Source organism: Molothrus ater, chromosome 1 (assembly GCF_012460135.2).
Source record: "Molothrus ater isolate BHLD 08-10-18 breed brown headed cowbird chromosome 1, BPBGC_Mater_1.1, whole genome shotgun sequence".
NCBI lineage: Eukaryota > Metazoa > Chordata > Aves > Passeriformes > Icteridae > Molothrus > Molothrus ater.
The window spans coordinates 151,720,155-151,858,737 of NC_050478.2; the positions used below are offsets into that span (position 1 = coordinate 151,720,155).

Consider the following 138,583-nt stretch of genomic DNA (forward strand, 5'->3'; position numbering starts at 1 on the left):
GTGTTTATGTTGTGCTTAGGAAGGATTGATCATATATTTATAACTAGTGGGAATTTTAATTCCTTCCCCCTCAATTCTTTTCTCACTCCCTTTTGTTCCTTTTTGCTTCAAAGCTGAAAAATTCTCCCTTCCCATCAACTCTGACTGAGGCAGCAATCACTTATTTGGAGATGATTTGCCCCATCCAGCTTTTCCAAGGCATTGTTAATGATGCAGGAATGTAAATCGCTCGTTCAGTGTAGCTGTTACCTGCCTTAATTATCCCTTGCCTTTGTCCCAGGCTTAATCCAAGGAACAGGAGATACTTTCCTACCTGAGTCACTTCTCGCTGACCCAGAAGGGAAGAACAAGGACAACACGTGTAAAACACTAAATAACCTGACTGAAAAGTACCAGCTTTGCCTCCAGGCCCTTTTCATCTCCATCTAATCCTGCAAAGCTTGGCACTGGAGATGGAAATATCCACGTTTTTGGCTGCTGGGAGCTGCCCAAACCAGTAGAAAACTTAAATGAAGATTCCACTGCCCAGGTGAGAGGCTCAGTGTGTTCTGCACCAGAAAACAGCTCAGGTACAGCCTCCAGGTGCTTGAAGATTTCAGGAAGATGGTTCTGATCCCAAAACTTGTGTGGCTCCCAGAGCATTTCTCCCTGGGAAAGGTGAGGAAACCAACACCTCTCCTGTGAGGAAAGGCTGAATTGGGATTTTTCTGCCTGGAGAAGAGAAGGCTCTGAGGAGACCTCAGAGCCCCTTCCAGTGCCTAAAGGGACTCCAGGAGAGCTGGAAAGGGACTTGGGACAAGGATGTGGAGTGGCAGGACAAGAGGGAATGGTTTCACAATACAAGAAGGCGGTTGGGAATGTGAGGCTTGTTCCAGATGTCTGGAAAAGGCCTTATCTCCTCCCAGCTGATCAGGCTGTTATCAGACACCCACAACATCACCACCGCCTGTCCTGATCTACCCCCTCTCCCTGCCCAACCAGAGCCCAGCCACGGCAGAACTCAATTCTTTGAGCTATCCCACCCTGTCCCTGTGATCCCAACATTTCATGTGGCTTGGAACACGGATTTAACCCCGGGCAACATGAGGAGTTATGAGACAGATGGATTTTTTTCAGCCTGGAAAACAGGCTGGGAAGGGAGGGCTCAGGGGGCTCCATAGCATCTGGCATGGAAAAGGGTCAAAGAGAGGTCTGGGATGGATTTATTCCTTGTCCACAGGTTCCAAATGAAGTCCTTTCTCCATCACTCCCCTTGGGAGAAGGTCCTGGAATGGCAGCACTCCCATCCCAGTCCATCCCAAGGGGAAGGCACTGGCAGAACTGGGACCTGCTACTGCCACCTCCTGACAAGAGAAGAAAATGCAAATCCCTCCTCCCAGCCCATTTCCCAAGGAAGGAAGGACTTTCCAGGATAATTTCGGTATTTTTAAAGTTTCCCTGTTCCCAAAATTGGTGATTTTTAGACACTTGGTTCCAACCAGCTCGAGGACAAGAAAACCTCCTGGTGAAAATAAAATAAGGAGAAAAATTCACTTTATCCAAATTGCCTTGAACAACCCAGGAGCTGAATTCCAGCAGGAGTAGCTTCACCTTGTCCTTATAAAGAGCCTGAGTGGTCACATACAAGGTGCCACCATCCTTTATCTATGGAGTGAATTGAACTTGAATTATTTTTTTTTTTTTTTTTTTTCATCTTTCATAGTTTGATACTAAATGGGTGCTGCTGCTCCTGGAACTCAGCAGGTTTTGCTGGTCTGAGCTCAGGTGCAAATCTCAGCCTCTGGAGCAGCAATGGGTGAGTGAATCGCCACATCTGAACAATGAGAGATGGAATCCGAGCCAGGAGCGCTTTGGGCACCTGTGGAAAGCACCTGGTTTAGCTCTGGGTGACAAAGTGTGAGAAGAATCCATGTGAAATTCAATCCACCCAGTTGATGGTGTTAATTGGAGCGGAGCAGAGAGCAGGGAGGTGCTCACACCTCTGTCCCCATGAGTTTGGTGCTCTTTGTGTCACATTTCTGTGCAGCTTTATTAACAAGTTATTAATGTCAGCCCTGGTGCCTGATTGCTCCCTGTATCCCAGGAAAGTCACATCACGGAGACCCGGACACGTTGTGCAACTCCTGAAATCTCTTTTTCTTGGGAGAGGATAAGCAGGAAGGTTGGGACGTGCTCCCACAGCCACATAAAGCACATCCCACCTTTCCATCTCCTCCTTGGGGTGCCATTCCCCCCTTGCCCCCACAATCTTTCAACGCCCATGGAATGGGGAGAAAAGGAGGTGCAGAGGGTCACCACTGGCAGGAAGCTGGAACTCTTGATTCAATTTCTTTTTTTTTTTTGTCTTCCTTTAGCACCACTCCAATTTTAAATTCCAAACTCGCTTCCTACAAGCCTTTCTTGATTCCTCCAAAACGTCAAAACTCCCAAATGAATCAGCTTTTTAGAGACTCCTCTTCAGTTCCAGAGCTTTTTCCTCTTCCAAACCAGTATTTGCCACGGATAGAGAGGAGCCCTGTCCAGAGAGACAGCAAAGGGTGGGATATAACCCCTCTGCTCCGCCCTCATGAGATCTCATCAGGAATACTGTATCCAGATCTGGAGTCATGAGCACATGGATGGCAGGAATCTGCTGGAGCAGGTCCAGAGGAGGCCACGGAGATGCTCCAAGGGCTGGAGCCCCTCTGCTCTGGAGCCAGGCTGGGAGAGCTGGGAATGTCCAGCCTGGAGAAGGGAAGGATCCAGGGAGACCTCAGAGCCCCTTCCAGGGCCTGAAGGGGCTCCAGGAGAGCTGGAGAGGGACTTGGGAAAAGACAGGACACAGGGAATGGCTTCCCACTGCCTGAGGGCAGGGCTGGATGGGATATTGGGAAGAAATTCTTGGCTGTGAGGGTTGGGAAGCCCTGGAATGGAATTCCCAGAGAAGCTGTGGCTGCCCCTGGATCCCTGGCAGTGTCCAAGGCCAGGTGGGCTGGGGCCTGGATCAGCCTAGGAGAGCAGGAGGGCCCACAGCAGGAGGTTGGAATGAGATGATCTTGAAGGTCCCTTCCAACAAAAACCATTCCAGGCTCCTGTGATGGGAAGGCCGGAATTCTCCCACCTCAGCCCCATTGGAGTCTCCCATCCTGGGATGATCAGGACAACCTTGGGATGCCATTGAGGAACATCTGAAGAGCAAACAGGAGATGTAGCACCATTTTCCTCGACTTTCCAAACAGCTGAAATATGGAAAAGCCCATCCTGGGCCTGTGCAGAGAAAGGCAGATCCCTAGGGAACAGCAGGAGCTGGGACATGGTGACAATGTGAGGAAAAATGGGAATGCCAGGCAGGAGGGACATGCAGGTTTCTTCTGTGCAATGTCCCCCCAGTCCCCAAAATATTCCCTGTCACCACTGGAGCCCCTCCCATCCCAAAAACCACTTGCAAGTCAGGCTGCAAAATACGGATTGAGGTGGAAATGGAAGCCCAGATTGGAATTATCCTGAGGAAAGGAATGAAACTCCCGAGCCCATCGCTGTTATTCTTCATTTTTCTTATATTCCCCAGGGATTATAATCCCCTTCTCCCATGGGATCCCATAAAATCCTTAAACAAAAATTAGAGTGATGTAACTTTGCAGAGCTGGATGCTGGGGAGAGCAGGGGGGAAATCCCCAGAGCGCCCAGCCCTGTGTCCGTCTGTCCGTGCGTCCGTCCATGTGTCCGGAGGCAGGAGCAGGGCTGGATCCCTGGGAGGGCAGGAAGAGGAGCAGCTGCCCACGGACACCCACACAGGGCCCTTTTTGTGCCCAAAATAGCAGCCCTCTCCCACAAGGAAGAGCACAGGCTCCAAGGCCAAATCCCATCTCCATTCCCAGCGGGGTCACGGGCAAGTCAAGGATATTTATGAGCTATTGAAGGCAAAGACAATCCCTGTTCTTTATCCATCCCCAGGAAGAGATTCCAATGGCCCTGAGATGAAATGAAGGAATTTAACCCTCCTTTAGTCCCTCAGTTTGGTCTGCCCTTTTTATTTTCCAGCCCACAGCCCACAGCCCTGAGCTTGGAATACAATCCAGGCATTTTCCTTCCACACAAAACAAGAGTTAATATCTGGAATATCTGCAGAACCACCCAAAAATCTCCTTCCAAGTGTATATATATTTTTTTTATTAATTCCATATATTTTTATTAGAGTATAAGAAACAAGATGGAACATACACTTCACTTATACTTAGGTTAATATATTTAAAGGGATGGATGCTTCTTTATCCCATTTATCCTGTTACAATAAAGATAATACACAGTTACAAATCTCACAGATAGGAATTAGTAAAATCAGCATTTCAGGGAAACCACCTCGGATCATCCAACAAAGCTGAAATAAAACGTGCCAACATTTTTTTTTTTTTTTCCTGCAACATTTTATTGGCTTCACGTATTTTCATTTGATGGAACTGGAGGATTAGGGCTGGGAAAAAGTGCTCCCATGGAAAACGTTGGACTTGGGAAGCCTCACAAGCCTTTTACTTCTCAATTTCCACGATCAGAGCAAAGCTGGACAAATTAAAACCTTCAATCTGTCTCTGCTGATGATGACTCTCTGCTTTGGGTGCAATTATTTGGTTTAAGGCAGCTCATCTGCCTTGATTTCAGAGATTTAGACTTCAAAGTTCCTCCACCGCGTCTGGCAAAAGCCAGTAGGTGGCAGGACCAACCCAGGGCTTTGCTTCCCTGGGCACCATGGGCATTCCCAAAATGCAAAACTGAGCATTTCTGTTTCCATTCCTGCTCAACAGCCTCAGAGAGGGGTGAAACAACTCCTTCAGGATCAAGGATCCAGAGCCACCTTCCTCCCAAACAGCTGAGACCAACCAGAGCAAGGGAAAGAGCCCTAAACCTCCAGCCATCCAGATGTGCACCACATCTGCTTTTTCCAGAGGGCGCAGATCCTGTAACTCATCCATGGACACACAGACACCCCGACCAGAGCTTCCCACAGGGGTGGCGGGACCACAGCCTCCTTTTTCACAGCAAGTAAAGTCCCTGGGAGACAAATCCCTCCAAAAAAAAAAACCCCAACTTGAGCAAACCAACACCAATCCACGACATCCTTGGAGCAGCAAAGCGGATCCTTGGAGCAATAATCAAGCAACTGACCATTCGTTCTCTTGCAGCAAGGAAGTCAGGTCGAGTTTGTGGTTTCCAAAAGAAATTTTGCCCATTAAAAAAACAAAACAAACAAAAAAAAAAAAAAACCAATTCTCAAAACCAGCTGGAAGAACTGCGCTCGTTTTGAAGTCCTTTTCTTGGGCAAACAGCAAACCCCCGGATCCTGCGTGGGAAGCGCTGATGCCACAATGGATTTTGAGCATTTTTAGACAATCCACAAAAATTCGAGCCCTTGGTGTGGTGGTGGGAGATGGCAGCAGCTGCTGGTGAATTACAGCCATTTCCAGAATGGAAGCACTGAAAGCATTTTCTCAGGAACACGCTCCAAAAGTGGGCAGGTATTTCACTTTAGTTCTTAAATTTCAGTAAAAACTCTTCTTGGATATTTTTTGCTTCTAGGGAGCCAAACCTCCTCCCTTCATAACCTCTTGTCTTGTCAGAACAGGTGAATATCTGAGTTTTCTGCTCAAATTTTGATCTCTTCATTTCCACAGTCCACAGAAACACATCCAAAGCACGTCAGGGCTGTCCCAGCACGGCCCTCAAATTCCAAATCCAGCATTTGGATCAACAACCCAGCCACCAGTCTGAACACTTCGTAAATCCCATTGTTTTTCCTACTTATTGCCTTATTATTAATTATTTTAATTAACTTTCACCTGCCCATTTTCAGGCCCGGGTTTTACAAAAGATGAGGTTCTCACCAGGTTTGTCATTCTGGGGATTTGGAGGCAAAAAATAAACCTAGAGTAGGACCAGGAATAGTGAGAGTTGGCATGACTGATGAGAAAGTTCTTGGGATTCAACTGTGACAAGCTGTCAACCCCCTCCCTCTCTCAAACACACATGGATCTATCCAAATGTCTTTTTTGCCAGGAAAAAAAGGAAAGGAAATACTGAAAATATCCCTTTTTTCCATATTCTCGCGTAGAGTACATGGGAAGGAAGAGACAAAAAGAGAGCGAGGAAGAAAAACGAATCTCCTTGTGAAATTTATCCAACCAACCCTCAGCTCACTCCCCTGGCAATTCCATAAATGTTAATTTGCTATTTATTGGGATAAGCAGCCACTGGATGCTCCTCCCACCAGCCTTTGCTCCCTGGCACAACCAAATCCTTGGCAGTGGCCAAGGAACCCCAAGAAAGGAAGGGGATGGCCCTTGGAGGAGACAACCAGGCCTTCAGCCCATGGGGTCGTCCAGTGTGACATTGTCAGGATCCTCATAAAAGCATGGATGGACATCAGGACACAGCTGATGGCTTTGAACTTCAGCTCTTTGCTAAAGGTAATCGAGTCCCAAACCAACCCCAAAACCTTTTTCCAGATGGCCAGAAAAGGCAGAGCCTCCCTAAATTCAATGTAGAGTGCTCTGGGTGCCACCTCGTTGTCACAGCGAGTGCTGAGGGACAAACAAACCCAAAAAGTGAGGTTTTGAACCCTTTTGGGAGGAAGGCTGAGGCACAGGGAAGCTGGGGAATATTCATCTCAGTTTAGGAAGTTTTTCCCCAATTTTCCCTGTTCCCCACGTGCATAGCAGAGGTTTGTGGGGCACCTCAGGCCCCAAGGTCCCAGGAGGATGCTTTGTCCAAAGGAAGGCACATCCAAGGACCAGCACAAGTGATGCATTCTTCCCAAATTAACCCCTAAATTGCAGATCGCATCCCAATGACCCATCCCTCCTGTTGGAAAAGCTGTCATTAACATCTCTGTCCCTTTAATTAAAAGAGGGGGAGAAGGGAGGGGGGGGGAGAAAAAACATAAAACCACTTTTGTTACCAACATTTCTGTACAACTGCAAACACCTTTCATTTATCACTACCTGAAGAGGGGGCAGAGGTGGAACTGAAAGTTTGTGGAGCTTTTGTTTGGGTTTTGACAGAGGAGAAGCAGGTACAAAGCATGGCTAAAATGTGCCAACACCCGCGTTCTGCTGCTAGAAATAGAAGGAAAAAAAAAGCCCAGTGCACCTCTGATCAATCAGTGGAAGTGACAAAGAGCTTGAACCTGACAGTTTAAGGCTGAATTCTGGCTTGGTTTGTGGCGAGCAGGTCCACAGGCAAGCAGAGTAGGCAGGACAGAAGACACAGAGAGGGGCAGGAGGACACATCTCCCATGGGACAGCTGAGGACTTCTAGGAAAAACCTTGGCAAAACAGCTGGGAAGATCCTGGGAGCAGAGAGACAGCAGATGTGGAAGGTTGGGTGGTGAAGTCACCTCCGGCAGTCCATGGGCACCATCAGGCATTGAAGGTTGGACCTTAAGATCTGGGTATTGACATCTTCTCCTCTGACTCCACCACATTTTTCAGACCTGTTGCCCATTCAGGTATCGTCATTGTGGTGGTCACCATGACAAGTCCAAAGTGGGGAAACTGAGGCACCAAGTCTTTGTAAAATGCAGATTCACTGCAGAGTCCTCCTGCCAGGGTAATTGCTCCGTTAGAGTTGACTCAGACCCCAGACAAACCCGGCATTTATCAGTAAAATGCACCTGGAAAAAGTCATTCCCAAGGGAGGTGGAACAAGCTGGCCCAGAGGTTTTTATCAGACAGCAACAGAGAGGAGATGGATTTGCCGCTCACCGCTGGAAAGGAAGTGGAGATGAAGCACCCAAAAGCTGCTTGAGAAGGTGAGGGACCCTCGTGATGGCACCAACATTGGGATTTTCCATGAAAGAGTTCCTAATCCCTGGAGCAAGGAAACACACACACGTCCCACCTCAGGTAACAACAGGAGCAAGTTTATTCAGGTCTGGCACTTACAGAACTTGGAAGGACAAGGTACACGGCATTGGTTTTCCAGAAAAGTCAGCCCAGGATCAGAAGAAACGAGACAATTTTATAAAAAGAGACTGCAGCTGCGAGGGGCCAGGAATGTGTCTCCCTTTGGATCGTGCATTCCCTCTGCCTGTGCCACCCATGTGCTGGAGCAGACCTGGTGGTGCTTGGGGTGAATCTGTTCTCAGCGAGTCCCAGCCTGGCTTAACCAACTTTAGAAATTAGGGGGGGGGGTGGGAGGGGGATTATTAATAGGTAGAAAAAGCAGAAACCCTTCCAAAATCATCCACCTTGGCGAAGGAGGAGCGAGAGTGCAGCGGGAGACGTCCACAGGAGGAGGAGAACAGCTCAGCCAAACCACCCAGGTCCTCCAACTCACTTGGAAGAGGCAAAAAAAGTCTGGGAAACAATCACCTTGGAAGCCTGCTGAGAAGTAAGAGGATCTCCTTGCAGACAGCAACAGAGAAGATATTGGCTAACGAGACCCGTGGGAGGGCGGCCCTTCCTCAGGCAGCCCCATCACTGGCGAGCCTGGAGGACGTAGATGAAGCTGAAGAGAATTCCCAAGGCCAGGATGGTGTAGCTGGCTCGGACGCTGCTGGAACCGCTGATGTTGCAGAGGAAGGAGTCGCAGCAGTAAACGGAGGCGGCCGCTATTCCCAGGTTGATCCCGGCGCTGGGGCAGATGGGAGAGCATCCCTTGGAGATGGACTGGCCGGATTTGCCGCCTGGATTTGGGGTGGGGTGGAGAGGAAGGGAAAAAAAGGCAGGTTTAGAATGTGTTTTTTTTTCTGATCGCCTGCTCTGCAAAGGAATTTCAGCGCTGGAAGAGCCGGGGTGGTGCAGCAGGTGGCACAGAGTGGATGAAGTGCTCCGGAGAGGATGAAGTGGTTCTCGGAGACAGGAGTCCCAGCCAGCCCATCTTATCAAGGATCACTCGTGATAAGCTCACACAAACACCCCAGAGACCACACAGCACCCCAGGGACACCCCTTTGGATTGGTCAATGCTCAGCCACAACAGCTCCCGTGAGGAATCCCAAAAATTCCCCTTGAGCTTCACTCTGGGGCTCCTCAAGGGAGACAGGGAGCACTGGGGAGACACTTGGGTGCCAAGTCTGCATTTTACAGAGGGGCACAGCCCATGTTAAGAGGAAAGAGGAAACCATTAGCAGTGGGCTACAAAAGGAAGTTTATAAAAGCTCCCAGTCTCTGTTTGCGCACATCTGACCCACCCACGCTGCAGACTTGGGCACGAAATTCCCCCTCTCCTGCCAGGGAGAGCCAGGATGTGCTCTGATTCCTGCAAAGGTTCCAGGAGATCTGCCAGAGCATCGTGCCTCCCTCCCAGCACAGCAGCTGGGAAGAACAGAACCCCCCCCAAATCTCTCCAGGCACTCAGGAAGGAAACCCACAACCCTCCCTTCCCACCTCGTCCACAGAAAGCGAAGCAAAGGTGGGACTGGGGGACAAGAAACCCAAACAGGAGGCAAAAAATCAGCAGGAATAGCAACCCTGGAGCTTCCCACACAGGGAGCCTGCAGCATCCTCCACGCTTTCACTTATTCATCAGCAAACTCCCCGCCCCCAGCCTGAAATTCCCCCCGGACTGGCGGGCATCGGTGCAGGCACGTGGGCTTTAACGTGACTCCTCCTGGCAGCGCGTCCCTCCTCACAATCCCCGTGGGATGGTCCGACACTCAGTTGCTAAGCAGAACTTTCCCTTTTTTTTTTTTCTTTTTTTTTTTTTCCCCAACCCAGCCAGAAGAAGGCAAAGCCTCGCTGCAGCCCAGCAGGTGACCCAGGAGAGAAGCCAGGAGGGGCAGGAGGAGCTGCTGTCGCCACTCACCGAGTCCCACGCCGACGTACGTCGTCACGCAGTGGTTTTCATTCTCCCCACACTGGACAGGCGTCAGGCAGGCCCAGTTGGAGGAGGCATCCGAGCAGGAAAAGCAGACGAGCGTGTGGGCTGCAAGAGAAAGGCAAACCTCATTTAGGAGCTGGTGGGAAGATGTCCTCACTTGGAGGTCCCCACCTCTGTCCCACGGGATGTCTCGCATCTGCCCACAGCCACATTTTTTGTTTCACTTTTATCAACCTGCAACAGGGGATGTTTTTTCCCAAAAAAAATTGGCCAAGCAAAGGGTTCAAGCCTCGGGGAGGCATTTCAAGCTCTTATCAGCTAAAGCTGATACAACCACAGCCTGGTACTTTCTGTCACCACCCTGTTTGCACCAAGAATGTGCCCGAGCTACAGCTGCCAACTTTACACCAAACTCCAGAGGAGAAATTTTTGAGGTTTGGGCTCGTTCAGCTCAGCCACCATGGATATGGGTGCAAGGGGAGTGGAACTGAATGATCTGAAGTCCCTTCCAAGCAAAACCATTCTGATTTTAAGATTCTGTGACACTGATGAGAAATGCTCCAGGTGTGACCATAGGTTCAAACTTTCCATGACCTGGCTTTGGGCACCAAGATCAGGCCATGCTTGAGCTGCAGCATGAGGTAGAAATGATTTTTCAGCTGCAGAAAGCTCAAGACCTGCAAGACCAGCAGGTGCCCTAAAACTACAGAATCGTAGAATCATTTCAGGAAAAGACCTCTAAGATCTTTGAATCCAGCCATTAACCCAGCACTGCCAAATTCCAGCACTAAACCAAGTCTTTGGGCAACACAGCTGCACAATTTTTTCAATGCTTCCAGAGATGGTGATTCAACCACTGTTCCAAAATTTGACCAGTGAAGAAATTTTTTTCCTCATTTCCAAACTAAACCTCCCCTGGAGCAACTTGAGGCCATTTAAGGCTTATCCTACAGCAGCAGGATGGATTTGCTGGCTCCCATCCCTCATCCTTCACAAAGAGGAATGATTGGAAAACAGCATTTGGGGTGGGAAATGGTTGTGGAGACAGCCTGGACTAGAGACTCAGCAAGGCCACGGGCACTTTGATCTCTGTATTTTACACACAAGAGCATCACATCCACGCTGCAATTGTTGACCTACATATGCAGACAGATCAGGTCTGTTCCCAATCTTCCATGGGCTCGGGATTTTGGAGCTCCCAGGCAGCCCTTCCACGAGGCACTGCCTTTCCCTTTCCATATTTATGGGATGCAAAACAGAGTGGGGGCAGATTGAGGGTGGGAAGTGTGAGCCAGCCCCATGGATTATCAAAAATCACAGAATGGTTTGGGTGGGGAAGGCAGCTTCAGGATCATTCAGTTCCAACCCTCTGCCATGGGCAGGGACACCTTCCACTATCCCAGGTTGCTCCAAGCCCCATCCAGCCTGGCCTTGGGCACTCCCAGGGATGGGGCAGCCACAGCTTCTCTGGGAAACCTGTGCCAGGGCCTCACCACCCTCACAGGGAAAAATTTCTTCCCAATACCCAACCTAAACCTACTCTCTCTTTCAGTTTGGACCCATTCCTGCTTGTCCTATCCCTCTCCAGCTTTCTTATAGACCCCCTTGGAATATTTTCCTAAGGAATTGAAGCAGGGGAAGCCCTGGGAGAGCTCTCTGAGGCACAGCAGTTACTGACATGGATATTTTGAAGAATTATTATTTTGACAAATATTGCTCAGCATCTGTCCCACTCTGCCACAGGACTGTTCTTCTCATTCCTGTTTCTCTCAGGAAAATAAAAGGCTTCTACAAGAAAAATGAGAAAAAAAAATAACAATTGCTCTCGGAGGAATGACTTTTGAGCAGCCACAGCCAAGGAGGAGAAAGAAAACAAAATATAATCTCAAAGAAACAGATTAAAGTGGGTTAGTGGGAGATCCTGAATGTCACAGCAGAGCAGCCAAGTCTCTGCTTTGGAATGAAAGCCAAGACCACAAACCCCCCAAGCAGGAATTTCCTGGACTGGCTCACGCACCCTCCGAGGATCCTCACTCTGGAAACAACCCCCATAACAAACCCGGGTTACCTGAGCACACCAAGGCAGCCACCACAACCCACAGCACCGGGATTACAGGGCCACCAGCTGAGTCAAAACCTCCAGGAGAGATTCCTTCGTTTAGGAAACGGGGAGGAGGAGGATGGGACCAGCCACTGAGTCACTGCCCCTCGCTGGGCTCAGTGGCCACAACTCCAAGTGGGACCTCGGAGTGAAGCCCAGCTCTGCTGCCAAGTCTCAGGTGACCTGTCCCAAACTCTTTACCTCACAACCACCCCGAGGAGGTGAATTGACTCATCCCAGGAATCTTCAGCAATCAGGAATGAAGTGGATTACAGGCTTCCTGCAGGTATTCTGGCAGGACAGATGTCCCCATGTGTGTTTGGTCACTGCACTGAAGGCGCTGAGTGGTGCAATGCCCTTCGTTTAAGGTTCCAGAAGCAAACACACCAGAAATCTTTGGACATGACATAAAAGTGCTGTTGGGCATGAAATTCTCTGCCACGTGACTTAATCTCCGCTCCTGCCACTGCCTGTCCTACCTGTCCCCGTGTTTTTCATTGTCACACCTACCCATTACCCCTTGTCTGAACAGAAGAAAAAAAAAATCCTTCTAGGAGAGGCAGAGTTTAAGAAAGGAAATATTCAGGCACTTTCTGCCCCAAGAAAACACCCACTGCAGAGTTATGAGAGCACAAGTAGGCTGAGTGGTTTAGACAAAAGGCACAAGAGGGGTGGCAGAAATAATTTCATGCAGCTGTAGACGGAGCAAAGAGTTGGAGCTCAAGGTTACAAGAAAAGAAATAAAAGGGGGGAAAAAAATCACAACACAGAACAATGCAAAAGCGAAGCCTTGTTTTCATCAGTGGAAGAATTCATGTGTTTATTTGATCGCTGCTTAGCTTCTGGGAGGAACAAAGAGCTACCAAAACAGAGCAGGGCATTTGGGGGAATTCCTAGAGATAAGGGGTTGAATCATTCTTGCAAAGACACGGGGGAAAAAAGGCCTTTAAAAGCCCACTTTGGAGCTCACTAGCACCCGGAAAATGCTGTTGCATCGGCAGTTTTCCCATTCAGCCCCGATGTCGCTTTTCCATTCTCTTAGGCAAAATCCTTATCAAGATCCACAGGCAAGATCTTTGAGCAGGAGGTAAAGCTTTTCTGTGAAATCCCCCCAGGACACGCTGGAAGTGTTTGGGGATAAAACCACCTGCAGCAAACCCTTTTGCCTGGATAAAAACTTAACTTTTAAAGCTGAAGGGGTTGTGCTTTTTTTTTTTTTTGGGGGGGGGGATGAAACCCTTTACTGCCTTGGCCTTGACCGCTGGAACTGAGCCCAAGCCAGCTGGGCTCTGTCGGAGACCCAATGCTTTAATCTCCAGTTGCTTCCCGGATCCCACCGGGAGGGAGGAATTGGAAAGGGACGCAAACAGCCGATTTCATCTCAGCGGTGCCCTCAAAAAAAAAAACAAGAACGGACCCTGTTTGCTGAGCAGGGGCTGGGAGAGCTCAGAACTCTCCCGTTTGGCTCTTTGTTAGGTTTCTCTCGTATGGGAGCGATACGTGGTTTCGCACGGCCCCAAGGAGTTTGGAATAGTAAGGAATGGAGTCCGTGGGAAGGAGGGGATGGCAGGCCCTGCGACTTGGGCAACTTGGCAGCTAAACACACAGCAACAGGAACCGCGTTCTCCCCAGGCTCGGCAACAGCCCCTCACAGGGCATTGTCCCCTTAGGGGTCATTGCTCCCCGAAGGATGCTCAGAGGGGGCAGCAGGAGCCAGAATCACGAGTGGCTCTGCCCTGACTTCGCTCCATCAGCCATTGCCGGGGCTGGGCTGCCTCTCCCCTCCACCCCCCTTCCCCCTCGGCTGCATCTCAGCCCATCCCAGCGCCGTTATCCCGGCCGGCTGCGCCGAAAAGGGGGAGCGGAGCCGGCCCTGCTCTTTGTTCGAGCTGCAACTGGGAAAAGCTCCAGCACATCCACCCGCACAGCCGGAGATGGTCACCTATTCATACAGGCGGGGCAGACCTGAAGTTCCTGCTTCAGGAGGAACATTGCTGCGAGGCACGTCTTGGGAAGACACCCCCGCATCCCGCTCCGAACCATAACGCGGCTCAGCGCTGTGCCCCCGACCCCTTTTCAACCCTTATATCCCCCAAAAACCTCCAACTTCCACAGCCTACCCTGCCACAAGCATCGCTCCCCCAACCCCCAATTTGCTCTCTAACGCAGGGCTGGCGAGGGACCGGGGGACCTGCGGGGCAGGCGATGGTGGTGGGGACATCTCCTTTCCTTACCTCTCTCCACGCACAGCACCGCGGCCAGCACAGCGAGCAGGAGCGCCTTCATGGTGCGGACGATGTGGCCGCGGAGATGCGCAGGGCGGCTGGAGGAGCGCAGGGCTGGCGGCAGGGCCGGGCGCCGGGGGTGGGGAAAGGGCGGCGGCTCCGCCCCGCGGGCCGGGCCCGGCCCCCGCGCCGCCTCCCCCCTCCGCCTCCCCGGCCACGCCTTGTTTCGTTTCCCCGCTAGGGAGAACCGGGGCCGGGAAAGGGGCGCTGGGAAGTGCGTGTCGGCGTGGTAGCGGCTGGCCGAGGGGGAACAGAGCCAGCTTTCCCCTAGCCGTGCCCCAAGAGGCTTTTTCCAGCGCTCTTTCGGGTCCCCTCTGTTTCCCTGAAGGAGGAGACGGGAGTAGGGGGCTGCCTCTGTGCTGAACCCCACTCATCCAAGTCAAATCCTTCCAAGTCAGCTTATTCTGGGATTCCGTGATTCTCTTGACTCCCTCTACCCACAGGACCTGCTGATTTCCTGCCTCACTTCCCTCCTCCGTGCATCTCCTCTCACAGATCCCCTGAGCAGCATACACACACATCGTCCTCCACACATTCCAAACCACCCTGTACTCACACATTCCCTGTATCCAGGGCTCCCTGCATGGATCTCCTGCAGGCAAGACTCCCCCAGATACAGAACCTGTCCCTGCATTCAACACCCCCTCTGCAGGTCTGACCCCTCTGCACGCTCAGCCCCCGCTCACGATCCAAGCACATAAAGAACCAACTCCCCCATCTGTTGACCAGAGCCTAAATTGGATTAGACATACAGGATTGGGAAGCTTGAAGAGCCCAGCAGCTGGGGTGGTATGGGACAGCCTGGGCTGCTTGGCAGGATGAGTCTTCAGACTGTAAATAAGTCCCCTGATGTTGGAGTGTCCCAAATTCAGTAGGTCCCATGGAAATAACTAAATCCTCTAGGAAATGAGCTGCAGGAGGGGCAGCGGGGGAGGGCCCCTGTGAAACTGGCTGTCAGGAAAGCTTGGCAATGGAGGATAAGGCTGGTGAGCCAGCAGGAAACAAGCAGGCTTGACAAACTCTGTGCCACAGATGGGTTTAATTCTGCAGAGTCAGCATTTCTTGGCGAATGCATCTGTCAGGAGAAATTCCGGCTCCTGTCTTGTCGGAGGCATTCAGAGCACTCTGCTTGGGAAGCAAACCCATGCCTGCAAACCCCTGCTTCCCTTTTCTTTCCCATGGCTCAGTTTTATTTGTCACTGCCAGGTATTCTAGCAGGAACTGACTTCCGAGCAGTTTCTGTGGTCTCATGTCTTCCTCTGGAACAGGCTGCTGGGACAAACCAAATACTAAAACAACTGGGAAGTTTCAGCTTTGTGGTAACTTGAGAAAACATAATTCAGACACATTTACAAAACCCCTGTTTTATACAGGCTGAGGAAGTAGATTTTGGTCGGATATTGGGAAGGAATTCTTCCCTGTGAGGGTGGTGAGGCTGTGGCACAGGTTTCCCAGAGAAGCTGTGGCTGTCCTAAACCTGGAAGTGTCCAAGGCCAGGTTGGATGGGGCTTGGAGCAACCTGGGATGGTGGGAGGTGTCCCTGTCCATGGCAGGAGGCTGGAACTGAGTGATCTTTAAGTTCTTTTCCAACCCAGATTAAGGATTTTTATGTTACACTCTCCTCATCCCCAGGATCTACAGCTTCCAGGATTTCTCCAACACTTCAATTTAACATTATCAGCCCCATTTTTTTTTTCCCCGAAGAGGGTCTGTCTGCTGATAAGAAGGAACAGGGAGGACCTAAGAGTCACAGAGGTCACAACCCAGCACGGGATCTGGAGTCATCCCGATACTGCTGGAATGGCTGGGCGGGGACAGCACTAATGACAGGATGCTGCAAAAGGAAGAGGTGACCAGAGCCACCAAGGACCAGTTTTCTGTGGTGGGAATTACACCAGGTGAGGAAGGAAGCCCTCCTGAGAACCTGGTGATCCTTTTGGGTCCCTTCCAACTGAGGGTATTTTATATTCTGTGGCCTAAGATCATCTCCCAGCTGCTCCCCAAGGTTGTTGTATGGGACAGACTCAACACAGCAACTCTGCCGGCAAAGATTTCTGTTCTAGTCCAGCCCACAAAACACTGCCCTGAGTGCTCCAGCCTCTTCTTGCAAGTTTGGAGGTCACTGGAGGACTTTATTGAACCATTGGCTTAATATTGTGAGAGCAAAGCCAAAAAGTATTTCTTCACAAAAAGAAGGGTGAAGCAAGAGAGGCAGCAGGGGTAGAGTCCAGCACCAGGAATGTGACACATGCTGGGAAAAGGTGGAGACAGCTATAAAAACACACTTGAGGGAGAAGGAGTTAAAGAGGTGGCTGGATCAGAGGGCAAACTGGTGCTGGGGTAAATACTTCATGGTTGTGGCATGCTGGGGAGGAATGGGTACAGTTAAAATCAGGAAATTATGAGTGTGACAGGACCTTGATGGGTGGGGGCAGCAGAGATGGTGCAGAAATTAAACCTAGACTAACTAGGCCTGCAAGGGTTTGATGTTGAACAGGCACTAGATGAGTTAAAGCTTGTAACTGAGGGTCAGTAAAAGCTTGCTCAGCTTCAGGTGGGACACAGAGAGGTTCTTTCCCCACCCACGCTTCTGTTTCAGGGTTTGTGTGAGACTTCCTGGGCCTGGCTGTGCATGTGAGGCACCAAAACCCCAGAGGAATTTGCAAATGAGACGTTTCCCCGTCAGTGGAGCAGAACTGCTCAAACAGCTTTCCTCCAATGACACAGGAAGGGGACAGAGACCTTTTTTTTTTTTTTTTTTTCCAGTAATTGCATCATGCTCTGGAGTTGGGAATTGTTCAATTGTTCAGATTTCTTCCAGAGTTGGAACTGCTCTGTGACAGAGTCCTGCCTCACCTGCCAAAATGTGGAGAGGAGTGGGAGGACATGAGAGAGCAGGAACCCAGCACCTCCATCCTTGCTGCTTCCTCTCATCCCCAAAATTCTCTTTTTCCAGAGCACTTTGCTGCCACAAAGTGCTTTTCCAGGTGCTGGCACGGCCCCCCAGACCCTATGGAATGCTGGAGCTGGAATTCCATCCCTGGAATCCCCGGAATTCCTGCTCCCACCATCCTGCTGGATGAGAGGCCCGACTCCATATCCCAGCCCTTCCTCCTCATCCCACCCTGGATGTTTCCCCTCCTGAAATCCCTCCTGATCTCTCTGGGTCAGAGTTGTCCAGGAGACCCTCAGGATCACATTTGGAGCACCCAAGGATGCTCCAGACATAGATTTTTCCGTGGGCAAACCAAGCTGCAGGTTATTCTTTGCTGCCTGTGGTGCCAAACAGGTCACTGTCCTCTACCCACCTCTACTGCATCCTGTGGAGAAAAATTGAGATTTCTCTCAGGTAGCCTCTGAGATTCCTGAAAATTCCTGAAATAAAGGTGCCCAAAGAGATCTTTGGGCCGCACCATTTATTATATTTTTTTACAGATAAAGGAATTAAACCTTTATCTGCCCCCCCCCCCAACCACAACCTGCAGTCAGAATCTGGCTGTCAGGTGGATGAAGTTTCACTTCTGGCTGACGTCCACATTTCCTTTTCCCTTCTCTCCCCGAGCCTAAGGTGAAAGTGGATTGCTGTCTGGTGAGGCTCAGCTGGTGTTGGAATTCTCACACTTCCTCCTTCCAAAGTCTGTGTGAGTCACCCTCAGCCGTGCTTGTTTTAGGCTTTTGACAGGAAAACAACTGTGACTCTTTAAGATCTTGTTTCTCAGGCAAAAAACTTTTTAATTTCCCTGAGCAGTCTCAGTAGGGCCCTCCTCAGACTGTGCCCATGGCTCCAGGAGCCCCCTTTAAGCTCAAGCTTAACCCTTTAGGCCCTGTGAGTGTCCCCATCTCCAGCCACGTCCTGGATGACCTTGACCATGTGCTGGGGTTTGTCTCCATCTGTTTCTGGCCCCAGGTTGTGACTTTTAGGGTTGGAATTGCTGATCCTTTTGTTCTTCCAACCCAGGGTATTTCATGATTCTCTTCTCCAACACTAATCCTTAATTATATCATGTCTATCCCTGTCCCCAGGCCTAATTCTGTCTCCTGGGTGAACTCTGGACTCATTTTACAGCTTTTTTTTTCCCCAATCCTGGCCTTTTTTTTGTGCCATCAAAGGTTCTGGGCCATCCACAAAATTGTCTGGGCACCTCCTCTCCCACAACAGGGGCCTCATCTCCAGGTTTTTTGGGATATGAAGAGGCTTTTCAGTCCTTTCCCTTACTCCTTCCACCAAAAAAAAAGCACTTTTCTGTGGGCAAGGAATTCACCAGGCTCCAAGGAGGCAATACAAAAATATGCTGAAGCTGTAGGCAAGGTGATAGACTTATGGAGGTTTGTAGTGGAAATGTTAAACTTGGTGTAAAAAAATAGGAATGGGAATGTGTGGAATATCCAGAAGAAGCAGCAGAGCAAAAGGTAAAAGGAAAAGCATTTGCTGAGTGCCTGTGTTCATTCAGAAGTAGAGAAAGAACAAGCTGACCTTGGATAGGAAACTCCAGAGGACTAAGAGCAGGGTGGGAGCCATAAAATGCCCAGATAAAGTAAACAACAGGGCTGGAATATTCAGGAATCTCATGTCAAACGGGGAAAACGAAACAGAAAGTGAGCAAAGACAGCATTGTCTCACCAAAAGCTGTAAAAAACAAGTCCAAATTTGGGGTTTTTTTTTGCTCTGCCTTTCACCTTTTACTTTCCCCTTGTGCTCAGCCTTAAAGGCACAAGGAGAGTTGCAGGGCTTTCATCTTTTTTGGCTGCTGGTGGCACAGAAGTGACACGGGACAGATGATCTGGGCACACCCACACTGGTGCTTGTGACCCAATGAAATCCACGAGGAAGAGTGTGAAAGGCAAAATCCACCTTCTCCAAGATTTTTTGTATTATCAAATATAAAATCTCTTCTCTCCTCTCCCGAAAGATCTCATGGGGAGTTTTATTCCTCCGGTTTCCTGTGACTGCAGAAGGGAGTTTCTCATTCCCAGGAGCAGCGTCTGCTCGTTATCTAATTGCTGATTAACATCAAATTCTGCATCTGGAGCTGCAGGCAGGTCCCAGGTGAGCTGTTGTGAGCACTGGGCACAGAGCCAGGGCTTGTTCCTGCCTCTCCTGGACCAAGGAAAATTGTACCCCTGGCACCCCCAGTTCTTTGTGCGGAATTTAAGGACTTGCCTGAGGAAGGATTCAGCTGGAAAATGGGGAAACCGTGATTCCTATGCAGAGCTCTCTCCGCCTTCTGCCTCAGCACTGCTTTAATGTTGACTGAAATCCTGGGATCCCTGGAGCTGGGCATCCTTTGGAGTGAAAATTCCTGCATGGAAGTTCTTTCCACATCACTGGAAGAGCTTTGGGTCACTTTTGCTGTTCAGCCTTTGTCTTGGAGCAACCCGATCTCGTGGAAGGTGTCCCTGCTCATGGCCAGAGTGGTTGGAACAAGATCTTTTGCTCCCTTCCCACCTAAACGAGATCTTTTGGTCCCTTCCCACCCAAAACATTCCATGGTTCCGTGATGAAGCAAAACCCAGCCCTGAACACCCCAATTCTGCTCTGGTGGAGGGAACCAGCTCCACATGGGAATGACAGAAAGGTGACAGAGAGAGGCAGGAATGGGAATGACCAGGAATGAGTTCATTCTCCAGCCCCAGTGGAGACACGGAGGAGACGCTGAGAGCAGAGTTTTTCCATGCTTTGATGAATCCTAATTATGGTACTAAAGCTGCTGCTTCTGGAGGCAGTTTTCCAGCGCTTCACCCTACTTTGGATGCCAGGAATTCCTTCTGATCCTATCAAAAATCCTCTTTGCTGCTGTGTCAACCCCAGCACAAAAAGTGGGAAGAACAAAGCAGCCCGAGCCTTCCATTTGGAGGATCTGGAAGGTTCTCATCCCATCACACTCCACTTCACACTTCCCAGTGCAATCTGTAAGATTTTTCCATGGAGTGCAGAATTCCAGCAGGGCTTTGTTTCACAGTTTTTCCCAAAGTTTGACACGTGTTAAACTTGTGATCCAGCACATCTTCTTTTCCTGCCAGATTGCTGCGAGGGAGATTCCCTCATCCCATATTTGTGCCACATTAACTGGAGAGCTTTTTGTGCTTGTCCTTCCTAAATTACACCCTCTTTTCTCAACCTACCACTTACATTTACTGGAATCACCCAGAATTCTCCTGTTTGCAGATTCTCTCAGGTCGTCAGCCGTGAGCTCAGTGAATTTATTGTCTAATACATCATCCAAACCAGCAATTAAAACTTTGCATCATCCCAGAGCCAAGAGGAGCCTTTTAATGGATCGTTCCAGCCTGACAGCAAATTTGTTGGCTGTGGTTTGCTCGTGATTTCAGCCTGACTGGGTTTCCTTGGTTTTGCTTCTGAGCCCATCACGTCACACTGTGCCAAAAGCTTTATTAAGGCTGAGCTGTGTGACAGGTACCACTTTTGCCCTCACAGATTTTGTTATCTTCTCACAGGGAAGGATATCACCCACCTGTCACAAAATCCTCGCTGATCATCCCTGCCTCCTTGATAACCCCTACACTGTTGATTGATGATTTATTTCAGAGCTTTTTTCCCCCCACTCTTGGTTTGGTTGCTCTGTGTGTCCCTATGCCCTTTATAATAATGGGTTATTTCCACATTTCTTCATGGAAAGGCTTTGGAGGTGGCACTCAGTGCTCTGGTCTGGTTGACAAGGTGAGGATTGGTCACAGGTTGGACTCAATGATCTTGGAGGTCTTTTCCAACCTAAATGAGTCTGTGATTTGTTGTTACCCAGTCTCCCCAAACACCCAAATCTCCCTGTTGCAAAGAAACGGGAGCAGGAGAAACAGGCTGGGTTTGGTAGCTGTGATGCATTTCTTTTCCCAGTTTTCCTGGACACCACTTTGGCTGACAACCCCCCACTGATTTGCATATTTACATAGAAAACACTAATTTTATTCACTTTTGATGTGTTAATTAGTTCATCTCATTAATATCTGTGGCAGCAAAGTGGCTCTTGCTGTTGTGTTTGATGTGGTTGTGTCTCCACACCTGTTTTCCCTCTTACTCCACACGTGGAAGCACAAACACAACTCCTGACTCTGCAAGTGCAGCTCAGAGTTGTGGCATTGGAAAAACAAATCCTACACTGAGGCTCCAAGAATCACCTGGAATTCTTCTCCCAGACAGCTCAGCCTGGAGAGCAGCAGCCTCCAAACCTCACACTGGAAAAGGGAAATGGGACTGATTCAATCCATGGGGAAAAAAAGGAGATTTAGGCTTTGCCTAAAGCTGAGCCACAGAAGCCTTGATCTACCTGCACCTTCCTCCAGCCCAGGGAAGGGAGGAACCAGTTTAGAAAAGGAGCTGTGACTTCATAATCAGCCCATTCCTCACCTCCAATCAAGAAGGAGAGTTTTAAATTGTCCCTCTTCCTTCTTTATTTGAAAGAGTTACAGCAATCTTCCACTCAAAGGATCAGTGGCGACAAAGTCCATCCAGAATTCCCTCCTCCAGATTTACTTTTCCGTGACCTTCAGCTCCCACAACTGGGAGCTTTCAGTCCAGGAGCTAGGTGGGTGGACAAGACAAGGAGTAAATCCTGTTAATCACAATCCCTTCGCCTCCAGAGAATCAGTCGGGATAATCCCAGCTACTTCAGCTGCTTTGGCATCCAGAAATTCCAGGAAGAGAAAGAGTTCCTCTAAATTTGTAGACAATTGTAGGAAACCACTCTCACTTGACCTTCTGGCAGCACACTTGGACTGCCGTGGTGAAAACTGGGGGAAAAGCTGGGAGTAAGGGTCTGCAAAAGACCAGGATAAAGTTCGTTCTCCCTCCTGAATGTGTCCATCCTCGTTCCCCACACCCTCACTGGACTTATCTCAACCCTCCACTTGTTCCTTCCCCTCCAGATGGTCTCTCCGCCAAGATTTTGCTTTCTCGTGTCCAGTAAAACTGAGATACAAATTGCTCCTTCTACTTCCTCGTTCTCCTGCCAATATGACAGGTGGTAAAACAATAACAGCTTTGGCCTGGATCTCAACTTTCTTGGAGTTTTTTTAAAAGCACCTGAGGCCCAGCAGGGAAAAACTGTGCAGGGTAGGGAGGACTTGCTCCTGGAGGAATTGCTCCTGGGACTGGGATGCAGCACAGCCACCACAGCCCTACCAGTGCCTGCCCTGAGCAGCTGGACATCTCTTCCTTCTTTTTGGTTTAAAAACTTGTTCTTCCCCTTCTCCATCCTAACTTTCCTTCCCTTTTGAGGTTGTGTTTGGTGAGAGAAAATTAACGGCAGGTTCTGCTGTTGATTTGGTCTTTTGACATCTGTCATCTCCAGGCACAGCTCAGTGGGGTGTCAGTGTCCTCTTGTCCCTGCCCACCACTGTGGTGTCACCTCCTTAATTTCCTTCGTTTCCCCTCCATCCCTTAAACAAAATATTTAAAACCAGTCACCAGATCCAGAGCTCACAGCACAAAGCTTGATGCGGAATCTTTTGTCCTCCTGGAAAACTGAAATCCAGGCGCTCTGAAATGCCTCAAAAATCCACATGTGCAACCAAAACAACCCAGCAGAGTTCCAGGGCAATGCTTCAGAGAAAGCAAAGATCTCATTTAACCATCAAACACAACAAAAAAAAAAAACAACCCGACACCCTTCAATTGTTTGGACCAGCTCTGGTTTCTCCCAGGACACAGCTGAGCTAGGGATGCCGCCAGCTTTTCCTTTTCTCTTTTTTTTTTTTTTTAATTTTTTTTTCTGTGTGTTTTCCAGGAATGGGAGCTTGCAGCTGGGGCTGTGACCCAAGAAGCTCTATGCTGTTTGTGTGAGTCCCTGGCTGGCTGCCCTCCTTCTTCTCTGTGACACCCTCAGGCCTCCTACAGAGCTTTTCTGTGTCCCCTCAGCTGCAGCTCCTGCGGGGAGAGGAGGGAGCGGAGAGCATGGAGGGCAGAACCAAACAAAGCTCAACACAATCGATGGTTTCTCTGCCAGGAACGTGGCTCTGTAGAAAGGCCTCTCACAGCCTCTGAATGACAGGGATTGGTGACAGCTGTGTGAGGTTGTTTTGGCCCTGGGGAGAAAAGAGGGGAATAGATACGGGGATGTCTTTTCCAGCTGAATGAGGTCCATGAGGAGGCAGTGTGAGAGCAGCTCCCAGCTCAGCGGGCTCTCCCCATTCCTTCCCTTCTCCCTCCCACCTTCCCACTGCCTTTCCTCTCTCAGCCACATGTTTCCCCTCTCTGCCTTTCCCCCTTTTCTCTGATGAGAGAAGCTCGTTCCAAAATGGGAATGGGAGGAAAGGCCCTGAGGAGCCAGAAATTTCTCCCCACTGAGGCTGGAGAAAAGCCCACAACACTGCCACAAATCAGCTTTACTTACACCTGCTTGTTTATAAACAGATGTTTGATAACTCAAACTCACTGTGAACAAATTCACTGATCATCCCCTGTGCTGACACGACTGTGGAGCCATTGCCTGTGTTTCAGGCAGGGTGGGATGTTGTTCCTCACAGAGCTTTGAAAGTGAGAGACAAAACTATGCCTTCAAGGATCTCCTCGGAGCAATAATGATTTGAAGCTTGAACATGTCAAAAAGGCCATTTTCTATATGTTTTCTTAGGTGAGTTGGATGTCTGGGGACACTTCGGATTCAGGCAGGCTCAGGAAATCAATTGGAGTTCAGCACCTGACTTATCCTAGCTCTCTCAAGAATCCCAGGGGAGAGCTCAACCACAAAACAAGAATCTCTGAGAGTGGAAAATTATTCTAGAGCAACAATTTTATTTCAGCCATCACGGGGAGCTCTTCCAAACCCATCACAATCCGTATGTAAAGATGTAAGTGGCACTGGCCAGGACACCCAGGGACATCACTCCGTGGCTGCTTTGCCTGCTGCTGACTCCATTCACGTTGCACAGGGGTTTCTCACAGCAGGAAACATTCTGGGAGCTTTGGATTTGTTGCTGACCTGTTTCTGGACATGTTGGAGAACACATCTTGGAGATGACGTATTTAGGCTTGTTGGGCTCTAGCGCAGGAAATAAAAGTGAGGGAGAAAGGAGGAAAGGGAGGATGAAAAATAATTGTTTAAATATTTTTGTGGCTACATCTGTGTTGGTGAGTAAAGGAAGGCCAGGCACTAATCCTCAAGGCAAATTTCAGGGAATTAATCATAGAATCATGGAATGGCTTGGGAAGGCAACTTAAAAATCATCCATGGGCAGACATGAGAAGTGGATTTGTACTGAATTGTATGCTTGTATACTTCACTATGTACAACAAATTATAAATAAGACCATCAAAAAAGTTTTTACTATCAAAAAAAAAAGAGGGGGAGATGTGAGAAATGGATTTCTAATGAATTCTCAAAACCTGACTGAAAGCTCACACAGTCTTGTGCATCTGTATGCAAACACTGAGATAAAGTGTGCTGACTTAGGAAGGCCATGGAACAGAGATGACATTGTTGAGAGAGAAACTGAACTAGAAACAAGTTTCAACAAGTTTCAAACTATGGCCTTGCAAAAACCCCACATGTTTTAGAGAATTATAACTGTGAAAGATGCATTGTAGCAGACCATGTGGGATAAAAATATAGGTGATTGGTGTTAGAAGTATTAGCAGCACTGTGTGGCAAAAGCCAATAGGCTGAAAACATTTATAAAGTATTGTAACCAGGAAATAGTTTGACTTCTGATAGGATGATGCTGACTTTTATATCTTTTATGTCTCACCCTTCATCAAGACTGATAATGGAATAAAATCTTTTAAAATGCCTCTCAGTTGCCCTGTTTCTATAAAAGCCAGGAGTAATCCAACAGGCAGGGAAACCTCCCAACAGACCAGGTAGCTCAGAGGCCAATCCAGCCTGGCCTTGGACACTTCCAGGGATGGGGCAGCCTCAGTGCCATAGGATCCCGGAACTGTTAAGGTTGGAAAAGGCCTTTAAGTTCATCAAGTCCAACCAGGACTTCTCTGGGCTCCATGTTTTTAGGTTTTGTCAGTCCTAACGTGGAATTAACACCTGTGGCTCTCAGCTCCAGCTGCCTGAAGTGATGCTCAGGCTGGGTCGTTCCCACCAGGGTGGTTTTTCCTACAGCATAAACACAGGGGGAATGTTCTGCACGATCTGAGATTTGGGATAAGAGCACGTGGAGGTCTTTGAGGGCACGGAGCCCCCAGGACAGACCTGAAGTATTGTGCTTGGCACAGGGAGTCAGCCACAGTGAGTGTTTGGCCAAAACACTTCTCAGAACAGTTCTGGGAGTGAAACACACACAGCTCCAGGTGTGAATCCACTCCCTGGCGCTGCTTCCTGTGTCCTCATCATTTCCCCAGTTTCCAGCGGGAATATCAAGGGTATCTGGACACTGCAGCAGCCACAAGGTCAGTGTTTCCTAAAAGTTGGTCATCAAGGCCTGTTGTTCCCATACTGGGATGAAATCCCATTCCTGGGACTGCTCTCCTACGAAACAAACAAGGTGTTGTTCCCAAACCTACTTGTCCCGACGTCCTTCCGGATGGTCACGCAGTGTTTGTCCTCCTTGGCACACATGGAAATGGTCAAACAGTCCTTGTTGGACTCCTGTTCTTGGCAGGTGTAGCACATGAATGGATAAACTGGGGTGAAAAAAAAAAAAAAAAAAAACCAGGAAAAAAGCACATTACAAGGTTTAAAGGCTACAAAAACCCCACTGCAGAAATCTCCATTTCCCTCCTTACAGCCTGAGGAATGTTTCTGTGGGAATGACCAGTGACTTTCTTTATCTCCTGACCCGTGGCAGCAGCGCTAAATCCCTCTCTGTCTCCTCTGGCTCAGGCTGAGAAGTGTTATCGATCTGTTTGCAATCCCTGGGAGTAGGAGATGTGAGCAGAATTCAAGGATTCGGGGGCTTTTATGAAGGAGATTATTGCTGAGCCGTAGCAGCTCGGTCCTGAGGGCTCAGCCACGGGAATTGCCAATTACTGCTCAGGGTTTCTCCTGGGCAGGGCTTGGCAGGGAGAATTTAAAGATGCCCGTAGCGTTTTGAGGAGGTGGACAATGCCCAGTGTCCTACTTCTCTTTCATCTGGCTCAGAGACTGCTGTCACATCTCTTTTTTTTTGTGCCTGAACGTCACCGAACTGGCCTAACCTCAGTTCTAGGAGGTCTGGTGAGAGTCCCTCAGATGCTCTGTCAACTCTGTTTCTAGCATAAAATCGGGAATGAATGGAAAATCTTAACCAAAAGCTGGGTTTAAGTGCTAAAGGCAGATTTGGTGAGATAATTCCTGCATCTGCAGCAGTGGCAGATGATTGGCAGGAAGGTCACATGGCATTTTCTGCCGAGAATGTCTGTGTCTGCCCTCAAAACCAGAATGTGGTAGGCCAGACTTCTGGAAAGTAGTAAAAAAAAAGGAAGTGATGCCATGTGAAGGCTGACCTAGAACAGAGACTGGACAGAGCTAAAGAATAAAGTAGGGATTTATTAGAAAGCCTCAATGGATCCACCTTGGGCAGCACAAGAGCCCAGCCTGGGCTACACCCAAGATGAACCCAAAATGGTCACAAAATGCATAACCAGTCACAGGGTTTCTCACTTTTATAAGTTCTGGTCCATTTGCATATTGGAGTTAATTGTCCAATTACAGCTTTAGCTTATGAAGTCCCATCCATCTTGTTTTTCTCTCTTCATTCTGCTGTTGTTTGTGCTCTTGGGCCTGACATTTGGATTGGTTGTCCTGGGTCCCCAGCTAGAGAAGGAATTGTTTTGTCTCCCTACTCTGTGAAGAGAGCCGGCTACCCTACCCCTAATATGAAGCTCAGAACTACACACTAAAGCAGCACAGAACCTGAAAAGTATAAAAGCTAAAACCCAAGGCATCATAAGAAGAACAAAACCACCCCAAAACATGTGCAGAGCACTCCCCAGCCGGGCAGATGGAAAGGTTTAATAGTGGTGGTTGAGTTCAGAGCTTGTGAATCACCCAGAGTGAAGTGTGGGGTTTTGTGACTGAGTTCCTTTAAAAACAAAGCTAATTTTTGGAGGGAAACAAAGCCAGGTGCTGGCTGAGTTCCTGCTGAGTCTGGGGCCAGTCTGTCACTTTGGAAAGGGCAAAAGCAACTAAAGGACACGTCCCTGTGAGCACGCTTTTGCCCGATAAGAAGTTGGCAGTGAGAAAGTGGAAGGACAGCAGAGGTCACACCATGAAACAAGAAGTTTCTGACAGGAAGGAAGGAAAAAGTCTCCAACTGTTGATCCTGTGCAGCTTTTTTTGTTGTCACTCTCCTCTACAGGAAAGTTGAATTTTCATGTGCAGAGTAGAGGAGATTCAAGGAGGTTCTATGGAGTTATTGGCACAACTTTGAATGATGTTGTTCTCGAGCAAGCCCAGGAAACACAAGCTGCTGAAAATTCCAGGGAATGGGTGCAAAGCCAGGCATGAAAACACCCTCAGAGGGTAATTCCCAAGGATTATTGGTCAAACCAACTGGAGCAATGGAAGAATTCTTCCCTATGAGAGCGGTGAGGCCCTGACAAAGGTTTCCCAGAAAAGCTGTGGCTGCCCCCATCCCTGGAAATATCCAAGGCCAGGTTGGACAGGGCTTGGAGCAACCTGGGATAGTGGAAGGTGTCCCTGCCCGTGGCAGGTGTTGGGATGAGGTGATCTTAAAGCTCCCTTTCAACCCAAACCGTCCCGTGATTTTAAGTGATTTTGACAGATGGATGCAATAAAAGAGTGAAAAAGAAGATTGGATGCAATTAAATCAAGATAAATTGTCGCAGACATCTTTTATGAAAAATCTTTTCCTTAGGATTTTTTCCTCCTGAGAAGCTGAGAGGCCTCAGGACAAAATGTAAACATTGATTATCTGCTGCTGTGAAATGCAACAGGTGGATCTGTGATTGGCCCATCTTGGATGTTTGTAATTAATGGCCAATCACAGCCCAGCTGGCCCAGACAGAGAGCCGAGCCACAAACCTTTGTTATCATTCTTTCCGATTCTATTCTTAGCCAGCCTTCTGATGAAACCTTTTCTTCTATTCTTTTAGTATAGTTTTAACGTAATATACATCATAAAATAATAAATCAAGCCTCCTGAAACATGGAGTCAGATCCTCGTCTCTTCCCCAGTCCAAGAACCCCTGTGAACACCGTCACAATAAACAAATTACAATAGATAAAACTTAGACACTTAAACGCAGGGTGACATATAACTGGTCCAGTCACAATTCAGAACCACAGTGGCAACAGCAGGAGTCTACAGTGTCACATTCCAGCCAGGGAAACAGGCGTCACCCGAGGGGACATGGGCAGAAATGTCACGTGCAGGATACACAAAGTGGCCTTTCCACCCTGGCAAAGCCTCATCTGGAGCCCCAGTGCCCAAATCTCTCTGCAGCGCTTCCAAAAATGCAGAGCGTTTGGAGAGGGACCAGAGGAGAGGGAGGAGAGAAGGTCAGAGATCTTGGAAATATGATCTCGTCAAAAAGGTTGGAAGGGTTTAGTTTGTTTGTTGAAAAGGAGAATATGCTGGAATCTTCTTCATGATGCAAGAAAAAGGACGCAGCAAAGAAGAAAGTAATAAAATATTTTATGTGTCCTGTGGTGGAAATATGGGCGAACAGAACAAAAACAGACGCTAAGAGATATTAAAATTAAATTCCTAAAGGGATCACAGTCTCTGAGCAATTCCAGGCTGTGGAATCTTCCTTGTTGGAAACTCTCAAGTACACCTTAAGCAAATATCTGTCTGATCTTGTCCAGCAGTGCAGCAAGGACTTCACAATCTTAGAGGTCTTTTCCACCCTTAGTGTGATTCTGTGAACAGGATCAAGACCTTTTATGATTTTTACTGGACACAAAACTCACAGAACAGTGAGTTTTTGGATTGAAAAGGCAAAAAAAACCTCTTTGATCAGCTAAGATCAAGAGTTTTGACCAAAATTTGGTCATTAGGGTCTTGGATGAGACCCAAGGTACCTGAGGAGGACAAAATGCCAGTTTCCACATTTTCCTTTGTCCCTGTTTTAGGCCAGAAAGCTGAAATCTCTCATTCTGGATCTAGGCTGGGCCACAGAAAGGTGCTGTGCAAAAGCCTGTCCTTAAATCCATTGGGAATCCGCTGCCAATATCAAACGTCACTGGCGAGGAATCCCACCATGAACCTGTGCTCCTGGATCTCTGTGAGCTTTCCAATTCATCCTGGGTCGCACTGAGAACGATGCCTTTGAAAATTCTCCTCTTCTATCCATGTTACTTTGCTTCAATCAGGAATTGTGGGCACTAAATCAATTTTTTTTATTTTTAATAATAATGAATAGTTATTTTCCCACACCCAAAACTGGCCGAAGGTCCTGCTCTTCCAGGCACGCTGGAGAACCATTCCAAAGGATGTAGGAGTAGGGGGTTGATACATCAGTGATAATTTATTAATTAGATGCCTCTTTCTCAACCAGATTCGTATCGTGGTTTCTGGGAAACCATCATGTGTGGGGGAAATTTTGGCACTCTGGTCATCATTCCCGCGTGCCAGGAGCGATGGAGCAACGCATGTGTCTCACTCCCAGAAGGAGGACAACACTTGGGAGCAGGATGCCTTTAACATTAAAAGTTCTTTCACCTCTGCCGCTGATTTAATCTACAAAAAATTCCCAGCGTTGCATTTTCTAGGAAGACACGTGGCAAACCACTAGAAGGGAGGGAGCAGCAGGACAGAAAAGTCTCTAAAATACTCAAAACCTGAAATTATTAAGGGGAAAAAACCCATTTTGTTATGCTTTCTATCACTTCCAGCTTGCCTCCTTTTGGAAGATCCCAAGGACCACAGTGTGGGTTTAATGGTTGGAGCACCACCAGAGCTCCAGCACTGCAAAAAAGAATCAATTAATCAGATTCTTATTTAGGCATCAAATCACTGACTGAGGTGCAAAAGGACATTGGTGACACCATCACAACACTGCAAAGATGGTGACAGCCCTCTAGAGTTTTGCCATGTGGAAAACTGTCACCACCTTCCCTCTAATCCTCGTCTCAAGCAGGAGCAGCACGAGAGGCTCACCTTGTTCCACACAGAGCACAGCAGCCAGCAAGGTGACAAGAGGAGTCCTCATCTCCAGCAGATCCTCCCAGCAGCACTGGGAAGCTCTTTGGAGGGCAGGTTTTATACCCCAGCCCAACAGCAGCAGCAGTTTTACAGGTTCCAGGTGGACATGAAATCAACCCAAGGGTGTGGAATGCTCATGTGTGGGAGTTTTCCACACCAGGGCCCTTGGAAAGGGCTGGCACCTTGGGGAAAAGCCCTCTCAGCCACACATTTCTTGCTCTTCCGGTCGTGTAAGTGATGGGAAGTCGGGATCTGCTCTCTCCTCCTCTGAATTTTTTCCTTTCCTCCATTCCAGAGCTGCTGCTCTGATGAAAGCAGAGCCTGGAGGCACGGGGAGATTGTCCTAGGAATGAATTTTCCTGGTCCCTTTGCATAGACAGCACGTGATGTTCCAGGGTTTGCACCATTCATTGGCTTTAATTATTCAACAGCACCAGACTCGGTCTCTGAGCTGGCCTAAGCTGGTTTACCTCAAAATCAGTGTGCTTTACACTAAATTAAATTAGCTAATGGTTGGTTAAACAGAAGATTTTCCTCAAATTTTCATGTCAGTCTTCATTTCTTTATCAATTTTCCTCTGGTTAATCCCTCTGCTCAGTCTTTTTCCTGCTTGTAATCCTCCAATACCTTGTACAATTTTGATTTAATGAAGTTTTGCTGCTATCCAGGGATTCTTTAGAGGAGCTGCTTTTCTCCACGCCCAACAGTTTCATGAAATCAGGCTTCCATTTCCAGGCCCACAAATTGGCACCCTGGAATTGCAGCTCTGCTCTGGAAAGAGCCATCCCTCAAAGTGTCATTTTTTCAATCTCTCCTCTTAAATCAACCCTTTTGCTTTTATTCCTCTGTGTTATTCCTCTCCTCTGAATTCCTTAAAATCTGTTCACAACAGTCTGGGATAGAGACCCTCATTCAAGAGGCATCTTGTAAGAGCTTGAGCTGCCAAGTCCACAGAGCTTCTTCTAAAACAAGATTAGTCCTGGACAGAAGAAAGAAAATACTGTCAAACCCCGCTTTTTCTGGCAATTATGGAATAACTTAACTGGCAATTCCCTGCACGAAGCCATCAGCAGGGCATTTTTGTTTCTAACATGAATCATTCCAACCCTAGATGATTTACAGATCCATGTGATTTTCTGATACTTTTTTTCAAGCCCTCCTGATCCTGGAATGACGTCATCAGGTGGTGAATTCCAGAGTTGTTCAAGCCCTGTGTCCAAACAGACATTCCCTGGGTTTTGGAGGTTGGTGAGGTCAGTGGTGATGATCAAATTGAGCCTTGTGCTTCACCCAGGACAACTTGGTCCTTTGCCCCAGTGTTTTGTAAACAGGTTTTTCTCCCTCATTAGTGGGTGTGGCTCCTTGCTGGCATTTTGCAGTGAGGCTGAAAGAACCTTTTTTCCCCCTTATTTTTGGTCTTATTTATCCCATAAACTTGTGTTTATTCCTTCCCCCTTCCGTATCCCTGCTTCTGTTGACTTCCATAGAATCATAGACTAGGTTGGTAGGAAGGGGAAAAAAAAAACATCTTGGACCTTAAAAATCACAGGGACGCCTCCCACTATCCCAGGCTGCTCCAAGCCCCATCCAGCCTGGCTTTGTTGACTTTTCCAACATCCACTTTATTCCCACATGAATCTTCTGGGAATAGGATCAGCACAAGTCAGCTTTGACTTTGACTTTGACTTGGACTTGGACTTGGACTTGGACTTGGACTTTGAAGGAGCAGTGAGGCTGAAAAATTCCCAGCACATCCAAAAATTATGTACTAAGTAGAGAAATTTGGGTGGGAAATGGGAAATTTTCTGAGTTTTCTGGGAGCTGTCTCCAGGACATGAATGTCTTCCTTAGTACTGTGGTTCTGAGGTACCTTGGAATGCTGGAGCATTGCCTCTTCCCGGTGCATGGAGAGTATGGAAAAGAGATTTATTTCCCAACAGGGAAGATTACAAAACTCAAAAGCACTCAGAGGCATCACTCAGGGATCCAGCATGGAGAGGGTGTCTCCTGCAGCCTGGGATCACAGCCTGGAGAAGGGCCTGGAGCAGGGACACCAAGTGAGGACTAAATTGAGGAAGACTGGGGGAAAAAAAATCCCCAAGGAAGCTGAGTCACTTCTCTGCAGTAATCTTATTATCCACACAGGAAAATTAAAGTGGATCAAATTGGAGCCATGAGTTGGCAGTGGACTCAAATTGGAGCCATGGGTTGGATCCGTGACAAGAAAGCAGCAGTCAGCTTTGGGAAAAGGGTTGCTTTTGTCCCTTTCCATGGCTTCCACAAGATTTTTAGACCCACCGAGGGTGCTTTGACCTCTTGCATCCATCCTGTCTCTTGCTTTGGCACTGAGGCACTGTGTTGGATCCAGGCAAATAAATAGGGAAAAGGGGGAGAAATTTCATGTTGTGGGGGAAAAGGCTAGGGATTTATTCGAGGAGAGCAGCAGGCAGCACATATCCTTCAAAACCAATGGTGGGAAAGACCCTAGAGAGGAAAAAGAAGGGCCAAAGTTAAAGCACCTTCTGCAGATGCCTCATTCAGGCAGGGAAAGGCCTCCTTGGCTGATCCAGGTCCTGGTGCAGTGACTCAGAGCCCTGAAAAATGACTTTTACATAATCCACGAGGAGAGAGAGGCAGGATCCATCCCAGCTACTGGATCCATCCCAGCTACTGGAATGAGGCTCCCATCTCCTTCCCAAAAGCCCTCCAGGCATCACAGATGTCTCTGCTCGTGGGGCAGCTCAACGCTGCCATGTGAGGAGTGTGCCGCCATGGGAGGCACCAGAAACCCGGGATGATGGAAAGATTTGGAATTAGGGAGCAGCACCCGCGTGGGAGGTGCCAATCAGGATTTCTCGGGAAGGCTGGCAGAGTCTCCTCTTACACAACAATCCAGGGGGAGGGTTCACCACAGGAGCTCTCGTGTTTTTAGGACCGCCTGTGCCTCAGGGAAGTTGCTGCTCCCACCTCCAGATAAGGGCTTTGCGACATGGGTCAGCTTTGGAGCACATGGACGCGTTTTAGTTGGGCGCTAGGGAAGAACCTGTGGGGTCAGGGGGAAATTAGGCAAGAAGGAGGCAGCCAGGATGGAGCTGCTCCCTTAGGGATGGCACTTCTGGATTCCCAGAGCTGTTTATAACTTCTCCATGCAACAGCTCCAGGGGGTGTCGCACGTGCTTCCGTCCCCTCTGCCATGCCAGGATCCTTCCCATCCCAAAACAGAGGCACCTGCCAAGCTCAGGCAGCTCAAGACATGACCTTAATTTTAAACCTGGCTGCCAAGGGCAGGTCTGGACTCCCAAGCTTAGCAGAACAAGACCTGAGGCCGTGCCAGCCCCATCTTGGCCTTTCCCTGTGCCAGCCATTGTTCCTAAGGAATCCTGAACTTGTGGAGATGGCACGGGATGAAGATTATTCCAAATAGTTCAGTTGTCACCATGTTAGGAGCGGGATGTGGGGCAGAATATGGCCAGCCAAGGTCACAGAATTGGCTTGTTTGGGGTTTTTGGATCTGTGTCACTTGACTATCCCTAAATTTGGCAGGAAGGGATGCAGAGTGAGGAGAATAAATCGAGCAGATGGATGGAGCCAGCTCAGCTGGGAGCTGGATAGGTAATAAAATCTGTGGGGAGAATGGGGAGACTTGTGGCCAAAATCAAAGTATCCTTGGCCAATCTTGCATTTACACCAAGGAAGAAACAATGAGTTGAAGCAAGGAAATAGAGGTTGGTTGGAAAAACCCAGAGTAAGACTGGAGGAAGAAGCCAACGAGGAAATCTGGGAGAGAAAATCACCAGGGAATGCAGAGCTGGGGTTGGACATGGATGGGAGGAAGGTGAACAGGAAGGGGTAGGAGCAGATGGGGATGAGCTGGAGCCACGAGCCCAGGTTTCCTCTGCACAGCTGCTGTAAAGAACAAAGGTGTGGCTGTTCTTGAGCGTTGTTGTTCCTCTAATCCCAGAAAATGCCCGTCAGAATGAGCAGTACATGGAGCTGTGCAAGGAGCCTACGGAGAGAAAACCAGCTGGGTGAGCTGCACCCAGCTGGTTTCCCTGGGAGATCTCCCTCGGGATGATCCCTGTGGAGAGCTCCTTCCTCCCAGGAGAAAGCAGTTCAGCCTCCCTGGAAGGCTCAGAGAGAGCAAACCTCTCATTCTTAAGATTATCCACAAGGAAGGTCAGAGCAGGGTAATGAATCCCTTCAATTTTAACTTGATGAGCAAAGATAAAAGGTTTATTTGCAGTGTGAATATTTTTTCACGGATGAGTCTGAAAAATTCCAGGTTTCTTTCCAGAAACCATCTGTCTTTTCCTACAATTTTCCTTTAAGCATGGTGCAAGATGCTTTTTTCCCTTTTCTAAATAATCCTAACACTTCTAAAGGAACTTCCACTGGGAGATCTTAAACCAGTTTAATGAAAATGCTCCAGATCCCTTCCCTGCCTTGTCCCCTCTGTTTCCAGGAGAGCTCAAGAGCCATTTCCTTCCAAGCAGCTGACCCAGGAGAGGAATTGAAAGGAAGTTAAATAGAATTCAGTTTATTCAAAATGGAGTCACAAAAATGCCATTTCTGCCAGTGCAGAAAAAATAAAATCTGGGGAGAGGCTTCCTGAAGTGAATGCAGAGTAATTTTAATATATTTCAGCATTATTCCCATTTAACTTGCAGGCGAAAACGCCTCTGCTTTTATCCCAAAACATGGATACATCCAGCAGCTACACCCAGTGTGCCACACCACGCAGCCACACAATAGAATAAAATAACACTTTATTGTGCCCAGTTTCTGTTTAACAACTGGAATATTAAAGGCTTTCTCAGAGCAAAATGATACAGGGGGAGCGGGGAAAAATTGGCACAAGAGACTGGCGGGGATTAAATGAAAGGCAAAAATTGCATGGAGTTATAAATGCCAGGAGTAGGAGAGATAGTGGCCACATGGGGCATTCTGCACCTGCAGGGCTCCATTTTACCCCTTTTTCTTCTAAACATCATTTTGTGTTGTCATCAGAGCGTGGAAAGAGAAAAAAAAAAAAAAAACCTCCTGATGGGAGGTGACCTTCCAGGTAGGAGGCACAGGGCAGCATTCCCACCTGATGGACCGCAGCTTGAACCATGCCATGCAAAGCCAAGCAGCTCATTTTCCCCCCCCCCAAAAAAAAACCCTCAAAAACCCATCCTGAGGATGCAGGCGAGACTGGCCAGGACCCCCAGGGTGAGGAGGGTGGAACTGGTTTTCACGCTGCTGGCCCCACTCATGTTGCACAAGGAGCTCTCGCAGCAGCTGGTGGCGACTCCAGCTATGCCGATGTTCAGGTCAATTGTTGGGCAAAATGCAGAACATTTCTTGGTGATTCGCTGGCTCCGGTCACTGCCTGGAGTGAGAGGGAGAGAAAACAGCAGGAAAAGTTCAGTTTTTCATCTCAATTTTTTTAATTTTTTTTGGTTTTTTTTTTTGGCAGGTTTCAGTCATAGCCTGGCCGTGCAATCCCATGGGGAATTTGTTATTCTGCCCTCGATGCCGTTGGGTTTTCCCTTGGGTTTCGTCACATTCCATCATTATTTGTGTATGTGTGACCTATGGACACCCTCTCCAGGCCTTACAAATCCCTTGCTGGTTTCGGGGCCAGCTGAGGGCAAGAATTTGGGACTTATTTGTACAATGTGAGATTGCAAGACTTTGGCACCGTGCCTTGGGATTGCTCCTTCCACAGCACCTGGCACTTTCCATTTCCACCACCTCATGGGCATAAACTTGAGCTTGGAGTTGAGACAAGGAGTTTGTGCAGAGATAATAAAAATAATTATTTTTATTCCAGCATCTCCCTGTCCTGAGAGTGTTTAATCAGTAGTATTTTAATTTTGAGTTTAATCAGAAGTATTTTTACGATACGTTGCACCAGACCCAGGCCAACTTCCCACCTTCCCAAGATTTGTTCTCTGCATGCTAAAATCCTCAATAATTCCTCCATTGCACTGCCTGGTGGGAGGAGGATGAGCTGTCAGCCCCATCTGAGCCCCACCTTGTCCTCAGGGCCTTGGGAAAGCTCCACACTCACCAGTTCCTGAGGTGGAATAGGTTGTCAGACAATACTTCTCGTGCTCCGAGCATGTGGTGGTGCTGAGACAATGGAGGTTGGAGGTTGCATCCTTGCACGTGAAGCAGGTCAGGGAGAAAGCTGCAAAAGAAGCACAAAAGCATCCATCAGGCACCTCTGGGAATATCCTCAGGAGCACAAAACTGAGGGTGGATGGATGGAGAATCTATCAAGCCCCATGGCAACAGGCAAAAAATTCCTGCATAGGTTAAACTTGACCTCAAGGACTCTCCAGGAGCCAGATTAAGCTCAAATTGCTGCCACAGCTGTGGTTTGTTCATTTAGGGACCTTCAGGGATCTTCCCTCTGGATGTTTGGCTGACTCTTCCTTGAATCCATTAAAACATCTGTCATCTCCACTGTGTTTTTGAGAAGAGCAGCCCAATCTCCCACCACTTGTAGTGTGAAGCTCTTGGGTTTTCTTTCCAACCTGGCCACTCCAAGCCTCAGTTTCTGGCCACTGGTTCTTGTATGGAGACACTGGACCAGGGAATCTGTGGCTGGCCCATCCCTGGAAGTGTCCAAGGTCAGGCTGGATGAGGCTTGGAGCAACCTGGGATAGTGGAAGGCGTCCCTGCCCATGGCAGGGGGGTGGAACTGGATGATCTTTGAGGTCCCTTCCAACCCAAACCATTCCAGGATTTATTCCATGTGGACATCAGAACGGTTCTTTCACTCAGGTCATCCAGCAAAACCCCGGAAAAATTTGAGTTAGGATTACTGTCACTGTCTAAACTGTGTCTTAAACAGGGTGTGGACATGTGCTGTGCAAACAAACAAAAAAAAAAAAAAAACAAAAAAAACAAACAAAAAAAAAAAGAATTAAAAATAAAAAGACAAAAAAGACAAACATTCAAAGGCAGCAACTGTCCAGGACTTGCTCTGAATATCAAACACTAAAATGAGATGGTTTTTAAGGTCCCTTCCAACCCAAACCTTTCTATGATTTGGGTTGATTTTCAGAGCTCTCCTGTGCCAGGAGGAAAATCTTGGATCTGCAGAAGTCCGGGCTCAGCAAATCCCTGCCTTGGCTGCAGCAGATTCCTTTTCCCAGCCATCCATGGGGAATAACTTCCTTGCTCCCCAAAACGTGCACATCTGGAACACTCAGCATCTGCAAAGTGCTTTGCTGAAATCAGTGAATGAGAACAGCTGGCACTCCACGAGGCTGAAGCATCATTGAGAGCAAAGAGGTCCTTGGGGAAGGATTCTTTGCATGATAAGGGGAATTTCCTCCTCATCTGTTTATCTGGCTGCAATGTCACCCTCCAGGGATTAGACTCATCCTCATTTCAAGAATATCCCTGGCTACTGGAAGTTAATGCCGCGCTAATTCTTGCAGCAGCTTTGTCCTTTAGCTTTGCCTTCCTTGCTCTTCATCTTCCTCGCTCCTCACCCAGGTTTCTTTGTGCCTTTGTCAGTGATGTCCCAACCTCACCACTGCCCTCATTTGACCTTGGACAAGTCCTCCTGGCCCAAACAGGCTCCTTGAGTGTCCTGCTGGCCCAGATTTGGCTCCAGCTCAGCCCATGACCGAAGGATCACTGTTTTGCTTTTAGCTCCCTGTTCTTCCTCCGCCTGTGTGGAAACTCTGCCTTCTTCTCCCACTCCAGCCAGCATCCCCTTCTTTCCCATGGCCTTTCCTCTTGTGGCACACAGCCCTCACGTTCCCTACTCTTCCTCTGTTGTCCCTCACTGACTGGCACTGAGCAGAGGCCACCAGACAACTCAGATCCCACCTCCCACCATTCCCATGGTCATTCCAAAAGCCTCAGACTTGGCACCCAACTCTCTTTGACTTCATATCCAGACTTTTTCCATTTGCTTCCTATCATGGTCGTTCCCATCTCCCATCCCCAGCTCCATTTGTCCTACCTGGCTCTTGCCTTGTCCTGACCTTTCAGGCACAAATTTATTTTTTTCAAGTCTGGGACCTTCCTTTAAATTGTCCCTGTCCAAAGTGTTTGGTTTCGTTCTCTTTTCTCATGCAAAATTCTATTGTATGGAATATAATATGGGATATTTCACCTCCACCCCGCTGGGAACCACCCTTTCCTCACAGAAACACTCAGTTCCCAAACTGGATTTTCCAGACACGGAGCTCACTTTAATCCTTAATAAACGCAGCATCTTTAATCCAAGCCCATTCCCAGGAAAACTTCCTGAATCAGTGCAGGAAACAGTGGAGCTGGTTACACACCCAAATCCTGTTTCATCCCAACCTCCCAAAGCTCCTAATTTCAGATTCCAGTTGCCCTGGGAGCCTCCTTGGCAGGAGAAGGGGGAAGCACCATTCAAGGATGAATTTTTCCACCTCTCTCTGTGCTCCAGAGATTTCTGACTCACCAATTAATCCAGAACTCTGGGATTGGCTCCTAAACTGGCACACCCTGAAGTCAGGGAGGACAATTTTGGTCAAGCTACAGAAAAACACTCTAATTTTATTTCTTGAGGTATCTGTTGCAACAAGGGCTGAGAGGGGAAGGAAATTTTATTTCTTCCAGATGCAAACCTTGAGTTAATCCAGGCTGCCTTGGGATGTCTCCACACTCACTAAGACCTCTGCTCTAACTGAAGAGAAAACATTCCTCAAGGAATTTGCTGTCTCATTCCTTGGTCTTTAAAAAAAAACAATGGGAGTAAAGCTGCAGGAAAAGATCCTTTTATTTGCCTTAACATCCTGAGCTTGAGCACAATTCCAAGTTTCAAGCCTGTGAAATCAATCAATAGGAGCATTTCCCTCCTCAAATTATGTGGGAGCCAAAAAGATCTGTTAGTCCAGGACCAGAGCGGCCGGGAATTTGCAGGTTAAATCCTACAAGGAAAAATTCAGTTTACAAAGAGGCAAAAGCCCCCCTAGCTGAGGAAATCAACCATTCCTCTAAAACAGAGGGATATTCCAGGCTGCACCTTCTGTTCCCTGCCTGACACAGAGCACAAGGTGTGGTCCTCGGCAGAGTCCAGCCAGGAAAATTGAGGTGCAGCTTCCCAGTGCTCTCCCAAAATATCCCCCAGACAATTATCAGAACAAGAATGGGACTCTGCATCTCCATCCCAAACCTGGGATCAGCTGGGAATCATGGAATCATTAAGGCTGGGAAAGACCTCCAATCCAGGTTCAGCACTAAACCCTGGCCCTGAGCACCACATCCACGGATTTTCTGAACACTTCCATGGATGCAATCCCAACACTTCCCTGGGCAGCCTGGATGCTCAACCACCCTTTCCATGATGGAATTTTTTCCTAATAGATCAGACTCCGCGATCTTAGAGGTCTTTTCCAACCTTAGGGATTCTGTGATCAGCAAAGTTGCAACTGGAAGCAACAAGGAAGGGCTGGGAGCCAGAACTGCACCTTCTTGTGGCTCAACCATCTCATCAATTTAGGAAATGATGGTTTGAGGTGCAACCAATTAAAAAAAAAAAAATTAAAAAATCAGGCTTTAGTGCCAAATCCAGAGATTTACTGCACATACTGCCCTGGATATCCCTCATGGATATCCCTATTCCCATGGAGCTCTCAGCTGCCCCTGAGCCATCCCAGGGGCTGGGCTGGGTCTGCAGGAATCATCTGAGGTGGGAATCTCACCCCCACTCCTCATCACCCCTCCAGTTTCAGGTGGGGTTAAACCCCCTGTCCCCTTTCTCCTGGAATAACTCTTCCTGACCCCTCAGCTTCACCATCCACACTGCAAAATCTTGGAATACCAAAGCCATGCCCCAGCTTTGGGATGGTTCCCCAATCCTTTCGGGACTCACCACTTTCCATGCACAGGGCGATGCCGAGCACGACCAGGAGGAAAAGCTTCATCCTTTAGAGGTCTGGGAGCCTCCAAAATAAGCAGGGCTCGGGCAGGGCAGGTTTTATACCTCTGCAGTGCCTGCTTTGATCCAGAGATAATAACCAGAGGCTGCTGTGTCAGATGATGGATAATAGGGAGCAGCGTGTCCGGGCTTGTATGGAGAAGGGTGGTTTTTTTTTTTTTTGGAAATCAGGAGGGGGGTGTGTTTTTCTCCACAACTTCTCCTTTTCCTGGTTGTTTCACAACGCAGCTGCTCCAGCTGACGTGAACTCTGCAACGGTTTCTAATTCTGGAGAAGTGGGGGAAAAGCAAAACATGAAAACAAAGCAATTTTCCCTGCAAAAGAATAAGGTTTTCTTTTTCCAGGTCTCGGTGCAGGCTGCGTCCTCCAAGATCGTGTCCTTGCACATATGGAAATGGAGGGAATTTAAATTTAAAATTGAATTTGGGATGGAAACTTCTCCCAAATGTCTCACAGGATTGTCAAGACAGTGAGATCAGAAGAGCAGAATCCTTCCACTGCTTTTCATAGGGGGCCAGGCATCATTTTCTGTCTCCTTTTTAAGTTCAAAATCAGAAATATTTCTGACATATTTTTTATGAGGAGAAAATGTTATCTTATTAAAAAATAAATTCCACAGATCAAAGGAAAATGTCCATGTAAGTTAAAAAATAGAAGTAACACCCACTCCCATGGCATAGAACAAGCTGGGAATTTTTTCACAAATTCATTTAAAAAAAAGTCAGGGAGAAAAACACAAACTAATTAAAGCATGGAGAAGGAGGGGCTGGCTGATCAATGATCACAACTCATTAAGACTTCAGAAAAAGAAAATTTGTGAAATGCCAAACAGGATTATTCCATTGGATTCCCAGATTGTGCTCTTTATTCCTCCTTTTTTTTTTTTTTAATCGTTTAAGTCACGTTTCATCCAATATCCATGAATAAAATCAGAACCTTTCCCACCTTCTCGGGGATTGCTGTTGCTTTTCCCCTCCCACTGTTGCCTTTCTGCCATCGAGTCACAGAAACAGAGGCACAATCCCGGGAAAAGTCGAGCTGGATCCTCTCCCGTGACCCTCGGAGCTGCAGGAGCTGCCCCAAATCCTCTGCCAGCACCCTTGCTGCTCCCCATCTGCTTTATCCCCTTTCTCCTTCTCTCCAACTCACCCAGATTCCCATCTCCCATGCAATATTTTGGGCTTCTGACATGCCCAACCTCCAGCCCTCCTCTCACCGGGAAAACGCGCCAGGTTCCTGAAGTGATGTCAGTTTTTCCAACACCTCCAAGCTGGACTTACAAACATTGTCCCTCTGCGGCCCTGCATGAGTAAGGGAATTTTGTCTTTCCCAATAGGCAGAGCACGAAACTAATTTGGAGCAGAGGTGGCAATCAGCCAGAAAATCTCCAAGGAAGGGCGAGGTTTGGCTCCGTCAGCTTCCTTGTGGCACCCAGCAGGACGAAAACAAAGCTCCCTCCACGCCAGTGCAAAATATTGCAAAATATTTTATTTTCCCCAAGCCAGGATAGATTTAATGAGTTTTTTGTGGTAAATCCATGTTTATTGGGGCCCATCTGGAGGGCTCCAATCCTGAGGAGATGCTGTTCCATTCCAGAGCCAGCCCACGTTGGGATTTATCTCCAGCAGCATCCCCTGACAGGTTCAGAAATAGCAGCTCAGGCACTGCTTTTTTTTTTTTTTTTTCCCTTCTCTCAAAATCTCATCCATGCCAAACCCTAAAATATCTCCTGTCTCCTGCAAGCTGCTGAGATTTGGAGAGGGACAGAGTGGATTTCTTCAAGGCTTTATTGCAGGATTCCTGACAGATTTTCCACGAGAAGCTCCTGAAATCTTCCAGCTGGTCCATATGGCCCTCTGATATTTTGTCCCTACCAGGGCCAGGTGACAGAATGAAAGGAGCCCATGAGGACAGGAAGGACACAGACAACACGAGAAGAACTGAGAAAAAGGAGAAGTTAAAATCCCAGTTTACAAGAATTTGGAATTCATGAAATTCAGGACGATTTTGTAAAGAGCAACAGGGGATTTAACTGGAGGTGAAAGTGGAAGGTGAGGTGGAAAGATTTATTTCCCTTGACACAGTGGAGTGGAGAAGGAAAGGAGGAGAATGTTTTGCTTATATTGTTCTAAACCTGGTTGAAATCGTCACATGAGAAGGTCAAACAATTGTTTATTCTGGGGGGAAAATGCAATTTTCATCAAACAAGTGCTTTTCATCAAACAAGTGCTGAAATGCAAAAGTAGCTGTGAAATTCAGATGTTGTTACTAAATGTGGAACTTCAAGTTGGCCGAAAGCTTTGAGAAGCATCTCAGAAACTATTGTGATTAACATAAAGCAATGGGAAAAGTGATTTTAAAAAGTGCAAAGCCCCAAGTTTCTGGGGAAATGGTCCCCTCAGAAATTCTGCAGCAATTCCACTTCAGTTATCCCATTGAAATAAATTCCAGAACATCCTTCCTGACCAGAAATTAAATCTTTATAGGATGACTAAACCTAATCTCATTTTTACAACCTTCACCCAGCACTGCCGTTTCTCCCCGTTGCACGGAAACACATGGAATTTGCAGTGCTGCTGGAGGAGGATTCCCCTCAAATCCAGCACAGGATTCCTGTCAAATCCAGCACAAGATTCCCCTCAAATTCAGCACAGGATTACCCTCAAATCCAGCACAGGATTGCTCTGAAGTCTGGACCAAGATTCTCCTCAAATCCAGCACAAGATTCCCCTTAAATACAGTGCAGGATTCCTCTCAAATCAAGTGCAGGATTCCTCTCAAATCTGGAGCAAGATTCTCCTCAAATCCAGCACCAGAATTCCCCTAAATTAGACAGGGCTGGAGGCCTTTTTTCCAGGTGCTGCTGTAAAGACCTTCCCAAAATTCAGTGCTGCACTTTTCCACTCTCTCCAGCTCCAAGATTGTTTTATTTGCCTATTTTAGCTGTAGTTCTGCTCCTCCAAGAGCTGAAGGGGATCTCCATCTCATTCCCACCATCCCCAAGCCTGGGAATGCACCAGAAACCCTGGAAAGGGACAGAGCAGAGACCTCCCCAGTCAACTCAGACACCGTCACCTCTTCCAGGCTCTTCCTGCCCATTTCCCACAGGAAAATCAGGAGCAATCGCTCAGCAGCTTCTCCAAGCTGGCACAGGGGTCTCCTTTCCATAGGGACAGATTCCAGCAGCCTTTTCCTTACCTTGAGCATCTCCAGCATCTTGGCATGGGGCCTTTACCTGTTTTTAAAAGCTGGAGCAACTCACCTTGCAGAGATCCCAGGAGAACTTCCCAGTGCAAATTCCTGCAGGACCAAATTCCTGGTCCTGTCTCAGCATCTAGAAGACAATTCCCGCTGTTGTTTGCAATGGGAACAACACAAACATCTCTGACCTTTCCTTATCTCGGAGGGATCTGGGAGACCATCTGGCTCTGTGGAGTGTCTGGAGCTGCTGGATGGAAGAAAGTTAGGAAAGGCAGCCTGGAGAAGGCTCCCAAGTGCTAAAAAGAGGAATTCAATGTGAAGCAGAGCTGATTTCTCAGGCTGGTCCTGGTGCGGATACAACAAACACACTTCTAGAATAACACAAATCTTTATTTTGTCTGACAGTTATCACACACGTGCTATCAAAAGAGCTTTTCCAGGGGAAAAATTAGTATAAAACAACAGGGGGGGGGAAAATAGGTGTCGTGTTGGGATCTGAAGCGACGTCTTGGAATACAACAGGGTCGCTGCTGGAAACCATCGGCTGAGGTTTCTCACTTGGGGAATTCCTTGTGGATCCTTGGGTGGTCTCAATCTCCTGCCAGGCCTGATCACAACCCCACCCTGAGCACACAGATCAAACTCCCCATGATTCCCAGCAGGACCACGGCGTAGTTGATCCGGATGCTGTTGGCGCCGCTGAAGTTGCACAGGGAGGTGCTGCAGCACTTGGTGGAGTACGCGGCCATCCCGAAATTCACGTTGGTCTCGGGACAGTCCACAGAGCATTTCTTGGTGATGCGGTGCCCCACGTCCTTGCCTGGGTGGAGAAGGGGTGAGAAAGGGGAGCTGGGATTTAGGATTCTGTTGGAAGAGCTGGCCAGATGAGAGGGATTTGCAGTTTCCTTAATTTTCCACACAGCAATAAAGGTCTCAGGGGGGTTTGACAGGGCTGGGTGTGAATCCACAAGTCCTGGATCGAGTGTGGGACACTGGGAAGTCCTTGATTGAAACCCAGACTGGCCTAAGTCTCTGATCTGTTTGCCCAGGTGGTGGCCAGTCAAAGTTTGGCCTCAAGACCTTGGAGGTCTTTCCCAACCTAAATGATTCTGTAGTTCCTGTAGGACAGCAATTCCAATGCATTCCCACAGCATTTTTTCAGTGCATTCCGATTCCAATGCATTTTTTAAAACCATGTTATTAGCACCCAACCCTTTTCTATTCTCCATCCCAAAACACCTCAGATCAAACAACAGAGGCTGCTCCTGAAATTTGGGGGTTCCAGCCAGCCCTTCCACAAGGTAGTGAGGCCCTGGCACAGGTTTTCCAGAGAAACTGTGGCTGCTCCATCCTTGGAAGCAGCCTGGTCTAGTGGAGGTGTCCCTGGAACAAAATGACCCTGAAGGTCCCTTCTACCTCAAAGGATTCACACTCTTCACATTGAGACACTTCAACCTCAAAATCATCACTTCTTTCCAACAAAACCATTGATTTCCATCAATTCCCTTTTAAAAAGTTGCCCACCAACTTCTAGAAGAAAAAAAAAAATCCAATTTTCTGGGACTCACCAAGTCCAACAGTGCTGTACGTGGTTGTGCAGTATTTCTCATGGTCCTCACACCTGTAGGTTTTCATGCAGTTCCAGTTGGAATGTTCATTGTCACAGATGTAGCAAAACAGGGAGGAAGCTGGAAAAAACACCCACAAAAGAGATTAGTGATTCCCAGCAATTCCCTCCTGGGGAAAAAAAAAGTGTCAAAAGCCTTGGAAAGTACAAGAGGGAAAGTCTGGTGTGAACAACTTTTCCCAGCAAGTGCAATAAGTTTAGGTTTGATTAATAGAGCTGAGAAAACAAATGTAGAGAGCAAACCAAGTTTTCTTTCTGGACTGAAGGTTTTAAGGGGTTAAATTTATATTTTTCAGCCTGAGCAGCATTTTCAGGTGATTTTTTTTCTTCTCCCCAGGATCCACGTTGGCCTTGTTGAAAACCAACCTCTAAAAGCAAACTCCTGGCGAGGAGAGGAGGAACTGGCCCAATTCTAGAGGTCAATTTTAAATATTTTCACCCTACATCTGCAGAACCCTGCCCAGACATGAATTAATTAATGCCTGGTGACACCCCTGGGAACCAAATTGAGGCGCCACAGTAAAGGGAGTTCCCTGGAAGAGGCTGCCCTGGACGATGGATGGATTACTCCTATCAGCACCTGGAACAGGGTGTTCTCCATGATAATTTTTCCTCAGTGACAAGCCAGGTCTATCCCAGAGCCAGAAAAAAAGTGGGATATTATTGGGCACAGCTGAAGTAAATTGAGTAAAACTTCCAGGCTGGCCACTGGAACACAGATGTGCCTTCTCGTTCCCCAGAGGTGGATTCACGGTTGGTGGAAATTGTTTCCCTCCTGCCCAAATTTCCAAGAAATGCTCCTCATTTGGGGGCTGCTGGGCTGCTCCCAGGAAATCCTGCTCCATTGTCACCAGCGATGAAGAGCTCTTGGTTGAAGGTGAACAAAAATTACAAACCAGCGAGGGGTCTCCATGAGGCTGAGATTTCCCTGGTTCTGTTTTTCCTGATTTTCTCAGCCCAGGAAAGCTTTTTTTTTTTTTTTTCCACACAACACCCCTTCCAATCAAACTTTATCTTGTTTTTAGCAAGAAAACCCCTCCCAGTGGCCCTTCAATGTTCGTTCTCGATTCGAGCTGTCATCTGAGGTTCATTCTGCCCACGACACTTGGCTAAACAGTTCCAGAAGCAGTTTTAAAAGATAACTGACAGCCCTTTTTGTCTCTAACTATCCCAAGGAGGAGGGGAAAAAAGGCCTCCCCTCTGTGATCTGGGGAGCTCTGGGTGTCTCAGCACAGGACTGGCTTGCTCTGAAACCTTCCCAGATGCTTCAAGAAAGTTGGACAGGGCTTGGAACAATCTGGGACAGTGGAAGGTGTCCCTGCCCATGGCAGGCGGGTAGAACAGGGTGATCTTTAAGCTCCTTTCCAAACCAAACCATTTTATAATTTTCTGATTCTCTGCTCTTTTCCAGTGCCAGGTGTTGCAAGCTCAGGGGTTCTCTGTAGCAGGAGGTAAAATCAGCCTTGTTGCAAACTGGATTTAAGTTCTCCCTTCCATCTCTCACTATTTCTCCATCACTTGGGAATTTTCAGCCTCCCGCCTCTCCTCTGGAGGCTCCCCAGCTCGATCTGGGGGCTCCTGCCCCTCTGCATGCAAAGCAAAACCCAGACCTGGCGAGGATTATTGCAATTTACAGACCCAGGAGCCCTCTCTGATCTGCTTTTCTGCCAAATTTCCCCAAACCACTTCCTGCTGCGGATGGACCCGGGCCCTCAGCACGTGCCTGAGAGCAACTGAAAGTGCTGATGCTCCCTAAGTGATCCAAGGAAAATCCCTTCCAGCCAGGAAACAATAACAGCTCGAACCATTAGAGCTGCTCTAAAGCCTTTCCTGCGTCTGCCCTCCACCCTCCATTAGCCAGAGTTTTGCAAATGCAGCCAGAAACAACCTTAACGGTGCAAATTGTGCTCCTCAGGCTGGCAAATCCGTGCCCACAGCCAAGATTTCCCAACTGGATATTCCCCCACAATTATCCAGGTACGGCTGGGCCTCCTTTTAAAGAGGACAAGAGCAGAGCGTTGTGCATCCCATTCCAAACACGCTCCCAGGCACTTAACAGCTCTTCCAATTTAGGAGCAAAGAGCTCTGAGGCTTTCAAATACCTGCCAGCAGCCTCATTACCTAATTGGAGTTGTGGGGAATAAAGTGAAATGCTGGCAGGAGATGTGGAGCCAAGACCAGCAGAGCTTTCGTCCACAACAGCTCCTCGAGTTTCATTCAGGAACAAAAATCAAAGCAAAGGCAAAAACCCTGAGCCCTGCTTGATTCCTGTCAGCATTTTTCAGGTCATGTCTTCAGCCCTGAGTGGTTGGAGCTGGATATCTGAGGGTGTGAGAAACCAGAATTCATCTCCTCTGGGTCACAGAGAACCCACCCAAGAGCGAGGACTCAACCACACCAATTATTTCTGGCCATGGCTGACACCAAAAATTCCCCGCCAAGACCTCGGCAGCTGCAGCAAAAGCTGCCAAACCCTCTTGTCCTTCATTTATCTCCTTGTTTTTCCTCTCCTCTGGCTCTCCCAGCCCCCTTACCTTGCTGGGCACACAGGACTGCAGCCAGCAGGGCCACCAGAAAAGCCTTCATGGTTGGTCCTCGTGCCCTCAGAGCTGGAGCAGTGTGGGAAGATGCACCCCAGGAGGGTTTTATACCAGCCCTGCCTCGTCCCTGGCTTCCTTTGATTGCATTAATTTGAGGTTTGGGCAGTGGGAGCACCCAAGGTGTGATCAGTGCTGGGTGTGTTTGTGCGTAGAGACCTATGATGAGGCTGCAGATAGCAATGTTTTTTTTACCTCTCCTCCCCATCCAATCTTTTTTTTCCAAGGCCTGCTCCTGTCTGCATTGCTGATCTGTGGAGTAATTGAGCTGATCCAAACACGGGAGTCCTTTTTTGGGCTGAGCCACAAAACCTGGAGCGAGTCAGGGCATGGCTGGGGTGACACCTTTCTTGCTGGCACCCTCCATCCTTTCTTTCTGCCATGGAATGGGAGCTTAATATCTCTGGGAAGTGGGAGAGGAGGCAAGGAAAGATTTTTGGATTGTCCAGAGCCATTCAGAATTATCTCCTTTGTACAAAATGCTTTAGGCAGGAGGCAGCAGCATTCCTTCAATCATGGAATCATAGAAAGGTTTGGGCTGACAGGGACCTTAAAGATCCTCCTGTTCCACCCCTGATCCCACTACTTCTGCCTGGAGATGTCACTCAAAGGTTCCAACAGCCCAGGCAGGGATGCGGGTTTGATGCTTTTGTTTTGTTCTCCTGCCCTCCAGAACCATCCAGGGTTTCCAGGTGACAATGTTTGTTGCTCCCTGGAGACCAGCTCCGGACTCTGTCAGGTTTTTCCAGTCCCCCATGACCTTTCCAGTCTTTCTGGGCTCCCTCCTTCTGCTCCCACACCACCTCTTGACTCAGGGTGCAGAGGAGCCAAATGACTCAGGCTGCAGGAGAGGCACAAAGTGCATGGAGGAGTTGAAAATCTACAAAGGGCAGTGAAAATGACTGAGAAACAAAAGAAATCATGGCCAAAAGGTCTTGGCAGGACCCTTTGGAGAGAGAAATTAGCAAGGGGACCTCAGGGTCAAGGTTTGTAAGGTCACAAATGGTGTGGAAACAGAAGAAATAACATCCAGGTGCTCTTTGTTTTCCCCAAACTAATCACAGAATCACGGGATGCCTTGAGTAGGGAGGGACCCGAAAGGATCAGCGAGGCCAACTCCTGCCCTGCTCGGGCAAAATCCTGGGAATCTGGACCCATTCCCAACCCCTGTTAGGAGTTTTTTACTTTTAATAATTTTTTCTTTGCCCAATTCCTCCTTTTTTTCTGCAGCAGCTTCAACCCTCAGTGATTCTGTCTCAGTCTCCAGAGGGTGGAGGGGGATGAGACCCCAGTTTTCCAAGTTTTCCATTCCATTCCATTCCATTCCATTCCATTCCATTCCATTCCATTTCATTCTCTGGTCTGACCTTGAGCAGGAATCTTGAACTATTTCATCTTTTAGCGAGGATGTGAAAGGCCCACGTGACAGATAATGCAGCAACAATATTTCAGAAATAATCTGGGGAAAAAAAACATTCTCTCTGAGAAAGATTCTTTATAAATGCAGGCATGAAAAACATCAGGCAGGAAACGGGATCTGCTGGAGCAGAGAGGGGAAAAAACAGGTATTAATCCACATGTTTGTTTAACGTATAACTCCAGAATTGTCTCAGTCAGCTGGAAAAATGGAAAATGAGACTTCCTTCCCTTTCATCCCATCAAAAATCCCAAAATGAAAATGAATTATCACCCCAAATCCAGCTCATCTCAGAGCCAATCGAGCAGAAAAATGCAGCTTCTCAGCGGGAAGAGGGAACAAGGCTTGAACACAGCCCACAAAGAAGAAAGAAGAAAAGCTTTGGAATTAAAACAAATAAATGAGCAGTAAATAAATGAGGCTGTTAAAACAAAGTGCAGCTGAATAGAAAAAATGTCAAGTGAGAAATGGGCTGTGGGAAGTGGGAATGTGAGAAAGCTTTTAAATAGATTGGAGAGAGGAGAGGTTAACAATAATAATAATAATAAACAAGATTAATATTTCAGACAGAAGTGGAAAGAGAGAAGCAGGGAGCGGAGAAATATTGGTGCAAAGCAAAATAATTCAAGGCAAACACACAAAGCTTGGGGGGAAATAATTAAGGACAGGCAGAGTGAGGGAAAGGAATAAGACGGGATGGGAGGGAAGTCCCTCCTGTGTGGAAAATGTACATTTTCTTATGTGCAGACCCTCTTCAGGTGCTAAAAACAGCCCTTCAAGGGGCTGGGAAATTACAGAATTCCCCAAATCCCGTCAAACCCATGCCAGGATAAATATTTACAAAAAGACGGCTGAAATCTTTGCCCAACCACTGGGGGCTCCTGTGCGACCTGGATGGGGAAAGCATCCAGGGCATCACCTGACCCCTATCCCTGTGTCCCCGGGGGAGGCTGCCAAGGCTCTGGGAGGCATCTCAGGCTCTGGCCAGGTCCCAAATCCCAGCTATTCTTGGGCCCTGTTTGCATTGCAGTCACGCCCAGGGCCACTGCAAGGGCTCTGGGCTCCAAGCAGCACCATGACACCGGAGGGAACGGTGCCTTTGGAAGCAAAATCCATTTTTTTTTCCAAGCAAGGGGTGAAGAGAGCTGGAAGAAAATCCAGGGCAAAGACAACTGAGGGAGTGGGAGTGTAAACGGTGCCAGGAGAACAAGGCAGGGAGGTGTTAAAACCATCTCCCAGGGACATGAAAAAAGCAGGGTTGAGGGGAGGGCATCGGGGTGAGGCTTGCAGCAGAAACTGGGCCAGGTGGGTGTCACCTGCTGGGTGTCACCCAGTGGGTGTCACACGGGGAATTAAACAGTTAACAGGGCCTGGAAGTTTTAGGAAAAAGAAACCTTCACCCACTTGGGGCTTGGCAGCCACAGAGGGTGTTTGTGCCAGACTTTGGGAATGCCTTGTGCAAGGCCAGGCCCTTTTGTGTAACCGGAGCCAGACAAAGCGTGGTTTCAACCCAGGATGGAGGGGATGGATGGGATGGAGCCAGATCCAGGGATGTTTCAATGTCAACAGTTCCCCCCTTTTTTCTCTCTGGAGGGTGTCTCCAATCTCAGCTCCCCTCAATGGTGCAGGGAGGAATCTCTGCTTCAGCTCAGGCTTGTGAAGCGCAGCCAAGAGGGAAGGAGAAGGGCCATGGATAAGGTGGGAGTGTGGAGGACAGGATGGTGCTCCCCGTGTCCCTGAGTCACGCAGATGGTGCAAGAGGTCCAGCCTGACTCCAGACAACACCAGGCTGGTGTGGTTCTGTCCTCTCCTCCTTCCTTGGAGGGTCAGGGAAGGCTGGGTTGCTTCATCTGGGCCTGCAGTGGCAGCAGGGTTTGGGTGAAGAAGCAGAAGTGGGAGATTGTGGGGTTCAGAAACACATGGAAAAAAAGGAAAAGCTGAGTGTGACATTTTGCCTTTTCCACTCAGGGCCTGTTGCAGGCAGCCTGCTCTATTCCTCCCTTTCCCAAAGCACATCTGGCACAGCTGTTCTGGCAGGCTCAAAACAGCAGGACACAGCTCCTCAGGTCATTCGATGGCAGATTTTGGGAAACAGATTTGTAGAGAATTTTTGGGGTTTAATAGAAGGCTTATACAGTATGTATTTGTATGTAAACTTTAAAATAAGAAAAGTTGATTTAGAAACGTTATGGAATTAGCTAGATATTGTTGAGAGAGAAATGGAGCTAGAAAAAGGTTTTAAATGATGGTTTTGTAACTAAGACTAGATATTTTAGAGAAATAGGACTATGAAGATGTATTGTTGTAAGACTTATGAGGAGCAGTTTTAGATGATTTGACAGCAAATGACAGAGGCTACCAAACTTACAGCTGGGATGGACAGGAGTAGCCCAAATCCACCAAGTGTGGATGAAATACCAGCTGATCAAGGCTGGCTTCAAGGCCAGGTTGGAGGGACCTTGGAGCACCACGAGGCACTGGGAGACATCCCTGCCCACAGCTGGGGTTGGAATGAGATGATCTTTAACATCCCTTCCAAACCAAACCATTCCATGATTCTGTGACGTCCAACTCAGCAGCTGTGATCTGCACCAGGAGCTTCCCTGTTGATTTCAAGAATTGAGGAACTTGAGTCCTGTGGTGTTGGAACCTTGGTTGCTGAGAATTTTAGACTTTCTGTCTAAAACCTTCAACTTAAGAGCTTAAGGTTTCAGAATATAGTAATATATATAAGGCAAGAAGAAGGACCAGCCTCCACCCTAAAAACTCCATCTTGCTTTATATCTATTACTATATTCTAAAACCTTAAAGTCTAAGTTTTCCACCCCGTGATATTACACACTCCCATTCAAACTACACACCCATAATCCCACTTCTATAATTCAATTTTGGAAGCCTTCTCCATGCCCTCAGGTCAAATGCAACGTTCTCTTGGGGCTCAGTGCCTGTCAGCACAGAAAGTCTAAGATTCTTGGAATCAGGGTTCCAACACTTTGGGTTTGCAGCCAGCAGGGAGGAACTGAAGCCATTCCATCACATTCCCTCATCCTCCAAGATCCTAAGGGAAATTTCAGCCCCATCAGCTTGGAGCAACATCAAACAGCACCATCAGGCTCAGAGTCACCCTCCATGACTCACACCCCCAGCAAAATCCTGGTGGAAAGGCCAAATCCAGACTCCATCATCAAGCAGGGCCCAAGTGCCACCCAAGCCATCGGGCCATCAGCATGGCTTGGGCACACCCCAGCCTGGGTAGTCCCCTGGCATGGGGCTGGTGCTTGGAAGCCACTTGGATGTAACCACCCTGTTTGTGGAGTTATGGATGTGAATCATCCTCCTTGGAGCCAGGTTTGTTGTTTGGTGGTGGCATCTCCACAGCCAGGAATGGGAATGTTGGAGACCTGTGAGGGGTCTGAGGGGAAAAGGGCAGTGAAGAGGGTGGTTGGGGATAGGAAAAAAAGAAGAAAAGAGAGGGGAAAAAAATCCAGCATCTTCTTGGAATTCCCCAGAAATAATTAATTCCAGTCCCCCTCAAGGAGGGGACCACTGACTGCAACCGTATTTGGGATGAAATAACCCCTTCTCCATGACAAATCCCACATTTGCCATTGCTTTTTTCACTGAAAGTTGGAATTTCCCCTTGTCTAACTCCAACCCTCCTGATCCTCTTTCATAACACAAGGAGTCAACATGCAGGAGCTAAAATGGGATTGTCCCCTGCACCACATGATCCCACAGGCCCTGACAAGCTCTGATCCCTCTTTGTAAATCCTGGCCTGTGATAGATCTCAACCATGCCAGGATAAATATTTACAAAAAGACGGCTGAAATCTTTGCCACTGAATGTTTTTGTCTGGGGTTTGAGGAAGACAGGCTGGTGGCACCTGCTGTGTTTTTCTTCACAACACCTCTGTGAGCACTGTGGGGGTTCTGTGTTTATTTTGTGGGTGGTTTTAAGTTGAACCTTAAGATCCAGGGTGTCACTCAAACCTGCCAGGCTGGTGTGACATGGCTCTGGTGGCATTTTGAGGGCATCCCCACGTGTCTGCAGGGCCTCCAAGACAGCTTCAGTCTGCTGCATTTTGGGTCATCTTCAACAAGAACCAACATTCTCCATGTCTGCCCATTTTATTGTGCTTTGAGTTCTTGACTCATCTCTTCCATGGTGGGTGTCCCAGGCATGGAAGTGATCCTCTGCACTGGAGCCAAGAGCCGGAATTTCCAAGGTTGGGGTGAAAGCTGGGAATCAAATGAGAAAAATAATTTCTTTTTTATCTGTGGAAAATGTGGGATGAGCTCCACAGAAAATCTGTCTGTTCTTCGTGGGATTACAGAATTGTGTTTGGATTGGAAGGGAACTTAAAGCTCATTGAATTCCAGCTCTGTGCCACGGGCAGAGACAGCTTCCACTATCCCAGGTTGCTCCAAGCCCCCTCTAATCTGGCCTTGGACACTTCCAGGGATGGGGTATGCACAACTCCTCTGGGAAACCTGTGCCAGGGCCTCACCACCCTCCCAGGGAAGAATTCCTTCCCAATATCCCATCTAAATCCACCCTTTTCCAGTTTTAATCCATTCCCCCTCACCCTATCACTATTCTTAATTTATTCCAACTTCTCCGAGTTGGGTTTTTTCCACAAGAAGATCCCAACTGAGAGCAGGAAAACCTCAACCAGAGTGGAAAAACTCAGCCCACAGAAGATCCGGATGCTCCGGTTTCTCTCCTACCCCACTCCCACTGCCACAGCATCAAAAGCCTGGCTGGGTGGTGAGAACCAGAGCTTGGGCTGGTCCTTGTTACGTCCAGAAACTTGTCACACCTCATGTAATGGCCCTGCTGAAACCTCCCCAGCCACGGCCAGGGACACCAAGGATGTCTCCAGGGAGAGCCCACGCTGGCGGAGGAGCTCCAGAGCCAGGAAAAAATCTTGGCTGAAACCATCCCAACCCCATGGGTGTGGCCACCAGGGCACAGAAACAAACAGTCCTATCTGAGAAGTCAATCGTGTCCTCCACTGGAAGAGATGATGGGCATTTTCCCAGGAGGGTTGGCCAAAAATTCACAGCTGCGTTGTTGTTTGGGTTTGGGTTTTTTTTTTATTATCATTATTTTGGGAGGGCAGGGGATGGTTTTTGTGAGGGTGGGACAGAAGGAGGGGAAGGAATTAGTCCAGCTCAGGTGCTCATTTCAGTTGGGTTTAGCTTCTTCCCACCAGCCCTGGGGTTTGGTGAGGGCAGCTCAAGTGCCAAAATCAAATCCATCTACTGGCAGATGATCCCCTCCGAGCCCAGGGGACAAACAAGGGCTTGGAAACCTCATGGATGGCAACCTGGGAGGGGCATGGGAATCAAAATCCACCCACACGATCCAGGGAACAACAGAAGGGTTCCAAATCCACCCTGGCTTTGCAGGCACCACCTGCATGCCAAGGAAAGGGCATGGTAGAAACAACTATCCCTGTGCTGATTGTGTTTGACTCCTTCCCAAATTATTAAACTGTCAGGGAAAGCACAACCAGGTCTTGAGGGGACTTTAAAATGTTTCAGCAAAGAATTTCCATAGCCTTAAAGCTGAGTTTTATTCCCAAAGTCACAGGCATGGGACAGTGGTGGTTTTGGTTCCTCAGCCTCCCTCCAGCTTTGCTTTGCCGCCCAATTACTGCTCAAGGAGCAGGGGAGGAGGAAGGAAAGAGGATCTCCAGTGGAGATAAAGATCCATGAAAATTTCCAGAAACTTGTCCTTCCATTTCTGGAACAACATTCTGGAATGCCATTTCTTGGCATCAGGCCCCAGTTTTGCTCCCTGACTCCCCACGTGGAAGAAAATCCACTTTCGTTCAAGCTGAAAGGGAGATGGGATGAAGGAAGTGCCAACAGAAACAAATTTGGGATTGGCTGAGCACCTGGAGGCCAAAAGCTCTGCCCCAGTTCCCTGGGAATGGCTTTCACTGTGACATCCTGGGAATCTCCTCTCCTCCACAGCACCAAGTGCCCCTGGTGGCACTTCCAGAGCCAAAATCCAGCCATGACATCCTGTCTGTCCTCACTGCCACCTGGTCCTGATGGTGGGATGGCTCCTGCCCACCCTGGTGGGTCTGGTCCATCTCATTCCCCTGGGGAAGAGGAGGATGCACCACGCCATCCAAGCAATCCTCAGGAATCCTCAGGAATTGCTTCCTTTGGGTTTCTCAGCCACTCGGGGATCCTGGGCAGGTTCACAAAGTACTCTGATAATGAAGAAGAGCTGTGAATCAACTTCTGCACCAGTAAATCAGTCAAAAACTTGGCATTTTCCCCACTGTCAACACTCCCTGTGCCAAGAAACTCCTCCCAGTCCATGCCCAGGAGACAGATTTGGATGTTTTGGGGAGGGAAGGGTGCCACAAGCACGCTGTGACACGTGCCCTCAGAGCTGGGGGACATCCCCTGCCCTGTGCTGTTTATCTGCCTGTTTGGAGCCTCTCCCTGTAGGATTTAACCTCAGGACCTTTCTCACGTGTTTGCTTCTTCCCATTCCTGCAGTGCCAAATTTAGGGTGGAGGATTTCGGGTGGGAGGTGACACGATCTGTGGGGACACTGATGGGACAGCCTCCAACCCAGCTCCCTCTTGCTGCAGAGGAGAGGAAAGAACATTTTGGGAATGCCTGGGAGATGTGGAACACCACTCCTGCCGGTTTCCTTGGAAGCAGGACTGCATCCAGGGGAAGCTCTGTGTTTCTGCCACCAAACCTTGGGGGGCTGGGGGTATTTTGGGGAATGAAATGTGGTTAAATGTAGAAAACCACCAAGCTCTGCTTCCTCTGAACCTGTCAGCCCCAGAGCAGGCAGCAAACCTTGGGAAGAGCATCTGTCTGCAGATAATCCAACCCTGCAGCAAGGACCACGTGTCCAGGAAAAGCTTTGAATTAAAAGCACAGGGAAAAGAGAAAAATTTTTAAACTAAAAGTGGAGAGATTTAGATCAGATATTGGGAAGGAATTCTTCCCTATGAGGGTGGTGAGGCCCTGTAATAGAATTCCCAGAGAAATTGTGGCTTCCCCATCCCTTGAAGTGTTCAAAGCCAGGTTGGATGGGGCCTGGAGCAGCCTGGAACAGTGGAAGGTGTCCCTTCCCATGGCCGGGAGTGGAATGGGCTGAGTTTTAAGGTCCCTTTCAATCCAAACCATTCTGGGATTCTCTGGGGTTTTTCTGCTGTGGGGAGGGGGTAAAGCACCATCTCCCTTTCTCCCTGTTGTCACCCAGCTGGGAGCTGGTTGAGGAGCAGACAAGCTGGTTTACCAATTTTCCAGGGTGGAGCTGATCCCTGAGCTCCTCCTTGCTGTCTGGCAAACCTGTGACAGTGCTGGGTGTGGGCAGCTGCTGGAGGGGGAAGCAGATCAATGGAGCTTTCCAAGGTTTTCTGAGGACACGGGGCTCTGCATCCCATCCTGGAACCCACCTCACTCCAGGGACCAAACCCTCGTCTCAGAGCTCCTCTATTTCCACCATCAGGACCCTCCAAATGGAACAAAGGGTCCTTTAACCCACCAGACCTGCTGGGCAACCTCAGCCCATGTGACACCAAACCAGGCAGTGTCCAAGTGATCGAGGCCCTGAGCAATGGCCACACCCTCATCTTCGCCTCTGTGTCTACATCGAGATCCTTTGTGATGGGGAGGAGGGCTGGGATGTCTTTCTGCAGGCCTGGCTCCTAAGAGAACTCCCAAAAAAAGCCTTCCAGTGAGTCAAGGAACAGCATTTCTGGAGGAGGGTGCAACGTAGGAGCGCTGCCAGGACAGGTTGTGGGAAGGAGAAGCATTCCCAGCAGTTGGAGCAGCATGGAGCTGCAGAGGCCTGGGAGAGGCCCAGACACTGTGGGTGGGCGCCTGACCCTCCTGATCCTGCTCTGAGGTCATCCCTGGATGAAACATTCCCAAGGGACAGAGATCCAAAGAGTCCTAAGGTCACCCGGAGTTGTTATCTCCATTTTTATCACACGAATCAGACACTGAGTGACTCTCCAAAGGTCAGATACAGGGAAGAGGTGGGAAAGTTTGGTCCCACCTGGACCACCCTCTCCCAAAAAAACTTGGGAGAACTTTTCCCCTGCTCCACTTCCCTGGAATTGCTGAAGGAATCAGGTTGAAGACAGGGTGAAAGCTCAGAGAAAAGGAGGGAGAAACCAGAATTTCCATTATTAGGCCAAGTGGTGGCCCCATGTTTTGGCTGTAGCCATTCCTGGAGGGAGCCAGTGGAATTTAGAGGGGCAGGAAGCTGCACAAGGAGTCACTGCAGAGAGGGAATGCATAGGAAAATCAGGAAAAGTCACCCAGAATGGGGCTAAAAGGCACAGCCCCATCCAATCTGATCCCCTCTTCAACTCCCCAAAACTTCATGGGTGCTAAGAAAATAAAATTCCCTTCATGCTGCCAGGCCCATCCCAACAATTTTGGGGATTCCCAAGAGTGGGACAGAGGGTCACACCCCCTTCCAAGCTGCCCAAGCTCTGGATTAAAACCTTGCAGGCCCTTGGGACTCGGATGGAAATTCCCCCTGCTCTAGCACAGGGTGCTCCAGAATTATCCCCGGATCCAGAGCAAGGCACATCCCGGATTGCCAACGGCGTGGGAGCGAGCAGACGCTGGAGAATGGCCAGGAGCTGCTGTCGGCTCGGGTGGAATCAGCAGGATGGACCCACAGCCTGGACGGATCCTTCCCTGGGCTGCTGCCAGCCCGGTTGGCTCATCCCTCGCAAGGCTGCTCGCTTTTTTTTCCCTGGAAGTTGCTCCAGGATCAGCGGCTCTCCATGGGCTGGAGCATCCCGTGGACAGAGGCAGCAGCTCCCTCTCGTGGGCTTTGTTTGGCTCTTCGTTCTGGAAAATAGCCGGAATTTCATTAAAAAGTGGGGTTTTTTATTGTTGTGTGTCCTCCCCACGCCCCCCCCCCCACACCCCGCTCTCCCGCAATTCAGAATATTCATTAGTGCCCCAGGCATGGAAATTTTATGGAAAAGTGCCAATTTTCATCAAATCCCACCTCGTAGGCGGGTGGGCTTTTTATAGTTTTGCCACCTTTTTTTTTTTTTTTTAATTGGTTTTATTTTCCTCACTCGGTTGTGGGATTTAACTCATTTAGGCATGGAAAGGGTTGATCCTTTGGATTCACTTCTGGAAAGATTTGGGGGTCTCCATGGAGCCATTCAGGTGTCCTGCAGGGGGGAGTCATCCCAAAATCTGCAGTCTGTGGGACAGACACACCCTGAGGCATCCAGCATTGAAATAAGGCCAGGACACGAATCCCCAAAAGTTATTTTAGTTTGGAATGCTGGAAATCCAAAAGTTAATAAAAAAGGAGAATGATAATTTTTAAAAACACATTTTTGGGTTTTGTTTTTTCTTTGGTTTGATTTGGTTTGGTTTTTTTGGTTTTTTGTTTGTTGGTTTTTTTTTTTAATTTTTGGGGTGGGTTTTTTGTTTTGTTTGGGGCTTTTTTGTTTGATTTTTTTGTTGTTGTTGTTTTGTTTTGTTTTGTGTTGTTTTGGGTTTTTTTTTGTTTCATTCCATCTTGACCCCAAACAGCTTCAGAGATTTCAGCTTCCAGATTTTGGTTTGGAAAACCCCTGTTTTCCCCAAAAAGCTGGAATTTACCCCAAAGCTGAATTTCCTGCACTTTTTCCACCCAAACTCCCGGCAGAAAAGTGTCACAAGCTCAGAGGTGCATTTGTCCATCCCTGGCTGGGAACAGCCAGGTCACTTCTCCCGTCTCCATATTCCCTGCTCTCCGTGATCCAGCCGGTCACTCTGGAATCCCAAAACCAAACGAGGGCCTCGCCCCGTTCCCTGAACCCTACAAAGAGTTAGGAAACAGCTCTGGGCTTGCTGTGCCTCAGAGAGGAGGTTTGGGGTTTTCCTGCCTGGCCCAACATTCATCTCACGGTGGGGGTGGCAGGGGGACAGTGGGGTGGCCACCGGTGACGTGCCACCATCTGATGACCCCTCTCTCACGGATCCCTGCCTTGGCAATTCCTCTCCCTCTTTTTTAAAGGTTTGATGGCTCTATCCCATTCCCCCTCCCTCCTCCCAGCACTCCTCAGCCTCGCCCACACACGTGGATCAGCACGGGGATCAATTTTTCCATGGGATTTGGCTGTTGGTGGCTCTGATAGCAGAGATGAAGGGTGACAACTGTCGGGGACCACGTCACAACTCCATCCAACACGTCTCTGAGGTATTTACGCTGATGATTATCCACAGCCAGGCATTTATCATTCCATTTGGAAGTGTTGCTCCATCTCAATTCCACGTGATCCTGCTGGCTCCAGACGCTGAAAGGGCTGTGTGTTTGCTTTGTGCTGCCTCTCAGTGCCATGCTCTGGGAATTCTTCCTCCAAGGAGCTTTTTCCACGCCTTTGAGGACAATATCTCCTCCTGTCCTCTGTCCCCGTGCGTATCAGTTTGGGTATTCCCTCCCCAAATTTCTGCAATGATAACAGCAGGATGAGCCTCTGGAGCACCTTCACCCCTGTCCAAGACTTTGGATGGGGTCAGAGAAGCTCAGAGCAGTCTGGAGCAAGGATAAAACATTTTTTACAACCCTTTTTTGTTTAGGATCCTCCAAACACCTTCCCAATCCAAGGGGTGGATGTTGCCTTGCAGGACGCAGCTCAGGATAATTTTCTGGGCAGCCTCATCCATGTGTTAATGACTCCCATCTCTCCATGGTCCCAACTGGCCCTAATTCCTGGCCAAAATTAGTGGCTGGGAATCACACCCTCCTCTCCTTCCTGCACATCTCAGATGTCTTGGAGAGGAGTAATTGCCACCAGGGTTGATTGGCATTAGGGGAGGAGGGATTTTCATATCCTTGAGCTGCAGTGGGAATTATAGGATCATGGAATGGCTTGAGTTGGAAGGGACCTTCAGGATCATCCAGTGCCACCTCCTTCCATGGGAACACCTTCCACCATTCCAAATTGCTCAAACCCCTCTCCAGCCTGGCCTTGGAGGCTCCCAGGGATGGGGCAGCCACAGCTTCCCTGGGAAATCCATTCCAGCATCTCACTCCCTTCCCAATAAAATTTTATTTCCAATATCCCGTCTAAACCTCCTCTCTTTTACTTTATTTTTAATGTTGTAAAAAAAATAACCCTTTATTCTTCAACCATGCCCAGGATGATTTATTTTCCCTTTCTATTATCCATGGATACAAGGAAGTTTTTCTGCAGCAAAGGCACAGCAAATCAAGCAAAACAACCCAGCCAGTTTTGCTTTAAAGAAGCAAAAAAATTCCCGATTATGTTTTCCTGCAGGCTGGGGGAGCCTCTGTCTCCACGACTGCAGGAAGAATAAATCCAACCCAATGAAATATTAATTATTAGAGTCTGTCCAACTGGGATTCCTCAGTGCTTTCAGAGAGTGGAAAAATTCTGGCACGCAGGAGAAGAACAACACAAATCCCTTTTTGTCATTGTTTTGTTTTGTTTTGTTTTGTTTTTGTGAGGAAATATTGTGTGATGAGTAAATTAAGAGTTTTGGGTTGAGGGTAAGGAGGGAGCTTGAATTGCTTTAGGGTGGGAAATAAAAATTCCCAAAGAGGGTTGGGAAGAGATCGTGCTGTAAATAAGAGGAAAAGGTTCCTTCACATGGTAGGAGGGGGTGAAGGGAAGCACAAATTGATTAATAAAAGAGAGACACACCCCTGAAAATTCCCTGTTCTGGAGGATTTGGAAAGAAATCCTCCAATCTGAGCAGCCCCAGGCTCCAGCCTGAGGCAGCCCTGCTCAGCACAGCTCAAAGCCCCTTTTGTCCCCATTGTTTACCAGGCTTGGGTTGGAAGCACAACACAGACTGTCATCCCTTGGCTGAGCAATGTTTTGCAGATTTGGGAGCTTTGACTCGAGCTAAAGCATTCCCATGATTTTTCCAGTGTAAAATTCCTCCAAAAAGTGTTGTTTAGGAGAAAGGAGAGGCACTCAGAGCACATCTAGCAAAGAAAAACATCTGTTGTCTTGTCGTTGTTTATTTTTCCAGCCCCTTTTTCCCCTCGTTTCTCTGCAGTCTCTGGAAACATCTCTATCAAATATTTGACCTCTCTGGAATCTCTGTTTTCCCTATAAACCTCCCCAAGTTTCCTCAGCAGCTCAACCCAAATGCTGCAAATGCTTTTCATGAGGGGAAGCATAGGAGGAGGCACCGATTTCTTCTCTCTGGTGCCCAGGACCTGAGGGAACAACTGGAGATGTGCCAGGGAAGGTTAGGGTGGATTTTAGGAAAAGGTTCTTCATCCAGAGGGGCTTTGAGCACTGGAACTCCCCAGGGAAGTGGTGCCAGCACCAAGCCTGACAGAGTTCCAGAAGTGCTTGGAAAAAGCTCTCAGGCACAGGCTGGGATTGTTGGGTTTGTCCTGTGCAGGACCAGGAATTGGACTTTGATGATCTTTGTAGATCCCTTCCAACTCAGGATATTCCATGATTACCCTGCTGTTGCTTTGGAGGATGGCTGAGGGAAAGGTGAATTCATGGACTACTGGAAAACACAATTCCAAGCTGTAGGAATTGTGAATCCAGGGAGCTGCTGGCCCTGGGTGAGGCCGTGTGGCTCCAACAACAGCAAAGCAACATGAAGGAAGGGATTCCCAAGGATGCTGGAAGTGGAGGTGGGGACAGATGTGCACATAAGAGAGGTTGTTATTTTTGCCCAGAAGTTTCCACTCAGTAGCTCCAACTGCACCCAAAATAGGATAAAATTCCAGGAGAAACCCCTCTGGAGATGCAGGAAGTGCAGAAGGAGCATCTCCCTCCCAAAGCTGGAGAGCAGAGCATGACAAGAGAGATATTGAGGGGCTGGAGCATGTCTAGAGAAGGGAACCGAGCTGGGAGAGGACCTGGAGCACCAGGAGCAGCTGAGGGAGCTGGGAAAGGGGCTCAGCCTGGAGAAAAGGAGGCTCAGGGGTCCTTCTAACTCCCCAAAACTCCCTGATAGGAGGGGACAGCCAGGGCTGGATCAGGCTCTGCTCCCAAGGAACAAGGGACAGGATGAGAGGAAAGGGCCTCAAGTTGCTCCAGGGAAGGTTCAGGCTGGACATCAGGAAGACTTTTTTCACAGAAAGGGTGGTCAGGCATTGGAAGGGGCTGCCCAGGGAGGTGGTGGAGCCCCTATCCCTGGACGTGTCCCAGGAACTCCTGGATGTGGCACTCAGAGCTCTGGTGGGGATGCTGGAGCCACAGAGCTCAGGGATAAGAAGAAAGCGAGAAGAAGCTCGGGAGGCACCACAGGACAAGACAACGACCACAATACTTTATCTATTCCTCATGTTTGATGTCCAAACCCTCCTGGGGGAATCTGGCCAAGCTCTTCAGTCCTTCAGGGTCCATTTTCTCCCAGCAGGTGAAGAAGGACACGGAATAGGACTCCCTGGCACCTCATGGGCGAGCCAGCCGGGGCCCTGGGCACGCACTGAGGTTGCACAGGAAGCTCTGGCAGCAGTAGGAGGTGTAGGTGACCAGGCCCAGGAAGAAGTTGTGGTGTGGGCAGGTGCTGGAGCACTTCTTGGTGATCCTCTTCCAAAGGGACAAAAAGCCTGGCCCAGAGAAGGGAGAGAGCAGGATTAGCAACGGGTTTTGTTGAGTGATCCTTGTGCAGGATGGAGTTGGGTTGATGAGTCCCACAGTCCCCCCACAGCCACAGAGATCAGCATGAGACCCATCCTGGTCCCACCACAGCCCAGGAATTGTTGGTGGCCTCTTACACAAGGAATTCCATATCCATTCTGGGCATCCAGCACTTCCCAGCATGGATCCTCATATCAAGACTTTTTTGGGTGTACAATGACAATGCTCATTCCTGGATGTAAATCACATTTCAAGGCTTCTCTGCTTGAGGGAAATAATTCTGTTTCCCTCTGTATCTGGCTTGGATCAGAAATAGTGTGACCAGCAGGACCAGGGAAGTGATTTTTCCCCTTTCTTATCACTGGTGAGGCCATACCTCAAACCTTGGTATCAGTTTTTGGGCCCTCACAGCAACAAATTGAGGAGCTGGAGCATGTCCAGAGAAGGGAATGGAGCTGGGGAAGAGTCTGGAGCATCAGCAGTGGCTGAAGGAGCTGGGGGGGCTCAGCCTGGAGAAAAAGAGGCTCAGGGGGGACCTTTTCACTCTCCACAACTCCCTGAGGGTGCAGCCAGGTTGGGGTCAGGCTCTGCTCCCAGGCAACAGGGAATCAAGGTTCAAATTTATTTATTCTTTCTCTGAAGGATCCTTCTTCTTCTCTCAATGTCCCCTGATTTTCAGTACATGAATAAAACAACAGTTGAAGAGGAAAATCTCTGTGTGTGATGGGGAGGAGAACTCCAAACCTTCAGCACCGCCAGGCTGGGTTAGAAAGGCCTCCACCTCCAACTTGTGCTTCCCAACGACTCCTCAGCCCCTCACAAATCCAGCCCAGACCTCACATCCCATCCCTGAGTGCCCAGGAGGGGATCCAGAGCCGGCACCTACCGATTCCTACGGAGGCCACGTTGGTGACACAGTACTCATCCTTGTCTGAGCACTTCTCGGCCTTCAGGCAGCTCCAGTTGCTTTGCTCCCAGTTGCAGGTGTAGCAGTACAGGGAATTTGCTGCAGGAAGAGACACAAAACAGGGAAGAGGGAGATGGAATCATCCTGGCTTGTGATGAGGGCCTGGAGGAGCAGGGCAGGGATTGTCCCTCTGTTCTGGGCACTGCTGAGGCCATGCCTCAAATCCTGTGTCCATTTTTGTCCCCGCATGACAAGAAAGACTTTGAGGGGCTGGAGTGTGTCCAGGGAAGCTGGGGAAGGGTCTGGAGCACCAGGAGCAGCTGAGGGAGCTGGGAAAGGGGCTCAGCCTGGAGAAAAGGAGGCTCAGGGGGAACCTCCTGGCTCTCCACAACTCCCTGACAGGAAGGTGCAGCCAGATGGGATCAGACTCTGCTCCCAGGGAACAAGGGACAGGATGAGAGGAAAAGGCCTCAAACTACATTAGGTGGGACATCAGGAAGAATTTCTTCATGGAAAGGGTGGTCAGGCATTGGAAGGGGCTGCCCAGGGAGGTGGTGGAGTCCCCGTCCCTGGAGGTGTCCAAGGAATGCCTGGACATGGCACTCAAGAGGGGTGATCAAAGGTTGGACTTGAGGATCTTGGAGGTGTTTTCTAACCTAAATGATTCTGGCATTCTGTGAAATGCCAGCAAAAATCATCCCCTACTTTTCATGGAATCCAAAATACACAAGGTGCAGGTCTGATAAAAGCCATGGGGCTGAAAGACCCAATCCACTCTTCCAACGTCACATCCAGCCTGGCCTTGGACACTTCCAGGGGTGGGGCAGCCAAAGCTTCTCTGGGCAACCTATGCCAAGGCCTCACCACCCTCACAGGGAAGAATTGTTTCCATTTATCCGACCTAAATTTCCTCTCCTTCAATTTGACAGGCCAAGGGCACCAAGTTTGGTGTGATGCTTGGAGCAGAGAAGGGCAGGGACTCCTGGAGGAGTTTCCAAGGATGTCCCAAGGCCTGGGGTCACTTTTTCTACTTCCTGGGGACTATTAAACTGCAGCCTAATTAGGCAGAAAGCACTGGCAGATGAAGAGTATTAACTGGGACCTCCACAGCTTAGAAAAGCCAGGCTCCCATGCCTTTGTCTTGGGTGGGACATTAATGCCCCTAAAAACAAATCCAGAACCTGGATTAAAGGACAGACAAGATGAGGAGAAGCATTTTTTTACTCTTTGCTGTGAGAATTCAGCCCGAAAACACACGCAGTGAATGCTGAATTTTTACTGCCTGGATAATCCAACATGGATTAGGCCAGGCTTCATTTTGGCACTGAGGACAACCCCCCTGTCTCCCGAGCCTTGTTAACACTTGGAAATCTGTCAGGATCACTGTTCTGGTGAGTGAACAAAGCTAAATAGCAGAAAGGTATTCTTAGGCCACAATGAGCCAGAAATAACTATTCCAAGGAATTCTTTTTCTGCACCAGACGTGTGGCAGAATTCCAAGCACTGGCAAAGCCTGTTCTGCTCTCCAAAATGAGGAAAAGGTTTATTCTCTCTGCTCTATAGAGGATATAGGATCATATTCCTTAAAGAAGGCTCTGATTTAATTTACCATCTCTCCATGAAATAAAATGCACCATCTACAACACAAATACTATGCAGATACCCACCACCATTAACCCATTCAGCCCACATCCCAACTTCTCCGCTAATTCCCCAATTTTGTCCCAAAATCTCTGAAGTCAGCAAGCTGTGGGCTCTTGGAGATGGGTATAAACAGCTGCACAGGGCCAGATGTTGGAGGTGTGGCCCTCGTGGACCAGGAACACAGAGTATTGTGCTGTCTTCATCAAGATTTAGGAATAACCACAGCCTTGCACCACCCCGACAGGAGAACACCCTGGAAAGTCTCTCAAAGGCAGACCAAGTGGGAACTGCCTCCTTTTTTCTGTCTTGTTTCCATAAAAATCCAGCATTACAGGGAAATTTCCAACCAAAAAAATTAAACTTTTCACACACCCAGACTGAGATTCTAGATAAAAAAAACCCCAAAACGAGCACTGCGTCCTTCACCTGCACCATTCCAAGAGCTGAGGAGCTCTCTTCCATGATTTCTCTCCCCGGATATGAGGCACTCCTACCTTTAAAACCCTCAGCTACACTTTATCTAGGAGCAAACCTCACCTTGAGCTGCAAATAGGACCAAAGCCAGCACCGCAAGGAGGGAGAACTTCATCTTCTCCCGGTCGTCTCCGCAGCCCAGGAAAAACACCCTCACCTGGGGACAGGATATAAATCTTCCCTGCCTTTGGACGGGGTGATGAGGAAGCCAACGATTTGGAAAGAGTGGGCAGGGATCATGGATTAGATGAGAGGCCAGGAATGCTCGTGGGTTGTTTTCTCACCTCGGCATTGCCTTCAGGCTGGGCTGGCGATTCCAGGGAGCAGTGAAAGCACTCTGGGAATTCACACCATTTATTGGGATTAATCCTTTAATTCATCTCTGGTCAGGCCTGCTGTGCTGTTGATGTCTGGGCGGGGGTTTTGTTCTGATCATCGCATCTGTGGCCAGGTTATTTCCTTTTCTCCAAGGAAAATGGGAACAAGTGGCATAAATTAATGGAATTGTCTGTGTGGATTTTGCCAAGTCCGTTTCCACAGTTAGACCTGGAGAACTCCCAACATCTACAGGCAGGGTAAACCAAGCGGGATATTCATGGGGACAGGAAATGCATCACTTGGTTACCTACAAAGTCTTAAATCATAAAATCATCAAATGGTTTGGGTTGGAATGGACTTTAAAGACCATCTCATTCCAACCCTCTGCCAGGGACAGGGGACACCTTGCAGTGTGCCCATCCAACCTGGCTTTGAACACTTCCAGCAAGGGTTAAAAACATCTTTGTCCCCTTTTCCATGGAGCATCCAATTCAAAGTCCTGTTTATTACCAGTCAGACAAAAACGTTCCCAGCCTTTACAATTTCTCAGCATGAAAGGGGTGGAGCTGGAGCTGATAACTTCATCCCTTCTGGGGCTTCCATCTGACTGCCTGTCCCACTTGTTCTTCCAAGGAAAGAGTTATCAGGATGTTTAGTGCTGGACATCAGCTGACACCTCCATGAATCACCAAGCCACCAAGGAGCAGAGAGGGTGAAGCAGGAGGAGCCCCTTGGAGTGAAGCCACTTGGGCCATCAGGTGTCTGCTTATCCCTTCCTTCTCCAGCCTGCAGGGAAAGAGAGCAGAGACTGACACAGCCTGGGATTTAGGAGATGGAAAAGCAGAAGAGGCAGAGGATCCAAAAACACATGGAAGAAAGATGGGTGAGGCGAGGGTTAAAATGATTGGGGGTCAACATGATTTTCTTGGCAGGAGCCAGGTGAGATGAGCAAAATTCCCTGAAACAGAGGAGATGCTCATCCAAGACATTCAGAACATCCGTCACTGGATCAATCACTGACCACAGTGAAGGCATGGCCAGAGGACATTCAAAGAGACACCAAAACCCACCACATCTTCCTTTTCAAGGAAACAAAAGCTGGGGGAAATCTTGCAGAGAGCTTTTTTTGCTCGATTCACAGATATTTTGGAGGTTTCTCACACACCACCGGCTCTGCTGACGTAAAACTGGATCAACAGGATGGGGAAGTCATCCCTGATAACCCCAGGAGCACCGGCCAATCCTCTCCCATGGATCTACACCTGGGCGTGGAGAGGATAAACCACATCTCTTGCCCAAGAGATGAAGCCATGCCAGGCTCGGGGACTGCGTGCCCCAGGAATGCCGGAGGGAGGAGGTGTGTCCGTGCTGCCAGGTGTCACAAGGCAGTGACCAAAGAGCAGGACCTGTTCCAGGGAATAAGGATTGGCCAGCCTGATTCATCGTGGCATCAGGGGTGACTCTTTGGAGGAGTCTGGAAGTCAGCCTGGGAAGCCAAGGCTCAGCGTCCTGCAGCAGTGGGAGCACCCTGGAAAAACTCTGTCCTTTTGTTTTCACCAGTTCTGGCTGGTTTTTGAGGGGAAAAATGGAAAAATAATTGTGTTACTCTTCAGTATGGTTGGGATTGTGGACTCTCACCCCTAGAAATGTTCAAAGCCAGGTTGGACAGGGCTTGGAGCAACCTGGGATAGTGGAAATTGTCCCTGCCCATGGCAGGGGGTTGAAACAAGAGGGTCCTTGAGGTCCCTTTTAACCCAAACCATTCCATGATTAACAACGTTTATTCCCTCAGTTCCAAGGACCGACGACAGAAATAATCTGCCTGACACAGATCCAGAGAGAAATCACCAAATCCAGATTAAAATCTGCTCCTCGCTGACAGCCAGAAGAGGATCTCCAATGCCATGGGAAGTGGTCCACCACAGCTCCACTGGCAGGAGTGGCTTGAGGGACAAGTGGGGTGATGGACAAAAGTGCACGATGGGTCAATTCCCATTTTGGGGTTGCCAGTGGCCCACTGAACCAGATTTTTGGGAAGTTACCATCCCGGCCTTGGGGATGTGTGATGCAGGTGTGAGGTGTGGCACTGCCATGGCTGGCATTTCCTCAGGATGGTGGTGTCACCCTGGATGGCCAGCACATGGAAGCAGCATGACTGGAGCATGGAAGGCTTGGCTGGGTCAGGGCAGAGATCTGGAAAAAAGGTGTCCCAGTATCCACAGGCTACAACTGTGGCAATAAATTTGACTTTTCCAGGACCATTTCCAGCACAGAGGCCAAGAGGCAGATATCAGTTTCTTGGGAATAATCCTTCCTTTGTGCCACCTCCTCTGTTTTATTCCAGGTATTCCATGGAGTAATGATGGTTGATCCATCCTAGAACCTTGCCAGGGAATGTGCCAACAATTAAACCAACTAATTAAATGCTGTGGATGATGTTCCAGACCAGGGATGTTCCGAGCAACTGGTTTTTTCCCTAGCTTAGGTTCATCCTTGGAGATCAGGCCCTTGCAGGCATTTGAATCACATCCTTCAGGATGAGAACTCTATCCTGGATTTTACTCTTGGCTTTGGAACACTGCACTACATGCCTGTGTTGGAGCCATGGAAATGTGGTTTTGTTTGCCTGACTTCTGGAATGTTCTGGCTGTTGAATCCTCCTGGATTTAGAACAGAGATTGGAAGTCAAGGAAGAGGGATCTGCTCATTTTTTGGGAGCCTTATACCGGGTTCTTCAAAAAAATGGCCTTAGAAAAGTATCCACATAGGAAATACAGTAATGAAGAAGGACAGAAACATCATGGGACCTTTTCCTGTTACATGTCCTGAAGTTTTTACTCACTCAGCTCCCCTGTGGTCAGAGGGTGACACACCTGCCTCATCCCTTCTCAGGTGGATTCCCAGATAATTCCATCTATCCCTCTGTTTTGCCATTCCCCACCCAGTCCTAGCGCATCAGAGGATGCAGGATGGATTTAATTCTCAGCTCCAGAGATATTCCAGCCCTAAATAAAACCCACTGAAGCAATTGCAGAGTCTTGCTCCTCATCCTTCATTTTTTTGTGAATGTTTTTGAGGGAGGAAGAGGCCAAATATGGCACCACTTTTTGCCAGGAATTACAGCATTTTGAAGGACATATGGGCCCTGGGAGAAGAGGAACTCTATGTGTTGAGCACCTCCTGGATGAGTGAGAGCTCCAGCTCTTCCCTTCCTCAACCCAACAACAGTGAAAAAGATTTTCCCTCCCTCTTTCTTCCATCCCTTCTCCACAGGGATTTCTCTGTGCAGATCCTGCAGGGCTCATTCTTTGCATCCTGCCTGGTTGTGACCTTGTCAAAATCAGGACACCGAGGTGAGCTGCCACCACCATGCCCCTGACACAGACCTGGCCTCACCTCAGACCCTCACAGGTGCTCAGATTCCAGGGAAACCAAGAGGAGCTTGGAGTTCATCCCACACAGGCTTAAGTCCTTTGCACGTCAAATCACGGAAGGATTTGATCCTTGTGGCTGCTCCTGCCAATCCTCCAGACTTTTCCCCATTCCTGGATGCTCTCCATGCCTATTTCCATGGGGAAGAGACCCTCAGAATCCTGAAACTCAGGATCCTCTCTCCATGTCTATTTCCATGGGGAAGACACACTCAGAATCCTGAAACCCAGGATCAGGAAGCAAGCATGGGCAGCCCAGGGCTGGGATGTCACCAAGGTGCTGAAATCCCGAGACTTTGCCCTTTGGCTTCCTCTCTTCCAAGCAGGGCAGGGAAACGGTGCCCCGAGGCCATCCCAAATCCCTAGTTATGGATATTACCTGATTTTATGGTGTCTCTGGGGCTCCTGTACTGCCCAAATCCAGCTGGATCTGGATTAGGTCACAAAAAGGATTATACCTGGGGATTAATGGGGGGATCCAACAGCCCTTCGAGCTTCCTTGGGGCTGGAATCACTGCAGAAGAGCTGTCATGGAATCCATACCAAAAATACATGGAAAATCCATACACAATTCCAAGGGCTGTCGAACAGCTGTCCACAGTTTTTAACTGTTAATGTGTTCCTCAGCATGGCTTGGACCTGACCAATTAGGACCATCCCTGAAAATCTCAAATCCAAAATCCCAGACCTTCTCCAGAGAAGACATAGGAACAATACCACTGGAGCTATAAATCCATTATTTTTCAAGACTTTTTTCCCACAAACCTCCTGAAATTTCCATCTGGCTGAGACACGCAGAGAGCTGGAGCTGTGCTGATCTGGATTGCATCTTCCTCCTACTCACTTCCATTTGTTTTATTCCCTGTGTAATTCCATGAACAACCTGTTCCCAGCCCTGCTATGAGTCAGCTCTCCGTAAAAAGAGAATAAACAATAAACATCTTGGAATTGTTGTTTGTTTTTTTTAATGGTAGATGTAGAGGGAATGTTTATATGAGATATTGGGAAAAAATTCTTCACTGTGAGGGTGGTGAGGCCCTGGCACAGGCTGTCCATATAAATCAGAATCCCTGGAAGTGTCCAAGGCCAGGTTGGATGGGGCTTGGAGCAAACTGGGAGAGGGGAAGGTGTCCCCACCCACAGAGGATGGAACAGGATGAGCTTTTCCAACCCAAACCATCCATTATTCTGAGAATCAGGATGGGACAAGAAGCTTCCAGGGGCACTTCAAGACTGTAGGCCAAGTTTTGCTGGGAGCTGTGACAGCAAGGAGAAGGAAAACCAACCTCCAGCCCAGCTCTTAATATATCCCTCTCTACTGACTTCCTAAATACCCCAGGATGGGGATTCCTGGATTTCTGTGGTGCTGCATCCAGCCAGGAGAAACAACTCTGTGAGGACCAGGACCCCAGTTTTGACTGTCCAGTTGGGGTCAATCCTGGAGCCTTGGGAAGGGCTTGTTCTCACTGTGGCCATGTGGATTTCTCTCCTGTGACTCCACAGAACATCCTAAGGTGGAAATGCATCTCAAGGATCATCCAAGTGCTGCCCACTCCAGGAAAATAAAGACTAATCCTATGCAGAACAACAGGGGAAAAATCTGGATTGAGACTTTTCCATGAATGTTAATTCCTGTTTTGAAGACAACTCCTAGAATCATGGAATGGTTTATGTTGTTGAAGATCATCTCAGTCCAGCCCCCTGCCATGGACAAGGACACATTCCACTATCCCAGGTTACTCAGATCCTCATCCAGCCTGGCCTTGGACACTTCCAGGGATGGGGCAGCCACAGCTTCTCTGGGCAACCAGAGTTGCCAGGGCCTCACCCCATCCCATCATTCCATACGTGCCCTTCTCTCTCATCCCACATTTCCCCTCTTCCAGGCCTCCAAGCCAGCATTTCCCTATTCTGTGTCCTTGAATCAGAGGCACAAATCCTTCATCCTGCATTGAGTTATGGCTTGGTGCTGCTATTTATACAAATCTACAGCTGCTCCATGCAAAGCTAAACAAAAGCAGAGCTAATTAGCCAGAACCACTTGGTCAATTAGGAAAATTGCTCTTCCCACTCAGCCAAGATTAAAAAAATTAAAAAAAAAAAAAAAAAGCTGTAGGCAGGTCAAGACAAACTCAGCCCAAGCAAATCTAAGAAGCCTCAATCCAGAGGTTGTACAAACTCAAAGCTGGGGACCTGGTAGTGAAATCAGGGAATGGTTTGTGTGGAAAGGGCTTTAAAGATCATCCGGTTTCACCCCTGCCATGGGCAGGGACACTTTCCACTATCCCAGGGTGCTCCAAGCCCCATCCAACCTGGCCTTGGACGCTTCCAGGGATGGGGCAGCCACAGCTTCCCTGGGAATTCCATTCCAGCCCCTCATCAGCCACAGAGCCAAGAATTCCTTCCCAATATCCCATCTATCTCTGCCCTCTGGCAGTGGGAAGCCATTCCCTGTGTCCTGTCTCTCCATCCCTTATCCAAAGTCCCTCTCCAGCTCTCCTGAGCCCCTTCAGGCACTGGAAGGAGCTCTGAGGTGTCCCTGGATCCTTCTCTTCTCCAGGCTGGACATTCCTAGCTCTCCCAGCCTGGTTCCAGCCTTTGGAACATCTCCAGGGCCTCCACTGGACTTGCTCCAGCAGCTCCACATCCTTCTGATCCCAGATCTGGACACTGTGCTCCAGGTGGGTCTCACCTGAGCGGGGCAGAGGAGTATCCATAGAAAATACCGAATTAAAGGGATAATGAGCAACCATGTCTTGGACTCTAAAGAGAAAGACCTGGCTTGAACAATTCTCTGTTCTATTTCTGGAATTTTTTCTCCTGCTTTTGTCATTTTTGCGGTGTTATTTTAATTTTCCCAGCACACTGGAGTACCCTGCGAGGATGACCCAGCACAGCCCCTTGGAGGAGCTGTGTCAAATGTGAGAACATAGAGGAAAATCAAACAAATAAAATAAATAAAAAATACATAAAGGGCTTTTTTTAATCACAGAAGGGAGTCAGGGGTTATGCAGCCTCAGTTCAGCCAGGTTTTTGCTGAAAGGCCCACACTCCAAAGCCTGCCCAAGTGGCTGGAGGAAAAAATTGAATGAAATTATGGCTGTAGCCATCCAGTGGAGGGTCTCACAGGCAAAGGAAGAGAAGCCAAGTTTTAAAAAAGGGATTGTGCCGAGTTCCTGGGCTTGGAAGAGCAGCCAGACCTTCTAGGTCCAGTTTATCTCCCCTCACCACCTTCAACTCCCAGCTCCAGCAGCATCAGAATCTGCTTTGAGGATATTTGAGTTCCTTCCATGCCTGTTTTTGTCAGAAATCCAGTATTGGATCCAGAGATGCTCAGGAGAGGGGTGGAAATGGAGATTTAAGCCTTCCAGGTGTCCCTCCAACAGAAGTGCTTCTTCCAGCACCAGGAATGAACTGTAGGGAAGTCAGAATCTGCTTCTGCCTGGGGAACAGCCCAGACTGGAACAGGAGCCCAAGTTAAAGCTGGTTAATTGCCATCCCATTCTCCTCCACTTTGGCAAATCCAGCCTTCGGAAGTAGAAAATCCCAACAAAACCTTGAGAAAGAGATGGAAGAGATTCCACAGAATGAGCTCACTCAACTCCAAGTGACCCTGGGGAAGGGATTGGAGACTTCCTTGTTGTCCCATCCTGCCAGGAAGATCTGTCTTCCCTGTTTCCAAGAGGAGGGGCAGCCTGGATGCCACCCACCCACCTGGAAGCTCGGCATTTTTTGGGACTAATCAGCTGTCTGCCTCCTGCAACACAGGGCGATCCCAGGGAACCTCCGGGAGTTCCTACAGTCTGGAGAGACATCACGTCACTTGGAAGAGGCACTTTTTACACTAGGACGGGGGAAAATGGCTTCCCACTCCCACAGGGCAGGGTCAGATGGGATATTGGAAAAGAATTCATCCCTGTGAAGGTGGTGAGGCCCTGGAATGGAATTCCCAGAGAAGATGTGGCTGCCCCTATCCTTGGAAGTATTGGATGGGGCTTGGAGCAAGCTCCTTCATGGCAGGGGGATGGAATTCCGTGATTTTAAAGGTCCTTTCCAACACAAACCAATCCATGATTCCACAATCCCTCTTCCTTCCAGGCTCACGGCAGCAGAAGGAATTTAGGAGCCTCCCTGCAGCTGGGAGAGCCTTTATCCCAAAGCTTATTCCTGAGCCAAGGCAAGCTTAAGGTAGCTTAATCCTAGCTTGGATTAAGAATATTAACAAAGTAATTTATTGGGATTTCTCCTGCCCCAACCTGCAATGGCTCAGGAATAAAGTCTGGAGAAGCCAATCTCAGGGCTTGGGACAACTCAGCTGAGCTTTTCCTGATTCTTTATTTTGTTTTGAGTAACAGAGGTGTCCACTGGCCAAAAACAGGGATAGGAAGAGCCAGGCTGGATGTTATCCACTCATTCCTAGTGGGAGACCCCGGATGTGCAGCCACCCTCACCCCACAGCCAGCGTCAGCTCTTTCAAGGGGTAAAATCCTGAGATCCTGCAGTTTCAATCCTTCCTTGGAAGCCTTTCCTCTGCCCTTTATTACCCAGTCCTTCAATTTAACCCAGGGATCCAATTTCTCCCAGGCCGCTTTCCTCGCAGCCACTTTCCTTGGCATCAGCGCTTCCCAACACGTGGCCTGGGATAATGGCTCTGCAATTCGGGCTGATTTTCCATCCATCTGAGCCTGGCCTGAGTGTGAAGGGACAGAAATCCAGGGAGCTCTTTCAGCACATGTTTTATTTATGCCAAACCACAGCCACGCTCTCTTGTCTCCCACTAAAAAAAGGTTGGAAAAGGAAACGTCTCCATTCACTGAGCTCAGAGACAGCGTCTGAATCACAGCAGCCACAGCCCCAAATGTCCTTCCCTTTCCTCTCAAACTGACAAAACATTCCCTTCAAAGTTTCTGTTCTGTATTTCCCTTTTTTTTTTCCTCCTCATTTTTGCAACATCAGACCTCACGGGGAGAAGGGCAGGGAGAAAAAACCCTCTGGAAATCCTTCACCTTTTTCTTCCTCAAAACCTCACTGGGGTTTCCCATCTTTTATGAGTCTGGCAGGCTTCACGTAGGTGGTTTTCCCTTCATCCCATCACTCCAGGGACTGCAGCAGCAGAGCAGCAACTGCTCCATCACCTCCCCTCCCCTCTCAGCACTAATTAAGATAAATCAGCCGAAATTCCTCCTCTGCTCAAGTCTGAAGGCCCCATCATTAAGCAGATGAGAGAGCAGCCAAGCAGAGCTGATGAGTTCCCTTCCCCAAAGTGGCTGAGTCACCATTCCTGGAGGGATGTAAAAGACATGGAAATGTGGCACTCGGGGCACATTGTCTTGTGGTGAACACAGCAATTAAACGGCTGCACTTGATGAACTTAAAGGGCTTTTCCAACCTAAAGGATTCCATGATTTAGATCACCTGATGGGCCAGGGGAGGGGGGGAGAGCCCTGCCAACCTGAAGCTATGGAATGTGGCTCTGGAAAACAGGAGGCTGATGAGGCTTTTTCATCCGTGAGGACCAATAATCAGTTGGACACGGAGCAAGATTCTGACTCATCCCTCTGAGAGAGACGTGGGAAGGCCCGTGATGCACACAGCTCTGGCCAATGGATTTATGTTCCCGAATCTCCAGGATGCTGATACAGAAGGAGCAAGGATGGATCCCACTGGAGCTTCCAGCTGCTCAAACAGCTTCTGTGGGAAGAGGAATTGCTTGTAGAGCCATCCTCAGAGCGGGGCCACCAGAGGTGAAGCACTAAATCCAATTTCGGGATCATCAGCACAAGGATGTGGAGCTGCTGGAGCAGATCGAGAGGAGGCCACAAAGATGCTCCAAGGAATGGAGCCCCTCTGCTCTGGAGCCAGACTGGGAGAGCTGGGAATGTCCAGCCTGGAGAAGGCTCCAGGGAGAGCTCAGAGCCCCTTCCAGTGCCAGAAGGGACTTCCAGTGCCAGCTCTCCAGGAGAGCTGGAGAGGGATCTGGGACAAGGGATGGAGGGACAGGACACAGGGAATGGCTTCCCACTGCCAGAGGGCAGGGTTAGATGGGATATTGGGAAGGAATTCTTGGCTGTGAGGGTGGTGAGGCCCTGGCACAGGTTGCCCAGAGAAGCTGTGGCTGTTCCTGGATCCCTGGAAGCTGTCCAAGGCCAGGCTGGACAGGGCTTGGAGCCTGAGTGGGTGGAATTCCATGATCTTTAATGTCTCTTCCAAACCCTTCCATGATTCTTCGATTTTAAGTTCCAAGTCCCAGAATTTGGGGCTAAGTGATCCAGGAACAGGCTGAGGGGGGATGGAGTTGCTGCCTTTAACAGGGACAATTATGGAGCTGATGTCCAAGGATAATCTGGCTCTGGCTCTGCACAAAGGACAAGCAGCTGCTTCTAAAACGCATCAAGGGAAACTCCAACCAGACACAGGGAAGCAAAAGCTTTGCCAGGGCAGTGATTCATTTCCAAACAATGAGAGATGGTGGAGGAATCTCCCTCCACAGAAACATTGAAATTAAGTTTGAGAAAACACAGAACAACCCAGCCAGAGCTGACTCTCCTTTGAGCAGAAGGTTGAACTTGAGCCCTCCAGAGATCCTCCCAACCCTGGATTTCTGGGAAGAGTCTGGGCAGGGGCAGCAGATACCATAACAACATAAGAGGAACTTCTCATCACCTCCTCCCACCCCTAAATTTATCTTCTCCAACAGCTCCTCTATCAACACTGCCCAGAGCCATCGGTGTAGGATATCCCCAAGCTGCAGGAAGGGTACAAACTTCCCGACCCTTACATGGTTTTCGGGGATTTTTTCATTTGTTTGGGGTTTTTCTTGTTGGTTTTTTGGGTTTTTTTGGTTATGTTTTTTTCTTTTTGCTTATTAAAGCTCCACTACATACCTAGAACAGCCCTAAGTTCCAGTGCCAGCCTGAGCAGTCAACTCCATCCCTGGCAGATTTTGGGTGAGGTCTCCTCCCACCCACAGTGATAAAGAAGGCTTTTATGAAAAGCAAATTAGGAAACCAGAAATCACATGGGAAGGTGTCATTTCTGGTTTTGTCACAAACCACAACTTCCCTTTTTTAAATAGCAAGAGGAGGTCATCACAACGGAAAAATGCTAAACTTTTGACTTTGAATTTCACCAAATGCTGCCACAACCTTGGATCACCAAACAAACACAGGCTTTCCTCTGCCTACAACATCACAGAAAGTTGGAAAAGACCTTTAGTATCATCAAGTCCAACCACCACGTTGTTCACCACTAAACCATATCCTCAAGTGGCATTTCCAGAGGTTTTTAATGAGCACTTCCAGGGATGGAGACTTCAGGAAAACATTGGAAAAACAGAGCTGAAACCACACCAGGAAGGGCCAAAGTGAGGAGGGGTCATCTGAGCACATCAGCAATGCCTGGAGGCACCAAATAACCCCAAATTATTGGGGTGGGAGAGGGATCCTGCTCTCTGGGACAGGAGCATGATCCTGCTCCACAGGGTTCTGAGCAGTCGGAAAAGCTCCTGGGCATTAGGCCATGGGAATGGTCTATGGAATATTGCCAGAAACACTTGGAGGACTCCAGGAAAAACAGGGTGAGGATGGACAGGACCATTTGGGACAGCAACAGCTCAGCCTTTCTGGAATTATTCCTTTATTTTATAGAATTCCAGAATGGTTGGGATTGAAAGGAACCTTAAAGCTCCTACCATCGGCAGGGACACCTATCCAAGGTTGCTCCAAGCCACATCCAACATGGCTTTCTACACCTTCCAGGGATGGAACACCCAGAACCACACATGGAATGAGTTGTAAAAAGCCTCCAGTCATGGATACTCAGAAAAAAAAAAATCACTCCTGGTTTTAATGAGAATGCATTCCAAGACCTCCATTTACAACCAAAACAGCAACAATTTCAACACGAGAATGAGTGGAAACAAACACATGGGAAGCACCAGGAGCTCTGGAATACACAGCCCTGGATATCAGCCCTGAGGTGCAAGAAGGTTTTGCTGCCAATGCAACAGTTTGTTCACACCTGGGATTCACTGGGATGTGGGAATTCTGCCAGGAATGTGCTGATACTGCCTTTTTTGGGATGTGGAAAGCAGCCCATGAAGCAGCAAACACAACCAGTTTATGCTGTTGATCCCTGCCTGCTCCATTCCCAGCTGGAGTGGGAAGGATGATGCCAAAGGCATCATCCCAACACAGGAGCAGCTCCAGGAATATTGGTCCCACTCCCCACCACACATCCCACAGAGCCTGGCCCAGCATTATCCTATTTCCTAGGAAATTCCCCATTTCCTAAGCCTCTGTCTGGAGAGAGCAATCCTGCTCTGGATACAGGAGCTGAGCCAGAGCCAAGTGAAGAAAATAAGGAAATTAACATGGCCTCAAGTGAGATGTGTTCTCCCAGACAAAACTTTACCACATGGGGGTGCTTAAAATGCACTTTGTTCATGGCCAAGGTGAATTTTAACCCCCTGAAATGTGAAACTGCTTTTAAATCCACCATCTTCCCTTCTACCTTCTCCTGACATGACGCAAATTCCCTCAAATGTTTTTTCCATTTAATATCCCTGCAATTGCACAACTTTCTCCTCTCCTGGAGGGGAAAGAGCAAAAAATACCTGGAAATGTAAAACCTTGAGATTTCTCCTTTGCCCCCAGTGCATCCCTAACCCAATCCTGGGTTATATATAGCAGTTCCTGTTTTACTGCTGTCATCACCTCGTGTTTCCCCATCCATCCCACTCAGTCTGGAAAGGGCAGCACAGCTCCACTACACCAAGGAGACAGCATTAGACGTGATTTTGTTGATCAGCACAATTGAGGCTCTTTTTTAATCTCCTTCCAGGACCCCAGAGGAAGCCAAGTACCTGGCAACTCTGAACAGGAATTAAGAGTTCCCAAAGTCCGAAATCCCAATCAGCAATACCTGCTTCAACTGGAAATCCAGGTGCTTGTTTTCCATCAAAAAAAAAAAAAAAAAGGCACCAAACTCAGACAACCCTCAGCCACCAGCAAATTAGAAAAAAAAAAAAAAATAGCTTCCCAACAGCACCAAATGAGCAGGATTTGGGATTTAACGTGGAAGGCACCGGCTCAGAATTCAAAGTCCTCGCCAGCCATGTCGATGGCCCAGGCAAACTTCGCCCTCTGGGTCTTGTTGTAGATCTTCTCAATGGGAATCCCGAACTTCTTGCACCTGTGCAGACCACAAGACACCAGTGGGGACCAGTTACCCAGCAGTGTCCTCTCCACTGCAACCCTGGAAGTCTCCAAGGCCAGGCTGGATGGGGCTTGGAGCAACCTGGAACAGTGGGAGGTGTCTCTGCCCATTGAACACCATTGAACAAATTTTAAGGTCCTTTCCAACCCAAACCATTCCATGATTTAACACCCAAGACTTACCAAGCCACGGTAATCCTGGGATCCAAGTAATTCAGCTTGGATGTGCCCAGAGCTATTTGCTTGTTCTCCTCCTTGTCCGTGGCCTGGATGTTCATCCTGGCCAATTGCTCCTCCAGCCTCTTCAACAGCTTCTTCTTCTTCTCCACGTTGCTGAGGGCAGAGAAGGAACAACACAGAATGTCCCAAAGCCCAGAAATTCTCTGCAATGGCAGAGTCAAAGGTGCCATTCAGCACTAACCTATTTCTCAGGGGTTTGGATCTGGTGAGATGCCTTTTTAATATTAAAAATTAACAATAAAAAATGTAATTTCCACCACCAAAGGTGGGCAAACAAAATCCAGCATCCTGGAATGGGCTGCCCAGAGAAGCTGGGGCTGCTCCATCCTTGCAAGTGTCCAAGACCACAGTGGACAGAGCTTGGAGCAACCTGGGAGAGTGGGAGGTGTCCCTGAAGGGAACCATCCACAAGATCTTAACCATCTTCCAAACTTCCATGGGACAAGAAGGACCCCATCCCAAACATGGGCATTTCTGTTCTGATGGGGTGTTGGGACACATCAGCCCCATCCATGGGCCCTCTGGATCCCTCTGCAAGAGAGGATTCCAAGGAAAAGCCACTCACACTTCTGCTTTGGCATCTTTTGTGTCCTTAAACTCATCTTCAGCTTTTTTCACTTCTTCCTGGGCTTCCTCCACTTGTTTCTTCTTGGTGTCGATCTGTGAAGGTGAAAAAGTCAGACAACACTTCCACCCTCTCTGAAGGCTTCAGCTTTCTCCCTCTTTTCCTTCACACACCATTCCTCAATTTCTTACCAACCCTGCTTCCCAATTTGTCCCTGCAGCATTTTCTGGGCTCAAGCATTTTTTAGCATCTTCTAAAATATCATCCCAGCCCAGATGCCACAAACACTTGGAGCTCCTAAATCTGTCCATGCACCTGCCTGAGACTGAGGGACTTGTGACAGCACCAGAACACTCAGAAAAGTCCCAGCCCTTCAGTGGGGTGTGAGAAAAAACTGAGGACGATTAAAAGTGGTAATTTAAGTATTTTCAAGCTGCTCCTCCTGCAAAAAGACAGGAAAACCAATTTCCCTGATCTTGATCCAGCTGGGCCAGAGCTGCCATCACAAAAGGCCCCCAGCTTGGTTTGAAGACAGAGTGATGAAAAATGCCCCAAACTCATAAAAATTCACCCAAATTCTCTGCCAAGTTGCTTCCCCCAGCATCTGAGGTCACCACATCCCTCTCCACCCCTGGGCTGCAATCCACCACTCCCAGGACATTCCCTATGTTCTTGACCAAGGTGATCCCTCCAGACATCACCCCAGCCCAAAATAGAATTCAGAGGCCGGATTAGGTCTGGGATCTCTCAGCTGGGTCTGTCTCACCTTTTCCTGGAGGACTTGCATGGACCTGGCAAAGGTTTTTGGTATAGACCTCTGATGGTTGCACAGGATGGCCACGGCCCTGTTGGCTCGGTTGTAGGACAGGAGCTTTCCTGCAACGTTGTCTTCAGCTGGAAAGAAATTAAAACATCACTCTGACTCCATTCCAGGAGCTGGGAAAAGCAGGGAATACAGCAGAAGGAAAGGCAAACAAGTTGCTGTCGCATTCTCTCTCCAGGGAGAGCAATAATGGTTGGGGGAATCAGGGAAGGACAATTGAGCATCACAATCTGGTGCTGTGACTCATCCCTCACGTACCCAAGGAGGCAGAAACAGTGCAGCCAACCAGCAACACAAGAAAAGAGGGAAAAAATATTCCCATCCTGGCCCTCAGTTAGTCAGAGTATCCTCAAGTTCATCACATCTCACTTACAAACATCCCTGACTTGCTGCTCACCCCCACATGTCACTCCTGCCCCACTATGTGGAGCATCACCCTGCCCAGGTGGGACATGGGCAGTTTTAGGGATCCCAAGGCAATGGATGGACATTCCTGAGCCCTGTGGTCCCAACCATGCCCTGGTGACACCACAGCCACTGGAACTCACGGTTGGTGAGGGCCTTGAGCTGCTCCTGCAGGGTGATGGAAGCGTTGTAGGTCCTGAAGACTTTGGCCGTCAAACCATCCATGAGGTCCTGGAGGTGCTTGTTCAGGAAGGTTGTCTGGAGGAGGGAAAAACAGGGAAAAGTGTAAGGAAAGTCACCATTAGGAATTCTAGTGGTAGGACAAGGAGGAATGGCTTTAAAATGACAAAGGGTTTGACGGGATATTGGGAAGGAATTCTTCCCTGTGAGGGTGGTGAGGCCCTGGGATGGAATTCCCAGAGAAGCTGTGGCTTCCCCATCCCTTGAAGTGTTCAAAGCCAGGTTGGATGGGGTCTGGAGCAGCCTGGGATAGTGGAAGGTGTCCCTGCCCATGGTGAGGATTTGGAACTTGACAGTCTTTAGGGTCCCTTCCTACCCAAACCATTCCATGAAGTAACAGAAAAAAGCAGAAGCCGGGACAAATCTCTTTTTAGATCATCTTCTGCCTAAGCAACCAAAATCAGGCATTAACAAAAAATTAAATCCTGCAGAGCTTTTAAAAAAATTAAATCTTGTAGAGCTACTTGTGGGGTCAGGTCATCATCTACCCAAAACTGGCCTAAAAATTCCACCTAAATCCACAAAAAAATCTCTCTGGAATTCAACAATTTCTTCCCACCTATGTCCAAGAGGACACACATTGGCATTTGGGGACGTGGTTTAGTGGTGGACCTGGCACTGCTGGGTTAATGCTTGGATTTGATGATCTTAGAGGTCTTTTCCAAACAATTATTCCTGACCTCACATCCCTGTTCTACAGAGAACACGGAGCTGCTCATTGATCCCATACCCCATCCCAAGGAAGATGAGGGAGGAGGTTTTTCCAGGAGGGAAGGCAGCACATCCCTCCAGCAACCTCTCCCACTTCTGTGGAGCCCCAATGAGGTGCAAAAGCATCAAAAAGCTGAGGTCTGGTACCTCCAGTAATTCCCCAAAATGTGGGCAGACCTTCCCAGGCTAAAAAAAGCCCAAGTGGGTGAGTTGGAGGAAGGAAGGAGCAGGAATCCAGCTCCTCAGCTGGGACATGGGGAAGCAATGCAAAAAGAGGCTGGAAAACCTCACAGGGTGTTCAAACAGTGACAGTGGTGTCCCTAGAGAGGAGAGAGGTAAAACAAGGCAAAGGGATGACCACCAAAGGTGGCCAAGGGTGTCATGGTTTGGCTTCTCCTCCTTCAGGGCCACCAGTACTGTTTGAAAAGCTCTGAGGTGACAACTCACATTGAGGTGCTCAAAGAGGTCATCGCCGGGGTCCTTGTTCTTCATGAACAGCTGAAGGTTCTTGAACACCTGAAGAGGGGGAAAGGACAGCCCTGGTCAGGGCCAAGGAATGAATTGCTCCCAGACATCTCCCTCATCTGTCTCCTCCTCCAGAAGGACTCTGATTCACCCTCGTGTTGGCACATCCCACCAACCCTCTCAACTTCAAGATGCCTCTGGGTGTTCCCTCCATCTTTCCCATCTCCGACATTCCAGTTTCTCCACAAACACCACTAAAATCTTCTTTCCCATGGTAAAGGAAAATTATTTAATATAAACAGAGACGTTTCAAGTCCTGAAGTGCACGAGCCAACTGAGGGTGCCCCAGCAAGAGGTGGGACTTCTCCCTCACGAAGTAGAACAACCTTGGGAGTTCTATCCCAAAATTCCTCCCATTCTCCAGGGTTAAAGCACATCTTGGTAACAGGTTTTGGATGGAAATTTGGGACCGATAAACACTGAGGGAACCCAGACAACCAAGCACTTCCTCTACTCCTGCCCCACTCACCGGCTTCTCCACGGACACTTTGTTGTAGTAACGGATGGAATCTTTCCCGAGGAAGTCAAACTCCACCACGTGCTCCTGCCCATCCAGCTGGGGATGCAGCTGGATGTGCTCCACGCGCAGGGAGCAGCAGCCGACCGTGTCCGCAGTCTCCCCTTCCTCCTTCTCATTCCCAGCTCGCAGGGCCAGCTGGAAAGAAAGTAAGGAGTCGTCCATCCTGTGCTATTCCACCTCAATTCCCCTTTGCCAGGTTGATAAAGTGGATTGGGACTAGAGGAGATGGATCTCTATCTATCTCTATCTATAGAGTCATAGAATGATTTGGAAGGGACCTTCAGGATCGTCAAATTCCAACCCCCTGCCATAGGCAGGGACACCTTCAACTAGGGACAATTTTCATTTTCCACACCTCTGGAACCTATTCGAATCCAGGCTGGATGGGGCTTGGAGCCACCTGGTCAAGTGGAAGGTGTCCCTTCCCACAGCAGGGGGTTGGAATGAGATGATCTCGAAGGTCCCATCCAACCATACCATTCCAGGATTCCATAATCATCCCCAGATTCCTCATGTGGAGCCAACCTGGGTGGCAGAACCAGCGAACACCAAAAACTACATGGTGGGGTGGATCAGGGAAGTGAATTCCCAATTTCCACATGGATGGAGGACCTGGGGTGAGGCTGTGGATACCTTATCAATGAAGTAGAGGGCCACTGCTCTTTGCCTCTTCTTTATCTCCTTGGATTTCCAGTCTTTTCTGTACTGAGCCCGGATTGTGTGGACAACATCCTTCAGGCGCCGAGCGACCTCGTATTTCTGCCAGTCCTTCTCCCCCTGGAATGGGAAACCAGGATATTTTCCATTCCATGCCCCATCTTTATTCCACCCCTACCAGTCAAATCCTGCTCTAGAAACACCTCCATCATCTAAATCCTGCTCAAACCATATCGCTGGCCAGGGGTCTATGTACAAATCACAAACGGGATGGGACTGCTGTGGAAAGTGCCTTGAGCTGTTTGATTTTCCAGCATCAGTCTCATTACATGGAAGATGCCATCAGCTCAAATCCCAGGCAGCAGACAAAGAACTTAATGTTACAACTTACTTGAAAAGTTTTTTGACTAATCACACAAAGCAAAAGCACATTGACAGTAGTTCTATCCAACCACTATAAGCACACGTACCTTTGGTTAAAACACTGCTTGCTTATTTCAAATACAACACGTACTTGTAAGCCTTAAAACACAATGCACAGAGCTCTGTTATTAAGCTTAGAACTTCCTAATATCTTGCTAGATAAACTTTTCTGTAGCTTAGGGAGTTATTCTAGACAAAAGTTAATACACAGACAATTGTTCTATTTGTCCTTGCTTTTCTACTTTTTAAATAATTTTTCTGCTGACCTATCTCATGGCTACTGCTTAGCTCTAATCACAGTTCTGCTGTCTCTGAGGCCTGCCTTTTGCAGCTTTCCCAAAACCCTCTGATTTTGTAGATTCCCACAAAACCCCACTGTTTTCTTGGGAAAAAAAAATCCTTGAAGGGAATAAACTGGAAAAGAAACAGCTCACCCAGGGTTTCTGTGCCCTCTGCTGGCTGTGCTGGATCTGGATCCTGGCCAAGTCAGGGTGTTCTCCAGAAGTCAGAGCAAGGCAAAGACCAAGTAGTCAAACCATGGCCAAAGGTGGCTCCTCGGACACCAGTGTGGACTGACACAGCACTTGCTCAGTTGTGTCTACCTGGGCAGCATTCCCACTTTCCCTGAGCCCTTGGAAACAGCCTTAAATCCCCTTTCTCTTCCCACAGAGTTCAATCCCATCTCTTCCTACTCTCCACTTCCTGGTATAAACTAACCCAACTCTGGTCCCTGTGGATCTTTCTTAGCCCCTGTGGGTCCTTTCAGCCCCCATCTGGCTTCCAACAGCCCTCCCTGGACACACACAAGCAATGTGGCACCAGGATCACTCTGCCAGGAGCAACCCATTCCTTGGAATAAGTTTGATGCTTCACAATCATCTGTCCTTTCCCTCATTTTTTTAATCCACTTTTAAGAGAAGGGCCAGAAAAAAAAAAAAAAATTTTTGATACTCCACATCCTGGCTTTCCCAGATTTTTTTCACCTGACCAAGGGCATTATTCCAACCTTCAGCTTGGAGCTGGGATTCAGCATGATGTACTTCAAGGTGTTCTGGATGTTCTCTGTCCACGAGGCCAGCCAGGTGACCGTGTTGTCAAAGCGCACCTCCTTCCACTTGTGACCTTCTGGGGGCTCGGGAATCTTGGAATCCCTGTGGGAAGAGCAGGATTAGAGCCCTCGGACCATGAAGAATGAAGTTTCCTGTGAGCCAAAGACTGAGGAAACATGGAACCCACCTAGAATTACTCCACAACATGGAACCATTAAAGTTGGAGAATTCCTCCAAGATCGAGTCCAATCATGAACCGGCACTGCCAGGAGCACCAAACCGTGTCCCCAAGTGCCACATCTACACAGCTTTCCCACCCCTGCAGGGCTGGTGACTCCACCACTGCCCTGGGCAGCCTCTTCCAGAGCCTCACAACCCTTGCTGTGGAGATGTTTTCCCTAATATCCAACCTAAACCTCCTCTGGCACAACATGAGGACAATTCCTCTTCTACTATATATATATATATTTTTTTATTTTTTTTTCTGGGAGAAGAAGCCAAGCCCTATGTGGCTCCACCTTCGTGTCAGGGAGTTTTAGAAGGTCCCCCCCCCCAACCTCCTTTTCTCCAGGCTGAGCCCGTCCAGCTCCCTCAGCTGCTCCTGGTGCTCCAGACCCTTCCCACAATCAGGTGTTTATCGTTTGGATGCTGGGAACAATAGGAAAACTTTCTGGATAGGTGGGGAATGTTTTGAATCAAGGTCTTCAAATGGGTGGCTTAAGACCACTTCAGATCACAAAACTAAGAGGGAAAAACACTCTCGGGATGTGGAATTTTAGGGATTCAGGGATTTTAGAAGATGGAAAAACCCCAACTCTGGGCAGAGGAAATGCCCAGTCCCCCCCAATCCCAAAGGAAGCCCCAGGAGCTCAGCACTTCCAAGGACAACCCACTTGCTGCAGTTGATGATGACATCTTCTGGCATGATCCTCTTCTTCAGCATCCCCATTTTGGGGTGCTCCCCACGGCCACGGAAGAGCCCCGGAGGTTCAGTTTTGAAGTTGCCAATCTTCTCCCGGTGCCCATCCAGGATGCAGTATCCATATTCCTCCTGGATCTTATCCGCCTCCTCCTTCAGCTTCTGAAACCAGGACACCACCAAAAAGATCAGAACGGTTTGGACTGGAAAAGATCTTTAACATTCCAACCAAGAAGTCTAAGTGCCATCATTCCCTTGGCAAAATCCACAATCCTCTGGATAGGGAAGGACTCCAAAACATGATCCAAGGATGACTGGTGCCATGCAAACCCATGGAATGTGCAGATCTGCTGATAAAATTCAGGAAGAGGGGGGCAATGGCCATGGAGACAGAGCTGAGTTAAAGAAGTCCAAACTCAGGGCACAACACCAGGAAAGAAAAGAACAAAGAACCAAAATTCCCCAAACATGTCATAGGAACCAGTCCTTACCTGCTTCTCCTCCTTGGGAAGTGCTTTACGAGCCTCATTTTTGTCCACAAAATATTTGTGGATCTCCCCAAAGTCACATTTGTCCAGGTCCTTGATTATCTCTTGCTCCTCTGAGGTCATTTCCTGGGAAAGAGATGAGAGGGGCTGGGAAAAGCCAGGAGGCAAAACTAATTCCACATGGAGCTGTTGCTTGTGCCTGTCCTTGGAAAAGGGAATAGAGACCCATTCTTTGAAAAAAGACAACTAGTTCTGGAGTGGAAGAACCTAATATGGGAAAAAAAAGTCCTCAAACACAACTGCAGAGACAGCACCAAATATATTTGGGAGGTGTAAACATTCCCTAGAAAGAGTTTGGGGTTGTTTTGGGATCAGAGGTCATTCCTTCATTCTTTGGTATCCCAATCTGGTTTTAGAGCTGTTTGCAAGATCTACCTCCTGTACCCATCACTAAAACTCAGAGGGAGCACAGAAAGCAAATCCCAGCCCAAACCCACAAAAAACATGGAAATAAATCAGGATTTAGAACCTCATAATTATAAAAAAGGAGCAACTCCCCCCATTCCCTCTATCCCACACCACAGCCTGGGGCGGATTGGTTTGATGGATATCAAGGAGCCCTCCCAGGGAAGGTACCTTCCTCCAGTCATGGAAGAAGTTGTTCTGGAAGATCTCCTTGGTGGTGTACTCGTGATCCAACATTTTGGCATAAAACGTGGCGATTTCCTCCGTGGCCAGGCTCAGCTTCAAGGGTTTTCCTGGGAAAAGAGAGGCAGGGACAACTAGACCAGGCTGCTTCAAGCCCTGTCCAACCTGGAACACTTCCAGGGATGGGGCAGCCACAGCTTCTCTGGGCAGAATCTTGGATGATTTTTAGATTTTCTAAGGATCTTGAATCATTTCTTGGAGGCAAAGCCACCATCCCCTCCTGAGCTCTTTGGCTGGAGAAATACAACAAAACCAAAGAATATCTTGGTTCATCCTAGGAATTACTTGGAAATAACTTTTTTTTAGGAAAAAGTCCTCTGGAGATGTCCAGGGAATGGTTGATTCCTACTTGAACCACTGTTTTTTGGGATTTTTGGACTGAAGGGAATAGAGCAGCCCCATGACAACCCCAAACACCAGCTCATCCATGGGCCCTTCCTGCTTGGGGTTGTTGCCTGTCCATAAAAACTTTTCCATCCAGGAACGGTGACTTTTTTAGGAAAAAAAAATCAACATCAAAGATCCCAAATTCCAAAGCCACACCTCAGATCCACAACACCTCAAAGATCACAGAGACGGTCCAAACCCTGTCAAGGCTCCTCCTCACGGAGCCAAAATCCCTGACAGCCCCATGGATGTCCCAGCAGTGCCCACTGGTGCTGCCAGGCACTTCCTTTTTCCTACTGCAAAAAAAAGGTATGGGAAGCCCCAGGAAACTGAGGAACACCAAGGGAATGTGATCCCTTTCCATCTCCACCATCTCTGGGCTGACCCTCAATGTCCTTATTCCCCCCTCCCTTTGATCCATCAGAAATTAGTTCAGGGGTGAACTGAGAGCAGGGAATGGCAGGAAACCCAGTGGGAATGTCAGGAAAACACGGAGGCAGCAAAGGCCTGGATCTGTCCTGCCAGTGACACCCTGAGTTGCTCTAAGGTGATGTGAGGTGACCCTGGGGAAATCAGGAGCTTGGAGCAGCCCAGCCAAAATCCTTGGATGTGTCAGTCACTGAGGCCATAGATCAGTAAAATCACATTTTTTCCAGCTCATTGGAAAACATGGATGAACTGACAAAACTCAAACCCAAAATGCAGCTTAATGAGAAAAAACAGCAATTAGGATCAGCTCCCCAAAAAACCCCCATCATTCCAACTACGTGTAAGATCCTCCAGCTTGAACCCATGGCTTTTCCAATGGGATATTCATCTTCCCTGAGGAGAGGACACCACCCCAAGCGCCAGGGTCCCACCACAGCTGTACCATCGTAATAAAACTGCACATCCTTGGGCAGGGGCTCGTAGGGGGGCACAAAGTAGGGCCCTCGGTGCTCCAGCTGCATCCATTTGACTCCATCTTCCTTCTTCTCCTCTTCCCACCTGGAACAGATGCATAGGAGTCCATGAGAATATCCCAAATCTGGCACCTGGCACCTCCTCCCAAGGTCACATTGGGAGAATGCTGGAGCAGTGACAGCTGATAAAAATTCCAGGTTAAATCCCATCTTCTCTGCTGCTGCCTCCGTTTCCATAAAACAAGGAAAACGGGAATGGAATCCATGAAATTGAGGTGTGGTGACATGGAGGAACTCATGGGGGGAGTGAAGAGATCCTAAAAGCCACCTCATTTCAACCCCTTCCCATGGGCAGGGACACCTCCCACTAATCCAGGTTGCTCCAAACCCTATCCCATCCAAGGAATACTTCCAGGGATGGGGCAGCCAGAGCTTCTCTGGGAAACCTATGCCTCATAAATATTTATAATTTTGATTTTAACACAAATAAGATCTTAAAGAATCTTTCCTCCTGCAGGAGCAAATGGGATTTTAGAGCCACTACAAGTTTTGACTGTGTGGATTTTAAAAACAGCAACAGAAATTCCAGTAAAATTAAATTTGAAAATTAAAAAAAATAATAACGATGTCCAAAAATCCAACCGGAAAATCAGGAGCAGGACTCTAAAAAGAGGGATGAAACCACAGGTTAGGGTCAGAGGAAGAGCACTGGTGACAGCAGGGGACAGGCAAGGATCTCTGTCCCACAGCCAGGCTAGCACTGGCCCCTTAATCCCAGCCTCTCCAGGAAAAGAAAAGCCAAGGACTTCTAGGAAAACACAACAAGATTCCACACAGAGAAGGCAAAATTCCTGTTTCTCGCTCAGCAATGCCCCAGAAGTTATTTGTGAAATTTTTTTCTTCCTCATGGGAAGCAGAGTGGAATAAATCCATGGTATCCAAAGGTGCATTTTGCCGTACAAACAGAGGAAATTAAATAGTCAAGGAAAACCAACAAACTCCAAGAATTTGGGCTGAGAGCATCGGAGAAAGGCAGCGTCAGGATCATTTTGTGATCATCTCTCTTCCCAAAATTCTGGAATCACAAATCCCTGCAGAGCATCCCCCACACTCACCTTGCACAGCCCCCCTGAGCCCATCCAGAGGCCAAGGAGGGTGACACATGGGAACCTCCTCACGGGAAATGTGGTTGTGGACAATTTTTTGGGGATTGAATTCCCACGTACCAGTCTCCATGCCAGGATGCAGCCATTCCAAACAAGGCATCGATTAGGAAAAAATATATAAAATCTTATTTTTCACATCACCCTGGATCCTTCGAGGGCCACCTCAAAGCTCCAGGCATCCATGGATATCCCTGTCTGGGATAACGGCTCCTCCCAGACCAGGGTTTGCCACAGGCTCCCAAAAAGCATCCCAAAAATTCTCCTGCTCTGTCCCAGATCTTGGGGAGATCTGGGAGAGAGAGACACCAAGTGGCTGAAGTCGCACATCTAAAAAATAATCCAGCATCCAGCAGCCACATTCCACATCTTTTCCTATAAAATTCCTGCCTGGATCATCCCAAATCTGCTGGACAAGGAAGTGGGGAAGGAATTCAGACCCTCTACAGCTCCCTGATAGAGGTGCTGCTGTCTTGGACTTATTATTATTATTTTTATTCCCTTCCAATAATTATGAGCTTCTCCCTTCCCAGGATGGACACCAAGAAAATCATTGGAGGAGAATTAAATATTATAAACAAATTTTAAAATAAAGATAATTATGATACAAATCCTGCTGTGCATTCAGGACCTTCCCTGATCTCTCACCCATTTCCAAGAGTGGCAAGTTCAAGGCTCAAGGGAATATAGGAAAATAGCCAAAAATAGGAATTTTCACTGTTTTGCCCCACAAAATAAAATTAAAATCCCAGGGTTTTAAACCCAGTCCCAGGGTTAGACCTGCCAAAGGCACGCTGGAATTTACCATTTCCATTTGTTTTCTGCCTCTTTTTCTTCTTCCTTCTGTTTTTTAGTTTTTTTATTGTTCTTTTCTTCCTCTTTCTTTTCTTCTCCTTCCTTAGATTTCCTTTTCCCAGTTTTCCCTGGGGTTTCTTCCTCTTCACTCTTTTTCTCCATCTCTTTTGTTTCCCCCTCTGGCTTTTTCTTCTTCTTTTTCTTCTTTTTCTCTTCCACTTCAGTATCTCCCTTCCCTTCATCCTTGTCCTCCTTCCCCTCCTGTCCCATCCCTGCACTCCTGGCCTCTCCCAATCCTTCCTCCCCTTTCTCATCCACTTCTTCCTCCTTTTCTACTCCTCTTCCATTTCCAGCTCCCTTTCCCACCCTCTCCTCCTCCTCACTTCCCACTCCTTTCTCTCCCTCCTCATCTTTCTCCGTCTCTTGCTCCTCTTTCAACAATTTTTCCTTCTTCATTTTCCTCTTCCCCACCTTTTCCACCCCCTTCACTTTCCCCCTGCTGGGCTTCTTTGCTTTCCCTTTCTCCCGCTTTCTTTTCCCTTCATCCCATCCTTGGCTGCTGTTGCTTCTCTGTCTTTTGGCTCCTCCCTGTCCCCCTTCCCAATTCCTGCCTTCATCCCCCTCCTCCTCCTCCTCCATGCCATCCATCAAATCCTCAGATTTTTCCTTCCTCCCTCTTTTTCTCTTCAATCTCATTTCCTGCTTGTTTTCCTCATGTTTCTTCCCTCCTTTTCTCTTCAATCCCCTTTCCTGCTTGTTTTCCTCTTGTTTCTTCCCACCTTTTCTCTTCAATCCCTTTTCCTGCTTGTTTTCCTCTTGTTTCTTCCCTCTTTTTCTTTCTGGGGCTTGGGAATCGTCTTCCTGCTGCGGGATAGGGGGATCCAGCTCCTTCTCCTCACTCTCCCTCACAGCTGGGAGCCCCACATCCCTCTCCAAAGGATCTCCAGAGGGGGACGCAACCCCACCAGCAACACCTTCACTTGGGACCTGTGGGAAGCAGGAATAAAAGGGAAGAGATGTTGGGAAAGGCGAGAGGTTATCCCAAATCCCCAGTGAAGGGTGGAGAAGCAGGATTAGGTCCAGGGGGTGACATTCCCCCCAGTTTTCCTACCCCAATTCCATTCTGGGTCTCCAAGTGCTGCTCTCCCACTGCAGGTCCTGTTCTCTGGGATTGGTCCTGGGACCTATAACGACATCACAGCCAATTCTCATACTAGTATTCCCTTTTTCCATCCCAAATTAGGAAATTGCTCCCTCAATTCCCTCCAACCACGGCAGCACCACGGATGGAGATATCCTGAGACAGCAGGGAATGACCCCAGGTTGGATTTTATGGGATGAGGAAGCTCAAAGGAGCAGAACCACAAGGTCTCCAGACAAAACAGGCAAGGTCCTAAGGAAGTATTCCCAGAGAAACCTCAGGAGAAAAGGTTTGGCAACACCAATGGCAGAAAGGAAAGGATCAGGCCAATCATGGACACACTGGAAAAAGGAGACAGATGGGACACAATTCCTGGGACTGTGGGGATGATTCCAGTGGGGAATGGGCAGGGAAGGAGCCTCATCAATACAACAGGACAAAGATTGTCCAGATCCATGATCTCCACCATCCATATGGGTGAGGAATCCAGGAGTGTTTCCCTGCTCAGCAGAGAGCTCAGACGAATCTTTGGGAATTCTGTGGGATTTGCAACCCTTATAAAGCACCAACCTGCCCCTATAATTTCTCCCAAGGCTTCTTCGAGCCAGGCAGGGAATCGTGAGTCTTCAAGGTGTTCGAACTCCAGAAAAATCAAGCAAAATAAGAATGAAGAAACAGCAGCACAGCCTGAACCAAGCTTACATCTCCTAGGCTGAGACTAAAACTCCAAGGGGTGGATTTAGGTGGGGTATTATGAAAAAATTCCTCATTGGAAGGGTGGTCAAGCACTGGAAGAGGCTGTCCAGGTGGGATCACCATCCCTGGAACTGTTCCAAAAACCTGTGGATGTGGGACATGGTTTAGTGGTGACCTTGGATATTTTTTCCAACCCTAAGAATTCCATGAGTTTAACGTTGAGGTGATGGCGTCCCTTCCCCTTCTGGCTCATTGTCACCTCCCAAACAAATCCTCTGGTCCATCCTAGCTAAGCCTGGAGCTAAGCTCAAGCCACAGATCAGATCCATTCCCTGCTTTCCCCAGCTCCTGGATCCTGCAGCAGGAACCCTTAGGAAGCACAGCCAGCTGCCCTGATCCTTCCCAAAAAAGAGGTGAAAATCCAGTTTCCTCCTCCCAAGCAGGATAATGATTGCTCTTCCTGGACTTCCAAATAGAGAAGAGCCACAATTCCTGCTTGTAACCAAAATTTCTGCAACAGAAAGTGTGAATTTTGGCCCCTTTCCATAAATCAATCTAGGCAGATAATTAATTACCAGGCTGTGGGACATCAAAGCAAGGAAAACCTTCGAGCTGGCTTGGGATGGAAACAAGTTCCTCAAAAACAAACCCCAAAAAACAGGAGCCAGATGCTTTTTTTCTCACTGTTACACAATCCCACTAAACTCCTTAGAGAAATGCATCCTGCAAAACACGCTCAGCCCCTCCAATCCCATTGGCAGGGGGCAGATCCATGACTCAGAAGGCAAAATTCCAGCACCTTTTGGGACCAGCTCCTTCCTCTCGAGGCTTTATTAGAGGCCTCTCACTGGGAATTTTTATGAGGCAGAGAGGATTAACCAGCTTTAGGGAATTCTGCTTCCTATCTCTGCCAGGATCTAGGGGGAAAGAACAGCCTTCTCCCTGGATTTGGGAGGGTGGCTGTTGCCACCAGGACTTCCCCAAATTTATGTAGGAATGTGCACCTGAGCGATCACACCCTGTTGACTGGGGAGGGTGGATGGGGCTGGAACTTCCCTCTCCACCCTGAAATCCCAGGATTAAGCCTCAAATTCCACTTGGGATTTGTTTTGGAAAGCTTTAAAGTCGTTGAAAACAGCAGGATGTGGAGAAGCTGCTCCAGGAAGGCACCAGTGATCCAGCAGGGAAAACCAGGATTGTGCAGCTCCACAGGAAGGAGAAGAAAAAGGACGAAATTCCAGTTCCTTAGAAGACAAAATAATCCAAAAAATGACCCAACTCACCTGGAAGAGCCTTCCAGCCCCACTGCTGGCCCTTGATGGGAGGTTGCTTTGGTCTCCTCCTGGAAAATATCAAGGATTTGGGAAAGGTTCTCTGGTAAAGGTATCCCAAAGAAGCATCACCCCCAAACCAGCACTATTCCCTCCCTCAGCCCCCTTGGCTGGAATCCTGGAATCCAAAATACCAGGTTTTCCCAAGTTTTGAGGTTTAATGTGGTTAGGAAATCCCTGGTTTCCTTCCAACAGCACAATAAAAGAATTTTATGGGTAAATATAGGAAAACTCCCAGCCCTCCTCAACTACCTGCTTATTGGAAGCACTGCTGGGAGAGCAATCCAGGGAACAGAAGGGATGGGAGGGCTCCAAAATAAAGATGGATCAAATTCCAGGTGCTTGGAAGATGAAATCACCCTTGCAGCAGATGGCAAGAGGGAAAGAGAGGTGGGGAGCAAAGCCACAGGGTGGGAAATACAATGATGAGCAGAAAGCAAGAAAAAAGAAAAAAAATAGAGAAAATGAGAATAGGAGATAAAAGAAAATGAGCTCAGAAGGGACACAAACAGATCCTTAAAATCCGACTCCTGGAGGCCACTAAAAATCCTAAAGAAAGGAAAAAAACCCAAAATATATGGAAAATGAGAATAGGAGCCAAAAGAAAATGAGCTCAGAGGGGACACAAAGAAATCCTAAAATCTGACCCATGGAGGCCACCAGAAATCCTGGAGAAAAGAAAAAAACTTCAAAATATAGGGAAAATGGGGATCTATAAGAAATTTTAAAAAGCTAAACAAGCTCATAGGGGACACAGAGCCCTAAAATGTGACCCATGGAGGGCACCAGAAATCTTGGAGAACAGAAAAAAAAACCATCAAAATATAAGGAAAATGGGGACCTAAAAGAAAATTAGCTCAGAGGGGACATAGAGCCCTAAAATGTGACCCATGGAGGCCACCAGAAATCCTGGAGAAAGGAAAAAAACCATCAAAATATAAATGGGAGCCTAAAAGAAACTGAGCTTGTAGAGGACAAAGAGCCCTAAATTCTGTCCCTTGGAGGCCACCAGAAATCCCATCCCACTGGTTTTACACTTGTTTTCCAAGCTGGAACCACCTTCTCCTGCTCCTGACCACACCAGGCATCCCAAAACTCATCCCAGCCTCATCCAGGCCTTGCCAAGCTCCGAGGTTCTCACTCTAAATCCCGACTTCCCCAAGTTTCTCTTCCCAAGGCTTTCAAGGGAAGCCAAAACCACACAGGGATTTCTCCTGAAAGCTGCTGGGTGAACTCATTAAGGGGAAAATAAAACCCTGAGTTAATTACAGGTTGGTTAGGTCCACATAAACTTTCATTCCCTGGGAACACGCCTGCTCTTGGATTCACAATCCTTCAGAAACCCTGTTGGGAAACTCAGGAGGAGCCTTGACCTTCCAAAGTCATTCCTGCCTGAAAATGCCTGATGGTTATACTGGGAATGCCAGGACCACAGGCACCCTTGGGGGGTTTCAAGGCTGCTCCTTGAATTTGATCCATGCAGGAAAGTTTGGGGACATTAGGGATCCTGTTCTTGAGAGGGATGGAAAGAGGGGAAAAAGGAAAAGCATCTCTGCTGGGTTTACACACCAAGAGGACAAATTAACAGAGGAAAAGCAAAATATAGTGAGGATTTGTGTTCTCCAGCACCAGCAAGGGATCATGGAATGGTTTGGGTTGGAAAGGATCTTAAAGGTCATCTCATTTGACCCCCACCTTCCACCATCCCAGGTTGCTCCAAGCCCCATTCAACCAACCTGGCCTTGGACACTTCCAAGGAAAGCAGTGAAAACCAAATCCTGAGGAAGGGATTCCCAATCCCAACCTCCTGCTCAGGAAGTGAGAGTCACCCATATCCTGGTGCTCCCCACAGGTGCCACCAAAATGTGATGTATTCAACCCCAAAACCAGGAAATTTACTCCTTAATTTAATTCCAGATGCTCAAAAGCTCCTTCCAGGGGCTTGCACGAAACCACAAGACAGAACCCTCCCAATTCCCTTGGGAACAAACCATAGGAATGCTCCCCAGTCCTTCAGCACAGGGACCACCACGTACCGACCCAGGGCGCAGCTCCCTCCTCGGCTTGGATCCCATTCCATAGGCTGGAGCCAAGGCCTTTCCCATCGGCAGCCTCCTGCTCCAGGGAGCTTCTTGGCCAGAAACGTGACAGAGAAGGGACACGCACATATTTTAGGATCATGGAATGGTTTGGGTTGGAAGGGATCATGTTGTTCCAAGCTGCTTCCATGGGTAGGGACACCTTCTGCTATTCAGGTTTTTCCACGCTCCATCCAACCTGGTCTTGGACACTTCCAGGGATGAGGCAGGCAAGGCTTCTTTGGGAAACACCTGCCAGGGGCTCACCACCCTCCCAGGGAAGAATTCCTTCCCAATACCCAATCTAAACCTTCCATCCTTCAGCTTACGGTGATTCCCCTTTTCCCATCCATCCATGCCTTTTATTTTTCCCTATTAAAAACTCCTTTTGATAATCAAAGCCACACAAGGAAAGCAGAGCTGGGCGTGGCATTCCCAAGCACAACTCCAGGATATCCCAGATGGAAAAGCCCATTCCAAGGACCGACCTGCTGATGATGTTCTCCTGTAGTGGCTTTTCCTTGGCTTTTGATTTTTCTTTCTTCTTCCCTTTTACGGTGGAAGGCTTCGCACCAGAATAGAGCAGGATCAAGGAAAAGGAAGTTGAGGCCATGAGTTTGAATCCCACAGATTTTTTGGGATAATTACAAGGGCCACCCCAAAGCACAGAGAGGGGTGTGGTACCTTCACTGTGCATTCCAGCTCCTTTGGCTTGTCCTGCTCCTTTTCCAAGTCATTCTTTCGCTTCCTGGGATAAGGAAGAATTGATCCCACTGAAACCAGCCCCTTGATGGTAACCACAAACCATGGCATGATGCCGTACTTCCTAACCCTCATGCCCAGCAGCACCAAAAATTGCTTCCCAAAAGGAATTCTGGAGGAATTTCTCCACTTGAGCAGAGAATTCCCAGGAAAACCACTGGGATAACAAAGCTGGAGCCCCCCAGAATTCCCTGCCATGCTCCATGGTACCCACCTGCTGCTGCTCTTCACCTCACTGGCTTTTGACACCCCCATGGCTCCGTCATTCACAATTTCTTGGGAGTGCTAAGGCAGAGAATCCAAGGATGGTCACTGGAATGAGATGGAAACAGCACAGGGTTGGTGCCACCCCCAGTTTTGCCCTCCAAGGAAACCCCAACAGCTCAATCCCAAAGTTTGGAGCCCACAGGGTGAAGCTTAGCTTTAATCAGGACCCATGTTGAAAAAAAGAAGGAAAATCCTTTAGCTCAAACCCTGAACGTCTGTTGGAGGCGGCAAAATAAAAGGCAATAAAAGGGAAAAAAAAGGAATTTCCCTAAAATTTCAGGAAAACAGTTCAGGAATTCACAGCTTCCACCACCACAATTAATAATAATTAAGCACAGCAGAGAAATGGGGTAAATTGAGATATTGAGTCCCCACCACCACCTCTCCCCTCCCCTCTTCTCATGGAGCAGCCAGACTCTCAAATCCCTGTTATGCCTAGAAACTCAAGAGGATGTAAGGAATACAGGTCATATTCCTGGTCCCCATCCATGAAAAACCTCAACATTGAGGAAAAACAAACAAAAACAACAGGATTTCTCAAGGAGGTAAGTGAAAACCAGTCTGAAACATCCTGAAAATTTTTCTGGGAGTAGAAAACACTTGGAAAAACTCCATATTTTACCAGGCTTTGCTGTGCCAAGAGCACTTGCAGCTGCAGTTGGGATGAAGCTCAGTTGGTACAGGAGAACATTCCCAATCCCAGCCAGCCTAGAGACAACCTCACTCCTCATCCTACCTACTTCCCTAAGGGAAGTCCCCCCTCTCCCAGGAAACTCCTTAAAATCTCCCTCAGCCTGATTGGAGGCTCCCAGCCCAGGATGCACCCTGGGAAATGAAGTTTTAGCCCAAAAGCTGAATTTTGGGAATGTCCCTCAACCAGCAACTCCTCAGCAATGAGACCTGGGAAGCAGGGAAATACTTTGGACCACTCAGGTGGAGAATGGGGGGAAAAAATATGGATTTAAAAATAATCAGGAAAAACCTACTTGACAGGAGACACTTCCTCTTCAATTACATAATTAAATTAATCCCCAAATCAAACTTTTCTCAGCTGCCTCTCATCCATCAGAGCTCCATGGTTGGATGCAGAGGAGTCTGGGCACAAGACCCAGATCCCACTGGGTCCTGCTGCCCAGAACCCTCATCCTGAAACCCATCCCACTCCTCTCCAGCCCTTTTCATGGGATGAGTCTGTTGCTTCCAACCCGCCCCTGATGTCATCAGGAACCTCATCCCAGCTGAGCCTCCCAAAGTCCTCATCCACCCCAAACCAGGTGTGAGCAGCACACCTGGGAATGGGATGGGCAATTGGGATAATGGGCAAAAGCTTTCCTCAAATTAGGGGAGAAAAGATGATCTAGGGAGAGCTCAGATCCCCTTCCAGTGCCTAAAGGGGCTCCAGGAGAGCTGGAGAGGAACTTGGGACAACTGATGGAGGGACAGGACAAGGGGAAGCGCTTTAAACTGGAATGGGGTGAGATTAGATGGGATTTTTGGAAGGAATTCTTGGCTGTGAGGGTGGTGAGGGGCTGAAATGGAATTCCCAGAGAAGCTGTGGCTGCCCCATCCCTGGAAGCATCCAAGGATTTGGATCAACCTGTTCCAGTGGAAGGTCTCCCTGCCCTCTGTACTGGATGACCTTTCAACCCCATTCCAACCCAAACCAATCCCATAACTGCAGGAAAACTCAGGGGTTTGGGTCAATAAAGAGCACTGCTCCATGTGGAATCCCCAGCCAGGATGAGGAGGGGGGACCCCACATTCCCTTGGGAAGGTCCCACCTGGTTCGCGGCCGGGAGCGGAAACCCCTGGAGGAAGGGCTGGATCTGGGAAAGCCTCTTTGATCCCTGTTGCGCCATCCCAGGAAAAACACATCCAAGCCACCTTTCTGGCTGGATGAGTGGAGGCTGTCCAGGGATGGGAGCCAGCCCCGGGGAAGGGAGCAGGGAAGGACAAATTCAAGCCAGGGCTTGTTCGCCCTTGTCTGCCTCCTTCCAAGGACAGCTTGGGTTTGAATTTCTCCCGTTTTCCCTGGGTTCCATGAGATTTGCTCAGCTTTCTCCTATGTTTCCCATGTCCACGATGGGTTTTGCAGGGATGTGAGCTGGGAAAAACCTGTCCTAGCCTGGAGCAGCTCCAGTTTGCTCCTCAATCCCACCCAAGCACAACCTGGGATAACTCCATTAAAAATTAAGCAGAGTTTTTGTCTATTTTTATGGATTTTCCCTTCCTAAATGCTCTTTGTAGTGGGAAATTGAATTGGAATTGGAATGGGAGCTCCATCTGGAGCTCTGCTTGGGAAAATTGGAGCACAAAGTGGGTTTGGCTTATCCTTAGGGAAAACCAGAGTGGAATGGGATCCCTGCACTGTTTGGTGACACCACCAGCAGCTGTTGAGGGATGCATGCATGAAATATTCCAGAATAATCAGTAATTCCAGTTTTCTACTACAGCTGTTCCTTTTGGATTGGAAAATCCTGGAGGGAGAGAAGCCCTTCCCTGGGATCACACAGCCCTTGAAGCCCTAATGAGAAAAGATAACTGGGAAAGGCAGAACGGGCTTAAGAAATGCAGTTATAAAATAAATCAACACCCTATAAAATATTTAGTGTATCCTGGGCTAACATTTCCCACCCAATAAGCAGCTGGATCTGCACAGAATTCCCTGTGTCCCATTGATATAAATGGGATTTACCACTCACTAATTCTGGATCTGCACAGAATTCCCTGTGTCCCATTGATATAAATGGGATTTACCACTCACTAATTGCCACTCACTTATATTGTGGCCCATGTAAAGACTCAGGGACCTTCTTGTGGTTGGCGACAAAGTTTCAGAGCAGGAATACGGGGCAGGATTTGCCTGCAAAAAGGAATAAAGTGGATTTGATTTTATTTCTTCATTATTTTTTCGTTATATTTCCTATTAAACTATGGTTCGTACAGGACCAGCTATCAACAGGGCAAGGGCACAGCAGCCCAGATGTTGAGGAAAAGATAGGAGGGAACCAGGGGGAGGAGGGTGCAGGGGTTGCAGGGGCAAAATGAGGGAGGGACCGCCCAGATGTGGCCAGGAGATGGCGGAGAACAGAAGTTGACCAGCCCAGATGTGGTTGGGATGGGCGCGGGGGCTCCCTGTGGTAGGCGGGGTAATCCAGATGTGACCGGGGTAGGAACACACAAGCACCCAGACGTGAGGCAGCGAGTGGGGACAGGCCCAGACGCGGCTGGAATCGCCTGGCTGGAGTCGGGAGCCGTCCAGATGTGGTCGGGATGCGGAACGTGCCCCTTGTTTGAGCTGGGATCCTCCAGATGTGTCCGGCCCGGGATGGGAGCCCACCCAGCTGTGGAGCCGTGAGGGGCGGCCCGACTCCAGCCGCGCCTGTGGGCGGGGCTTAGAACCCCGCCTCCCGTGACGTCAACCGCGTTCTAATTCCCACCGTTGCCACGGGCAACGGCCCCTCCGCTCCTCCCCCCCAACGCCTCTCCCAATTCCGCGCGTCTATTGGGCAGTGGTACTGTTCATCAACGCCGTGCGGCACTCTCATTGGTTATGTGGCAGTTAAGCCCCCGCCCCTCCGCCCTCCTTATGCCCCGCGCTCGGCGGAGCCGCCGCGATCGCTGCGGGGCTGGCGGGGCCTGAGGGGGCACCGGGGGTGAGCAGGGGCACGGCCGGAGGGTCCTGGGGTACCCCGGGGTGGGGTCTGGGTGGAGAAGGGCTGTGGAGCTGTGGTTTGGCTCTGGAAGGAGGTTTTGGGGGGGTCCACTCGGCTGGAGCATCTTTGGGAGGGGGATTTTGGGGGTGTTTAGGCTGTGAGGGGAGGGGGGTTTAACCCCTCGCCCCATCTGGGGTCGCTGTACAAGGTGGGTTTGAACGCGGTGTGTTTAGGGTAGTTCTGAAAAGGGGTTTTGGGAGGGTTTAAACTTCCCTCCTCCCCCCCCCCCCATTTAGGATAGTTCTAAAAGGGAGTTTGGGGGGTTCCGCCCCTATTTGAGGCAGCCCTGTAAAAGGATTTTAAGAGAGTTTGGCTCCTTCCCTACTCCGAGTCTCTCTGTTTAAACCCCCCCATCCCATTTAGAGTAACTCTTATAGGGGGAGTTTGTAGGGGTTGAAACACGCCCCTATTCAGGGGAGTTTGGGGGGTTTAAACTCCCTCTTTACCTTATCCAGAGCAGCTCTTCCAAGCGGGTTTTGGCGGGGTTTAAACATCCCCCGTTTAGGGTCTGGTGGGATTTAACCATCCCCCTGCCCGGGGTAGCTTTACAAAGGGGGTTTGCGTCCCCTCTTTTCCCTAAATTATTTCTGCTCGGAGGGAAGCTGTGGGCTCACATCTGGCCAGATGTTGAGTGCAGGGGGCTTTGCAACAGAACAGAGCAGGGGTTAGGAGGGGTTTAAGCCCTTAGATAGGACAGGGCTGGGATCTGGACCCCGGTGGGACTAAAGGAGGGGTCACCGAGCCCCCAGACCCCGCTGTGAGCTCAAGCAGGAGCCCCCCAGCTCCAGGCCCCCATTCCCAGCCTGTGGATGTTGCATCCCTGGAGATGATGCCCCCCGAGGAGGAGAGGCCGGATGGGGACAGGGACGGTGGCCTTGTCCTCCTGCACGGCCCGAAGAGCGGCAGCACACGGAAGGTGAGGATGGCCCCATATCCCTGTCCCATCCATAGGGATGGCTGTGCCCATGGATGGGGGCACAGGGATATCCAACCCTGCCAGGGGTGGAAATGGTGTTGCTGCCCCATAAACAGCCCTAAACAACGCCCTCCCAGCTCCTCATCCCTAAAATTCTGCTCCTGAATCCCCTCTTTTCTGCTGGCTCCATCCCCAAGCTTCTCAGCACCTGCTTTTCACCTCATTCCCTGAGATTTTGGGTTTTTTCTTCCTTCTTGCCCACAGGAAGCTGATCCAGACAGGTACTCCCAGGGAAGTTAGGATGTGCTGATTGCTCCTCTGGTGTTGTTGTTTAATTACCAACATTTGGGATGGAATCAGTGGGAATTGCCCTCAGGCTGCCACCAGCCCCTCATTTCTTGAGGTCAGAGAGGATTTAGGGAGCAAGGAAACATGGAAAACATTAATTTTTGGGTCTATATAAGCGTTTTTTCCCATTAGTTTTGCCCCCTGAGATCCAGCAGGATAAACCAGCAGCGAGTGCACTCCATAATCTGAGCCCTTCCTGCAAAAAGTCCCAAAACTTAAAAAACACCCCTAAAAAAAAATCCCAAATAATCAAGAAAGTGAAACTCAGCCAAGCTCTGGAAGGGATTTTTTTTTTTTGGTTTTTTTTTTTCCCCTGGATCAATCTGATCTGGAGTCACTTGAGCCTGGGCTGCAGCTCAAGAGGTTGCAACCTTAAACCAGGTCGGGGTTTAATTCGGGGCCTTGTCTAAAGAGCAGGTACTGCTTGTGAGGGAAGATTAACAGGAGGGATTTGGGACTTTTTTCCCAATTTGTTGCTTTTGGGTCCAGAGCACAAAGAAAAACATGGAAAATATTGCCAAGCTTCGGAGGGAGAACTGGGCAGGGAATCAGCAGCCTCTGTCATAATATGATTATTTTTTAATTAAAGCAGCAGAACACCTGATGAGCTCTATTACTTTATTTTTGTTATTGTTATTTGAAAGAAATTATCAATACAATCTTTTCCTGCTGTTTTTATCACCCTGACAACATCAGGAGCGTGGATCCATATTTTCTGCCTTGCAGGGGATCCTGAATGCTGCTGAAAAAATGATTTTTAATCTTTTTTTTTTTTTTGCCAAGTTTTCTGTCCTAGGAGTGAAGACTTAATCCACCTGTTTCCTGCTGGCACCTTGCCCTGACTCTCTGCTTCCCCCACCTCCTCAGAGCACTTTCACTCTCCTAAAATTCAATTTTTAACTGCACTTTGTGCTGTTTAAAAACCCCCAATCCCCCAGATTTTTATTCCCACCCCTGGCTTTATTTTTTCCTTCCTCTTGCTGACTGCATGAGCCACCAGTGAGGCCACTTGGGAAATTTAAAACCTTAATCCTCCCCTCATTTGTTCAAAGGCTCTGTGATGTAACCATATTCTCAATAAAAGGTTTTAGAGGTTTTAGCTGCTCCTGTCTCCCACAGAAACCCAGCTCAGAGCCAGGGTGCTCCATGAGATTAATTCCATGACAGGGAATTTCCTATCTAAATGGATTTTCAGGGAGTAAAAACCCACTTCTTGTCACTTCCTGCTTGCCTTATAGCTGCTTATATTAATTTCATAAATGCTTCTGGCTGGAAAAAAAAAGGAAGGAAATTCTGGATAACCATGGGGGGGGAAAAAAAGGATTTCCAAGCTTGTTTTTGTGTGTGGAGTGCTTCCCTGGCTTTTGTTTTCCTCTCTGTCCCACGGGATAATGTGGCTAAAGCAGGGTCACTTGGCCACTTCGCCTGTGCTGCCCTGACTTAAAAACTTGTGGATTCCAAAGAGGAATAAAAATTCCAGCTGACAGCTGCGGCTCTGTGAAAATCCTTTAAAGACCAGCGCAGTTCTGGCATTAAAACAGGTGCTCAGAGTTATCCTATTCCAGCCTGGAATCATCTGTGCACTTGGGAGCTTCCTGTTTGGAGGAAAAACTCTGTGTAAGGAAGCGCTGGTGCTGCTGAGAGGGCATGGAAATAAATCCCTGATTTTTTTTTTTTTTTTTTTTTTTTTGAGTGGGATGTAAGTGTTTAGTGCGAGAAATTTATGGGGTTGAGGTTGAAGCCACAGACCATGGACCCATTGGATGGGGTTGGGATCATGGATCGTGGTCCAGCTTTGGGCTCCAACAACAGAAGGACCTGGAGCTGCTGGAGCAGATCCAGAGGAAGCCATGGAGAGCTGGGAATGTCCAGCCTGGAGAAGGATCCAGGGAGACCTCAGAGTCTCTTCCAGTGCCTGAAGGGGCTCCAGGAGAGCTGGAGAGGGACTTGGAACATGGGATGGAGTGACAGGACACAGGGAATGGCTTTAAACTGGAATAGGGTGAGATTAGATGGGACATTGGAAGGAATTCTTCCCTGTGAGGGTGGTGAGGCTATGGAATAGAATTTCCAGAGAAGCTGTGGCTGCCCCATCCCTGGAAGTGTCCAAGGCCAGGTTGGAAGGGGCTTGGAGAAGCCTGGGATAGTGGAAGGTGTCCCTGCCCATGGCAGGGGGTGGAATTCCATGATTTTGAAGGTCTCTTCCAACCCAACCCTTTCCATCATCCCCTCAATATCCCTTTTCCTGGCACGAAAGGGTCTCAGTGTGTTTGCTCACACCCACGGCAGCGATCCAGACTGGCTGGAGTCCTGCTCTCCTTCATTCCCTGTCCTTGGGAGCAGGAAGGTGTCTCCTGGAGGTGGGGCTGGCTGTAGAGCTGAGCTCAGCACCAGCTGATGACTCCTCTTCCCACATTATGGATGTCTCGAGTCTCCGCTCAAATTAAACCTCCTCAGTTTCTCTCTGGGCATTCCCCGGCTTCCCTAACTGGGAGGAATCCTGGTGGTGACTCCTTTGTGGCCAAAACTGGTCTTGGACATGGCCCAGCTTGGTCCAGTCTTGGGCAGCTGAGCTGTGGAGCAGCCTGTGGGATCCAGCCAGGTTCTCCCAGTATCTCCAGGAGCTTTTCCTGCAGTTCCTGCTGGGGCTCTAACTCCCAGTTACCAACCCCTTCCTCATTTCTTTGGAGAGATCCATGCCTGGATTTTACCAGCACGTTCCTGATCTGTGCTAGTTCTTCAGGAGCTGGATCTGCATCTCCATTTCTCTCTTCCTTGAAACTTTAACAGCACTTCCAAGGATCCCCTTTTCCCATCCCACATTTCACTTAATATCCTTCAGTTTCGTTTCTTCTCTGTTGCTTCCAGCTACAAAGGAGCAGAAACAATCCCTTTGTCATGGAATTACTGGCTTCCACATCTTCCTGCAGGTGATTCAGTGTGTCCCCGGTGCCTTGTCTTTGTCACTGAGGTCACAAATCACTCTCAGGGTGTGGCTGTCACTCAAGGCTTCGTCTCCTGGGGGTTCGAAGTTCAAAGTCCACCCTGAGTAAACATTCCCTAAGGACTCCTAATTGCCATCCTGGATGGGCCCTCTGGAACTGGGAGAGGTGGCTGGAGGTGACAAAAGCCCTTGAGTAATTCCAAATGTTCCCTGCGAAGATAAGGCTGGGGAATCTTTGCCCTCCCTCAAAGGAGAGCTTGATTCTGCTCTGGAAAGGGTCTTATGGAATCTTTTTTTCCCCCTCATGTGGAGAGCCTGGATGAGGATTTTTGGTTCCATTGTCACTTCCGTGTGAGGCATTTCCCCTGATTTTTCTGGGCCTGAAGAGCCTTATTCCAATAAAATCATTAGATATGGGTTGGAATGGACTCTGTTGGGATCACAGAGTCCAGTGTTTGTCCCTAATCTTGCTTTGTCACAGGTGATAAACAGCAGGGCTGGCCGCACCTCACTCATTTTCATGGATGTCTGATCCATCATTCCCTGTGTACAAACAAAAGCCGCTGTTCCATGGCTCCTCCACAATTTATGGAAGAGTTCTGTGCTCATTCTTCCTTAAAAACCTTTAAACCGGGAAGGAAAAGTCTGATTATCTCCAGAGCCCCTTCTTAACCCCCCCCAAATTCCCTTTTCCAGGTGTCCCCAGGTGCACCCCAAAGCCTGGATGAAAGAGCCTCTCTTTCTTCTGACCTTACAGGGGTGACCTTGAGAGCTTGAGCAAAGAATTCAGTGAGGAAAATCCCTTTTGGAACCCAACAATGGGATTTTGGTGGGATTTTTTTTTTCCCCCTTTATGTAAGTCATGTTTAAATCCCTGGAAACTCATTCTGTGGTTTTTAGTTTTCGGCTGGAACTCTGACAGGAAAAGCTTTGGGATCCTTTGAACTGTTAGAAGGTGGAATGCTCTTCACTTGACTCCTTATTTTCCTCGTTTATATTTGGATTTAAAGATGGCCTTTTATGCTTTCCTGGAGCCATATTTCCTCCTTACTCTAAGATTTGTGGAATTACAACATTCCTGTGATGCTCCAGGAGCTCCTGCAGATGGGGCTTGGTTGTTCCTCATGGAATGATGATTCTATTGATCCATGCAAGCCAGGGATGATTTTTTGGGATCGAGGCAGAGCCTCTTGAGGGAAGGTGTGCAGCAATCTCATATTCCTGCACTTTTCCAGCCTCATAAATGTAGAGGAAAGCAAAATGTGTGGAGATCACGAGAAATCCTTGAATTCCTGACTTAACCTCACAAGGCTTTGGGTTTATATCAGGGGCTCCTGGTTTTCCAGCACCTTTTTGCTGCTGGCTTAGGAGCCTGGATAGGGATTGAGAACTCATCCCATTAAACCTGATGGAGAAGCCAGGAAAAAAAACCCCTCAGCTCTGCAAACAGCTTTAGTGCTTCCCATCAGGAGAAGTCACATCAATTTGCTAAATCCTTTCATGGCTCTTGCAGGGAAGAGGTTTTAACCCTCTTGGAATATCTGCTGGAGCCATCCCAGTGTCTTCTGCATCCCACTCCTTTCTTTCCTTCATCACTTTCCTGCTTTCCCTCCAGACAAAAATCTTTATTTTGGGTTTGGATAATCCTTCTACTTGTGTCTTTTCCATCATCCCACCTGCACTTCCCAGGCCTCTTCCCCTGTGTCTCCAGGTGGTTTTTGCTCCTTTTCCTCACAAAAATTCCCTTAAAATCCTCTGGCTGCTTCTAAATAAATCTTTGCCAGAGATGGAAAGGACTCCAGGGTGCTGGAATTTGCAGGAAGAGATGGAGTTGGAGAAGAGAAACTTCCACTTCTTGAGTTTGCATGGATTTCTGTGGCTCTGGAGGCACAGAGAGGGAACCTGGAACTGTCTCATTTGCATATATTCGCATACAGTTTGTCTCTGGATCTGTTAGGCTCACAGAGATCTCATCTTGAAATTTGAAATTAAACCTTGAAATTTTAATGAGCATCTTCTCTTTACATCTTGGCTTGATTTCCTGATCCTTTCCCTTTTTCCTCTGATTCCTAGATTGTTTTTCTCTCTAGGGAGCCAACAGGATGGGTGGATTCCCCCCAGGACAAATCCAAAAGTGACAAATCTGGATCAAACTTTCCCCTATTTGCTCCTGAGTATTTCAGACCCAATATTTATGCAGCTATTGGGGTGTTTTCCTCAAATCCCACTGCATTTCCAGAATAATTTGGATCTTATGCTTCCAGCTTGTTCCTTTAATCAAATTCATGGATCCCTGTAAAGTATTAATCCCACAGATTTATGGACCAGCTGGAGTCGCTCTGATTCCTCAGTCTCCAAGGGACCAATTAGGAGCTCCAATCTTTCCCTTAAATGAAAATCCCACTGTTAATCCCAGACCCTTTTCCAAAGGAAGCAGCACTCAGTGGACTTTGAATATGAGGAAGTAATTTTAAGGAAGCTGAAGTCTATGGAAATGCAAAATCTTCCATTTCCTCCTTGCTGGGTCCCATCGGAGAGGTGATCAGGCATTCCATGGAATTGTGGAATGGTTTATGTTGGAAGGGGCATTAAAGATCATCTCATTCCATGGGCAAGGACACCTCTCACTATCCCAGGTTGCTCCAAGCCCCATCCAGCCTGGCCTGGAACACTTCCAGGGGCATCCACAAGTTCTCTGGGAAACCTGTGTCAGGGCAGGGGCTGGAATGAGATGATCCTTAAAGTCTCTTTCAACCCAAACCAGTCCATGATTTTGGGATCTTGATCTTCCCATGATTTGCAGGCTCAGACCTTTCCATGCTCTTAAACCTCCCAGCTTTGTGCCTTCCCAACCAGGGATTTTTTTATCCAGGGATCTTCCAGAGGCTCATTCCATGCCTCTGAATCTTCAATGGGAATCATCCCCACTTGGGCAGAGCTCTTATGGCCCTGGATTTGGGGATGCCCCATTCCCTGAGGCATCCCATAATAACACTGTGAGCCAGAGGGAAATTAGGTGGCTGCTATTTCCTGAGGTCAGGAATTCAGTGTTTTCCCTGTCTGCAGAAATTCCGAGCCGGAGCCGCAGAAGGGATGGAATCAATTTAGTTCCGTGAGCCCCTCATTCCTGCATCCCCGTGAACTCCTGACTCCCTGTGCTCCACATCCTGGAGATGGCCTTGGGGTCACTTTTCTTCCTGAGCTTTGGGGTCATATTGAGCTCATCTCCAGCCCCCCAGGATCTTGGCTCGTGTCCAGACCCTGGGATAGGAATGTGGAATTCCTGTTCAGGACTGAGTTTGGGAAGAGCTCAGGGAAAGAAATCCCTGCTGGCAACACGTGGGATAGGGGGATAAGATGGTTATTCAGGGGCAGGGGAAGGTCTGGGGAGTGAGAAACTCAATGTGAGCTGGTCATGTGTGCTCGCATCCCAGAAACTCCCCCTGTCCCAGGCTCATCCCACAGTGTGGGCAGCAGGAAAAGGGGAATTCTGCCCCTCTGCCCTGCTTAGGTGAGGCTCCACTTGGAATTCTGCATCCAGCTCTAGGTTCCAACTGCAGGAGGATGTGGAGCTGCTGGAGCAATTCCAGAGGAGGTCCTGGAGATGCTCCAAGGGCTGGAGCCAGGCTGGGAGAGCTGGTAATGTCCAGCCTGGAGAAGAGAAGGCTCCAGGGAGACCTCAGAGCCCCTTCCAGTGCCTAAAGGGGCTCCAGGAGAGCTGGAGAGGGACTTTGGATAAGGGATGGAGTGACAGGACACAGGGAATGGCTTTAAACTGGAATAGGGTGAGATTAGATGGGATGTTGGGAAGGAATTCTTCCTTGTGAGAGTAGTGAGGTTATGGATTGGAATTCCCAAAGAAAATTTGGCTGCCCCATCCCTGGAAGTATCCAAGGCCAGGTTGGAGCAACCTGGGATAGAAGTTGTCCCTGCCCATGGCAAGGGGTGGAATTCCATGATCTTTAAACTCCCACCCAGCCCAAAGCATTCCATGACTCTGGGCTCTGAAAGTGCACAATTTACGGAATTGATGGGATTTTTTTGACTCCCAAAACGTGGATTTGGGATGAGAACCTGCCCTTGTCTCTCAGCAGGGCTGTGACCCCTTTGCCCAGACCCAGCGCAGCAAACTCCAGCACCGCCGGGCCCGGATCAACCAACAGATCAACAAGGAAATGAGGATGAGAGCGGGAGCAGAAAACCTCTTCCGGTAAGTGCTGATCCCCTGGGCATCCCCCTGGCTCTGGAATTTGGTTGGAGGGAGGAATAGAGTCTTGATATCCAAGATTCAGCTGCTGGAAGATTGTTAAAAATCAGGATGGGAGCAGATGGGATAATGGGAATTTGTGGCTGAGGTTGGGCTTGGAATGCAGAGGTCTGGTCTGAAAACCCAGTGAGTGGATCCAAGGGATATGGAGCTGTTGGAGTGAGTCCAGATGTTCCAAGATTTGGAGCCCTTCTGCTCTTGAGCCAGGATGAGAGCTGGGAATGTCCAGCCTGGAAAAGAAAAGGCTCCAGGGAGACCTTGGAGCCCCTTCCAGTGCCTAAAGGGGTTCCAGGAGAGCTGGAGAGGGACTTGGGACAGGGGATGGAGAGACAGGACACAGGGATTGGCTTCCCACTACCAGAGGGCAGGGATAGATGAGATTTGGGAAGGAATTCTTGTCTGTGAGGGTGCTGAGGCCCTGGAATGGTATTCCCAGAGAAGCTGTGGCTGCCCCATCCCGGGAAGTGTCCAAGGCCAGGCTGGAAGGGGATTGGAGCAACCTGGGATAGGGAAAAGTCCCTGCCCAAGATAGGAGGTGGAACTGGAGGTTTCTGAAGATCCACCCCAAACCATTCCATGAAATCCAGCTTTAGGATCATAAATAGCTCAGAAAATCCCGTCAGGATAGAGTCCAACCATTCCCCCAGCACTTCCAAGGCCACCACTTGTCTCCAAGTGCCACATCCACAGGGATTTTATCCCAAGGACAACTTTTTTTAGCATCGTTTGTGTTTATTTCACTTTCCCTTAATATTTGGAGCACATTTCAGGCTGGGAGGGTCATTAATATTAAAAATCCCATAAATCTGCCTTAAAATACAATTTTTTGGGAATATTCTACTAACTTGTTGATTGTTTTTATCCCAAATAAAATAAAATAAAATAAACTTTTCACTTTGGAACTGGAATGATTTAACATCAATGGAGTGTTCCTGTTGCACCTGGAAGAAGGGGATAATGGTTGATCCATTAAAAAAAAGGTGTTTTCCTGGGGGATGAGATCCCACTGCTCCATCCATGCTGTTGTGCCTCATTTAATTAAAGAAAAAAAGCCACAGAATCCCAACTTCTGCCTCTCCTGTGCTATATTAAAAAAAGAAAACCAAACAAACAACAGAGGGAAATGTGCTGGCTCAGCAGAAATCAGCCTGGTTTCGGTTGGAATTGGAGCTGTGGGAAGTGGGAGTGAGGAAAAACGGGATGCAAAACACATCTTAATTATCAGGGAAATGCACTGAGGGGGCTCTTTTTTTGCTGGCTCAGCACTCCGGGTGTCCTTTGGAGCAGCCACTTTCCCTCCCTCCTGCCCTCCCACAAATCCAGCTGAGTAATAAAGTTGATTTCTCGGCATTCCGGTGCTCCAAGCTTATGAAACTTTGGAAAAAGGAATAATCAAGCTTGAAATTAAAGGATGAGGAGGAGGAGGGGGGGGGGATTATGTTGCAAGTCTAAAGGTTATTGCTTCAAAATTAAAGATTTGTGGTGCGTGAATAAAATTCCTTTGGATCTTTAGCCTGGTGCTGGTGGAAAAAACTGTGGATTGTCCAGCCTGGAGCAGTTTGGAGCAGAATTTCCTGGGATTTTGCCTTTAAATTTAAAAACAAACTAGCCTGATGCTTGGTAAAAGTAATCCTGTTCAGCCTTTCCATGTTTTTTCCTGGAAAAGCTGGCAGGAATGGGGTGTTGGGAAAAAAAAAATCTATGTGGTATTTGATCAGTGGATTTGTTTGCTGGGTAAATAAATGGGAAGAGCCAGAGGAAACCTCTTCCTTCCTGTTCAAACACTGGGATGGAGTGGAGGAATGGGGGAGATAAAAATGTCCAGGTTTTTGGAACGAAAGAAAAATAAATCACAAAATAAATCCCAGAAATTCCCTATCTCCTGGGCTCATCCCACAGCGTGGGCAGCAGGAAAAGGGGAGTTCTGTCCGTCTGCCCTGCTCAGGTGAGATCCCACCTGGAATTCTGCATCCAGCTCTGGGGATCAACTGCAGGAGGATGTGGAGCTGCTGAAGCAGATCCAGAGGAGGCCACGGAGATGCTCCAAGGGCTGGAGCCAGGCTGGGAGAGCTGGGAATGTCCAGCCTGGAGAAGGGAAGGATCCAGGGAGACCTCAGAGCCCCTTCCAGTGCCTGAAGGGGCTCCAGGAGAGCTGGAGAGGGACTTGGGACAAAGGATGGAGTGACAGGACACAGGGAATGGCTTTAAACTGGAATAGGGCCAGATTAGATGGGACATTTAGAAGGAAATCTTGGCTGTGAGGGTGGTGAGGGGCTGGAATGGAATTCCCAAAGAAGCTGTGGCTCCCTGATCCCTGGAAGTGTCCAAGGTCAGGTTGGACAAGGCTTGGAGTGACCTGGAATAATGGGAGGTGTCCCTGCCCGTGGCAAAGGGGTGGAATTCCATTATTTTTAAGGTCTCTTCCAACCCAACCCTTTCCAGGATTTTCTGCTGTGTGTGGCACTTGCAAGTACCCCAGGAAAACTTTTCTCCTGGTAACAGATTCCTGGCAAAATTAGGGGCAGATCCTCCTGTAAACTGTGCTAAGACACCTGGAAAATAATCAGGGGCCTGCTGAGAGACAAAAAAAAAAATTGTTGGCAGCTGGGAACAAGGAGGGAAAACTCTCCTTAATCCATATGGGATGAAAATTGGACTGACAGTGTCCTGGAGATGTTGGGATGTGTGGGGGATAAATAGGAATTAAGTCTTGGTTTATAGGGATTAAATACTGGTTTATATGGAAACATAAGCTGACAGTGCCATAAGGGGAATTGCAGGAATGCTGAAGGATTTTTCATTGGAAGAGCCATGGGGATCTTTGGATGTGCTGTGGTTTGGTTTGTTTAGAATCAAAAAATCCTGGCAAAGGAGAGGCAGGAGGAGACTCTGAACCACCAGATTTTCAAAGGAAAACCCTGGAGCTCCTTCTGCTGCCCTGAACCAGGGCAGGGCAGGACCCAGAATGATTTAATCCATAAAAAATCCATGTCAAAGGCGATACTCTGGAAAAGCTGGAGGGAAGCAGTTTCCTGGTGGAGCAGAGCTTGTCCATGTGTTGTTTTCCCTGGATCCCAGCGTGGTTCAGCAGCCAGAGCCCCTTTCAGCTCTGGGTTATCTCTCCCTGCTTTCCTCGTGAGGAGATAAGCAGGGAATAATCAGCCTGGGAGCTTGTCCTGCTGGGAACAGCTGGAATCAATCCCTGGTGTTTACAGTTCCTGCAGGGAGCAGGGAAGGGAAGGCAGGAGCTCACAAGTCCTTTCTTTTCCACAAGGATTCTTTGCACCCAAAAATGAGTTTTTCCTCCTCAAATCTCACAGTTTGTTTGGAATGGGGGAGCACCTGGACTGGTCACAGCCCAAGCTGGAACTGCACTGGGGGTGAAGTGGGAATGGGCAAGGGGAGCTCTGGAGCAGGAATTCCTGGATGCTGCACTGCAATGAGTTTTGCCTGGGCTCAGCCTCTACCTGGATGTTCAGACTTCTCTAATCCCAAAATGCTGGGAGAGCTGGGAATGTCCAGTCTGGAGAAGACTCCACGGACACCTCAAAGCTCCTTCCAGTGCCTAAAGGGGCTCCAGGAGAGCTGGAGAGGGACTTGGGAAAAGGGATGGAGGGACAGGACACAGGGAATGGCTTCCCACTGCCAGAGGGCAAGTATGGATAGGATATTGGGAAGAAATCCTTTCCTGTGAGGGTGGTGAAGCCCTGGAACAGAATTCCCAGAGAAGCTGTGGCTGCCCTGTCCCTGGAAGTGTCCAAGGCCAGGTTGGATGAGGCTTGGAGCAACCTGGGATAGTGGAAGGTGTCCCATGGCAGGAGTTGGAATGGGGTGACCCTCAGAGGTCCCATCCCACCCAAACCTTTCCAGCATCACCTGGAGACCCAGAGGCACAATTCTATGGAAAGGCTGGGCTTGATGCACATGGGTTGCACCACTGGGTAACTGAGTCTCGAGTGGAAAAAATAAATTCATGGATAAAAAGAGGGAAATTTGATCCGTTGGTTTCTTGCAGGGCCACCAGCAACCACAAGGTGAAGGAAACGGTGGCTCTGGAGCTGAGCTACGTCAACTCCAACCTTCAGCTCCTGAAGGAAGAGCTGGAAGAGCTCAACAGCAGCATGGACGTGTATCAGAATGAGAGGTGGGTCTGGGAAGAGCAGCCTGTTCCCTTGGGATTTCATTTTTCCCTCTTGTTATGGAATTTTTCTGGGAGCAAGGCTGCTCTCACCTTGTCCGCCCTGCTCTGTCCCATGGCCAAGGGTTGGGACAACCTTCAGAGGTTCCCTTCCAACCCAAAACCTTTCCATGGTCATGGACAACAAGGTGGTGGCTGGAGGATAGGGGAGGATTTGGGTATGGGCCAGAATTCCTGGAAAACTTTCATCCTGGGAATGTCAGTGGTTCCCTTCTAGAGCTGCAAGGAGAAAAAAATCAGCTTTTCCTAGGGAATACTGGGATGTTTTGGATAGATGTAGCATCCTTTGGACACTGATGTCCCAAAGCAGGAGGAATAGGGAAGAAAGGGCCATCTTCCCTTGTACTGACCTGACGATCCCACCAGAGCTCTTCCCAACAGGACATTTTGGTGATGGGTATCACCATGCCTGGAAGTGCCCAAGGGATGACTGGATGTGACACTCAGTGCTCTGGGCTGGGGGGGATCAGTCACAGGTTGGACTCAATGATCTTGGAGGTCTTTTCCAGCCCAAAAAATTCTGGGATGCTGGGATTTTTCCTCTTTTTCCCTTCCTGAGGTGGATGGTGTTGGATGGCAGCGTGAGGTGTTGTGTGGGTGACATGGCTGAGGGATGGGATGGGACAGGATGGGATGGGACAGGATGGGATGGGACGGGATGGGATCGAGAGGGACCTGGATAAGCTCCAGAAGAACCTCATTAGGTTCAACAAAACCAAGTGCAACATCCTGCACCTGGGATGGGGCAATTCCAAGCACAAATCCAGGCTGGGCAGGTGGGGAAGGGATGGAGAGCAGCCCTGAGGAAAGGATTTGGGAGCGTTGGCAGATGAAAAGCTGGAAATGCCTCATCCACATGTGCTCACATCCCAGAAATCCCCCCTGTCCCAGGCTCATCCCACAGGGTGGGTAGCAGGAAAATGGGAATTCTGCCCCACTCACATGAGATCTCACCTGGAATTCTGCATCCAGCTCTGGGGTCCAACAGCAGAAGGACCTGGAGTTGCTGGAGTAGATCCAGGAGGTCCTGGAGATGCTCCAAGGGCTGGAGCCAGGCTGGGAGAGCTGGGAATGTCCAACCTGGAGAAGAGAAGGATCTAGGGAGACCTCAGGGCCCCTTCCAGTGCCTAAAGGGGCTCCAGGAGAAGGACGTGGGACAAGGGATGGTGCAACAGGACACAGGGAATGGCTTCCCACTGCCAGAGAGCAGGGATAGATGGGATATTGGGAAGGAATTCTTCCCTGTGAAGATGGTAAGGCCCTGGGATTCCCTGGGAATTCTTAGGGAAGCTGTGGCTCCCTGATCCCTGGAAGTGTCCAAGGCCAAGTTGGATGGGGTTTGGAGCAGCCTGATCCTGTGGAAGGTGCCCCTCTCCATGGCAGGAGTTGGAATGGATGATCTTGAAAGCCCCTTCCAACCCAACCCATTCCACAAATCCACGTTTCAGTGTCCATCCACGTGCTTTTCCAGGCACATTCCCCATCAAGGCTGCTCAGTTTTCCCAATTTGCCACTTGCTTGCCCTGGTTTGAAAAGAAATCAGGAGCAGCAACAACAACCCCATACTCTGCCCAGGCCAAACAAAAACCCTCTTTGTTTATTCCAGACATTGGATTCCAGTGGAATTCTTGTTAGGGAATGAGCAGTAATGGCTTTCTGCACTAATTATAGCTCCTGGAGCTGTTTGTTCCAAGGAAAATGTGGGTGCTAATTCCCTGCCTTGCTCTCCTGGTTTTCATAACTTCCTTTGCCTGTTTTCCTCCCCAGTTAATGATTGATTAATGAGTTACCAGCAATTTGGGGGAATAATGAGAGGAGGCTGTTGTGTTGGTGAGGGCTTGATCATGCCTTGCCCACTCAACATCCAGGGTTCCTCTGAAAAACAGGAGCTGGAAAAATAAAATGATTTGGGGGTTTTTTAGCACTTCTTCTCCTATGCTGCCATTCCCAAATCTTTTTGGGAAGAGCATTTTTCCATGTGGAGTCTCTTAATAGGAGCAGCACCAGCCCAGGGCAAGGAGCTTCTTCCTTTTAATCTCCACTCCACAGGATCCATCCAAGATTTTTAATCCAACCACCAAAGAGGTTCTTGTCTTCTTCCAGTGAATCCATCAGCGTTCCCATGATCCCTCTGGGACTCAAGGAGACCAAGGAGCTAGATTTGCTGGTACCACTCAAGGTGAGCTTTGAGTTTTCATGGATCGATGCTGAAGCAGCTGAAATTAATTTTCCCATTTAGAAAAGCTACCAACAAATAAATTCATGGAAAGGAGCTGGACTTAAAATATGGAAAAGGGAGAGATGAAGGTCTGGAGATGCTGGAAAGCAGGAAAGGGACGAGATTATTACTTAGTGGAGGTTTTCTTGTGGGCAGAAGTGGAAAATTCTTACACGAAATTGCCAGAAATCTCCCTTTAAATAATAAAAGTTTGGTTTCCCAATCCAGGATTTCATCAGTGAACACTATGGAGAGGAGGGTGTCCTGTATGAAAAGGAAATCAAGGAATTCATGGAGCTGCGACAGGTTGGTGTCCCTTGGCTTCCGAAATTTGGCTTGTCCAGGATCACTCCTTGGAGATGTCACATTTCCTTTGGGGGTTCCCCTCATCCTTTCTCCAAATTCCATATTTGTCCTTGGGTACAGCATTCCCATGCTGGAGCACCTTGGACTTGGTTTATAGGTTCCAAAATATTACAGATTATTCAGGAACTGTTCATTTTTCCGTATCCTCGTTGCCCTGCTGACCTACAAATGAGCAGCAATAAAATTTATAGTACAATCATTATTTATAGATTAATCCCTGGCAAGGCTGAACAACTTCTCTCTCTCCAGGTAGGCCTTGGAGAAGAGGGAATTTAAAGCAGTCTGGGAAAGGAGGAGAAAAAATCCTGTTTATTTCCTAGGATTTATAAAATCAGAATTTCCATGAGTTTTTCCAGCACAACTCCCAGGCTGCTGCTTCCACATTTGAGTGTCCCAGCACCCAGACTTTCCCTATGATTGAAACTCAGAATCATGGAATAGTTTGGGTTGGAAAGGCTCTTAAAGATCATCCAATTCCAACCCTTTCCATGGGCAGGGACACCTTCCACTGTCCCAGGCTGCTCCAAGCCCCATCCAACCCAGCCTTGGACACTTCCAGGGATCAGGGAGCCACAGCTTCTCTAGGAATTCCATTCCAGGAATGGAATGGAATCTCCACCTTCACAGGGAAGAATTCCTTCCCAGTATCCCATCTATCCCTGCCCTGTGGCAGTGGGAAGCCATTCCCTGTGTCCTGTCCCTCTGTCCCTCTTTTCCCATCCCTGTCTCCTCTCCCATTCCCGCAGGCCATGCGCACCCCGAGCCGCAACGAGGCCGGATTGGAGCTCCTGATGGAATATTACAACCAGCTCTACTTCCTTGACAGCCGGTTCTTCCCTCCCACCAAAACCCTGGGCGTCTTCTTCCACTGGTGGGTGCAGCTTTCCCTGTCCCACCTGGGTGGGGAGGGAGTCAGGATCCAAATTTCCATATGGAATCTCTGCCGCGGCTGGTGGACACCTGGATTTGGATTTGCTGTTGCCTTGGGTGGGTTAATTTGGGGAGGGAGAGGGAAACACAAATCCCATGGGATGTACCATGATGGGAATGGTGTCTCCAAGCCCACCTGAGTGCTGAAAACTCTTCAGGCTCCTCCTGCATCCATGGGAATCATGGAGTGGTTTAGGTTGGAAAGGGCCTTCAAGATCATCCAGTTCCAACCCCCTTTCCACGAGGGAGAACACTTCGTGTGGACCATGACAGGGACACTTTGGGGACCGTGACCAGGGGATGGGCAGCTGTTGTCTCTTCCCTTCTCCAGGTACGACTCCCTGACGGGGGTCCCATCCCACCAGAGGGCCCTGGCCTTCGAGAAGGGAAGCGTCCTCTTCAACCTCGGAGCGCTGCACACCCAGATCGGAGCGCGGCAGGACCGCGCCTCCCTGCCTGGCCTCAACCAGGCCATCGACGCCTTCCAGAAGGCAGCTGGTAAGTGCCTTCCCCTCTTCCTCCTCTTCCCAAAGGTGGGAATGATCCACGGAAACTCAGGAAGGGGTGGGAGCAGTCGTAGGAAGAGGTGTTCCCAAGGGATCACGAATAGAGCGCGAGGTGGCTCCACGTTGGTTGTGTGGTTTGGGAAGAGGAGTTGGGATGATCCAACAGCGAAAAAGGATGTCCCTCAAAAGAATGACATCCAAAACGATGTCCCAGCTGTGGAGAGGAGAGATGCTGATCCATCTCCCTATAGAAAAAACAGAGCCTGGAACTGGGATCACCCAGGGCTTTGGAGAAGGAATTGGGCACAAGGATGGTTTAGCTGGCAAGGGTTGGACCTCAGATCTTCTCACCCACCCCTGACATCTCACCACTGGTGAGATATTTGATATCCTTGCAGGGCAACCTGTTTTTGGAGGGAAACCTGCCTGATCCCAAAGTTTGATTCTCTTCCTCACAAGCCTGGTAACTTCCAGGAGCTTCTCTCTGTCCTCCAGGTGCCTTTAATTACTTGAAGGAGAACTTCTCCAATGCTCCCAGCCTGGACATGAGTTCAGCCTCCCTGACCATGCTGGTGAGGCTGATGGTGGCCCAGGTCCAGGAGTGTGTCTTTGAGAAGATGACCTTGCTGCGTGCCCAGAACGACTTCCTGTCCCGCCTGCAGCTGGCTCAGGAGGCAGCAAGGGTGAGGATTCTGGGAGGGAGAGGATTTGGTGGGATTCTGTGGTCCCTACTGTCACCATCTCCTGAGGGACATCCTGCATTCCATTTCTTCTCCCTTCCCTCTTCCCAGGTGGAAGATGTTTATTCCCTGGTGCACCAGACCATGAGCCAGCCCCACGTCAAGGACTATGTTCCCTTCTCCTGGACCACCATGGTCCAAGTCAAGTCGGAGCATTTCAAAGCCCTCTCCCATTATTTTGCTGCCATCGCCCTCTGCGACTGCCCCGGTGAGTGTCCAGCCTGGAGGGAGCTTCCTGCTCATCCAAGTACTAATTCCACTTTATTCCTGGGTTTTGGAGAGGGATTCCCAAAAAAAAAAAAAAAAGAGGTTATGGATACAACACCCAAAGTTTTTTGAATGCTGTGGATCTTCTGTGTGAGCTGTGGATCTTCTTTGTGGACTCAGCAATTCATCCCCAAGGCGGATTTTTCCATACTTCTGGTTTCCACAGGGAAAAATCCTTAAGAAGGGGAGGAAAAAGCTGCTGGAGGGATGTCACCTGCTGTCCCCCTTGGGGCTGGGTGGGGAAATAAGGGTCACCTGCCTGTTTTGGGTCACCTTGTGTTGGGCCAGCTGAGGGCTTCAAAAATCCAAAAATAAATCCAAAAATACCTTGGATTTGACTTCCAGCCTCATGGATGGGTGTCCTGGGACCCTCAGGGTGGTGGCAGCAAGGTACACATGGTTCCATGGAGTCACTTGGAGCGTGACTTCAAGACGTGACCCTTGATCTCCATCTCTGCCACCTCCAACACCCTGGGAGCAATTTTGGGCTGTAGCAGAGGATCCGGGGGTGGGCAGCAGATGCTCCTGGTGACCTTTGGTGTCACCTGGTGGGTGGCTGGTGAAGATTTTTGAGGGCTGGCTGCCAAAACCAGTGCTGTGACCAGTGGCTGCCAGACTGTCCTCACACCCTCCCCCGCTCCAGAGCCTGCCCAAAATCTTCCTTGTGCCACGTGGGCGTTGCAGAAGCTGGGTTGAGCAAGGAGATGGGAGAGAGGGGGATAATGTGGAGCTGGAAGGGCTTAAAGATCCAAAGAGGAGAGGATGGTGATGGAGATGGGATTCCATGGGGTACCAAGGGGCAGGGCAAACCTTCCCCTTAAAATTTTTGGTGACCTTAGGCACTGTGGGAAGCAGAAATCTGCAGGAGATGCCTCATTTAGGAATTTTTTTGCCTGCTGTTGGGAGCTCATGTTCCTGTTCACACTTCTCCCTTGTCAGAATAACAAATGTTTTGCTTCCATAACCAGCTGGGAATAAATTCCTTACGCTGCAGTTTAATCCCTCAGGGATGCTGACATGGCAGGAGCTGGCACAGGGAGACCCAGCCCTGGAGCTGCCAATTCCCAGCCCTCTGGATCCCAGTGCCCACCAGGCTTCGAGATCCTCTGTTTGGAGCAACAAAACTCCCTGGGATATTCTGGGTTGTTTCTTATCCCAATCTGTGTCCAGGGAAAGAGGCTGCTGTGCAGCCCTAAGTGAGCCAAAGAGGATTAGGAACAATTTGGGCTAGAAAAAAGGGTTAAAAAAGCCTAGTGTGGGGTTTGGAGAGCCTGGGAGAGCTGCATCCATCTCTGTTTTTCCATGGAATGACCTCCTTGGTTGCACTGTGGGATAGAGAAAAGGCTCCAGGGAGATCTTAAAGCCCCTTCAAGTGCTTCAAGGAGCTCCTGGAGAACTGGAGAGGGATTTTGGACAAGGGATGGAGTGCCAGGACACAGGGAATGGCTTCCCACTGCCAGAGGGCAGGGATAGATGGGATGTTGGGAAGGAATTATTTCCTGGGAGCATTCCTGGACTGGAATTCCCAGAGAAGCTGTGGCTGCCCCATCCCTGGAATTATCCTGGGCCAGAATGGCTGGGGCTTGCAGCCCATTAGAAGTGTCCCTCCTTGTGGAAAGGGATTGGAATGTGATGATCTTTAAGGTCCTTTCCAACCCAAACCATTCCATGATTCCCTGATTTTGTTGTCTCATTTGTCTCCCTGTCAGTGATCCCCCAGGGCTCTCTATTCCCGATCCTGCTTCCACACTGGAGCAAAGGAAGGCAGGAAAGAGGAAAAAAATCTGTGTTCAGGACAAATCCTGCCCTTAACTTCAGATCCTGGTGCATCCCTGCTGGGATCATCCCTGGCCCCATTCCTCATTCCTTGCAGGCCGCGGTAGGATGACAGGAAGGTGCTGCCAGGGCCACCTGAATGTGGATGTGACCTCCTTGTCCCCACTGCCATGGGGGGCTGGGTGGCTCTGACCTCTCCCTAATCCCATCCCCATCCATTTCCTTCCCACAGCTCCCTCGGATGCCGAGCTGCTGGAACAGGAGAAGGCTTTCCTGCAATTCCATGTCACCATGCCAGAGGGGCCATCCCTTCGTGTCCTGCTGCAGGATCCCGAGGAGAGGAGGAAGCTGGGTGAGCACAGATTTCTGGATCCCACCACAATTCCCACAAATGATGAGCTTTTAGGGGGGATCTCTCTATGCAGAGAGGAATTTCTCAGCAGATTTCTTCTCCTGGGAAGCAGGAAAGCATCACAGTCCCCTTGAGGGTGTGAGGACCAACTCGTGGTGCTTGTCCCAACCTGTCCAGCTCTGACAGGAAAAATTCCAGGTGTTCCAAGCCAGGTAACATCACCCAACACTACATGGAAATCCACAGGGACACAAAGATCCTGGAAGCTCCTTGGTTTGGGCTGACTTGGCTGGAAAACAAGACACAGCAGATGCTCAGGGGGTGGCTTTTTCAGCTGCAGCGAATTCTTGGGAGACAAGAACTTCTTCCCATGCAGGATTTCAGCTCCAGGGAAAGAACAGACGCTGCTTATTCAGCTGAAGTCGTGTTTTGGCAGCCCCTCCTCAACAGGGCCGCACCAAGAGCAAACTCAGCACTCAGAATTTGGGGTGTTGCCTCCCCCAGGAGCTCTTGTCCCTCCTTGCACACGTGTGGAAGGAGGCAGATCCCACCAGGAATGAGTTTGGCCTCAGCAAAATCCTTCAGGATGCTCAGCCAGCTTTCACTGGAAACCTCCAAATAAACTCCAAAATCCAAGTGTTTTATGGTGAAAGCACCCCAACACACTCAGATGTGGTTTGCATCAGCTTTTCCAGCTCTGCCTGATTTTCCTGGGGAAAACAGGCTCTGTTCAACATTCCTGGTAAAAAATAGATGTGCAGGCACCAAGCTCAGCTTGGATTTGGTTTGCAGGAAGGGAAAAACCCAGAGAGGTTGTGGATCTCCATCCCTGGAGGTGTCCAAGATCAGGTCACACAGAGCTTGGAGCAACCTGAGATGTTGGAAGCTATCCTTCCCTATGGAAGGGGGGTTGGAATGAGATGAGCTTTAAGGTCTTTCCCAACCCAAACCATTCCATGATTTTAGTATTATTATTATTATTATTATTATTATTATTACCCATAATTTCACAATTTATAGATTTGATAAAAATTCTCCATGGGGGGAATCTCCTCTCTGTTTTCCATCCAACCCCAGAACATTCCCTCGGTATTTAAGTTCCTCTGGCTGTGGATTCCAGGAGTCTGGAGCAGACCTCATCTCCCTGGATTCTGTTGCCACCGTGTGTCCTGAACGTGAAATGCCACAGGCACACGTGTATCCATGAGACACACACGGAGAGAGCTTTTCTGGGAGTTTAGCCTTGGATACGGCTGCCTTGGTTGCAGTTTCCCACGGAGGAGATGCTTTGCGTTGATACCCGTGGGTCACTGGAATTTCAGCTCCTCTTTCCCGACCACTTCCATTTCCCGAGGGTGGGAACGCGCTGAAGGCAAGTGGAGAGGAGCAAGGAGCAGAGGATGGAGAGCAGAACCTGCAGGACAAGGATAAAGGCTTAGCCTAGAAAACAGGGACGTGTTGCACCTTCCCAAGGAGGACAGGCCTGGGTTGTTCTCCGTGTTCCCATTCTCCAGGGATCCGAGGCGATGGAGAGAAGTTAATTTGCTCAGGAGATTGAGGTTAAGCGTGAGGAGGGACGTCGGGGGTGGTTTTTCAGGAACATCTGCCAGCTCTGCTGTCAGGGGAGCGAACTAGGTCACCCTTCAAGGTCCCTTCCCAGCCCTCCATCGGGCTGGGACCGACCCCATTTAGGGCTGGGAACGTGACTGGGCTGTCCCTGAGTCACAGCAGGGTGGTGGCACCGCTCCTGAAATCCGTGGGCAGCCGAGCGGGAACGGCGCCGGAGCTGCCGCTCCGTCGGGCTCAGCTCCCTCTGCTCCCTCGCAGGCAAAGCTCACCTCAAAAAAGCCATCATGAAGCACGAGGAGGCCATGAGGATCCATGGATTGTGCAAGATCCTAAGGAAGATGGATATCCTGCAGGAGGTCCTGTCCTTCGCCCACAAACGCTCCCTGAGCAAATATTCCGAGATCGACCACGAGGAGGATTTCTTTGAGACGGGAGAGGCTCCGGACATCCATCGTGAGTGGGGGTTTTTTGGGATTGTGGGTGGGGAGGGGGTTTGTGGGTGGAAAGGACTCCATGGGGAATTGTACTATGGAGGGGGGTTGGCCTGGATGATCTCTGAGTTCCAGTCTGAACTATTCCAGGATTTTAGGTCCTGGCTCTTATGGGATCATGCTGTCCCTCTTTGGGATGGCAGCAGCTGCCCCAGCTGCCTGAGGTCACCCCCATCTGTGCTTTTCTTTCCCTCCTATCAGCCAAAACGCACCAGAAACCCGAAATCAAATCCCCCAACTTCTCCCAGGTGAAGGTGACCGACCTCTTCCACAGGCTGGTACGTACAGCTCCAGGAACGGGAATATCCCGAGGGAGCAGCCGTCTCCTCCTCCTCCCCTGCATGCTCTGCTTGCCTGGATTCCTTCCTCCTGCAGCCTCTTCTCCCTCTCTCCAGCAGTATTCCAAGGAGGAGCAGCAGGAGGAGGGCTGGGATCTGTGTCTGTGACACAAATGGGTCACAAAGCTCATCTGGTGACAGGGGAGCAGGCACGGGAATTTTGGGTGGGCTTTTCCCAAGAGACCCTTGGGAAGAAGGGTTTCGGTGGCAGGAAGCAGCAGGAAAATCCCACTGGAGCTTTATCCATGCCCTCTTTAGGTTTTTAGGGTCCTGGGGAGCAGGACTGGGATTCAGGACAGTGGTGGGATCTGTGGTGGGATCATCCCTGAGTACCCCAGGGAGAGTTTGTGCATCTCAGCCCTAGGGCAGGCATGAATATCCTGCTCCTGTAAGAATGGAAAAGCAGAAAAAGAGGGGAAAATGGGAAAGAATTGGGGAAAAGTGACCCTGAACTAGTGACCTGTCCCTCCACCCTGCTCCTGGACCAACCCCTGGTGGCATCCCCCAGGTCCAGACAGCTTCAGCCTCCATCATTTCTTCTTGGATGATGGGACTGTTTTCCCTGCAAAAGACAGGCTTTCTTCCTCTGCCCCCTCCCCATCCCTGAAATGGGTTTTTTTACAAGGCTGCACAGTTCCAGGGAGCTGAAAAGATGCATTCCATGTTTCTGCCTCATCCCAGGGCCCCCTCTCCGTGTTCTCAGCCAAGAACAAGTGGTATCCAGCTCGGAGAGTCCACCTGATGAGAGGAGAGAACGGCTTTGGATTCACCCTGCGAGGAGACTCCCCCGTCCTCATTGCCGGGGTCATCCCAGGGGGCTGCGCTGCTGTGAGTATCCCAATTTCTTGCTATTCCCATGGGAATGCCAGAAGGGAGCTGCCTGGAGGGATTCCAGGTGTTTTTAAGTCTTAAAAGAGTTCAGGAGGAGACTCATCCCTGCTGGAGCTCAGGCTGGGGTTTGCAGGTGGGCGTCATGAAATGATTAATTTTTAGGAGATAGCTAAGGAGAAAACATGGAATTTTGCTCAGTTTTTAACTGCTGGAAGCCCATCCAGCTCCCTTGTCCCTTGTGTTGGGATGTGACAGTGGCTGGAACAAGATGGCACATCCCAACACAAGGGACAAGGGAGCTGGATGGGCTTCCAGCAGTTAAAAACTGAGCAAAATTCCATGTTTTCTGCAGTGACAGTGGCTGGAACAAGATGGCACATCCAAAAAACAGGGGCAGCTTTGTTTTCCATCAGAAGATGCTGGAGAATCCTGGTGGGATGCCCTAAGGGTCTCTCTGCTCCCTCAGTACCAACCCATCCCTCCAAATCCCAGCATCTCTGGAACAACACTCTCCTTAGCAGCAGGATCGCATCCCTCTTTGGAAAACTCAAATCTCCCCAAAGACTGGGATGTGGACAGGATATGGTCCATATCTGGAGCAGAGTTGTGTCTTCTCCTCGGCCTGGAGAAGGGAAGGCTCCAGCGAGAGCTTGGAGCCCCTTCCAGTGCCTAAAAGGGTCCAGGAAAGCTGGAGAGGGTTTGGGACAAGGGATGGATTACCAGGATGAGAAGAAATGGCTTCCCAAAGCCAGAGGGCAGGGTTAGATGGGTATTGGGAAGGTTGCCCAGAGAAGCTGCAGCTGCTTCATCCCTGGAAGTGTCCAAGGAGCAACCTGGGATAGTGGGAAGTGTCCTTGGTGGGACTAGATAATCTTGAAGGTCCCTTCCAAACCATTCCAAGATTCTCTTGGACGTTTTCCCTCATTCCCTGCAGGAAGCTGGGCTGAAGGAGGGGGACTACATCATCTCAGTGAATGGCAAGGACTGCAAGTGGTCCAAGCACGCCGAGGTTGTCCAGCTCCTGAAGAGCACCGGGAAGGAGGGGGTGGACATTGGAGTCATCACCCTGCAGGGCTCAGAATGCCCCAAAGCCGTAAGTCACACCCCGCAGGAAACCACGGGATTCCTTGGAGCTCTCTGGGTGCTGCCCTGGCTTCACTCCCCTCTCTCTCCACCTTTCCCAACCAGGCGGACAGGAAGGCAGCAGTGATGTCCTCGGGATCTGGGATGCTGAAGAGCAACAAGGAGAACAGCAGGAAGAGCCTGATGAACAGCAAGAGCGCCAGCACGCTGCTGGTGTGGAGCAAGAAGAGCAAGAGGAGCAAGAAGAGCACCTACAGTGGTGTCCCCTTCACCGCCGTGGGGGACAACGAGGCCATGTACTGACCATGCTCCATGGTGTCCCCTGAGCTCCAGGACTGGCTGCCCGGGAAGTTTCCCAAGCCTGGCTGGGCTGTGAGGACTCCCAGACCCGGGAATGCGCCGCTGGTCGGATCCGCGCCGAGAGGTGAGCGAGGCACCTCCACCTCCCAACTCCTGTGTCCAACAAGCCCCTCAATCTGGGGGAAACTCGGGTTTATTGTTAATTTTGGGATTATTTTTTTTTTTGCTCTCAAGGGGGTCGGGGGGAGCTGTGCTAAAGCAGGGCCCGGTTTGTGTCTTCTGCTTGGCCAAAGCCAGCCCCAGCCATTAAAGCAAAAGTGTCACCTTCTGTAGCATCTCCTGGGCTTTCTCTGCGAGGCACAAGATGGAGCTGCTCTCCAAGAGCTGCTGGAGGAGCTGAATCCTTCAGCTGAATCCTTCCAGGCTCCCATTTTTTGGGAGAGGGGACAGCACGGGCATGGATAACTTGTGGTGATCCCATCACAGGGTCTAACCCAGGCAGCATCTCCCAGGTGGGGCTATCCCAACAAAGTAGGATGGTTTGATCATTTTTAGTGCTTTTGGGGTGTTTTTTTTGGTGGAATGAACCCCCACCTTGACTCAGAAAATCCAGCCCAACTGCCCAGCCGGATTCTTTGGAAGAAAAGGGAAGGACTTAACGTGCAGTTGTTGTCTGGCTTTTTTAATCAGGAGACGTGGATTGCCCTAAATATTCTGTGAGGAGATTAATAGCTAAGAGCCTTGGGGGGGGGGGGGTTTATTTTTCCTGGGAGGAGATTAAAATTCCAGGAAGATATCTCTTCCAGATTATTAAACTCCTAAATTTTGCTACTGTTGGATCTTGCACATGTTGCTAATTCCCTAACACTGCTGTCAGCATTCCTGGGCTGGCCTGATGGATCCAGGCATCTTGGTAATTGTCCTGGAAATACTGGGAGACTCTGAATCCACAAAACAGATTGGCAAAATTTCCTCCATCCTATTTCTGCCTGGTGCGTTATTTTTTCTGAAGGCTGAGGAGCTGTCTGGTCTTCAGTGCTTGGATGATCTTGGGAGGTAGAAAATTCCCTTGGGAGAGATGGGATTGTATTTTTGTACTTTTTAAGGAATTTTTAGGAGTGGTTTAAAGGAGCAGTGGGATCTTGTGGCCACAGTATCCCCTGGGATTGTGACTTCTTCTAGTGGCTCCTTGTCCATTTTTTCCAAGCTCTTAACCCTGATTCTATTTAAGGAAAACTTCCAGGAGAAAACCGCCAGGTTGGACGGGGTTGGAGCAACCTGGGGTGGTGGAAGTTGTCCCATGGCATGGGCTGGAACAGGATGGGCTTTAAGATCCCATCCAAGCCAAGCCATCCTGGGACTTTATGAGCTCAAGGATAGGTTTTTAGCTCTGCTGTTGTCCAAGATGCCTCTCCATATCCTGAGGCATCACCACACCGTGTTCCGGATCCGCCTTCCAGCGCTGGGCCATCTGTAGCAGCCAAGCTTCCCACGTCATCTTCCCGGCTGCTTGCCGTGGGAGCGGGAAGGAAAGGAGGGGGCGGGGTCACAGAAAAGGCCACCTTGCCCTTAAAAACATCCCAGCAGCATCTTCCCACCATCCTAAAAACGTGGGATGCCAACATGGACGTCTCGGAGCTGGAGAGGGATTTATTTAGGAGAAGCTGTCGCCTTCCGCCCGCATCACCCAACCCCAGCGTTGGCGAAGGGGTTGTGTTTTGTGGGATTGGGATCATTTCCCTAATTCCAGGGTTTTATGTTGGGCTTGTTTTGGGTTTTGGTTTTTTGTTGGGTTTTTTTTTTTTAATTTGTACATGGATTCTCACCTTTTATGGATTAAAAAGCACTGATTCAAATCCAGTTTGTAGCACTTTTGTCGGGAATTACGGGTGCACCACCCATGATGGGAAACAAGCCCCAGCTGATCCTCCTAAAGATTCCATGTCCTCCTAAAGATTCCATTTTTGGGTCATTCACAAATCTGGAGCTGTTGAGGTTGGGAGAAATCCTTTGGATCCAGCATGGGCTGCTCCCAGGAAAACCAAGGTCCCAGGCATCCAAATTAAATTTGGTGAGCCGTGATCTCCATCTCCAGGGGGATGCGATGGGAGATGGTGGCTTTGTCACATGAATTCATGGAAATTATGTGGGAAGTGGAGGGTGGGGCTCAGGTTGGATCCCTTTGGGGCTTTTCCCCTGCAAAAGAAAAAAGGGAATTGGTGAAGAAAGTAATTTTTGCTTCACACTGCAGGTTTTAAACTGCTTTTTTGGTTCCATAAAGGGTTTCTGATTCCTTTTATTTGTAAGAGTTCATAAATTGTAATTTAGGCTGGAAAGCAGCAAATCCTTGGCATGGGACCCCCAATTTTCCCATGGGACCTGGACACCACCTCCCCACCATCCTGGGAGGATGACCAAACCCATGGATTTGGGGCTGGATTATGGGAACACACATCCCACAGGAGAAAGGTGGGTTTAAAGCCCCTTAAATGGGAAAAAAAAAAAAACAAGGCCAGGATTTTTCAAAATTCGATTTATTTATGGAATGTGGTGGGAGCTTTTTTTGTCCTGTCTACCAAGCCAGGGTTAAAACAGCATCCAGCTTTTTTGGGGGGTGACATAATTTTGGAATTGAAGGAGTTTCCCCTTCCATCAGCCCTCCCGTGCCAGGTTTTAGAAGCCACCCACAGTGAAGTCGTTCTGCTGCTGAAGATCCTTTTCCCACCCACGTTCAGTGGATGTGGGAAACTCGTGACTCCGGAGCTGGGATCTCCTCCCCCTCTGGTGACGTGTGCTCAGATGGGATCTGTGCTCCATCAGCAAGAGCCTGCTGCTCCTTCCCTCTTTCCTGAAATCCATGGAGCTGGATCTGTCCCTGCTTATCTTCTCCAGCTTGACCAGGAAGCAGAAAGGGTCCTGTAGGGTAAAACATGATCAAAACCACAAAAAAATAGAGCAAAAATAACTTTACACTTACCAAGAAATTGAGGTCTCTCTGTCCAGGAGCTCCAGGGAAATCAGCAAACAAGGAATGTTTGGATATCCTGGACTGGGACCAGTTCATGCAGCTCTTATGACCAGAGTGGAGATGGAAAGAGGATTTTGGGGATTTTTAAAGTCACTGATGATTTCCAGGGCCTTTGAGTCAGAAAACAGCCTGGAAATCCCATCCTGAAAATCCCATCCTGGAAACCCACAGGGATTCACCCAAATTTCCTGATTTTCCTCCTCTTGGAGCTTCACCCTCCATAATAAAAACCTCCCAGCCCATGGACCAGCCCTTCCAGCCTGGTGGGAAGGGGATTTGATTCCCTCCTTCATTAATAACGCAACACAAGAGGAGAAGGTCCCTGTGCTGTCCTTGTCCCTTCACATCCCACTGGCACCGTGACCCACAGCGGCTCCTCTGGAGCTGTCACTGGCTCCAAATCCATGCTCCTGCTTTTCCCTGGGGATAACAGGGGGAAAAGAGCAAAAGAGGGTGGATGTGGGTTGGTGGTGGGACACTGGAGCCAGGCCAGGTGCTCTCACTGCTAATAAATTTAATAAGTTTGGAATTTTTCAAAGGGATCAGGGGCTGGAGCTGCCTCCAACCACTCCTGGTCCAGGAGCAGAGGGATGGGGCAGAGCAGGATTTCTCCTGCTCCAGGATTGCTCTGTGGGATCCCTTGTCCCGGCGCCTGCTCCACCCGAGGGGAAGGGACATCCTCAGCCCCACCCCTGCTTTCCCAAGCATCCGTATGGAATTCCAGCCTCCTCTCCAGCCTGAGCCCACTGGAGGGCAGCAGCACCCTGTGCAATGCACCCACTGCCCACAGCCCCCCCAACTCTGCCCAGCCGGGCACCCCCCACCCACGCTGGCACCCAAGGCTGGGCACGGGTCTCCCTGGGGTGCTCTGGAGTCCAGTGCATCCCAAAAAAAAGGGGCATAAATAGCGGGGTTTGTCCCTATATCCTGAAAAATCCTGCTGGGAAAAGCATGCAAGGAGTGAAACCGAACATTTGTAGTGCAGCTACACCCTGAGCTTGCAGCAAACCCCATCCTGTGAAGGGCTGGAATTTTTCTGGAAGCAGTGGGAGCACCACCCTGCTCCTAAAAGCTGGAGCGTTCATCCCTCATCCCCCTGTGAGGGAATTGCCCCCCTGGGCTGATCCTAAAAGCTTTGCCAAGGTGTTCTCTGAGATTTCCAAGGTCTACTCTTGGTCCGAGGTCCCCTCCTGGCCCAAGGTCCCCTCCTGGCCCTGTCCCCCCAACACCTCAGAGGTACAAAATCCTTTCTGTGTCACCTCAGGTGGCAGAAAACACCAAGAAGTTCATCAGGCTACCAAGAGGGGCTTCACCAGGGGGGTGTGAAGCCACCAGAGCCACCAGGGCTGGGGGACTGGGAGCTGCAGGGGTGACAGCAGCAGGTTCAGGAGTGACGATGGCACCTGGTGCAGCTGCACTAGAGGGCAGAGCTGGGACATGCTGGATCCTGTTCCCCACATCCCTTCGTCACCCTGAGCCACCCTGGTCCCAAATTGTCACATGTGGGACACGGGTGTAGCTCCATGTCCTCTGGCCACCCTTGGGTGTCACGTGGGTGGGGATTCAGGTGCACCCAAAGGTGCTCAGCTCCAGAAATTGTCCAGCCGGGATGAGAGAGGGACAGCAGGGACCTGCCTGTCCCTGAGGCTCCTCATCCTCAGCTGCTTCCTGCAGGGGACAAAAGCTGGGATGGGGATAACCCCTTATCCCATCCCATGCGTGATCCATGGGGAGTGCTTGACCAGCTTCTCAGGCATGGGAACTTGGGGATAACCTGGGAATAACATCCTGTCCCATCCCTTCCCATACCATCCCAATCATCCCACCCCACCCCATCCCACTCATTCCCATGGATGGGAACAAGTGTCTCCCCTATGGAAGCAGGTTAGACCTGGCCCAGGTGGAGCTGGCCTGGAATCAAGACAGGGGTGGAGAAGGGAATCTCCTTGGATCCCCATTTTCTGTAGGATACAGGTGGTTTTGAAGGATCTGTGCTCTGTAGTCCAAAAGAGGAGGGAGGACAGTCATGGAATGGGGAAATGGGCAATTGTGTTGGGAAGAAGGGAATTTTAAGGACCTGGAAGTCAGTGGGGACCCCATATTGGCTCAGAAAAAACCCAGATAGTGTCATCTCGCTCTGCAGGGCCAGATCACAGAATCATGGAATGATTTAGTGTGGGATCCATCCCATTCCAACCCTGTCCATGGACAGGGACACTTTGCCCTATTCCACAGCTTCATCCAACCCGGCCTTGAACACTTCCAGAGATGGGGATTCCACAATTTCTCTGGGCAATCTTTGTGGCTGGGCCAGGCAGGGATTTGCCTTTGGATCCTGCTCAACTCCTGGAAACCAGAGAAAACCAAACCCTGCAGCAGCTGGAAAAGCTTCATCACAACACTCAGCACCACTTTGGGATGAAATTCCTGCCTCTCCTCTTCCCTTTTCTCAAGCTCCTGCCATGCCTTCAGACTCTCCCAGAAACCCCATCCTGATTTTTTTCCCATCTCAGGAGCAATCCTCTCTTTCCCTGCAGTCACCCTTTCACCAGGGTCCGGCCTATAATGGGAAGGACAGAACGGAGGCGTTCGGAAATGGCTCCTGAATCTTTAATAAAGCAAACATTGCCTGGGCCATAAACATGGGATGACAGCTCCAGAGGCTCCCAGGATTCCTTACTTAACTCTGCCATAATGGCTTTAATGGCCCGGCAGGGAGCTGAGGTGAAAGTCCTATTAAAAAATGGATTCCCGAATTTAATTGAGGCTCTATCTGTGGGGGAAGATGGAGGAGAGGTCACTCCACAAGAGAGCTTGGGAAAATAAAAACACTCCTGCAGCAATTCCCAGTCCAGGTGGTGGCCCTGGGAATGTAGAAGATTCAGTGGTGTCTCCGTGGGATTGTGCCTTGCCTGAGAGGGGACATCCCAGTTTGGGATGAGGAATGAGGATCCACAAAGCCCAGCGGGAAGTGCTGGAAGCACCTCCATCCATACTGGGAAGCACAGGCCCCACAGCAGGAATGAGGATCTGTCATCCCACCTGACTGACCGGCACGTGGCCTTCCAGTGACCCTTCCGTGTCCAGCTCTTCCCATTGCGTTCCTGGTCCCATCCTCATCAACATCATCAATCCATTTGCTCCAACTCCATGAATATCCATTCATCCATCAATCCATTAATTCACCTCTATCAGTTATCTATCCACCAATCCAGCTTCCTATTTATCCAAAAATCCAATCACCTGCCTATCCACCAGCCCGTCCGTCCATCCATCCATCCATCCATCCATCCATCCATCCATCCATCCATCCATCCATCCATCCATCCATCCATCCTCCATCCATCCATCCATCCATCCATCCATCCATCCATCCATCCATCCATCCATCCATCCATCCATCTCTCTTGCCCTCAATCCATCTATCCATAGATCCACCCCACCTCCATCCTTCCACCGATCCATCCATTTCTCCATCTATCCCAAGCTTTTCCCCACTCAGGGAAGATTTGCACACTGAGACCTTTGCAGATCACCAGGGATGAGCACAACATTCCAGCTTGGAGACATCCCAGTGTCCCGGATCATCATGATCCATGGTTTAACACTTGGAGATGGGGTTATTTTTCCTAAAAAAACTGTTGGAAGATGGATGGATAAAGGGACAAAGAGACAAGAAGCAGATGGGTGGAGAGGAGGAATGAAAGAAGAAATATTTGGGATCAGGCTGGGAGATCAGTGGGAATCAGCCACTAATTAGTGAAGAAGAGGAGTTGGGAAAGGAGGAATTCACTCCTTCCTCCCCCCATCCCGCTCCTGGCGAGCCCCACCCTGAGTCAGCAGCTCTGCTGAGGTCACGCCACCCGCGCTATTAATTGGATTAATAAAGATGTTCGTCATGGAGGTAATTAGCTGCTAATTGGGGATGACAAGGTTGTCAGGCTTTGTCCCTCCAAGGGACAATTTCCCGTTCCAGGCCCTCCCCTTTCCCAACACGCTCAGAGTCAATGGCATTAATTAAAAATCACGGAGTCCATAACCTTGTGCTGCCGAGCCCTGGGCAAATTCCCACCTCCGGAGCCCGGGGGACAGGTCAGGGTGGTGGCATTGTCACCTCCGGCCACCAGCTCAGCTGAGTATCCCAACTTTTTGAAGGAAAACCAAGCTGCAACCCCCAAAACACGCAGGTATCCTTTTCTTCCAGACAAGGAAAAGCTCTTCGGAAAATGTTTTGTTAAAAGAAAATTCCCCAAGGAAAGATCTCAGCCTGATGATATCTCAGGGATGAGACATTCCCATTCTCCCCAAACTTTCCCTGCCCTTTCCCTGGAGTGAATCCCTGTCAGTCACCAGCTGTGGGTTGTCTCTGCCTCTCCCAGGAGTCCTTTTTTAGTGGGAATGTCTGACAAAAACATCCAAAACAATTCCAAACCTGTTGCCTCATACGGCCAGAATGCCCCGGGGACAATCCTGCACAGCTGGACGCGGCACAGCTGGATGCTGAGCTGGGCATGGAACCTGCACAGGGATGAGGAGCCTGGCACAGCTGGGTATGGCTCTGGCACAGCTGGATGCTGAGCTCTGCACATCTGGATGATGGGGGGGGAGCTGATCCTGGACTGTGCATGGGCTGGTGCCGAGTCTCGCAGGGGTTGAGGAGCCTGGCACAGCTGGAAACCGAATCCAGAACATCTGGATGCTGAGCTCCACATGGGAATCCAGAGCCTGCCACAGCTGGATACCAAATCCAGCCCAGCACATCTGGGTGCTGCCCAGCCCTGCAGGAAATCAGGTGCAGCCTCAACACCTCCGCAGCCTGGAAGTGCTGAATTTTCGGGATCAAATAACAAATCCAGGCTTAACTGGGAGAACAGAGCTATTCCCACAGTGTGGGATGTGAGGAAAACCAGGGAGTCACCACGTGGCAAAGCTCAAAAATTTCCAGTATGTGGGACTGGGAGAGTTGGGAATTCAGTGCCTCTTCCCACAGTGGGAACTGGTTGGGGTGGGAGGTGACTCAAAGCTTGGAGAAAATAGGGAGGGGTTTGTGGCAGGCAAGGATTTGGGTGGATTTTCCTTGGATTCAGATCAGCCCTGCCAGAAAATTTGGCTTTTCCCATTCCTGGTTGGCTTGGAACCCCTAAATCCCTTGGATTTGCTCCATAGGGATGGGAAACTGAGGCACATGGGGGGCAGCTTTGCTGCTGCCCCTCATCTCTTATCTTCCCTAATCACCAGGCTGAGGGATGGGAGCTGTTCCTTCAGCTTTTTATGGGATACAATCCCATCATTAAATCCTTGCTGAGCCCAAATCTGCCTCCCTGCCCTGGCTCTGTGTGCTGGAAAACACGGATATATTAAAGTGGATATTAAACTGCTGGAACAGCCATTAAAAATTGCCATCCACGTGGAATGCTGCTCAGATAATGATCCTACAGAGACTTGGATTTTCTTGATTACCCATTTTGGGATGTGTTGATTTTATCCTGATTTTTTAAATATTTTTTTAATCTTTCCTTTAAATCGAACTGAGGCAAACACGAATATTCCTGTGGTTTTGGTATCCCAAAATAGTCCTTTCCCTTCCCTATCCACAGGGAAATGCTGCAGGGGCTGTGTCATCCTGATGTTTTTTTCCAGCAAAACTCAGCAGAAAATAATGGGAAAAGAAACTGGGAAAGTGGGAAAGTGGGAAACTTATCCAGCTGGATTTCTATCCTGATATCAGGACAGGTAGAACAGATGATGGAAAGAAGGGGTTTTGTCCCTGAACCTGCCCATTCCAAGAGGTTTGGGCTCTGTTTTCCATGTTTTTCTTCACAGAAAGGAAGGAAAAGGATGAAAACATGGTTGGAGAAAAGAGGTCAGGCTCAGGAAGGCTTCCAGGCTCATTCCCAAAGGATGAAAGGTGAAAAGGAAAATAGGGAAGAACCAGCAGTGTTGTTTCCCAAATTCCTCTGGGAACACCTGCAGTGGGTAGGGAGGCCAGAGGAATGTCACAAGGTCTGGAATGCCCCTGCTCCCTGTTTTTTAAAAGCCAAGAGCAGCTTTGGGAAAGCTCTGGAATGAGAAGGGCAGGAAGCTCCAAGGAAAATCACGGCCAGAGCGATAAATCCTTGGAGTGGGGCTGATGACATAATAATGGTGCTATGATGTCATCCCAATCTTCCCATTGATTTTTCCTTCCTTTTTTTCCCACTTTCCCTCTCGCTGAACAGGCTTTTCCCATCCATTACCCTGCCCAAGCCCACACGGACTCCGCTCCTGTGGCTCGTTAGATCCGGAGGTATCGATTGATCCCAACGCTGGGAGAGGGTGGAAAAGAGGGATCTCTGTGTGGATGCAGGATCCTGGGAGTCCTCTCTCCAGGGAGACCCTTCCTGAGGCACCAGGATGCTTCTGGGAGCCGGAAAGACCAGCTGGGCTCTTCAACCTCATCCAGAGGGAACAGGAGGGTCTTGGCTCAAATCTGGGCTGGAATTCTGTGCAATTCCTGTCCCATGAGTTCAGGATGGCTTTGGAGAGTGCCTTTAAAGGTCATCCAATCCAATTCCCTGCAATAATCAGGGATACCTTCACTAGATCTGGCTGTTCAGAGCCTCATCCCGCCCTTTCCACATTTTCCCTTGTAACGAAAGAATTTTCCCTTTTCCCCTTCCAAATCCAGGTCAGCATCCACATTGCACCGACCTCCAGAGCTGCTCTCCCATGCCATGAGGAATCCAAGCTGGATCCCCAGCACCTTCCCCCTCACCTTGCAAGGATTTTCCCTGTCCCAGCATTCCGGCTCCAGCAGGAAAAGTACCAGGCAAGCCGGCTCCTCCGGAGCAGACAGAATTCCGTCGGAAATGCAAGGACAAGCATTAATCCTGAGGCTCCGGCTCTGCCAAGGAGCAGGGAGCAGCTTCCCAGCAGGATCCCTTCTTCCAGCCCTTCTGTCCTTCTCCACCACCCCTTTTCCAGCCTCAGGGATGGCGGGAAAAGCAGGAACCCCCCTCTTATCGTTTTCCAAGGAAGCAAAATCCATCAACACAAGGGGGGTGTTGCCCTGAAGAGTTTCACATCCAAAATCTGGGAATAAATACATGGATGTGAAGATGATTCCTGGCAGGTTTAGAAGCACTGAAACCATGTCAAGCCCTGTGGGAGCTCAAATCCCACCAGGATGTCCCAATATCCTGGGAACAGCTCCTCCTTTCCTTGCACCATTCCCATCCCCATTCCCAGGCCTTTCTGAGCCTTCAGGAAAGGACAAGGATGCCAAGCTCAGCTGGGAAAGGGAAAAATGGGGAGCAAGGAGCAGCTGATGGATCGGCTGAGCTGCTGCCAGCAATTTCCTGCTGGGAAAATCCATCCATCAGCCTGGCACGAGGAGAGGAGCCACCGGCAGCTGGAGCCACCAGCTGTGGAGCACATCTGGCAGTGGGGCAGGGGGGACATCCCTGTCCAAGAAAAACCCCGCCATTATCCCGATTTCCAGGAAAAAAGCACCTGCTTGGGGAATGGAGCTGCAGTGGAGAATTGCAGCTGGAGCAAGGATCCCACCTCGGGATGGGAATTGGGGTGACAGTGGGATGAGATGGGATTTTTCACTCCAGATGAAATCCAGGGATGAGGAGGGGCAGGGATGTCACACACTGGTGGCTCAAGGGATCCTGGATTGCCTGCAGGGTTTGGGAATGGTGTTCCCAATGCAGCACCCAGGGCTGAGTGAGGCCCTTTGAGTCTTTTCTGTCCCTATGGATCATGGACATATTGCTGGGGATATGGGAATTCCACCCTGGGGCATCTCCTCATCCTGGCAATGGTTTTCCAGCCCCTTTTTTCCCTGAATCCTTTTTTCTTCACCAGATCCTACTGAAGAATCCCAGAGAGCTCTGGGATTCCTCTTCTCACCCCTTCTTTGTAGTTATTTGCTTTTCCCTCCCTTCCTGACACCGCAGTGGGATCCCATTTCCACATCTCCCTGAATAACCTCAAAGGGACACATTCCGAGCTGGATGGGCTTGGAATGAGCACTTTGGAATTCCCACCCAGGCAGAATTTGAGGAAAACCCCTCCAACTCCCTGTGTGTGCTCAGTCCTTGCTTCCATGGATGAGCTTTTCCTGCAGGAGTGGGGCTGGATCTGACTCCGAGCACACACAAATTCCCTGGAAAAGTGCTGTGTATGCAAATCTGTGTGCAGATGGTCCCTGCAGCTGGCTGGTGCCTCATGGAGCGTTTTTAGGGATGCATGGATGCCCCACGGAGGGATGCAGGAGGTTGTGGGATGTGCTCCTTTAAGAGGGAGCGGGGATTTTGTGGAGTTTGCACTTTGGAGCGTGGAATGTTACGGCTGCAGTGGGAATTGCTCCCTGATATTGAACAGGTAAATAAAGCTTGGAAAAAGCCTCTGGAAATGGGCTGTGGATGAGGCAGAATTCCCGGGAGCGTCCTCAACCCCCACTCCCAGCCCCACAGCGGGAGCCCTGAGCAGCTCCCGGTCCTCTTAACCCTTTCCTCATCCTTTGGAATCCTGGAATATAAAATTCCTGTGTAAAACTCAGATTCAGGAGGGGAAGCACCTGTGAGGTCCAGGTCAGAAAAGTGGGGATAGTCAGGAATAATCCTGGGGATCTTCACACTGCCAAAATTCCCTGTTTGCCCGTGGAGCTGCTTTGTTTTGGGAGCAGCTTTGGGGGAAGAAAATCCAGGATTTTGGAGACTGGGGTCTGTGTCCTGCAGCAAATCCCAGAAGTCTGAAATCCTTTCTGCAGCTCAGGCATAAGGAAGGGATAAGTCCCATCATTCCAGAGCCTCCAGCATCAGGAGAAGCTCTCCTTCGAGTCTAGGAAATGATTCCCACAATCCTGTCCTCTTCCCAAATCATTCCCTCTCATCTCATCTGACCTCATCTGACCCCTTCCCATGGAATATTTTCCCTGTGCCCATCCCTGAAGGTCTCACTGGTGATAACCAGGAAGGATTTTTGTGGCCCGAGCAGATTTTCATGGATTTCACCCAAAAAAGTCTGGATGATGCTCCCCAACTCCTCCATATGAGCACCAATGCTCCTGTTCCTACAATCCCAGAAAATCCACAGCTGGAAAAGTCCCAGCCACGTTCCCCAGTCCTGTATTTATGGAGTGGCAACGAGCTCATGATCCCACATTTTCCCCATGATCCTTCCTGGATGTAAAACATTCCAAGTCCACTGAAAGGGAATCACAGGCAATATTTTACTGGGATTTTCACCTTTCCTTGGAAATCCGTTTATGGAATTCTTGCTGGATTGTCCCCACACACCTCGTGGCCCTCAGTTGTGGAATTTGGGTGGATTCCTGGTCGATTTCCTTCAGGAATATCCAATGAAAGGATTAATTTTTTTTTTAATGGAAAAAAAGGAAAAGACAAATGAAAATAAAAGTGAAAACCCTCCAGAACTTGAATAAGAAAGAGTTGGGAATTGTAATTTTTTGTTTAAACAAAATTTCCAGAAAAAGTGGTGTTTGGATGGACTTTAAAAGCCCAAATTCCACAGATATTCCAATGATATTATGATCCCATAATATTATTTCTGTGTCTTTTTTTAAAACCACCTGGTTTCCTCTGGTGACTTGATAGGAAGTGTTTTCATTTAGGAAAAACTTGGGAATTGAGGCCTTTTCATTTTCTCATGGAAAACACAGAGAATTTCAGGAAAAATAAAGATGAATGAGAGAAAATCCCAACTGAAGTAAATCCACAGATTTTTGTGCCCTTATTAATGGATTTTTAACAAATTCATGAGTGAAAATGGGGCTGGCCTGATCCAGCCTGGAATTTGCTGGGATTAAAATCACAGCGACGTTTCCTCGGGGCAGGAGGAATTGTTTGTAGATCCACTCTGGGTTTTTCCATCCTAAACCCAAGGGAAGCAATGTCCAGAGGAAAGTTTTCCCTCTGCTCATGTGATCCTGCTGCCAACTCACACCTGGAATTCCAACCAGCTCAGCAGAACAGACACAAAATCCCTGGAGTCGATGGTGGTGGATTGGGATTGGAGACACTTTGGGGGGTGACGTCTCCACTTGTTCCCAAAAGTGCAAGAGATCCATCCCAGGAACATTCTCGTGAGTGATGGAAAAGCAAGCCATGGAAAACCTCAGGAAAGGTGGGGATCCTTGGGATTGGAGCAATAGGCATCTTCTCCTGGGATGGAAAGGCCAGGTTTCCAGGGGATCCTCCATTTGGAGAATTTGCTGCTGTTTGCCAATTGATGTGTTTGCCATCACCCCAATTCCTGACCTGATTCTTGCTGATCTTCAGGAGAATCAAAATATCCGGATGTGGAAGGGATCCGTAAGGATCACTGAGCCTAACTCCTGGCCCTGTACAGGACAACTCCAATAATTCCACCATGAGGATGTTTTCCAGCGTTTTCCTGAGCTCTGGAAGCCTTGGAGCTGTGACCATTCCCTGGGGATCCTGTTCCAAGGAGGGGATGCCTACACAGATTTTTCCTCCAGGATTGCAGCATCATTCCAAAGTGCCTGGCCTGGCTCTAACCTGGCAGGACATGCTGCCATTTCCACCATTTCCCAGCTTTTCCAAAGGCTCTGGAAGCAGGGCTGTGTCTGTTTTTGATCATTCCGTGATAACTGGAGTCCTCCCACACTGATCCCCTCGGCTGGGACATGGACACATCCCAAAAAAATCTGATGGTGACAAAACTCCTCCAACTCCACCATATCCCATGGGAAGCTCCTGGTCTCAATTCCTCCCCAAATCCTCTCCCAGCTGCTCCAGCCCCTCATTTCCAGGCCAGGACTACACAGGAATTTTCATCCCAGTATTTCTCAGCAGCTCTGCTGGGAATTCTCCTCCCCAGCCACCACTTCTCCCTTTTCCTGCCCTCCATTCCAGAGGTTTTGGCACAGCAAAGCCAAAGAAACCTGAGCAGCTCCTGAGGACACCACAAAACCTGGATCTGTTTTGTCCAGGAGATGAATCCCAAAATATTTCCCGTCTGGATGCTTCAACCCTTTTCTGAAACCACCAGACTCTGGAATGTG

At 49.1% G+C, this 138,583-nt stretch overlaps 7 protein-coding genes across 11 annotated transcripts; 1 reads left to right on the plus strand and 6 right to left on the minus strand.

The window, feature by feature from the left end:
- Window positions 1-4,125: 4,125 nt before the first annotated feature.
- On the minus strand, window positions 4,126-14,267 carry LOC118697538 (lymphocyte antigen 6E). Its single transcript, XM_036400246.2, has 3 exons — window positions 14,127-14,267; window positions 9,777-9,896; window positions 4,126-8,656 (listed from the first exon to the last, which is right to left on the minus strand). The coding sequence occupies exons 1-3, from the start codon at window positions 14,176-14,178 to the stop codon at window positions 8,448-8,450; spliced, it is 381 nt and encodes a 126-aa protein (XP_036256139.1). The 5' UTR covers window positions 14,179-14,267; the 3' UTR covers window positions 4,126-8,447.
- Window positions 14,268-23,905: 9,638 nt separating this feature from the next.
- On the minus strand, window positions 23,906-25,976 carry LOC118684244 (lymphocyte antigen 6E-like). Its single transcript, XM_036379015.2, has 3 exons — window positions 25,867-25,976; window positions 25,645-25,764; window positions 23,906-24,172 (listed from the first exon to the last, which is right to left on the minus strand). Exons 2-3 carry the CDS (start codon window positions 25,751-25,753, stop codon window positions 23,961-23,963), a joined length of 321 nt encoding a protein of 106 aa, XP_036234908.1. The 5' UTR covers window positions 25,754-25,764; window positions 25,867-25,976; the 3' UTR covers window positions 23,906-23,960.
- Window positions 25,977-35,074: 9,098 nt separating this feature from the next.
- On the minus strand, window positions 35,075-41,498 carry LOC118684156 (lymphocyte antigen 6E-like). 3 transcript variants are annotated; one of them, XM_036378883.2, is made up of 4 exons: window positions 41,366-41,498; window positions 40,084-40,416; window positions 36,286-36,405; window positions 35,075-35,601 (listed from the first exon to the last, which is right to left on the minus strand). In XM_036378883.2, the coding sequence occupies exons 2-4, from the start codon at window positions 40,133-40,135 to the stop codon at window positions 35,393-35,395; spliced, it is 381 nt and encodes a 126-aa protein (XP_036234776.1). In that variant the 5' UTR covers window positions 40,136-40,416; window positions 41,366-41,498; the 3' UTR covers window positions 35,075-35,392. The 3 variants fall into 3 exon arrangements, with proteins under 3 accessions (XP_036234776.1, XP_036234775.1, XP_036234777.1); XM_036378882.2 differs by having other exon boundaries at window positions 41,299-41,491; XM_036378884.2 differs by lacking the exon at window positions 41,366-41,498 and adding an exon at window positions 41,095-41,243.
- Window positions 41,499-43,961: 2,463 nt separating this feature from the next.
- Window positions 43,962-47,869, minus strand: LOC118684038 (lymphocyte antigen 6E). 2 transcript variants are annotated; one of them, XM_036378702.1, is made up of 3 exons: window positions 47,770-47,869; window positions 44,919-45,038; window positions 43,962-44,170 (listed from the first exon to the last, which is right to left on the minus strand). In XM_036378702.1, the coding sequence occupies exons 1-3, from the start codon at window positions 47,780-47,782 to the stop codon at window positions 43,962-43,964; spliced, it is 342 nt and encodes a 113-aa protein (XP_036234595.1). In that variant the 5' UTR covers window positions 47,783-47,869. The 2 variants fall into 2 exon arrangements, with proteins under 2 accessions (XP_036234595.1, XP_036234594.1); XM_036378701.1 differs by lacking the exon at window positions 47,770-47,869 and adding an exon at window positions 47,512-47,563.
- A 14,522-nt stretch (window positions 47,870-62,391) lies between these two features.
- LOC129046736 (lymphocyte antigen 6E-like) lies at window positions 62,392-65,720 on the minus strand. The gene is made up of 3 exons (XM_054515498.1): window positions 65,669-65,720; window positions 63,467-63,586; window positions 62,392-62,549 (listed from the first exon to the last, which is right to left on the minus strand). The coding sequence occupies exons 1-3, from the start codon at window positions 65,718-65,720 to the stop codon at window positions 62,392-62,394; spliced, it is 330 nt and encodes a 109-aa protein (XP_054371473.1).
- Window positions 65,721-78,748: 13,028 nt separating this feature from the next.
- TOP1MT (DNA topoisomerase I mitochondrial) lies at window positions 78,749-90,737 on the minus strand. The gene is made up of 13 exons (XM_036407013.2): window positions 90,100-90,737; window positions 88,101-88,216; window positions 86,771-86,892; window positions 86,138-86,260; window positions 85,621-85,808; window positions 84,685-84,829; window positions 83,232-83,375; window positions 82,548-82,733; window positions 82,001-82,069; window positions 80,746-80,860; window positions 80,141-80,268; window positions 79,375-79,469; window positions 78,749-78,902 (listed from the first exon to the last, which is right to left on the minus strand). Exons 1-13 carry the CDS (start codon window positions 90,735-90,737, stop codon window positions 78,749-78,751), a joined length of 2,223 nt encoding a protein of 740 aa, XP_036262906.2.
- A 9,316-nt stretch (window positions 90,738-100,053) lies between these two features.
- On the plus strand, window positions 100,054-124,848 carry RHPN1 (rhophilin Rho GTPase binding protein 1). 2 transcript variants are annotated; one of them, XM_036406916.2, is made up of 15 exons: window positions 100,054-100,996; window positions 108,380-108,498; window positions 112,571-112,699; window positions 114,857-114,932; window positions 115,200-115,277; window positions 116,084-116,208; window positions 116,599-116,765; window positions 117,269-117,456; window positions 117,565-117,721; window positions 119,789-119,908; window positions 121,736-121,930; window positions 122,170-122,246; window positions 122,988-123,134; window positions 124,072-124,230; window positions 124,326-124,848. In XM_036406916.2, the coding sequence occupies exons 1-15, from the start codon at window positions 100,907-100,909 to the stop codon at window positions 124,521-124,523; spliced, it is 2,025 nt and encodes a 674-aa protein (XP_036262809.1). In that variant the 5' UTR covers window positions 100,054-100,906; the 3' UTR covers window positions 124,524-124,848. The 2 variants fall into 2 exon arrangements, with proteins under 2 accessions (XP_036262809.1, XP_036262810.1); XM_036406917.2 differs by having other exon boundaries at window positions 100,055-100,996; window positions 108,383-108,498.
- Window positions 124,849-138,583: the final 13,735 nt, after the last annotated feature.

What these genes read in the sequence shown, in the direction of transcription:
- LOC118684038 (XM_036378701.1), bottom strand. Translation starts at nt 47,563, where the DNA reads ATGAAGGCTTTTCTGGTGGCCCTGCTGGCTGCAGTCCTGTGTGCCCAG. An exon ending in AGTCCTGTGTGCCCAGCAAG is followed by an intron (nt 45,039 to 47,511) that starts GTAAGGGGGCTG and finishes TGTTTTTTCCAG; the next exon opens with CTTCCTCCCTGTTTTGCTAC. An exon ending in GTACAGCACTGTTGGACTTG is followed by an intron (nt 44,171 to 44,918) that starts GTGAGTCCCAGA and finishes TTCTCCACCCAG; the next exon opens with GCAAGGACGTGGGGCACCGC.
- TOP1MT (XM_036407013.2), bottom strand. Translation starts at nt 90,737, where the DNA reads ATGGATGGCATGGAGGAGGAGGAGGAGGGGGATGAAGGCAGGAATTGG. An exon ending in TCTTCCATGACTGGAGGAAG is followed by an intron (nt 86,261 to 86,770) that starts GTACCTTCCCTG and finishes TCTCTTTCCCAG; the next exon opens with GAAATGACCTCAGAGGAGCA. An exon ending in CCCTCTACTTCATTGATAAG is followed by an intron (nt 82,734 to 83,231) that starts GTATCCACAGCC and finishes CTTTCTTTCCAG; the next exon opens with CTGGCCCTGCGAGCTGGGAA.
- LOC129046736 (XM_054515498.1), bottom strand. Translation starts at nt 65,720, where the DNA reads ATGAAGTTCTCCCTCCTTGCGGTGCTGGCTTTGGTCCTATTTGCAGCT. An exon ending in GGTCCTATTTGCAGCTCAAG is followed by an intron (nt 63,587 to 65,668) that starts GTGAGGTTTGCT and finishes CTCTTCCTGCAG; the next exon opens with CAAATTCCCTGTACTGCTAC. An exon ending in CGTGGCCTCCGTAGGAATCG is followed by an intron (nt 62,550 to 63,466) that starts GTAGGTGCCGGC and finishes TCTCTGGGCCAG; the next exon opens with GCTTTTTGTCCCTTTGGAAG.
- LOC118684156 (XM_036378883.2), bottom strand. Translation starts at nt 40,135, where the DNA reads ATGAAGCTTTTCCTCCTGGTCGTGCTCGGCATCGCCCTGTGCATGGAA. An exon ending in CGCCCTGTGCATGGAAAGTG is followed by an intron (nt 36,406 to 40,083) that starts GTGAGTCCCGAA and finishes CTTCTTTTGCAG; the next exon opens with CTTTCTCCCTGACCTGCTTC. An exon ending in CTATTCCACCTCAGGAACTG is followed by an intron (nt 35,602 to 36,285) that starts GTGAGTGTGGAG and finishes CTCTCACTCCAG; the next exon opens with GCAGTGACCGGAGCCAGCGA.
- RHPN1 (XM_036406916.2), top strand. Translation starts at nt 100,907, where the DNA reads ATGATGCCCCCCGAGGAGGAGAGGCCGGATGGGGACAGGGACGGTGGC. An exon ending in CTGGGCGTCTTCTTCCACTG is followed by an intron (nt 116,209 to 116,598) that starts GTGGGTGCAGCT and finishes TCCCTTCTCCAG; the next exon opens with GTACGACTCCCTGACGGGGG. An exon ending in GCTCAGAATGCCCCAAAGCC is followed by an intron (nt 124,231 to 124,325) that starts GTAAGTCACACC and finishes TTTCCCAACCAG; the next exon opens with GCGGACAGGAAGGCAGCAGT.
- LOC118684244 (XM_036379015.2), bottom strand. Translation starts at nt 25,753, where the DNA reads ATGTGCTACACCTGCCAAGAACAGGAGTCCAACAAGGACTGTTTGACC. An exon ending in CCGGAAGGACGTCGGGACAA is followed by an intron (nt 24,173 to 25,644) that starts GTAGGTTTGGGA and finishes TTCCTGCGCTAG; the next exon opens with AGCCCAACAAGCCTAAATAC.
- LOC118697538 (XM_036400246.2), bottom strand. Translation starts at nt 14,178, where the DNA reads ATGAAGGCGCTCCTGCTCGCTGTGCTGGCCGCGGTGCTGTGCGTGGAG. An exon ending in GGTGCTGTGCGTGGAGAGAG is followed by an intron (nt 9,897 to 14,126) that starts GTAAGGAAAGGA and finishes TTTCTCTTGCAG; the next exon opens with CCCACACGCTCGTCTGCTTT. An exon ending in GTACGTCGGCGTGGGACTCG is followed by an intron (nt 8,657 to 9,776) that starts GTGAGTGGCGAC and finishes CCCCAAATCCAG; the next exon opens with GCGGCAAATCCGGCCAGTCC.